A 144,179-nucleotide genomic window follows, 5' to 3' on the forward strand; every position below is an offset into this window, starting at 1 on the left:
CAAATGAATCTACAACTAGTAAATACACGAAATCATCCTACCAAGGTATCCAAACACCACAGTCATAGGAATATCAATATAAAGGGTAGGCAAAGTAATCCAGATACGTCAGTACTAGTCATTTTATGATCAACAAGTAAAAGAAGCCATTTATGAGAAAGAATTACCAACACAGTATATCAAACTCAATCAATCATATTCATAAAATAACCTGGAATAAAATAGGGAAAGTGTATATTTATATGTATGGCATGCTACCAAGAGGTGCAACATAGCTGTCTCTCTGACCAAGCCATAGTCATACCCTATGTCTTATAATATCTCAAGCCTAAATCAACCAAGAAATGATATAACATGATATAGTATAGTGAAATGAATGTGGAATACAAAATGTCACAAACAAGATTCAATCACAGTAATTCAATATTAAAGTAAGTAATCAAAAACAATATTAAATCATACAAAGATATGAAATAAAATGCAAGTGATGTAATACAATGTAGAGATGATGATGGGATGTTACTAATATAAGCCATTGCATGGATTAATATACACCTTTTGATATTTAGAGCTTCAAGATAAGACCCATGAGGTGGTCGCTACCCATATCCTTTCATAATCTCAATCTTATATCTCAATCACTTTCCGACACATTCCTCAGCCAAGAGCTTTAAAAGTGTTTTATCTTCTTTGGAAATTAGTGTTTCTTATATGAACAATCACCTTCTTGGCATATCTCTCAATCAATGGTTTTGTAAAGTGTTTCATTTTCTTTCAAAATTATTATTTTTTAGTGGTACTAAATCTCATGAATATGTACGGATTGAAAAAGGATGTAAAGCTCACCAAATAAATATAAAGATTATAATCAATTCAATAAAAGTATAAATGAGGTCATAATTAACTTAACTCATCAATAATTCATGATATAATTCCTTCCATTACACCACTTGAATAGATAGTCTTGTAAGAAATAAATAATATCATTTAAATTCAAGTCCCCCTCTTAGGCATATGATAATGATAAGGCAATTTAATTCTCAATAAGGCTATAATTTCAAGTGAATCCCCCAATCGACATCATAATAATAAGACCATTAATGCACAAATAAGGCTAATAATATCAATTCAAGCCTCCACTCAGGTATCATAACAATAATATGGCAACTAATGGACAAATAGGATCAATAATATCAATTCAAGACCCCACTCGAGCAACAAAGAAATAGTAACTAATCCAAATAATTCAAATGTATAGAAAAATTTATTGAAAACCTTTCTTATTCTATATAATAAGTACATATTCCCAAAAGAAGACTCTACAACACTAAATTATTAAAAGAAGAACTACGCTAGTTAACAAAATTCCTTAAGAATCATCTTCATTTGCTTAACTAGTTACTAAATCAAGGCTCCCAGTCTTAAATACATAACAATACAATCATCCATTAGATCTGAAGAGTTACAAAACACCAATAATTGCATCAACCATTACAATATTAGCATAATATCCCTAAATGGTGGATAAGTTCTAAAAATCATAAAAAATTCTACAAAACTTGATTCAAGCTCTTAATTAGTCATCCACCATAATTATTCAAGGTTAATAAGCCATCTATCTACAATCTATAACATAACCACAAGTTGTAGGATTAACTAAGATAAATAATTGTATGACTACAACCCATAAATAGACTTCGGTACTCGAAGGAGATGCTCGTTATTTCACCTAAGAAGGACCCCTAAATCCTAAAAAATTCAAAAAACACATGTAAATAGGCATACAACATACAAACATCTCAAAAAAGAGTCAAAGTACATCTCAACTTGCCTTTAATGAAGATTTGAAAAATAAAACACAGTCTAAAGCATCATTTGAAAGCCCTACTCCCCTAAATCATCACACAAAAATGTCCAATATAATCCAATATGACATCTACAAGTAAAAAAATTAAATGATAACCCATATAGAGATTTTTTTTGTTCTCAAAAATCACTTAAAAAATTATTTCCAAAAATACAAGGATTAAATCAAGATTTTATTTAAAAATCATGTTCCCCATACTTTTATGGTTCTAATCAGAAAACCCAAGAAAAATTGAGTAGAAATCATACTTGAACTCAAAGAAGAATCTATCTTAAAGTTTATCAAGTAAAAACCCCAAAATCATGTTGAAGATCAAAGATTTGAAGATAAAATTATGCTAAAATCAATGGGAAATGTTGAATTTGTGCTTCACTTATCAATGAATGAAATCTTAATAATCCACTTGGAATCATCCCTATCCGATCTTCTAATCTCTAAAAATGGAGAAAACAAGGTTTAGGGCCAAAATAGGGGTTTTAAATCTGCCAATAAGTGTTATCTCACTGTGATTGCAGTCCAGCTGCTTCAATCTTTGCCTGAATCAAACTAAACCTTCGCTAATATAGGTATTTTTCAGTGAATACAATAAAGAAAAAGGACCTGACTCCCGTAGTATACTTCATGATTGTAGTACCCTCTGTTCTAAACATAGTGAAGGAAATATTTGTTCTTTCCAAATGGGACATAGTGGTCACAGATGTAAAGAACGAAATATTAGATATTCATAAAAGTGACTTTGGGGTCACAAACATGAGGATGGAAGGACTTGCACCTAGAAATAGATAAACCTGTAAAACACTTAAGTAAAAAACTCCCTAAGCAGACCCTTGAGATTTGTTCAAGACTTCATAGACACAAACTAATGATTCTATTAGGCTAAAATTGACATGCCATATCAAATAAAACCATTGGATTTATTAAAGGATATTATGTTTGAATTAACCCATGGGACCCCCTTTAAGCTAAACTTAACTAGTTTCCAATTAAGAGGTTAAAATGCAAAATAAGCCTAGGGGCCTAAACTAACCATGCTACTAAATCAAAATTGATATTTCGGATCTAATGAAACTATAAGAATCACAATCAAAATATTAGATCACAAAATGTTAACCGAGGATAAAAAATCACTTTAAGGGCTAGTCAAAACCACAAACTCCTTTAAATCACTCCCGAGTGTATCAGGGACCATGCAAAAAATTCCTGCAACTTATAAATGATATAAAACAACTACGAGGACTAAAAAAATGGTCAAAACATTAAAAATTCTAATAATCACAATGGGAGTCATTACATAAATTCATTCCAAGTTCGATCCATCATATCCTAATTAGGAAGAGATTAAAAGAAGGAATGAATAAGACAGTTGCTTATCTTATGACAAATTTACAATTGAAAAATCTTTTTTGTATTGGGAAATTATACTAGCAAGAGATGAGTTGTACTTGTATTCTTAATTATGAGTTGGGTTCTAAAAAAGAGGACTGATTTAAAATAGATCAACAGAAAAATGCCAAAAAAACAATTTAAATATAATTTTCAAGTGGTTTGAATCAAAATATGAATCATGTTTTATTTATTTATTTGGGGAGTGTTCAAGTTAGAGACAATAAAACTATGCCATGTAATAAATAAATATTCAATTATTTATTTTAAGGACAAATTTGAGTCAAAAGGTTAATTCTAGGGCATTTTTGGTTTGATAGGTAAAGGAAGGGTGATATTGTACAAAATATCATAGTTTATAGAAAAGTTGTCAAAATAAGACCATAAAATCATGACTTACCCAACACGTGTATGTCCTTAATTTCTTAACTAAGCCCATTACCCGCTTAGTTCAAATATTTTGAAATTGGGTTGATATGCATATTAGATTAACCAATGAAAATTTTTTTTAAATATTTTATAAGAATATATATTTATTATAGTCATAATGTAACGACATGTTCTATAACTACTAGAGGAACTCATCCTAAGGGCATGGGGTATAGGAAATTCGGTAATGAATCCTCCAATCAGTTCCATAAAAGGTTTAATTGTAACATTTTAGAATTTAAATTTCAGGGTGTGCTGACATTATATCACTATAGCAGCATCGTGGTGGAGGTATAACTTGCCACTACAATGGGACTCTAAAGCCCAAAATTAGTCACTCATTTTTTATTTCCCCTTCTCCTCTTTACTCACAAATGGCATAAAGTTTACTGCTAAATGTCTCCTACAATTGCCTCATAACCTTGGATTAATAGAGGAGGAGGTGTATTCTTGAGCAGGTTAAAATCCTTCTTTTTCTAATGGATTTCACACCATAAATCACTATCATAGAGTCAGAAGTTCATGTGTGTGCCTTCATAGTAGCTTCTTGGCATCTAAATAGGCTATGTTTAATTAAGTAGAATAGACATTAGTTACAAAACATATGCATGGTATAGATTAATGGGAGATTCCATGTTTATACCTGCATGTAGAGTGTTTGGTTGGATAAAAATGGTACTTTTGGATTTCCATGAATGAGAATTTTAGTTGTGTGTGAACTGAGTTATTATGAATTATTGTTAATCTTAAATTCATTTATGGTTTATCATATGGTTAATAAGCTTGAAAGTTTTCTTATAAGATAATGAATGTGATTTCAATATGATCAATGACATGATGCAAGTTAAGTTAGTATGAGATGGTGGGGTAGTCATGGTAATTGTTTGAGTTAAGATGGAAGGTTGGTTGTGTGAAAGGGAGAAATAAGTATGGATTAGTATATAGATATAGGAAGTCCTAGATAAGTCCCTAATTATTATTAGAAATAATGATGGTATATAGGACCAGAAAGTGAATGTGATAACCTATTTCATTGTTATTAAAAAGGCACCACAATATGTGTACGAGTTACGCAAAATTTTGAAAGTATGATCTTAAATTAGTATGGGGAGACACGACAAAAAAAATTGGAATTTTGAATTTTGAGTCCAGTTGATGCCATCTAGCTATATATGGATTATTATCAATATAGCGACATCTCCATAGCTGTAGGTACACCGCTATAGTGGGATAATGGGACTAGAATCTCCATACTTATTTAAATATATTTGTTTATCCTTTCAGATGTTTAAAGGATGAGTTTTGATCTAAAAACCCTCCTACGGTTTACTAATGTCTTAAGAGCAATTGAGAGGAGGGATTTTGCTTTGCTGGGGTAAAAACCCATGGTTTTCTTGCTAATTTCACATTAAAATTCGCCTTATGGAGTCAAAAGCTAATATTCATGCCTCCGTAGTAGGTCCTTTGCATCTAGGTAGGCTAAGCTTAACTGAGTAGTTTAGACCTGGGTTAGAAAGCATAAGAATGACATAGATTGATGAGAGATTGCATGCTTAGGCCTTTGGGTAGGGTGTTGGGATGGATAAAATGCATGAAAATCTAGTTAATTAGGTGTGAAATTGTTGTTATTATGTAATATTGAGATTGTCTTGAAATTATGTTCTTAACTTGTTGTTCGTCCATGAATGATTTAAGAATGATGGTATACCCAAAAATTATTTTAACCCTATTTAATGTCTAATTAGAGATGGTTAGTGTTGCTATTTTATAAAGAATCTATGGTGGTAACAAAAGGAAAAGGAATTGGTAATGTATCAAATGTTAGGATGTATAGTTCTGGGTGGCTTATGATGTAGATTATATGTTCTAGTTGTAAGTGAGGTTTCACTTAATTGGAATTCAACCTGAGTTATATGTGTTTTATAAATATTCTTTGTATTGTGTATTATAATTCATGTTTAGGAAAGTTAATGACTATTTGATATCCTTAGTGTTAATGGCATAAATAAACTTAGATGAAAGCTTGTGGATTTTTGTCATGACCCAAAAACTAAATTTTATGATGGAAATTATCGTGGCTAAGCCTTGACAAGTAAGCTAATCACACAAATTGATTTGAAATAAAAAAACAAAACTAAAATCCCCAGGCGAGACTTCTGGAATAAAGTCAAACCATGAATATACCATAATAACAGAAGTATGAATATCAAAGCAATCCATAAACCATCCTAAAATCTAGCGTCACACAGTAAGAATAATTTACATTAAACTCAAAGTATAACAATATAATTGATAACCGAAAAAGGAAAACAACTTTATCTCTGAATAGAAAAAAAAGACATAAACTAGAAACAATAGGGTAGGAGGCGAACTCTAGAAGCATAGACCGGCCACTACCTTAAATGTATCAAATCATTGTCTAAACTTTGTTGTCGTATGGTGCACTCATATTTAGATCTGTACTAAAAGGGAAAAGTGGGGATGAGTGTCTCCACTTATAGTTATGACAGGACGATTGACCAAAATAGAAAATAATGTATATAAATACACACCATGAGCACGTCAACTACAATCAGAAAACATCCCAAATGGTATCTCACACTATCTCTACTAACAAATCTAAATATATCACGTAATCTAGATACAAATACAGAAAGAAATATAAAATAGATATAAATCAAATCAAATGTGAAAGCACAACATAGAAGATGCACAATCTATGAATGCAATGAGTATGATGATGATGTGATATGTAGGAGGTTATCACATAACCTTCGTAGACACCAATCAAGCAATTTTCAAAATATAGGACCTATGTGGTGTTCACAACCCATATACGATCTCAAAAACTAATCCATTCTCAATATCCATATCTTTTTTCGGAACGTGGGCTACGGTAGAGGGTTTTTGAAAGTGTCTCATTCCTATCAAAATGACTAGTATTGCTACAGTGGTACCAATGTCTCATGAAATATATGTATGATATCATGATGTAATGACCACAACCAAAACCAGAATGAGAATCTGAAATCCAACCAATATACACGTACCTGTGCCAAAATCTACTCAATCTGGTAATCAACCATGATCCAATATAAGTGATGTATCATTAGAGTGAAATATGCATGTAATCTACCATTGATACTATATAAACCCGAACTTAGGCTTTCTACTAAGAAGAAAATAACCAAATGTATACACAACGCCAAAAACAGTAGATAAGACCCCTTCACACGGGCCACACATAGCAACTGTTGTCTCAAACCATCAATAACAACAACATAAGCCCGCACAGGGTCACCCAATAGTAATAACACTATTTTCCTTATTCATTCCCCTATCCATAACATGCTTTATATAAGATATTAACTATCCAGCCTAGTCTGAAGAAAGTTAAGCGATAACCTTCTCAAACGGCCTTGAAACTAACTAAAAACACACAAATAAAGAATTTACGCATTAAAAGAAAACCAATGATAACCATATTCCTATTTTTGGTTCGGGGTCAAAATGGACCAAGTTTAAAAAAAGAGAGGGTAAATCAAAATTTTTATTTATAAAAATATTAGACATATAAGGTACCGCAAAGTTCCCTCATAGTTTGAGCCTTAGGGTCTGTCAAGTGAGACGTGATCCCGGCCCTAAAAGATTGAGAAGTGGATTCCTAAGTAAGTATCTTGATAACCATGTATAATTTCCCTAATTTTGACTTTTTATCATGTGGGAAATCTGATAAGCTTTCCATCGATATAAGATTTGCCCAAATCGGACACTCGGGTAAGAAGTTATGGCCAATTTAGAGCCTAGCACATCGCGGAGAGGGTGCATTTAGTAATTGTCAATTTCCAGTGGGACAACACAATAGTGGCGCATCATGGAGGAGTCTCAGTCCCAACCAGTGGGAAAATGCATGGCTTCGGATCGCGGAGGCTGTCAATTTCCCAATTGTCATTTTCCAGAGAGCCAACACGATTAGTGGTGCGTCGCGGAGGCTAGCAAAATTGGGTTACATTTCAACTTTTCCAATTTTGGACAAATGTTCAAAAGGGAGTTTTGGACTTTTTCCAAGCCTATAAAATCGTGGAAACACTAAATCTAAGCCATTTGCAAGCATCCTATAAGGATTTTATCCAGTTTTCTCTCAACAAGAACCCTAATACTCAAAACCTCTTCCAAGAATCTCAAGAATCCACCATGGATTTTCTAAATTGAGTCAAGATTTTAGGTTCCCAAGTGAAGGGTCTCAAGAAACCTCATTCTAGAGAAAGAGTAGAGTTCCAAAAGTAAGAGTTCTTCTAAAGCTTCAAATTCAAGGTATGTGGGGTTTTGAACTTGGGTAACCCTTTCACCTTTGTGCCGAAAATGTTTATTTACATCATGGTTTTGCTGAAATTATGCCATTTTTACATTAGTTTGAATTGGGGTTTTCACCCATATTTATTGAATGCATTATGTTGATATTTCTCATGAATTGAGAGTTAAATAGTTTGATTTCTACGTGTTTTCTGAGTTTTTACAGCTGGATAAACCCCATGACTTTACTCTTTGAGAAGCTTATATTTGAATTGTTGAGATATTGAAGCATATGACTACATTGAGATTTTGAATGAATTGCTAAAATTTCCAGATTTCCATATGATTTATGAATCTATATGCTATATATTATGCTTTTGATAAGCTTTAACTTAAAATTGGACTATGGGTTAGTAAGCCCTATTCGAGACTTATGAAATTATGAACTCTCGTGCTATAAGCACCCATGATTTGAGTATTTTGAGATGGTTGAAAATTGAATTGACCTAATGGTCCAAAAGCTTTGAAATCCACTTCACTATATAAGATTACCGATTTGATTATTGGGTTCGTGGTGAACCATGTGATTGTTCTAAAAGTGTATTTTTATGAGATAAGCGTAGGTAATCTAAAAGAAGTAGTATTTATCACCGAGCGGGTAAGATACTATGGTTTCTTACCCCAAAAACTACGTGCCACCTTAGGATGTGAGCCTGAGGCTGATTATATTATGATTATGAGTGGGCCTAAGGCCAATTTTCGTTTAGTGATCACTAGACCTAGGTTATACTCCTTGGTAAGAGTATGACACTCCTCCCTAACATGGGGTCTCTTCCTTAGGAGGACAAAACGTTGGACTCCATGTAGCTCGTATGATTTATGTCGATTACGAGAACCTCTCTTGCCTTTCAAACTTCGAAATTAAATGCTTATTTTTTCTTCCGTATAAGCTATTTTCCCAAAATGGTTGAATTGCAAATATATTCCCTAATCAAGGTATTGATTTGAGATGAGATATTTTTTAAAGTGAGTGAAATGCCTTCAAGTATGTTTTCAAGTTTTATGATTTTGAATTCCAAGTATATGAGTTTCTAAATGATTGTGAAGTGTTGAGCATTAAAGAACTTTTACTCTCTTGAGATATATGCATGACTTGAAAGTGTGAAAATTAAAATCATGAAATTAAATCATTAAATCATGAAATTTACTCTCTCTAGTTCCACTTTTAAAATCATGAAATTAAAGATTCTAGATGTGAAAAATCAAATGAAAATAGTTGAAATAGTTATTTGGAGCTTACCCAAGCTTGAAAATGGAAGAACTAGTCCAAAAACCCTTTAAACCAAAACTCAAAACCTCAAAATAGGAGAATATAAGAAAATGGAGTTTTTTTATACTCCCAAGTATGACCTCTTTAGTGGTCGCTTAACTGCTTAAGCGGTTCCCGCGAGCTGGTATCTATGCTTTAACTTACAAGGCTCTATTTTAGCGGCCCTCGGCTGGTGATTTGGGTCACTAAATCGACTGGTTGTCCGCTTTAGCGTCCACTACTAAAGCGACCCAAGTGGCGCTCTAGTGTAGGTATTGCACCAACTAGGACTTGGAAGATTTCTAAATCTCCACCGACCCTGAGAATGCAATTGAACTATGCTACCCTATCAAATTCGATGCTTCAAACTCTCATTGGAGACATCAAATTTTTGAAAAGGGGTTGTTTTCATGAAATTGACCCCCGAGACCCAATCTTATAATCTTCCAAACTGAGGGTCAAAATGAGATATAAAGCCATAAAATCAAATCAACCACGCAACCAATCAATATTGATGATTTGAATTTGCTGGCGCAGTCCATTTTTCCATTCAATGCTCAAAATAATAAATGTTGATCCAAGTCAACTTTAAGACATTTTTAACATCCAAAACCCACTAACTCGTATAAAATGCATTGGGAACCATGCCAGTCATATCTAAATGCCAAAAATATCATGTAGCAACCACGAGGAGGGGTAAAATGGTAAAATTATATAAAAAAGAATAATTCATAGAATCAAGCCCTTATAATATCCACCATAAATAATCTTGCTTGTTCTCGAACTAACGATAAAGAAATACACAAATTAATAAAAAATTAAGGACAAACAGCACGCATATCCACTCGACCTCCTAAGTAGCCTCATCTATAGGTCGATGTCTCCACTAGACCTTAACCACCAAAATATCTCTAGAACGCAGCCGTCTAAAATCCTGGGATAAAATGGAGATGGGCTCCTTAACAAAGGAAAACCTCTTATCTAACTACACTGAATCCCAATAAATTACAAGTGACTTATCCAGAATATACCATCATAGCATGGATACATGAGAAACTAGATGAACAACTTATAAATCTGGGGGCAATGCGAACTCATAAGCTACACCCCCAGTAGTCCCAAAAATCTTAAAGGATCTAATATACCTGGGGCTAAGTTTGTCCCTTTTACCAAACCTCATTAAGCCTTTCATGGGAAACACACGAACAAAGACACGATCACCAACATAAAATCTCAAGGAACAAAATCTATGATTTGCATGGCATTTCTACCTACTCTGAGCCACTCAAAGTTAATACTAATGATCCAAACTTTATCCAAAGACTCATGAAGCTAGTTTGTACCTTGGGATCTAATCTCAAAAAACTCAATATAAAAACTTGAAAAGAGACAATGCCTACTGTAAAAAGCCTTAAAGGGAGACATCTAAATTTTGGAATGGTATATATTATTATATGCAAACTCTAACAAAGTTATATGCTGCTCCCACTGACCTCCAAAATCCATAACACATAAGCAAATCATATCCTCTAAAACCTGGTGCAATACCCCATACTCATCCTATCTTGATTCAGATCTTAGTTGCATGATTAAGGGTCTTACGGTTTGAAATTTTCACAAAGTGTTGGGGACTTAATCATTTTCAATACCCCTAAATATTGAGAATTTTCATTTTGGTCTTCCCGACCCCAAGATGTTAGTTTTTGAGTTAATTCATGTTCAGGGATGAAAGAAGTATATCTCAGGGGAGTTTTAGATTTTTCGAACAAAGATTGGGTCATGTTTCGATTACGATCCAGCAAGTCACCGCTATAGGGCCACATCGCGGTGATATTTTCTTTGGCACATATATTGCATTGCGGTGAAGGTGTTTTCTCCCAGTTCTTGATTTATTATTTAACTGCATGTGTCATGATCTTCATCCTAGTGTGTGAAGTGCTTATGAGGGGAAAAATATTCATAGAAATAACTTAGAATAAAGTTGAGCTAAGAGCATTTGATTCGTCCAAAGTTTGGTATTCAATTCTACAAGGGTCAACTTTGAACATTTATAACTTTAATATACATGGAATTTTTAGCTCAAGACCCATAAAATTGTAGATAATTAAATTATCTTCCCAATGATACTAATTTTTCCATAATATAATACTTGTGTGAAAAGTTATGATCATTTTCGTCACAACCAGTAACCCACCATGATAAGACCACGTCATGATGAGCCTTTAATCCACATTCTAGTTATAAATTTTTTATTTAAATGAGTGAGGGGATATTGGGTCTTTTCCCACATTAATTTAATTCATAAAAACACGACTTAAGGCTTCAGTTAGGGCATTATATACCTATATTCTCAAATTTTCTCTCAAAACCAAACCCTAATCATCCCTTAAGTCCATTAATTCCCCTCTTTTCTCTTCAAGAAAACAAAGAACTCAAGTTTTCCAATACAAAAAAGCTTTTAAGTTTGTGTTTCTACTACAAGATTTAAGCTTTAAGGTATGTGTGATGTTCATCCGTGGGCCCTCTTTAACCCATGGTTCTCATTATGAATTTATGAACCCCAAACTCAGGTCATGCATCTCATAACTCATGTTTTATAGTATGCGCAGTTCTAATAACTCATGCTACACTCCTAATGATCAGTGAAATTCGGATTATGTCATTTATATCCTTAGTTTAGATCTTTTGATGAACCCATAATATTGATATTCTATTCCTCAGGCCTTATATAAGTGTCAAGTTATGTATAGTGTTCATTCATGCTTCAAGTACTCATGAGTTAACCTTTCAATGACCTCTCCTTATGAAATGATAGTAGTGATGAGCAATTATTTAGATGGGAGAGAGTAATTGCATCTTATTGATGAAATATTATTGTATGCTTGTTTTATCTAAGGTTAAAAGTATGAAGTGAGATTGAGGCCAAGTTAATAATATATGTCATGGTTAGTTGAAATTTTGTGTGTGTTTTCTTGGTGTAGTGCATGAAAGTTGTCAATGATAGAGGTTTGGAGGATATGAGGAAGATGATTTTATGGGAGTTTGTTTAGAAGAGCATATACGGTTATAAAGATAGGCTTGAATGTCATATTTGTATATATGTGGATGAATGCATTACGCGTTAGTGAATGTCTAGTAAGAGGTTGAATGTAGTTACTGAAGTGGTAATAATAAATATTCATGAGATAAGAAGTTGTGAAAAATGCAAGGTGTATTGAATTCGTGGTTCAGACTAATATTGCAGCCTTACGTTTGTATTTTGTATATTCGAGTAGGCTTGAACATAATGAGAGAATTCAGGTTAGCTCAAACTTCAGTAGGTTGAGTTATCAGTGCCCATGTGAAAATTATTAGTAGCCTGAAGTATAGTACAGTAGTGAAGGGAAGTGTATTGTTGAAGGAGAATTTATGGAGTGTGTCTAATCTTGAGAGTAGTAGTTGCACTATCTAAGGCCTAACAATTCTAGCCCCCAGCTTATGTTTCATAGGCCTATGTTCTGTGTCACAAAATTATAGACATGTTAGGATTCCTTATACAGATGTCTTATTCAGATCATCCCTAAGGTTCTCTATTCTCTAATATTATTAGAACTTCTTAGAAAGAGTGTTGAAGATATACTCCAGTTGAGTATAAGAGTTCAGTATGAGCTAGTTTATTAAGCCATCAATTCCATTTAGTAGTCAGACAGAGAAGTTCCTATTGTTTTCCATCTTTCGACCTGGTTTTACTATCTGAAGTTTCATGAATACAACTATTCCAAGAGGTAAAAATATTTGCATCCTATAAATTGTGAATGCAGTTCAGTTCATGCATTCTGATTCACATTCAGATACTCAGTCATAATTTAGTTCATAAGTGCCTCAAGCATTATCTTAGTCTTTTCTTAGTATTTCAGCCAAGTCAGTATCATTTAGTGGATGAACTATCCCAAGATGGAGATGTTGTAAGACCCCAAGTTTTCATGTCCTGAATCTCTCAATTTTTCTTCATGAAACCAGATCTTGCTGGAGGTAATGGTAACTCATAAGTTGACTCTCTCATTTCTATCTCATCTTTATAACAAGTGAGGTGTCATTACATGTATTCAAGAAATCAGTTTAATTCATGATAATCAGTTCATGTATCATGTTTTAGAATAAGTAATGCAATCATGTTCCAAGTCATGCATATTCAGTACATGATCCCAGTTACCTCAGTATAGTACTCTCAGTCTAACTAGTCTCATTCGAGGACTAATGTTCCCAATGGGAAGATATTGTAATACCCCATACTAATCATAGCTCGATTCATCTCTTAGTTGCATGCTTAAAGGGATTAAGTCTTAAAATTTTCACTAAATGTTGGGGACTTATTCATTTTCAAGACTTAGTCATTTTTAAGAGCCCTAATCTTTGAGAATTTTCATTTTGGTATTACCGACCTCAAGACATTAGTTTTTGAGTTAATTCATGTTTAGGGATGTAAGAAGTATGTCCCGAGGGAGTTTTAAATTTTTTGAACAAGGTTTGGATCATGTTTGGATCACGAATCAAGCAAGTCACCGCGATAGGGGCGCATCGCTGTGACATTCCCTTTGGCACGTACATCACATTGCAGTGAAGGTGTTTTCATCCAGTTCTTGATTTATAATTCGAATTCATGCATCATGATCTTTATCTTAGTGTGTAAAGTGCTTATGAGGTGAAAAATATTCATAGAAATAACTTACAACAAAGTTAAGCTAACAACCTTTGATTCATCCAATGTTTGTTATTCGATTCTACAAGGGTAAACTTTGAACGTGTATAACATTAATATATGTGGAATTTTTTAGACAAAGACTGACCAAATTGAAGATAATTGAATTATCTTTTCAACGATATTAAATTCGCCTTAATCTGATACCCGAGTGAAAAGTTATGATCATTTTTGTCAGAACTAGTAAGCCACCGTGATAAGACCGCATCACGATGAGCCTTTAATCCGCATTATAGTTATGAATTTTTGGTTTAAATGAGTGTGGGAAAATTAGGACTTTTCCCACCTCAACCTAATTCACAAAAACACGACTTAAGGCTTCATTTAGGGCATTATATGCCCATATTCTCTAATTTCATCTCAAAAGAAAACCCTAATCATCCCTCAAGTTCATCAATTTCCTTTTCTTTCTATTCAAGAAAACAAATAAATCAAGTTTCACAATACAAGAAAGCTTTCAAGATAGTGTTTCTACTACAAGATAAGCTTTAAGGTATGTGTGATGTTTATCCATGGACCTTTTTTCACCCATGGAGTGCAAGAATACACATTTATGTTTTAATTTATGAAATTATATGTCTACAATGAATTTTCTCCATGTAGCTTTTATGAATTTAGATTATACATCATGTTTACAAGTGTATCTCAATGGAAATTTTTTTCTTAAATCCCTAAGTATGGTTTTAGTATTGCGATTATGCTATTCCCACGTGTTTCACTCATTCCTATGCTTAAATCCATGAATTTCTTGCTATTTCAATTTCAAGATTATGATTATCATCATTTTCAAGTGGAATGGATTATAGTATGTTTTAAACATTGTAATTCTCATATCATTTTCACGTGAATTCAGAACAAGTCCTCTGGTTATGATTTTGTCATGTGGTCGTGCTATATCATCATGTTTAAAAGTATCCCCATGTTAAAGTCTTAAGCACCGTATCTTTGATGAAATACCAAAGTGATGGATTTTGAATAATGTTTTATTATTATGGTTTCAAAGCTTTCATGTGTCCATATTGTTTACTCTATTCAGTGTTAGGGGTTATGAAAACCCTAAACTTTGTGGTTTACTTTGTCTCCGTATCTTTCAGAACGCTTTAAGATATGTATGAGAAATATTCATTAAGTCACATCATAATCAGTTAAACTTAGATCAGTTCAGTGATTTGAGTCAGTTCATACGGGGTAGGATTCAGCACCAAACGAACCCAGGGATGGAGGCATTCCTGCCAGGGGTGGGTGTGACCCTTAGTAGCAATTCCAAAGTTATAGAACTATCTAGCCAGCATAGGTTGAGATGTCTTCCTGTCAGTTTAGGGTTGAAACTATCTCATGAGCACTCCTGCATAATTAGGGTGACTCTATATTCCTTCGGGACACCAATTTAGTGAATCCACACAACCATTGTTAGTACCCGTAGCACGGTACTAACACCCTTCTAACTGGGGTTAAAGGTTGGACCCCGATTAGTCAAATTGGGGCATATAGGTTAGATGATACCTCTCACAGTCTTAGTCCAGTATTCCGTACAGAGTTCAGTTTCAGGTTTTCTTGGCCATAGCATATTGTTATCAATTATACAGTTAACAGACTTAAGTATTTAAGTTTAAAGACTATTTTACCGTCATGTTATATGCTTGGTCATGCATTCTCAGATTTCTTAGTTTTCAAGCATTTATATTCAGTTAAATCATGCCATTCATTCGGTTAATTATTAATCATGCACATAAACCCATACATATCATCCTAACCTTAACTCGCATACAAGGAGATTCAAAGTACAGATTGTATACTCGTTTCTTGTGCTATGATTTTTAATATCATAGATTCAGATGCTCAAGTTCCTAACTGCACATAGATAGTTCATTCTATCGGTAGCAATAGTCATGGTAAGTCCTCATCTATTGAGGACATGGATGTTTATTTTAGTACTTCAGCATTTTGTTTCAGTTTATCAATTTGAAGTTAGTTAGGGCCTATCCCATCAACTTTGTTCAGTTAATTTTAGAGGCTTTTGGATATTTTAGACAGTTAATTAGTTTTTTAGTATTCTCAAACAGATTTTCAGTATGTTTGTTTATACTTCAAATATGAGTATTCAGTTGTATTAATTTTAGAAATTAAAACCATACAGCACCATCAATTATTTCCACGTATGTCTTTTATTATCAGAATATTGTTCAGTGCTCACAGCAGGTACCAGTTCATGGGTTAGCTTGTGGTCTTTTGGGACCATAAGCACCGTGGGGCATCCAGGGTGTATTTTTGGGGTATTACACCTGGATAGTCCACTTACACAGGTCGTTGGTCATGGGATGATAAGTTAGCCTAAGATCAACTCGGGTACCTAACTCCTCCTAAAATGCCTTCCAAAAGTGAGAGGTGAAAGTTGAACCTCTATCTGAGATAATAGACATTAGTACACAATGGAGATGAACTATCTCATGAATATAGATACGAGCCAACCTCATTTCATTAAAAGAAACCTAAACAGTAATGAAATGATAAAATTTAGTCAAACGTTCCACGATGGCCCAAACGCTATTAGAAAGATGAGAAGTATGAGATAACCCAGTCAGGAAGTCTATAGTGATCCATTCCCAATTCCACTCGAGAATGGTTAAGCTCTAAAACAAACCACCAGGCCTTAAATAATTGGCCTCACCTACTGAAAACATAAGCAACATGCCCCAAAATCGGCTACATCCTTCCTCATACCACCCCAACAATAGTGTTGTCTCAAATCATGATACATCTTGGTCATTACTGGATGAATAGAACACCTAAAACAATGAGCCTCCTACAAAATCAAAATTACCTAATTACCCACTCCCAACATCCATACTCGGCCTGTAATCCTTAAATCACCATCTCAATCATGTGAGGTTTCCTTACCCTCACCACTCAATATATTGTCCTGAATTAGTCATAATCCAACACCATCAAACCGATAAGCTTGAATCTGCTCCATCAAGGATGATCTAGCCTCCATAAATGGTAATACAAACCTAGGTGTTGAAATATCAATCCTCACCATCTAGTTAGCCAAAGATTGAATTTAAGGCAAAAAGTTTCTCCTAGTAAAAAGGTTTGGCAAGTTACCGATGTAAGTCGACCTCAGGCTCAAGGCATCAATAACCATATTATTCTAGCTCAAATGATAAAGAATATTAAGGTAATAATCCTTAAGCAACTAAAGCCAACTGTTTTGCCTCATCTTAAGATCTCACTGAGTGAAGAACCAATAAAGGCTATGATAATTCCAGAAGATCTCATAATGGACTCCATACAAAAAGTGCCTCCACAACTTAAAAGCAAATATAATGGTGCACAACTCCAAATTATGGGCGTGGTAATTCTTCTCATAGGGCTTCAACTGATAAGACACGTACATAATAACCTTACTCTCCTACATTAACACAGTACCTAACCCAACAGTAGAAGCATCACCGAAAATGATAACACACACCCTCCTTGGTTAAAATCAAGATAGGAGCTGAGGTTAACAAATCTTTGAGCTTTTGAAAGCTTACCTCAAAATTGTCAGAACATTAAAAAGAGATCTTTATTTGAGTCAACTTATCCAAATGAGTAGCAATAGATGAAAACCCTCAACAAACTATCGATAGTAGCCTGCTAAGCTAATAAAATTCTAAATCTCACTAGGAGTAGTAGGCCTAGCCAAATCACGAACCATAGAAATTTTTATCAGATCGACCATTAATAACATCCTTATTCACCACATGACCTAAGAAGGAGACAGAATTCGACCAAAACACGCACATGGAGCACTTAGAATAAAACTTCTCATCTGTTAACCTCTAAATACAATACACAAATGCTCCTTATGGTCAAGCTCACTATTGGAGTAAACCAAGATATCATTAATAAATATAATGGGAAAAGAGTTGAGGTACAGATGATACACCCGATTCATCAACTTTATGAATCTGGTTAGGGCATTGGTCAACCCAAAGGACATGACCAAGACCTCATAATGACCGTATCGAGTTTGAAAAGTTGTTTTTGGATTATCCAAAGCTCAAATCCTCAAATGGCGATACCCCAACCTCAAACCAGACTTTGATAACACCAATTAACACTAAAGTAGATAAAAAAAATCATCAATATAAAGAAGCAGATACTTATTCTTAGCTGTCACCTAGTTCAACTATCGATAATTAATACAAACAGGCACAGACCTATCCTTTTTCTTCACACACAAGATAAGAACACCCCAAGGTGGTAAAATAGGTTCGATAAATCCCTTATCCAATAACTCTTACAATAGATCCTTCAATTCATTCAACTTTACTGGGGCCATCCTATAAAGAAGAATAGAGATGGGCCTAGTTCCCGGCTCAATAATAATAACTAAATCATATTACAATTCAGAGTCATACTTGGTAAATCCATGGGAAAAACATCTATGAACTCATGGACAATACATATGGAATCCAAAGAAGGTAGGGAAGCAACACTAGTATCATGAATATTATCCAAATATGACAAACAACCCCTCTCAACCAACTATCGAGCATGCAAAAAGGATATAACATTCTTGGGACACGAATGAAGTGCACCCTTCTAAGCTTTCCTTGGCACACCCGGTGGAGGTAAAGTCATGGCCTTAGTATAATAGATTAGAATAGAAAAATAAGGAGCTAAACAATCCATAACTAAGATGACATCAAAATCTACCATATCTAGGATGATCAGATCTACCCAAGTCTGAGACCCAAGAAAGGTCACAACACGGGATCGATACACTCGATCCACCACAATAGAGTCTCCTACAGGGGTAGATACATGGATAGGCACAACAAGAGGCTTAATAGTAGAATTAAAATCTAAAGCAAAATATACAGACATAAAGAAAAAAATAGACCCCAAATTAAATAATACAAATGAATATTTAATGCAAATGGGGACTATACCTATGATAACATTGTCGAAAGTCTATGTCTTTAGCCCGGCGGGTATAACATAGATTAGTCCTCATCCGCTACCTGACTGAGTAACCCTATGACCACTACCACGGGCACCACTACATTTGCCTCGTGTAGCTCTAGTAATACCTCTACATCTCTAAAGGTCACCTCTCCTTATCGATATAAAAGTAGGCCAGAAAGCATAATAAGCACAATCCTTCGCCAAATGGACAAACTCATCAAACACATAGCAAACTTTTTGGCCTAACTCAATAAAAGATTGTATGATTGAGATAGAAAGACCATTCCAAAATGATGCCTTCCCACCTAAATTTGTTGAGCTAGAAGACCTACTACCTAAAACTTGCAAGGCTGCCTACGCTGGTCTTCCATAGTACTAACTGGAATCACTAAAATCTTATTCTCAAAGAGTATGACTACTAAACTCACTCTAACGAGGCAACCTCTTGGAACCTCCCTAAGAAGCTCAAAGAATAGACTCTATCATCTTTGTATGATCCACTATACTCTAAATTGATGCTCCTAAAACTACCATTTGGGGAGTAGCCAACTAAAGAGAAACATCCAATCCCTTCACGAACATAAAAATATTCATAGACGCGATGGTAATACTGGCAATATAATATCTAGACAAGGCATGAAAATATGTCTCATATTATTGAATAGTCCTGGATCCCTATTCCAAGTGATAAAAATCATTCCTCATTTGATCCCTCAAACTATATGGCACAAAACTATGCAAAAATGCCTGAACAAATTAATACTAAGTCATCTTTGCTGAACCAGAGGTCTGTAACTAAGAAGTAACCTCCACCAATCCCTTGTTATATCTCTCAACTAATAGGTATGATAAACGACCATACGCGAATCAACATATCCTAGGTTATGCAAATTTTCCTAAAAATCAATTAAGAACTCATAGGTATCCTCTCCCTTAACTCCACTAATCTTTGGTGGACCTAAGCGAGTGAATATCTCAAACCTTTTTTAATCCTCAAGAGACATAAGTATACTAATAATAATAGGAGACTTAGTGAATTTGGCTGGTTGAGATCCCACCTGAGGGGGTAACATAGATGAAGGTTGAACTCCTAATCTCAAAATACCATACTTGGGTACTGGACAATATAATAGAACAACACTCAAAATTTGTAGATTACCATAACCAGATGTCGGTATAACTGAAGGATCCATACTTAAAATCAAATAAACACTAGAGGTAAACACTGGCATAAATGAAGATATAATACTCGATGATAGAGGAACACCATGCATACTGAAAGAAACATGGTGCCTTTAAGGTTATGGTGTGACCCTTAGAAGCAATCCCTGAGTTATAAAACTGCGTAGCCACAATAGGTTGAGATGTCTTCCTACCAATTTAGGGTTGACACATATCTCATGATTACTCCAGCTAGATTAGAGTGACTCTATAGTCCTTAAGGACACCAGTTTAGTAGATCTATAAAGACATAATTAGTACCTGTGGCATGGTACTAACACCCTTCTTAACTAGCGTTATAGGTTGGACCTCGATTAGCTTAAATTAGGGTATGTCGGTTAGATGATACCTCTCATAGTCTCCGTCTAGTATTCAGTAGATAGTTCAATTTTAGGTTTGCTTGACCATAACATACAGTTAACAATTATTCAGTTACCAGACTTTAGTATTTCAATTTACAAACTATTGTAGAGTCATGTTATATACTTGGTCATTCATTCTCAGATTTCTTAGTTTTCATAAAATTATATTCAATTACCTTATGTTATTCATTCGATCAGTTATTATTCATGCCCATGAACCCATGCATATTAGCCTAACCCCATATCATATACCAGTACATTCAAAGTACTGATTGCATACTCATTTCTTGTGCTATGAAATTCAATATCATAGATTTGAATGTTAAAGTTCCTGACTGCACGTAGATAATTCAGCCTATCAATAGAAATAGTTGTGTTGAATCCTCATCAATCAAGGACATGGTTGTTTATTTTAGTTTATTTTAGTATTTCAGCATTTTCTTTAGTTTTTCATTTAGATTTAGTTCAGTACTATCCCATCAACTCTTTTTAGATAGTTTTAGAGGCTTTCAGATATTTTAGACAATCAGTTAGTTTATTAGTCTTTTCAGTCAGATTTTTAATATGTTTGTTTATAATTGAGACTTGAGTATTCAGCTGTATTAATTTTAGTACTTAAAACCTTATGAATATATCATTTATTTCTACATATATATTTTATTATTAGTATATTATTCAGTGCTCATAGCAGGTACCAGTTCATGGGTTAGCTTGTGTTCTTTTGGGATCATAAGCACTGTATGTCATCTAAGGTATATTTCTGGGGTGTTAAAATTTTGGTATCAGAGCCTAAGGTTTTAAAAGGTCCTAGAGAGTCTGAAATTTGCGTTGAGTAAATTCTTGTACATAGGTGTGAAGCACGCCAAACTTATAGTCAAGAGGCTACAAGACATTTTAGGAAAAGTTTCCCTTCTTTCATATCTTAGATCGTGCTATAAAAATGTTTTCTAAGAAACTTATATAGATTCTCATCATGATCCATGCATATCAACTCTACCTTACTTTCAAGGTAACAAAAATAGTGAATCTCAAAGTCCTACAGATAGGTCTTTCTCAGACAGTCCCCGCAAACAGTTATGGGATTTTCCATAGGCTCAAAAGTATCCCATTAATTCTGTTATGTTTTAAAGTTTTAAAGGTTTAATTCATGATCATGTAAACTAATGCACTAATCCAAAGTTAGATGAGCCCTTAGATCCCTTCTCAAAATCCTATGATAGTATATGACCTAGAGTTAGAAGCATGAACCTAGAAGTTTAGTAGCAGTAACGTGGGAGTAGTGTTTATCCAGATTTAGAAGATTGTATATTTATGGGGATAGTTGTATGAAAGGTGAACCAGTAGACTTGAAATAGTGTATGTAAGGATCTAAGTTATGTATGATTGTGTGGGTGTGCTTATGTAGTACCCTTGAGTGCTAATTTTCAATAGGGCTTGTATTGTAGTAATTGATGTTCTTGCCAACTAAATTATGGGGTATAGCATGTTAATGTCGGATGTCCAGGTGTAATGGTAATTCTCATGGTTTAGGGAGAAATATAAGTCTAGGGATGTGATATTAGTAGGCTATGATAAAGGTTAATATGGTTCATTAAAGGTTTGGGGATATCTATGTTAAGTGTTAGAATATAAGTTTGAATCTTGGAAGATTGAGCTAATAGAAATGAGAGTTAAAACTCTATATGGTGTGAACTCACGGTATGGTGATACTCAGGAAGATTCTAAGTTTGTAAGCGTGTAAATTATTGTATGATAATATTTTAGGGTATAGAAAGCTAAGAATTATGTATCTGAAGAAAGTATTAGCAGCAGGCCTTACATTATCAAGTGTAGTCTTTTAGGGTAAGTATAGTATTTATGAACATTGTTATGTCTCATACTCTAGAGTAAAGTGATTGCAGTTTAGTTTGGAGTAATGTAAATGGGTTTTACATACTTAGAGTGATGGCTTAAAGCTGGGGGGGGGGGGGGGGTACTAGGATAAAAAAACTAGGTCAGGTTCTCATATTCTAGTAGTGATGCCAGCTTGTCAACTTTGAACGTATAGAACATTAATATACATGGAATTTTTCAGCTCAAGACCCACCAAATTGTAGATAATTGAATTATCTTTCCAAATATACCAATTTTGCCTTAATCTAAAATCCGAGCGAAAAGTTATGATCATTTTTGTCAGAACTAGTAAGCCACCACGATAAGCCCATGTCGTGATGAGCCTTTAATCTGCAATCTAGTTATGAATTTTTGATTTGAATGAGTGAGGGGAAATTGGGTCTTTTCTCACCTCAACCCAGTTTCTAAAAACACGACTTAAGGCTTCAGTTAGGTCTTTATATGCCCATATTCTCCAATTTTCTCTCAAAAACAAACCCTAATCATCCCTCAAGTTCATCAATTTCCATTTTTTTCTCTTTAAGAAAACCAAGAAATCAAGTTTCCCAATACAAGAAAGATTTCAAGATAGTATTTCTCCTTCAAGATTTAAGCTTTAAGGTATGTGTGATGCTCATCCATGTGCCCTTTTTCACCCATAGAGTCCAAGAGTCCACTTTTATGTTTTAATTTATGAAATTATATGTTTACAATGAATTGTCTCCATAAAGCTTCTATTAATTTAGATTATACATCATGTTTAAAAAGGTATCTCGATGGAAATTTTATTGTTAAATGCCTAAGTATGGTTTTAGTATTGCAATTATTCTATCCCACATGTTTCACTCATTCCATGCTTAAATTTCAAGATTATGATTATCATCATATTCAAGTGGAATAGGTTATAGAATGTTTTAAACATTGCTGTTCTTATATCATGTTCACGCAAATTCAGAACAAGTCCTCTATCCCATCATGCTTATAAGTATCCCCATGTCAAAGTCATGATCTCCATGTGTTTGATGAAATACCAAAGTGATGGATTTTGACTAATGTTTTCTTATTTTGGTTTCAAAGCTTTCATATGTCCATATTGTTAATTCCATTCAGTGTTGGGGGTTATGAATACCTTAAACTTAGTTGTTAGCTTAGTCTTAGTATCTTTAGAATGGTTTCAGAAATGTATGAGCAATATTCACTAAGTTTGTTATCATAATTAGTTAAACTTAGATTAGTTTAGTAATCTGAGTCAGTTCAGATAGGGGTAGGATTCAGCATCAACCGAACCCAGGGATGGAGGCATTCCTACCAGGTTAGAGTGTGACCCTTAGTAGCAATCCCAGAGTTACAGAACTATGTAGCTAGCGTAGGTTGAGATGTCTTCCTGTCAGTTTAGGGTTGACACATATCACATGAGTACTCCTGCTAGATTAGGGTGACTCTTTAGTCCTTTGGGACACCAGTTTAGGGGATACACATAGCTATTATTAGTATCCATGGAATGGTATTAACACCCTTCAAACTGGGTTATAGTTTGGACCTCGATTAGCTCAAATTAGGGCATGTCGGTTAGATGATACTTCCCACAGTCTCAGTCTAATATTCAATATAGTATTCAGTTTTAGATTTACTTGACCATAGTATACAGTTATCAGTTATTCAGTTACTAGACTTCAGTACTTCCATCTACAAATTATTTTAGCATCATGTTGTATGCTCGGTCATGCATTCTTAGATTTCTCAGTTTTTATTCACTTATATTCAATTACCACATACTATTCATTCGGTCAGTTATTAGTCATGCACATGAACCCATACATATCATCCTAACCTCATCTTGCATACAAGTAGATTCAAAGTACCGATAGCATACTCATTCTTATGCTATAATTTTTAATATCATATGTTCAGACGCTAAAGTTCCTAAATGCACATAGATAGTTCAGCCTATCAGCAGTAATAGTTGTGGTGAGTCCTCATCTATTGAGGACATGGTTGTTTATTTGAATTTATTTCAGTACTTCAGTTTTTTCTTTCGGTTTGTTAGTTGGAGTTAGTTGGGGTCTATCCCATCAACTCTTTTCAGACAGTTTTAGTGGCTTTCGGACATTTCGAATAGTCAGTTAGTTTATTAGTCTTTTTAGTCAGATTTTTAGTATGCTCATTTATACTTCAGACATGAGTATTCAGTTATATTAATTTCAGAAATTAAAACCTTACAGTACCATCACTTATTTCCACGTTTGTCTTTTATTATCAGTATATTGTTTAGTGCTCATAGAAGGTACCAGTTCATGGGTTAACTTGTGGTCTTTTGGGACCATAAGCACCGTGGGGAGTCCAGGGTGTATTTTTGGGGTTTTACACCTGGATAGTCCGCTTAGACAGGTCGTTGGACATGGATTGATAAGTTAGGCTAAGATCAACTCGGGTACCTAATTCCTCCTAAAATTCCTTCAAAAAGTGAGATGTGAAAATTAAACCTCTATCTGAGATAATAGACACTAGTACATGATGGAGACAAACTATCTCATGAATATAGATACGAGACAACCTCATAGCACTAAAAGAAACCTAAACAGTAATGAAATGAGCAAATTTAGTCATCTTTCCACGATGACCCAAATGCTATCAGAAAGATGAAAAGCATGATGTAACCCAGTCATGAACCCTATAGTGACCTATTCCCAATTCCACTTGAGAATGGTTAACCTCTAAAGAAAACCACAAGGCCTCAAATAATTGGCCTCACCTACTGACAACATAAGCAACGAACTCCAAAATCAGCTACATCCTTCCTCATACCACCCTACCAATAGTATTGTCTCAAATCATGATACATCTTTGTCACTATTGGATGAATAGAACACCTAGAAAAAAGAACCTCCTCCAATATTAAACTCACCCAATTACCTACTCGCAACATACAAACTCGGCCTGCAATCCTCAAATTACCATCTCAATCATGTAAGGTTTCCTTAGCCTCACCACTCAATATTTTATCCTGAATTACTCACAATCCAACATCACCAAACTAATGAGCCTTAATCTACTCCATCAAGGATGATGTAGACTCCACAAATGCAAATACACACTCAGGTGTTAAAATATCAGGCCTCAGCATCTATTTAGCCAAAGACTGAATCTAAGGAAAAGGGCCTAAACTGGTCAAAAGGTATGCCAAGTTACCCATGCTAGTCGACTTCTGGCTCAAGGAATCAATAACTACATTAGTCTTTCTCTAATGAAAAAGAATATTAAGGTAATAATCCTTAAGAAACTCAAGCCAACTATGCTGCCTCATATGAAGATCTTACTTAGTGAAAAAACATTATAGGCTATGATGATTCTAGAAGATCTCACAATGGAGTCCATACAAAAAGTGTCTCCACAACTTAAAAACAAATACAATCATGCACAACTCCAAATTATGGGTGGGGTAATTCTTATCATAGGGCTTTAAATGATGAGACACGTACAAAATAACCTTACTCTCCTACATTAACACAACACCTAACCCAATACTAGAAGCATCATAGAAGATGGCAAAACACACACCCTCCTTGGATAAAATCAAGATAGGAACTGAGGTTAACAAATCTTTGAGCTTTTGAAAGCTTGCCTCAAAATCGTCAAACCATTAAAAAGAGATCTTTTTTTGAGTACATTTAGCCAAATGAATAGTAATAGATGAAAAACCCTCAAGAAACTATCAACAGTATCCTTCTTAACTAATAAAATTCTGAATTTTGGTAGGAGAAGTACGACTAGCCAAATCACGAACCATTGCAATTTTTGTCAGATCAACCATTATTATTCACCACATGACCCAAGAAGAAGACAGACTCCAACCAAAAGACACACTTGGAGCACTTAGCATACAAATTCTCAGCTGTTAACCTCTAATGTACAATCCACAAATGCTCCTTATGGTCAACCTCACTCGTGGAGTAAACCAAGTTATCATTAATAAATATAATGACAAAAGAGTTAAGATACAGCAAATACACCTAATTCATCGACTTTATGAATGTTGTTGGGGAATTGAGCAACCCAAAAGATATGACCAAGAACTCATAATGACCTTATGGAGTTTAAAAAGTTGTCTTTGGATTATCCAAAGCTCTAATCCTCAAATGGTGATACCCGGACTCAAATCAGAATTTGATAACACCGAATAACACTAAAGTGGATCAAACAAATCATCAATATAAGGAAACAGATACTTATTCTTAATCGTCAACTAGTTCAACTATCGATAATTAATACACATAGGAATAGACCTATCCTTTTTCTTCACACACAAGATAAGCATACCCCAAGGTGATAAAATTGTTCAGATAAATCTCTTATCAAATAACTCTTGCAACTAATTCTTCAATTCATTCAACTCTGTTGGGGCCATCCTTTAAGGAAGAATAGATATGATCCTATTTCCTTGCTCAACAATAATAGCTAAATCAATATTACAATTCAGAGGTATACTAGGCAAATGCATGGGAAAAACATCTATGAACTCATGGAAAATATGTATGTAATCCAAAGAAGGTAGTAAACAAACACTAGAATCATAAATATGGTCCAAATACGACAAACAACCCCTCTCAACCAATTGACGAGCATGCAAAAAGGATATAACACTCTTGGGACATGAATAAAGTGCACCCTTCAAAGCTATTCTTGGCACACTGGACGAAGGCAAAGTCATGATCTTAGCATAGTAGTTTAGAATAGAATAATAAGGAGCTAAATAATCCATAACCAAGATGACATCAAAATCTACCATATCTAAGATAATCAGATCTACCCAAGTCTCATACCTAACAAAGGTCACAACACGGGATCGATACACCCGATCCACCATAAAAGAGTCTCCTACAGGGATAGATACATGGATAGCACAACAAGAGGCTTAATAGAAGAATTAAAATCTAAAGCAAAATAAACAGACACAAAGTTAAAAATAGACCCCAAATTAAGTAATACAAATGTAGATTTGAAGTAAATGGGGACTATACCTTTGATAACAATGCCGTAAGCCTCTTTCTTTAGTTTGGCGGGTATAACATAGAAAATTCCTCATCCACTATCTAACTGAGTATCCTTGTGACCACTACCACGGGTACAACAACCTCTTCCTTGTGTACCTATAGAAATACCTCTACATCTCTAAGGGTTTCGTCTCTTTATTGATATAGAAGTAGGCCAAAAGACACGACAAGGACAATCCTTGGCCAAATGGATAAACTCATCAAACACATAGCAAATACTTTGGCCTAACTCAATAGGAAGAGGTACTACTAAGCTAGAATGAATACCCCAAAATGACACCTTCCCACCTAAAGTTGTTGAACTAGAAGACCTACTACTTGAACCCAGCAAGGTTGCCTGTACTGGTCTGCCTTAACACCAATTGTAACCTCTAAAATCTCAATCTAAAAGAGTGTGACTACTGAAGTCGCCCTAATAGGGAACCCTCTTGGAACCTCCCTAAGAAGCTCAAAGAATAGACTGTGTGATCTTTGCATGATCCACTATACTCTGGAAAATAATGCTCCTACCATCTAGGCAGTAGCCAACTGAAGAGAAATATCTAATCCCTTTACGAAATTTAGAATATTTTCAGACTCAATGGCAATACTGGTAATAGAATATCTAGACAAGGCATAAAAATATGTCTCGTACTCTTCAATAGTCCTGAAGCCCTAGTCCATGTCATAAAACTCATTCCTTATGGCATAAAATTATGCAAAAATGCCTCAAAAATTAATACCAAGTCATCTTTGTGGAACTAGAGGTCCACAACTAAGAAGTGACCTCTACCAATCCCTTGTTATATCTCTCAACTAATAGGTATTATAAACGACCACATGCGACTCAAGATATCCCATGTTATGCAACTTTTCCCTATAATCAATCAAGAAATCAGAGGCATCCACTCAGAGAACACCACTAAACTTGGGTAGACCTAAGCGAGTGAATATCCCAAATATTTTTTAATCCTCAAGAGACATAAGTATACTGATAATAATAGGAGGCTTAGTGAATTTGGCTCGTTGAGATCCCATCTGAGGAGGTAACATATATGAATATTGAACTCCTAATCTCAAAATACCATACTTGGGTATTGGATAAAATGAAGGAACAACACTCATAATCTATAGATTACCATAACCAAATGCCGGTACAACTGAAGGATCCACACTCAAAGTCAACTGAACACCAGAGGTAGACTCTGGCATAGATGAAGTTATAATACTCTACAATAGAGGAACACCATGTATACTCAAAAGAACATGGTGCCTTTAGGGTTAGGGTGTGACACTTAAAAGTAATCTCTGAGTTAAAAAACTATGTCGCCAGTGTAGGTTAAGGTATCTTCCTACCAATTTAAGCTTGACACATATCTCATGAGTACTCCAACAAAATTAGAGTGACTCTATAGTCCTTCAGGACACCAGTTTAGTAGATCTACAAAGACATTATTAGTACCTGTGGCATGGTACTGGCACCCTTCTAACTGGGGTTATAGGTTAGACCTCGATTAGCTCAAATTAGGACATGTTAGTTAGATGATTCCTCCTATAAACTCAGTCAAGTATTCAGTATAGAGTTCAGTTTAGGTTTTCTTGACTATAGTATATAGTTATCAATTATTTAATTACTAGACTTTAGTATTTCAATTTACAAACTATTTCATAGCCATGTTATATGTTTGGTCATGTATTCTAAGATTTCTTAGTTTTTATGCATTTATATTCAGTTACCTCATACTATTCATTTGATCAGTTATTATTCATGCACATGAAACAATGCATATTAACCTAACCTCATCTCACATACTAGTACATTGAAAGTGTTAATCGCATACTCATTTCTTGTGCTACGACATTTAATATCATAGATTCAAATTCTAAGGGTCCTGATCGCATATAGATAGTTTAACCTATCAGCAGCAGTAGTCGTGGTGAGTCCTCATCAATCAAGGACATAGTTGTTTATTTTAGTTTATTTTAGTATTTTAGCATTTTTTTCAGTTTATCAGTTGGATTTAGTTGGGGTCTATCCCATCAACTCTTTTTAGTAAGTTTTAGAGGCTTTTAGACATTTCAGATAGTCAGTTAGTTTGTTAGTCTTTTCAGTAAGATTTTTAATATGCTCATTTATACTTCAGAATTGAGTTTTCAGTTGTATTAATTTCAATACTTAAAACCTTATGGAACCATCAGCTCTTTCTGTTTATGTCTTTTATTATAAGTATATATTTCAATGCTTACAACAAGTACCAGTTCATGGGTTAGCTTGTGTTCTTTTAGAATCGTAAGCACCATGTGGCATCTAGGGTTTATTCTAGGGTGTTACAAACTTTGTATCATAGCCTAAGAGTTTAAAGAGTCCTAGGGTGTCTGAATTCCGCGTTGAGTAGAATCTTGTGCATGGGTGTGAATCATCCCATACTTTTGGACAAGAGGCTACAAGACATTTTAGGAAAATTTTCCCTTCTTTCATATCTCAGATCATGCTATAGAAATTTTCTGCAAGAAAATTACGTAGATGTAACGCCCCGAGTCTGTACCCCAGATGCTACACGATGCTCATAATCTCAAAGGACCATAAGCTAACCCATGACTGGTACCTGCTACAATAACTGAATAATAATATGGTAAATATATAGAAAGTAGGCAAAAAATTCGCCATAAGGTTCAAATTTAAAATAATTACTATTTACAGTATCACAATACCAAAACTGAACATCAATACTAAAATCTGAACAACTGTCTGAAAATATTATAGTATTAAAAGCCTCTAAACTGTCTGAACTATGGAGTTGAAGGGACAAGCCCCTAACAAACTCCGACTACTAAAAATGAACTGAGATGCTGAAAATAATTGTGTCCTCAATCTATGAACACTCACCACTAACTCTGTATGCTAAGAATCTAAACTCATAAAGGTGTTCGGGAGCCCGTGTATCTGAACCTATGATATAAGACATCATAGCAAAAAAGAAAGATATGTTCTAGTACTTTGAATGTACTGGTATGCTCAGTGAGGTAGGCTGAAATATATAGGCTCATATGCATGAACAATACTATCTAAATATCATGTGTATGACTGAATGAGAGTACATCCATGACTATGTAAGCTGTACTGAGATTGTAATAACACTGAATACTGAATCTGAATATTGATTAACTAAAATCTGAGTATACTAATACTAAATTATTGGTATATAAATGACTGTATCGATAGTCTTGATTCTGTGGAACTATACTAAGTCCCATACTGAGCTGAGTGATTGTGTCTGACAGTCCTGAATCTGCAAAACTGAATTGAATTCCATACTAAGACTGAATCTAAAACTGAGACTGTAGAAAGTAATCACCTAACTGATATGCCCATTCTCTAACTAATTTGGGGTATAACCTATAACCCTAGTTGGAACGGTGTCCATACTATGCCACGGTTAGAGATAAGCTGTAAGTTAACCCTCTCTGATAGGAAGCTTTTCCATCAACTCTCGCTGGTAGAAAAACTTAAATTAGATATATATCAACCCTAGTCTTGTAGGGAGATATCTCAACCTACGTTGGCTACGTAGTTATGGAATGCAAGGATTACTTCTAAGGACCACACCCTCTACTGGTAGGTAAGCCCCCATCGTCGGGTTCACTCTGTGCAGAATTCTACTCCCAACTGAATAGACACTGAACTAATTTACTAGTTCATACTAGGCTTGACTAAACTATTACTGATTGTACTATTTAACTAAACTGAACTGATTTTACTGAACTGAGTGGGACTAATTCTGAGTTCACTAAGTTTTTCTAAGTTTTGTAACTTACTGAATTCTACTAATCGAGACATGACTGATTCTACTCTGTGACTGACCATGGCTCTAGATAAGCAGCTAAAATGTAGGGTATGAAATACCCCTTGGACTCAATCATATAAACTTAAAATACATGGGATAATCTTGAACATGGTAACTAACTACTGAGTCATCATTCATTCATTTGGGCATTCAAGCAAACACTTGCATGACATGAACTTGCATACATGCTAACATGATATAATTTTACTATTCAACTCCCATGGGAAATTCATCAAACACTTGTGGGGCATAATATATGCACATAATACTAAAACAACATGTAGGCATCGTGATTCAATTCCAAGAGTTTCAACATGAATTCACATGATAAAGCATACATATCAATTAACTCTACATGAATCTTGTAATAAATCATGAAATAGAAACCCAATCAAGTAATAATCATGAATACACTTTAATTCAAATCATGGAAAATCATGAATTCAAACTACTTGAAATTTAAAAGAGATTCTTGGACTCCAAGGGTGGAAGGAACCCTTAGATTAACACTTTACATACCTTAGTTGGTGAATTCTGGAAAATTAATGGTGGAATCTTGAGCCTTGAATTTGAATTTAATTTACCTAGGTTTTTTGTCCTTGAGCAATTGGTGAAAGAGTGAATATAACTTGCTAAAAGATGGCTAAATTTTATGTTATAAGGGCTGAAGGGCATGGAAAAAAGACTTAATTAACCTTGAGGATGCAGCTTTTTAAAGACTGTAAACTGAACCATCGATGTGCAGGCCGACGTGCCGCATCATTAGCATCGATGTGATAGCCAACATACCGCGTCAAGTCCTCTTTGGTTCACTAGAATTGGATGCTAGGAGATGGGAAAAAATTTTAACAACCCGATAGTCGATGCGGTGTGTCAAGATCGCATTGATTCACTGGTTTAGGATTTCAAAGGTGCTTCAAAAAAAGTCCAAAAAATCCAAAACTTATCTGGGAACTCCTATTGACATTCCTGATCATGAATTAACTCAAATAGAAACATTTAATGGATGTAAAGATTGCAAAATAAGATTGGCAACTTTTGAAGGCTAAAATAACACTAAGTCTGAATACTTAGCTAGAATTTTCTAAGTCTGGGACCCCCTCTTAACAAGCTTAAAGGACTGCATCAAGCTAAGAATTTTGTAGGGTCTTACAATATCTCTCGCTTGGGAATATTCATTCTCGAATGAGACTGACTAAGCTGAGAATACTGGTAGACTGAACTTACTTACTAGACATGAATATCCTTAACATGATTATATGACTGGCATTACTGACATACTGAATTTCATACTGAACATACATATCTGATGCATGAGTATATGACTTAGTTTATTTATGACTGCATGACTGGGAATACTGATAAGCTCAATTTCTCATACTGAACATGCATATATGATGCATGAATACATGACTGAACTGACTCATGAACATATGACTGAATATGCAATGGTAATTGATACCAAGTTTGTAATGGAAAATCTGAGCATGAAACAGAATAAGCTTAAGGAAAAACTATTACTTAAACTAAAAAATATTGATTAACCGAAGATCATTTTTGAAGTATGCATGAACGGGAACATTAGAACATGACCGAGACTAGAACTTGATACATGAATTGAATATCATGAACTGAACTGAACTGAACCTTCTTGAATACATGGCTTGCGGCTAATATTGGAACCTGAGGGTCAACTTATGAGTACCCACCACTCCAAACTAGATTCATTATGTGAAGATAACTGGGAGGTTTAGGACATGAAAGCTCAGGGTTATAGTGCATCTCCCCTTTAGGAAATTACATCCCCCAAAGAATACTGACTTAGCTGAGATACTGAGAAAAAATGGGGTGATGCACAAGGCACCTACTAACTGAATTGTGACTGAATATATGGGGCCTGAAACTGAGACATAATACATGAACTGAGCTGAACACACAACTACCTGGTTGGTCTATCTTAGAATATTTACATTCATGAGACTTCAGATAGTGCGACTAGATGGAAAGATGGAAAACCACACCATACGAATTTGTCTATCTGACTACTAAACTGAATTACTGGCTTTATGGTCTAACTCATACTGAAAACTTATTCTCGATAGGAGCTTTCTCTAACTCTTTTTTTATTGAGTTGCCAATAACTTTAGTTAGCAAGAAAAGCTTGGCATTTTCTGAATAAGACATCATAACGTGGCTAGAATCCTATAATATGAGGTGAGGCCTACGGATTGTCATCTCAGATAGAGTGACTAAAACTTATGCACTACAACTACAAATTTTCAAGCTTAGACATATCTCTTAAATACTCTCCACCTTAATACGATACTTCACTTAGAACTACTAAAAAATATTTGCATGGGCATTGCGCACCAATGCATAAGCATACTTACTTATCAAATTAACTAAATGACTGACAGCTGAATACTGGGTCTACAAGACTGAACTGTACTTAGTCTGAATGACTGGACTGAAACTATAGAGTATCATGTATACGAGGTAAGGACTGACTGGGTAATATAAGATAACTAAGCAAGAATTCATAAAATCTCTATTATTTAGGAATGCAAGACGAAGCGTATAACATGGTTCTAAAATATTTTGTAAGCTGAGGTACTAAAATACTAATAACTGAGCAATTGATAACTATACTCTATGGTCGAGAAAACCTAAACTGAATTGAGTTTCAAATTTGATTACTGGACTGAGACTGACACTATAACTCAGACTGTACCTGAGAATACAATTTAGATAGTAACTGGGACTGAACACACTGTAAGGCATAAGTGCAGAAGGCATGAGATGCATGACTTGAGTTTGCAGTTTTTGTGTTTATGGAATATGATTCGTACTACTGAGTGAACTGGAACTCCTCATACTAAGAACTAGAAACACACATGATTCTATGGAAAGTACATGAATATAAGTTGTGTTCATCGAGCTGAGACGTAAAGTATGTGTAGGTTTCATGATGACTAAAGTACAAAACTTTGAACTAAGGTAAAGATGGGTTGGGCATCATTCCCACCCATTACTTTTCTACATATACTAATATTACTACTAAAATTTGGAAGCTTCACTTCCTGAGATATCATAATTGGATAGTTTCTGTATACCCGTCGGGCTATGATAGACTGACCCACTGGGGCGGAGGCTGAGAAAGGTTTTGTTAATATTTGGTCTGACTTTAAAGTTAATAGCTATGAAAAGAGTTACAATAGACAGAGAAACCCCTAGATCTGTTGAGACATAAATATGTAAATAAGAGGTATATAACATCCAAGTGACCACATCAAGGGAGCTTATCTTTCCTGGACTGAAGTACATAAAGCCTATTTGGGCACTGCCCACTGGTGGCACTGGAAGTGTCACCCTACTGATTTGGGTAACAGGACTGAGTTGTAGGATAATTTTGCTGACTTTATAGACCAGCCTTAGGACAGTCTCGGACTCTGTGACTCGACTTGCTACATCCAAAACATATATCACTGCCGATTCTACATATACCTTTATGATTCTTACCAAATTCGTTGAAAAAAAAGATTAGTACGAACACCGCTTGCACTACTCTAGGTTTTGGAGCCTATCCCCCCATTATGACTTTTATTCTTGATCCTTTGTACTGGTGTGCTAGCTGAAGATGGAACTGGGGTAGAAAACTTTAGACTAAATTGAGAATGGTTGCCACCCTCTGACCTTGGCTAGGCAAAATTAAAGCTACCTATTCTGGCTTTCTTATTTTCTCTCCTTCTTTTTATGTTTCTATTCTTCAATCTGTTGAGCATGGACCATAAGCCTAGATATGTCTATCTCCCTAATCAACATCGTAGTCCTTTACTCCTTAACCACTCTACATGATACCCTAGACACAAACTTACTCATTTAAGATCTGATGTTTACCACCACATGAGGAGCATATCTATCTAATTGAGTAAACTTGACAGAATACTCTTTCACACTTATACTGCCTTACCTAAGATTGATGAACTCTAACACCTTATCTTCTTTCAGATCTAAGAGAAAGAATCTATCTAAGAAGGTCATAAAAAACTCTTCCCATTTTATAGGATCTATATCTGCACCTCTGTATACCTCTACTTCTTTAACCATGTATGGGCTACATCTTGTAACTGATAGGTAGCTAACTCAGCACTCTTACTGGAAGTCACTCCCATGATATCTATGACTTTCTGAACTTGATTGAGGAACTCCTGTAGATCCTCTTCAAACTTGGAGCCTGAGAATAAGGGAGGATTCATTCGGGGGAAGTCCCTAATCCTAGCTGCAGCAGTATTGGCCACTGGGTTGGTCGGAACAACAGATGGTCGTTCATGTTGAGTTACAACTGAATTGGCTAGAGTAATTAATACAATCCTAAATTTTGTATGAGATATTTTCTCATCCAGGGGATCTTTCTGAACGGGTTAAGGTGCTGACTAAATTTCTAGTCCTTCTTTTATTAGTCCATTTGGGAGGCATGTTCTGTAAGTGAAAGGAAAAAGTAGATTAGACTGAGAGTTTTACTAGAGCTCATTCTCACTCGCACTACATGAATATTGAAAGAAGGAACACTTTCCCTAAAATATCTCAAAGCCTCTCGTCCATAAGTATGGCGTGCAACATACCCATCCATAAGACTACTAGATGAAGCTTTCAGACTTCCTAGGACTCTGTTGAACCTTAGTCTCTTACACCAAGTTTGTAATACCCCAAGTCTGTATCCTAGATGCTACATGGTGCTCATAATCCCAAAGGACCATAAGTTAATCCATGACTAGTACCTACTATAATAACTGAATAATAATATGATAAATATGCAAAAAGTAGGTGCAAAACAACATGTAAGGTTCAAATCTGAAATAATTACTATTTATGGTATCATAATACCAAAACTAAACATCGATATTGAAATCTAAACAACTTTCTGAAAATACTCTAGTCTGAAAAGCCTCTAAACTGTCTGAACTATGGAGTTAATGGGATAAGCCCCCAACTAACTCTAACTACTGAAAATGAACTGAGATGCTAAAAATAATCGTTTCCTCGATCTATAAGGACTCACCACTAACTTTTTATGATGAGAATCTAAACTACTAAAGGTGCTCGAGAGTCTGTATGTCTAAACCTAAGATATAAGACATCATTATGCAAAAAAAAGGTATGCGTCAGTACTTTAAATGTACAGGTATGATTAGTGAGGTAGGATAAAATGCTTAAGTTCATATGCATGAACAATACTAACTGAATATTATGTGTATGACTAAGTGAGAGTACCTCCATGAATATGTAAACTGTATTGAGATCGTAATAATACTAAATACTGAATCTAAATATTGATTAACTGATATCAAAGTATACTGATACTGAATTAATTATAACTAAATGATTGTATCTGATAGTCTTAATTCTGTGGAACTATAAAAAGTCCCATAATGAGCTGAGTGACAGTGTATGACAGTGCTAAAACTGCGAAACTAAACTGAGTTCCATACTGAGACTGATTCTAAAACTGAGACTATAGGAAGTAATCATCTAACCAATATGCCCCTTTTCTAAATAATTTTAGGTCCAACCTGTAACCCCAGTTGGAAGCATATCCAGATCGTGCCACAGGTAGAGACAAGCTTTTAGTTAACCCTCTCTGACAGAAAGCTCTTTCATCAACACTCGCTGGTAGGAAAACTCAAATGAGATATATATCAACCTTAGTATTAAAGGGAGATATCTCAACCTATGCTGGCTACATAGTACTGGAATGTAAGGATTGCTTCTAAGGACCACACCCTTTACTAGCAGGTGAGCCCTCATCCTTGGATTCACTCGATGCTGAATCCAACTCCCAACTGAATGGTCACTGAACTGATTTACTAATTTATACTATGATTGACTTAACTGCTATTGATTGTACAATTTAAATGAACGTATTTTACTGAATTGAGCTGGACTAATTTTGAGTTCACTGAGTTTTCCTAAGTTTTGTAACTGACTGAATTCTATTGATCGAGACATGAATGATTCTACTCTGCGACTGATCATGGCTCTAGACAAGCAGCTAAATTGTCTGGTATTAAATACCCCCAGGACTCGATCACATAAACTTAAAGTACATGGGATAATCTTTAGACATGGTAACTAACTAATTAGTCATCATTTATTCATTTGGGCATTCAAGAAAACACTTGCTTGACATGAACTTGCAAACATGCTATGATATAATTTCACTATTCAACTCACATGGTCAATTCATCAAACACTTGTGGGGCATAATATATGCACATAATACTAAAACAACATGTAGGCATCATGGTTTAATTCCAAGTACACAATTCTAAGAGTTTCAACATGAATTCACATGAAAAAAGTACACATATCAATTAACTCTACATAAATATTGTAATAAATCATGAAATAGAAACCCAATCAAGTAATAATCATGAATAAACTTTAATTCAAATCATGGAAAATCATGAACTCAAACTACTTGAAATTTAAAAGAGATTCTTGGACTCCAAGGGTGGAAGAAACCCTTGGATGAACACTTCACATACCTTAGTTGGTGAATTCTAGAAAATTAATAGAGGAATCTTGAGCATTGTATTTAAATTTATTCACCTAGGGTTTTTGTTCTTGAGCAATTTATAAAAGAATGAATAGAACTTGCTAAAAGAGGGCTAAATTTCATGTTATGAGGGATGAAGGGCATGGGAAAAAGACTTAATTAATTTAGAGGACACGACTTTTTAAAGATTGCAAAACTGAACCATTGATATGATAGCCAACGCGCCGCATCGAGTCTACATCGGTTCACTGGAATTGGACGTTGGGAGCTGGGGAAAACTTTTATCAACATGATAGTTGATGTGACACGTCACGATCACGGTGATTCACTGGTTTAGGGTTCCAAAGGTGCTTCAAACGCAGTCCAAAAAATCCAAAACTTATATGGGAACACCTATTGACATTCCTGATCAAGAATTAGCTCAAATATCAACATTTAATGGATTTAAGGATAGCAAAATAAGATTGCCAACTTTAAATGGCTAAAATAACACTAAGTCTGATACTTAGTTAGAATTTTCTACATCTGGGACCCCCTCTCAACAAGCTTAAAGGATTGAATTAACCTAAGAATTTGGTGCTGTCTTACAGTAGACTCTCATCATGCTCTACTCATATTAAATCTATCTTACTTTAAAGGTAACAAAAATAGTGAAGCTCAAAGTCCTACAGATGGAGCATTCTCAAACAGTCCCCGTAGACAGTCGTAGGATTTCCCATAGGCTCAAGAGTATCCCATCAATTCTGTTATGTTCTAAAGTTTGAAAGATTTCATTCATGATCAAGAAAACTCATGCACTAATCCAAAGTTAAATGTTCCCTCAGATCCTTTCTCAAAATCCTATGATAGCATATGACCTAGAGTTAGAGGCATGAACCCAGAAGTTTAGCAGTAGTAAAGTGGGGGATAGTGTTTATCCAGATATAGCAGATTATGTATTCATGGGGCTAGTTGTATAAAAGGTGAACCAGTAGGTTTGAAATAGTGTATACAATGATCTAAGTTATGTATGATGGTGTAGGTATGCTTATGTAGTACCCTTGAGATCTAAGTTTGAATAGGGATAGTAATGTAGTAATTGATGTTCTTACCATCTAATTATGGGCTATAGAATATTGATGTCAGATGCCCAGGTGTAATGGTAATTCTCATGTTTTAGGGAGAAATATAAGTCTAGAGATGTGATATTAGTAGGCTATGATAAAGGTTAGTATGGTTCATTAAAATTTTGGGGATATCTTTTTAAGAGTTAGAATATAATTTTGAATCTTAGAAGATTGAGCTAATATAATGGATAGTTAAAACTCTAGATGGCGTGAACTCACGGTATGGTGATACTCACGAAGATTCTAAGTTAGTAAGTGTTTAAGTTATTATATTATAAGTTTTGAGGCTATAGAAAGCTAAGAATTGTTTATCAGAAGGAAGTACTAGCATCAGGTGTAGTCTTTCAGGCTAAGTATAGTATTTATGAGCATAGTTATGCCTTAGACTATAGATTAAAGTGATTGCAGTTCAGTTTGGAGTTATTTAAAAAGGTTCTAAAGTCTTAGAGTGATGGGTTAAAGCTAAAGGGGAGATGATAAAACAAGAAAACTATGTTAGGCTCTCAGAATTTAGTAGTGATGCCAGCATGTTATAGAATAGCAGTAAGGGAGGATGATGCACAACCCATTCTCATCTTAATTCAAAGTTTTGTACTTCAGTTATCATGATATCTACTCATGCCTTACATGACAACCCTATGATCATAACATATATTAGTGCACTTTATAGAAAATTCATGTACGCTTCCAGTTCCTATTATAAGGAGTTCCACTTCACCAATAGTCTGAATCATATTCAATGAATTTATGTACTCCAAAATTAGGTCATGTATCTCATGACTCATAGTTTATAGTATGCTTAGTTCCCATGACTCATGCTACACTCTTAATGATCAGTGAAATTTAGATTATGTCATGTAATCCTCAGTTTAGATCTCTTGATGAACCCATGATGTTGATATTTAATTCCTTAAGCCTTAGTTAAGTGTCAAGTTATGTATAGTGTTTATTCATGCTTCAGGTCCTCAAGTGTTAACCTTTCGATGACCTCTCATTATGAAATAATTATAGTGATGAGCAATTATTTAGATGGGAGAGAGTAAATTCTTCTTGTTGATGAAAGATTGTTGTATGCTTATTTTATCTAAGGTTTTAAGTGTGATTTGAGATTGAGGCCAAGTTTTTGATATGTCATAGTTAATTGAAATTTTGTGTGTGTTTTCTTGGGGTAGCGCATGGAAGTTATTAATAATAGAGGTTTGGAAGATATAAGGAAGATTCTTTGATGGATGCTTGTTTAGAAGAGCATATGTGGTTAAGACGATAGGCTTGAATGTCATGTTTGTATTTATGTGGATGAATGCATTGCGCATAAGTGAATGTCTAGTAAGAGGTTAAATGTAGTTGATGAAGTGGTAATGATAAATATTCATGAGATGAGAAGTTGTGAAAAATATAGGGTGTATTAAATTCATGGTTTAGACTAGTAATGCAACCTTATGTTTGCATTTTATAGATTTGAGTAGGCTTGAACATAGTGAGAGGATTCAGTTCAGCTTAGACTTTAGTAGGTAGAGTTATCAGTGCCCATGTGAAGATTATAGTAGCCTTAAATATAGTACAATAGTGAAGGGGAGTGTATAGTTGAGGGAGTATTTATGGAGTGTGTCTAATCTTAAGAGTACCAGTTACATTGTCTAAGGCCTAAAAATTCTAATCAGATCATGCCCAAGATTCTCTACTCTCTAATGTTATTAGAACTTCTTAGAAAGAGCGTTGGAGAAATTCTCCAGTTGATTATAAGCTTTCAGTATAAGCTAGTCTATAAAGCCAACAGTTTAGTTTAGTATTCAGACAGACAAGTTCCTATTGTTTTCCATCTTTCAACCTAGTCTTACAATCTAAAGTTTCATGAATATGGTTATTCTAAGAGGTAAAAATGTTTGCATCCTATAAATTATGAATTCACTTCAGTTCATGCATTATGATTCAGATTCAGATACTCAGACATGATTTAGTTTATAAGTGCCTTGAGCATTATCTCAGTCTTTCCTTAGTATTTTAGCCAAGTCAGTATCATTTAGGGGAAGAACTACCACAAGTGGGAGATATTGTAACACCCCAAGTTTTCATGTCCTAAATCTCTCAACTTTTCTTCATGAAACCAGATCTAGCTGGAGGTAATGGTCACTCATAAGTTGACTCTCTCATTTCTATCTTATCTTTATAACCAGTCTTATATCATTGAAGGTATTCAAGAAATCAATTCTGTTCATGATATTCTATTCATGCATCATGTTTTAGAATCAGTTATGCGATCATGTTCCAAGTCATGCATCTTCAGTACATGATCCCAGTTACCTCAGTATAGTACTCTCAATCTAAATAGTCTCATTCAAGGACGAAGTTCCTAGGGGGAGATATTGTAATACCCCATGCTAATCCTAGCCAAATTCATGTCTTAGTTGTATGCTTAAGGGGATTAAGGCTTCAAATTTTCACTAAGTGTTGGGGACTTAGTCATTTTCAAGACCCCTAAACATCGAGGATTTTCATTTTGGTCTTCCCAACCCTGACCGTTAGTTTTTGAGTTAATTCATGTTTATGGATGTAAGAAGTATGTCCCAAAGTAGTTTCAAATTTTTCATACAAGGTTTGGGTCACGTTTAGATCATGAATCAAGCAATCACCGTGATAGGGACATGTATCGGTGACTTTCCCTTTGGCACGTACATCGCATCGTAGTGAAGGTGTTTCCATCCTGTTGTTTATTTATAATTTGAATGCATCTGCCATGGTCTTTATCTTAGTATGTGAAGTTCTTATGAGGTGAAAAATATTCATATAAATAACTTAGAACAAAGTTGAGCTAAGAGCCTTTGATTCAACCAAAGTTTGTGTATTCAATTCGACAAAGGTCAACTTTGAACGTGTAGAATATTAATATACATGGAATTTTTCAGTTCAAGACCCACCAAATTGTAGATAATTTAATTATCTTTCCAAATATACCAATTTTACCTTAATCTGAAACCCGATTGAAAAGTTATTATCATTTTTGTCAGAACTACTAAGCCACCGTGTCGCGATGAGTCTTTAATCCGCATTATAGTTACGAATTTTTGGTTTGAATGAGTAAGGGGCAATCGGTTCTTTCCTCACCTCAACCCAGTTCATAAAAACACAACTTAAGGCTTCAGTTAGGGAATTATAGGCCCAAATTCTCCAATTTTCTCTAAAAAACAAACCCTAATCATCCCTCAAGCCCATCATTTCCCTTCTTTTCTCTTCAAGAAAACCAAGAACTCAAGTTTCCCACTACAAGAAAGCTTTGAATATCGTGTTTCTCCTTCATGATTTAAGATTTAAGGTATGTGTGATGTTCATCCATGGGCCCTTTTTCTCCCATGGAGTCCAAGAATACACTTTTATGTTTTAATTTATGAAACTACATGTTTACAATGAATTGTCTCCATAAATATTTTATGAATTTAGGTTATACATCATGTTTACAAGTGTATCTCAATGGAAATTTTATTTTTAAATCCCTAAGTATGGTTTTAGTATTGTAATTATGCTATCCCACATGTTTCACTCATTCCCATGCTTAAACCCATGAATTTCTTGCTATTTCAATTTCAAGAGTATGATTATCATCGTTTTTAAGTAAAATGGAATCTAGTATGTTTTAAAAATTGTAGTTTTCTTATCATGTTCATGCGAATTCAAAGCAAGTCCTCTATTTATGATTTTATCATGTGGTCGTGCTATCCCATCATGTTTAAAAGTATCCCCATATTAAAGTCTTGATCCCCATGTGTTTGATTAAATGCCGAAGTGAGGGATTTTGAATAATGTTTTCTTATTATGGTTTCAAAGATTTCATATGTCCATATTGTTATCTCCATTTCAGTGTTAGGGGTTATGAATACACTAAACTTTTTTGTTTACTTAGTCTCAGTATCTTTCAGAATGGTTCCGGAAATGTATGAGCAATATTCGTTAAGTCAGTTATCATAATTAGTTAAACTTAGATTAGTTCAGTAATCTTAGTCAGTTCATATAGGGGTAGGATTCTACACCAAGCTAACCCAGGAATGGAGGCATTCCTTCCAGGTTAGGGTGTGACCCTTACTAACAATCCCAGAGTTACAGAACTATGTAACCAGCATAGGTTGAGATGTCTTTCTGTCAGTTTAGGGTTTACACATATCTCATGAGTACTCCTTCCAGATTAGGGTAACTCTTTACTCCTTCAGGACACCAGTTTAGTGGATCCACACAGCCATTATAAGTACCCATGGCATGGTACTGACACCCTTCCTGCTGGGGTTACAGATTGGACATAGATTAGGTCATATTGGGCATGTCGGTTAGTTGATACCTCCCACAGTTTCAGTCCAGTATTCAGTACAGAGTTTAGTTTCAGGTTTGCTTGACCATAGAATACAGTTACCAGTTATTCAATTACCAGACTTTAGTATTTCAGTTTACAAATTATTTTAGCGTCATGTTATATGCTTGGTCATGCATTCTCAGATTTCTCAGTTTTCATGCATTTATATTCAATTACCTCATGTTATTAATTTGTTCAGTTATTATTCATGCACATGAACCCATGCATATCAGCCTAACCTCATCTCGCATACATGTTGTTTCAAAGAACTGATCGCATACTCATTTCTTGTGCTATGATTTTAAATATCATAGGTTCAAACGCTCAAGTTCTTGATTGCACATAGATAGTTTAGCCTATCAGCAGCAGTAGTCGAGGTGAGTCCTCATCAATTGAGGAAATGGATGTTTATTTTAGTTTATTTTAGTACTTCAGCTTTTTCTTTCAGTTTGTTAGTTGTAGTTAGTTGGGGCCTATCCCATCAACTCTTTTCAGATAGTTTTAGAGGCTTTCAGACATTTTAGATAGTTAGTTAGTTAGTTAGTCTTTTCTGTCAGATTTTTAGTATGTTCGTTTATACTTCAAACTTGAGTATTCAGTTGTATTAATTTAAGTAATTAAAACCTTACGACACCATTAGTTGTTTCTGCTTATGTCTTTTATTATCAGTATATTGTTCAATGCTCACAACAGGTACCAGTTTATGGGTAGCTTGTGGTCTTTCGGGACCATAAGCACCGTGTGGAGTCCAGGGTGTATTTTTCGGGCATTGCATCAAGATAGTCCGCTTAGACTGGTCATTGGTCTTGTGGTGATAAGTTATGCAATGATCAACTCGGGTACCCAACTCCTACTACAATGCCTTCCAAAAGGGAGAGGTGAAAATTGAACCTCTTTCTTAGATAATAGACACTTGTACACGATGGAGATGAACTATCTCATGAATATAGATACGAATCAACCTTATAGCACTAAAATAAATCTAAACAGTAATGAAATGAGCAAATTTAGTCTATCGTTCCACGATGATGCAAATTCTATCAGAAAGATAAAAAGCACGAGGTAACCCAGTCACGAAGCCTATAGTGATCTATTCCCAATTCTACTCGAGAATGGTTAACCTCTGAAGAAAACCACCAAGACTCAAATAATGGGCCTCACCTGCTAGCAACATAAGCAACGATCTCCAAAATCGGCTACATCGTTCTTCATACCACCCCACCAATAGTGTTGTCTCAAATAATGATACATCTTGGTCACTGCTGGATGAATGGAACACATAGAAAAATAAGCTTCCTCCAATATCAAACTCACCTAATTACCTACTCTCAACATACAAACTAGGCCTACAATCCAAAAATTACCATCTCAATCATATGAGGTTTCCTTAGCCTCACCACTCAAAATTTTATCCTGAATCACTCACAATCCAACATCATCAAACTGATGATCCTGAATCTACTCTATCAAGGATGATCTAGCCTCCTAAAATGCCAATACACACTCAGGTGTTGAAATATCAAGCCTCACCATCTAGTTAGCCAAAGTCTAAATTTAAGGAAAAGGAACTCTCCTGGTCAAAAGGTATACCAAGCTTCTCATGCTAGTAGACTTCTAGCTCAAGGCATCAACAACCACATTAGTCTTGCTTGAATGATAAAGTATATTAAGGTAATAATCCTTATGAAATGAAGAAACACTAAAGGCTATGATGATTCTAGAAGATCTCATAATGGAATCCTTACAAAAACTGTCTCCATAACTTAAAAGCAAATACGATCGCGCTCCAAATTATGATTCTTCTCATAGGGCTTCAAATGATGAGACATGTACACCATAACCTTACTCTCCTACATCAACACAATACCTAACCCAACACTAGAAGAATCATAGAAGACGGTAAAACACACACCCTCCTTAGGTAAAATCAAGATAAAAGCTGAGGCTAACAAATCTTTGAGCTTTTGAAAGCTTGCCTTAAAATCGTCAGACCATTAAAAAGAGATCTTCGTTTGAGTCAGCTTAGCCAAATGATTAACAATAGATGGAAATCCCTCAACAAAATGTCGATAGTAGCCTGCTAAACTAATAAAATTTTGAATCTCAATAGTAGAGATAGGCCTAGCCAAATCACGAACCATTGCATTTTTTGTCAAATTAACCAAGACCTTATTCCCCATAAGACCCAAGAAGGAGACAGACTCCAACTAAAAAACGCACTTAGAGCACTTAGCATACAACTTTTTATCTGTTAACCTCTAAAGTATAATCCGCAAATGCTCCTTATGGTAAACCTCACTACTGGAGTAAACCAAGATATCATTAATAAATATAATGACAAAAGAGTTGAGATACAGCTAATAAACCCAATTCATCAACTTTATGAATGTGGTTGGGGCATTGGTCGACCCAAAGGACATGGCTAAGAACTCATAATGATGGTATGGAGTTCAAATAGTTGTCTTTGAATTATCCAAAGCTCTAATTCTCAAATGGTGATACCCGAAACTCAAATCAGACTTTGATAACATCGAATAACACTAAAGTGGATCAAACAAATCATCAATATAAGGAAGCGGATACTTATTCTTAACTATCAACTAGTTTAACTATCGATAATTAATACACATAGGTATAGACCTATCCTTTTTCTTCACACACAAGATAAGCACACCCCAAGGTGGTAAAATAGGTCAAATAAATCCCTTATCCAATGACTCCTGCAACTGATCCTTCAATTCATTCAACTCTGTTGGGGCCATCCTATAAAGAGGAATAGATATGAGCTAGTTACCGGCTCAACAATAATAGCGAAATCAATATTACAATTCAGAGGCATACTAGGCAAATCCATGGGAAAAACATTTATGAACTCATGGACAATTCATAGGGAATCCAAAAAAGGTAGTGAAGCAACACAAGTATTATAAATATGGTCCAAATACGACAAACAAACCCCTCTCAACCAACTGATAATCATCCAAAAAGGATATAGCACTCTTGGGACATGAATGAAGCGCACCCTTCCAAGATATCCTTAGCACACCCGGCGGAGGTAAAGTCACGGACTTAGCATAATAGTTTAGAATAAAATAATAAGGAGCTACATAATCCATAATCAAGACATCAAAATCTACCACACCCAGACTGATCAGATCTTCCCAAGTTTTATACCCAACAAAGGTCACAACAGGAGATCAACACACCCGATCCATCATAAAAAAGTCTCCTACAAGGGTAGATATATGGATACGCACAACCAGAGGATCAATAGTAGAATTAAAACCTAAAGCAAAATATAGACAAAAAAGAAAAATATAGACGCCAAATTAAAAAATACAAATGCAGATTTAAAGAAAATGGGAACTATACATGTGATAACAATGTTGTAAACCTTTATCTTTAGTCTGGCAGGTATAACATAGAACAATCCTTATCCACTACCTATATGGGTATCCTCGTGACCACCACCACAGGCACCACTACCTGTGCCTTATGTACCTTTAGTAGTACCTCTATATCTCTTAGGGTTACCTCTCCTTATCGATATAGAAGTAGGCCAGAAAACACGACAAGGACAATCCTTGGCCAAATAGACAAACTCATCAAACACATAGCAAACTCTATGGCCTAACTCAATAGGAGGAGGTACGACTAAGCAAGAATAACCACCCTAAAATGACTCCTATCCACCCAAAGTTGTTGAACTAGAAGACCTACTACCTGAACCCAGCAAGGTTGCCTACATGGGTCTGCTATAATACCAACTAGAACCTCTAAAATCATAATCTCAAAGAGTGTGACTACTGAACTCACCCTAACAGGGTACCCTCTTGGCACCTCCCTAAGAAGCTCAAAGAATAAACTTTGTCATCTTTGCATGATCCACTATACTCTTAAATGATGCCCCTAACACTACTATTTAGGCAGTAGCCAACTAAAGAGAAACTTTCAATCCCTTCACGAACTTGAGAATATTCTCGAACTCGATGGCAATACTGGCAATAGAATATCTAGACAAGGCATGAACATATTTCTCATACTCAGTAATAGTCCTGGAGCCCTAGTTCAAGTGATAGGACTCATTCCTTATTTGATCCATCAAACTACATGGCACAGAACTATGCAAAAATGCCTCAACAAATTAATCCCAAGTCATCTTTGTAGAACCAGAGGTCTACAACAAAGAAGTGACCTCGACCTATCCCTTGTTATACCTCTCAACTAATTGGCATTGTAAATGACCACATGTAACTCAATATATCTAAGGTTATACAACTTTTCCCGATAATCAATCAAGAACTCATAGGCATCCTCTCCCATAACACCACTAAACTTGGGTGGACTAAACTGAGTAAATATCTCAAACCATTTTTAATCCTCAAACAACATAAGTATACTGATAACAATAGGAGGCTTAATGAATTTGTATAGTTGAGATCCCACCTAAGGGGGTAACGTAGATGAAGGTTGAACTCCTAATCTCGAATTACCATACTTAGGTACTGGACAAAATGAAGGAACAATACTCAAAATCTATAGATTACCATAATTAGATATTGGTAAAACTAAAGGATCCATACTCAAAGTCAAATGAACACCGTAGGTAGACTCTGGCATAGATAAAAGTATAATACTCAATGATAGAGGAACACCATGTATACTCAAAGAAACACCCTCCAAATGAGTAAACGAACAAACTAATAACCCCTCCGAGATCAGGGTAGGAGAACTTTATGGAACCTGAGTAGCTCCTATATCTCCAACATGCTCAACCTGAGGCCTCAGGGAGATCCCCCTAGTACTACCCCTGGAAGGGGAACATACTCATGCCCATCATTTACCTCAGGCCCATCCACGATCCACTACTCGTCCCTTAAACTGGGCTCTCTTCTCAAATGATGGCTCAGTATCTCTATCATTATGGGATCTAGTCCTTACCATCTAAATCAGAAAAAGTTAAACATGGTTTAGAAGATAGGTATAAAAGGTTTGCAAGATAAGGAAAAAAACAAAAAAGTTTCCTAAAGATATCTTATAGCCTCTTGAAGTTAGATACGGATGTCTATGTTTCAATTTGTGAAACTCTACCAGACACCCTATTCTTATAGTGATGATACTGATGAACTTGGTTATTCTTACACCAATTTGTCACAACCTAAAAACTAAAGGTCATGATGGTACTTACGTGGCTAAACCATGACAAGTAAGTGAATCACCCTAATTGATATGAAATAAGAAAACAATATTGAAATCCTAAGGTAAGACTTCTAGAAGAAAATAAAACCATGCATGTATAATATTAGCGGAAGTATGGATATCAAAACAATCCATAACCATCCTAAAATCTGGTGTCATGATGTAAGAAAAATCAACATACAACTCGAAGGCTGAAAATACAAATGATAATCCACAAAGGAACACAAACCTGCATCCATATACAAAACAAGACATAAACAAGATAGGATGGGGTAGGAGGTTGACTTTGGAAGCATAGACAATCCACTACCTCAAATTAATCAAATAAATGCTTGAACTAAGCTGCCATGTGGTGTACTCGCGCCTGGATCTTTATTGAAAGGGCATATTGGGATGAGTATGGTCTATTTGTACTCAGTAGGTATCATAGGTTGACTGAGCAAAGTAGAAAATAATGTATATAAATACACATTATGGGCCCCTACAATCAAAAAATATACCAAATTGTAGGTCACACCAACTCCACTAATAGTTCTAAATACATCACATAAACTAGATAGAAATATGAAAGGAAATATAGAATAGTTATATATGAAATCATACACAAAAGCACAACACTGAAGATGCAAAATGTGTGAAATACAATGAGGATGATGTGATATGTTCTAGGTTATCGCATAACCTCCGTATACACCTACAAAAAACTACTTCTGAGGTAGGACCCATGGGGTTTCACAAACCATATACAATCTCAGTAAAAAACCTAATCTCAATATTTATATCTCCTCTCCTACTCATTGGCTACGACAAAGGGTTTATGAAAGTGTCACTATATCCGAAAAATTAGTATTGTTGCAGTGGTACCAATACCTCTTGAAAAATATGTATGATATGAGGATGTAATGGTCACAACTAAACCAAAATGAGAGTCACAAATCCAACCAAAATACAATATTGTATCTGAGATAAAATCCACTCAATATGGCAATCAACCATGATCCAATATAAGTCATCTACTATTAGTGTGAAATATACAAGTATTATACCATTTATACCACATAAAACCCAACTTAGGCATTTCTACTTGGAAGAAAGCAACCAAATGTATACAAAAAGATGACAATATAAGATAAGACCCCCTCTCCCCATACACACACGGGCCATATATAGTAATTATTATCTCAAAATATCAAAACAAAAACATAAACCCCCACGTGGGCACACAACTGTAATAATACTATTTTCCTAGGTCATTTTCCTACCCATAGCATGCTTTGTATAAGATATTAACTATCCTACACAGTCACAAGAAAGTTAAGCCATAAACTACCTTGAATAATGAAATTTTGATCCCAAGCCTTCAATCATGAAGTCTTCCCTTATTGAAAATCCTCAAAAACAATTAGAACACACAAATATATAATATTTATGTTTAAAAAAAGCCAACAATACCTGCATTGCCTATTTTTGAGTCGAGGTTAAAATGGATCCCCAAAATGAATTTTCGAAAAGAAAGGGTAAAACCAAAATTCTTGTTTATAAAAACCTTATCCATAGTTAAAGAAATATATAGAAGGAAATACAAGTGAAAATGGGTTGCAATTAGGGTTTAAATTGAAAAAACACTATTTTAGCCCTATTGGGCCAAAATTGCCAAATTCTACTTTTAAAATCACAAAATTAAAGGTGTTAGGTGCCAAGAATCAAAGTAAAATAGTTGAAATAGTGACTTAGATCTTACCCAAGCTTGAAAATTAAAGAACTTGTCAAAAAGCCCTTTAAATCAAAGCTCAAAACCTCAAAAATGGAGAAAATAATATTAAAGAGTTCTTTTATACTCCTAGGTATGACCACTTAAGCAATAAATGCTAAAGCGATCAAGTGTTACTTTATCAGTTACCGTAAGCTAGCCAATCTACTGAGCAGATAAGGGGCTGCTTTAGCAGACAAGGGGCCACTTTTGTGGCCTCCGCTTAAGCTGACAAGGTTCGGTATTTGTAGACTCTAACTAGTGTGTTGTTTCGCTAAAGCAATCGACTGGCCACTTTAGCGGCCAACTATAAAGCAATGGTGCTTTAAAATTACACCAGTTGGGTGGTGCACCAGCTACGACATACAAAATTTCCATGTCTCCACCAATATCTAGGGTTTCATCCAAATTCTCGAGAACACAAATGAACTACGCTATCTTATCAAATTCGATGCCCTAGACACGATGGTGATATTAAATTTTTTAAAAAAGGTTGTTTCACAAATTTAACCCTCGAGACCTAATTTCTCAATCTTCAAAATTGAGGGTCAAAATGAGATACACAAGCCATAAAATCACACCAACCTTGCTACTAACCCAAATGAATGTTTGGAATCTATTGGCATAGTCCATTTTGCCATATGACACACAGAACAATAAATGTCGACTGAAGTCAACTATAAGACCTTTTTAACCGCCAGGACCTACAAACTCAAACAAAATACAACAAATATATTGGGAACCATGCCAATCATCCCCGCACCTCGGAAATATCACATAATTACTAATGTAGAAGCTAGAAGTTTGAATAATATATAATAATCAAAACCAATAACAATATCTTAAGCAAAACCATAAAACTGAAAAGTCTAATTGTCTAAACTACTCTACTAAGATGAGTTGTTGGGACAAGCCACCAGCTAACTACAATTATCTAAAACTAAATGACTGAATAATGAAAATAACATAAGATCTATCCTTGAAATAAGAAAACTCGCCAAACTCTGATATAGAGATAATAGCAGATCGTGCTACCCACGAGTTGGATACTACACGTCTAAACCAATATTATAAATAATATACTGTAATGTAAAGTATGCATTCAGAACTTTGAATATCCTGAGAACGTGGGATATGAATTAACTAATATAAGCTTAATATAATAAATATGACATGATAAACTAAACATGATACAGAAAAAATGTAAAATAGATGCAATAACCAAGTAATAAATATGTAAATGTATAATCTAGTGAATGATAATTAGAAATTTATTATTTATGCACATATCTAAATTTAAAATTGTGGGAGTAACTATAACCGACATAGATCATGTGAGCAACATAGAATCCAACCAATAACCCAACTTGGTGGGGTGTTCTATACCTTTCCAAGGATAAGTACCATGATACCCACAATGGCATCAAAGTCTGCCTTTGTCAACCCTACTATTACTCAAACCGCAAATCCATGGAAGTTTTATTATGACAAAAAACATTACACATATATTTTATAATCAATATGAAATATGCATCCTAACATGAATTCTCTCATGAGCTTATTTGGGAGAAAGGATACACCCTCAACTAGCGAGAACCCTTGAACCTATAATGGCATATAGTTTGGAACTTGGGTCGTATAAACTCATGTCCTCTCGATGCCAAGTAATACTTTCCACTTAAGGTAACCTGCTAAACTAAAATAGTTAATAAGGTTGTTATTCTGAAATTGAACATAAGTGTTTTATCTAAAAGCATTATAACTCATATAAACATGGGGGACTGACTATTTCTTAACAAAGTGCATAAAATCCTAGGTCATCCGGTGTTCATAATCTGCCACCACCAACGAATGCAACTAATAATCATAATTTTATAATTTGAGTGTAATGGCAAATTTCATATCTTAAGTCCAAAATCATGAATTTATCAATATATTATGAGCTGATAGTTATAGTATGCAAGGATACTAGAATTTATGGGATAACATATATTCATGGCCTAACTGAAATAAGAGACTCAAACTTGAGGAAATTCATACATTTCATGAAAACCCTAAGCTTGAAAAATGAAATTAAACTTAGAGATTGAGTTTACTTGGGAGATCAATAGGTGAAAGTAAACTCAAAGATGAAATCTCATATATATAAGAGTAAAACCCTAGTAAATCCTTTGAATTTGGAGTCTGAAGTTGAAAAACCCTAGTTCTTGATTTGAAGAATGACCTATTTCCCTATTTTCACTCTCTGTATCGATTGAATTTTGTGTTAATGGAAAAATTTAGGGTAGTTTAATCTTATAAATAAGCCTTAGGATAGCTTAAATAATGTAGTTTAAGTGTTAGAACTATGGGAAGATACCAAAAAAACCCCTTTAAAAATGTTATTATGGTGAAAAATACTCTCATCTGGCAGTTTGAGTGGTAAACCATCAAACCCTTAACTAACAGTCACTCCAAATCATCACAACATAACCAAATTTTGTTCTTACTAGTTAAGCTTGATGGCTTACCTTGATAGGTCATCACAAGTGTGATGGATCATCACACCAAGCCATCACACTCTAACAGACAAACACTATTTGGTAAATTAAGCATAATTTTTTTACTTCAACAATAAATTAACAAACAGTTGAAGGCATTAGAAATAAGACAAATACTATCCGGTAAATTGAGCATAATTCTTTACTTCAGTAATAAATTAACAAATAGTTGAAGACATTAGAAATAAGACTCAAAGATCTTGATTTCCTAGGTCTTGATCTCTAAAAATATTTATATATTAGGAATTATGATCGTTTGAAATTGACTATAGAAATATTCACAAGAAATCAATAGGTTAAGAAAGGTTTCAACTTGTCTTTGAGCTAAGAGTTACTTATGGCCTTAATACACGTCTAAAACACTCCTCATACTACCAAAATACAAATTTTGGTTCTATATTTACTTGACGGATGGTTCTAATCTTAGATTTTAATTTTTTGGGTATTATAAAACATAACAGTCTCTAAAGTCTAGTGGCTAAGCGGTTGTTAGGAATAAATATGACCTAATCCCAACTGAATTTTCCTCACAACACCGACATCTAGAAACTATGTAGATTATCATCCTTCACTATCATAGGTGGCAATTTTCCTTTTACATACCCTCCACATAAAATATTCCACCTTGGAAGGTAGTTATTTGGCCCAAATCATTTCATATTCCTTCATCATATCTTACTTGTGTATCTAGAGCCTCCAAGTTGATTTGACAAGGAAACTTTCTTGTGTATTCCTCATCCACCAATACATCATTCATGTGTTTGGGGGTTTGACGTATTCAATTATATTTTCTGCCATCTCCTCTAAAATCTTATTTATATGTTTTTATTTATCCCAAGCACATTCCCTGGTAAAAGAATTTAACCTTTAGTTCTTCCTCCATTGGATTTTTGCCCCTTCACAAAGTATAAATCTCATTCTTTAGTCTATTTATCATTCCAAAAGTTGAAATTCCTATTTTGACCTGCCACCATATGTTATGTTTCACCTCTTCTTTTATTGTTATCTTTCTCTACACATAAGAAGCTCCATCACCCTAGATACAATAGGTTGGAGCTTTATAAAATATTTCTATTATGTTTCTTTTCCATTATACCTAATTACTATTAATAATTCTTGTCATACTTCTTCCGTTTCATTTTACTTCGCCCATATATTATAAATAATTATTTTAATTTCCTTGTCTAATTTATGAAATTAAGAAAAGTTTATCATTTTTTAATACTACCCCTATTATCAAACGACTACATGAAGAATTAATAGTAGTTAAGTTTATATTTCCAAAACATATTTTATAATATTAATTTGGTGAAATAAATCCCTTATAAATATTTTTTCTTAAAGGGAGCATCAAGGAAATATAAGCACCATGTAAAATGAAATGGAAGGAGTACCACCTTTGTGATAAATATGATTTTATACTCCCTCTATTCTCTTTTACCAATCACTTTCATTAAGAAAATAATTATTAACATGACTATTTTACATTGTATCCCAATTAATTGATGTTTCCTATATTGTCTTCAAATTCGTTTGGAGAATAAACAATTAATGATAAGAGTAAAATAAGAAAAAAAGATTATGTTTTCTTGATATATCAAAAATGACAAGTGAAAATAGAAACCCAGTTAAAAAATAAGTGACAAGTAAAAGTGAACGGGGGATATCTCTTATAAAATGAAATGACTAACAAGTACTGTAGCATGTCTTATAAAAACTATGAAAGTATAAAAATAAGCATATTTTTATCTATTAAATTTTGTTCATGACCATCGGTGACAAATTTATGTGGAAAAATGGGCCACGCGAATTTGTATCTCTTTGTAAAATAATATATTTTGTGAATTTATTTTAAAATTGGTATAATATTATATATTACCCACCCATGCTATAAGAAGGCTAAGTGGTGAACGTGGTTGAATACTAAATTAGTTACCTAGAGGACTTGACATCAATTATCACTTAATACATTTTTCCTTCTTTGGTTTTGTCATGAAACGAATCAGGGCCTTAGCCATGACCAGCATTCCGAACCATGAAGGCCCGAAACACCCCTATCTATCTTGTAATCATACACATAATTCATAAGATAATAAGATATACGGAAGATACATAATATTACGAAAAACGTGGTCATAAATTATATGAAATCAACAAAGGGGAAATAATGTCCCACAACATCTATCGATATCTGAATAACCGTCTGCGAAATCTTTAATACATGACTGAAACAAATTATTGTCTGAAAACTGGGGCAAGGCCCCCAGTAGACCCAAAACTACTAAATGATAAATGAACTGATAGACATCAAGCCTTCCGAAATATAGAAGGCTCACCACTTGATTCTGCAAATCTGTCGGAAGAGATCTACTAGTTAATTGTACCTCTAAACTGTGCCTCCAAACCTGGGAGGGAAGGGGGTCAATACAAAAGTACTGGTACGCAGAGAAATCAAAAACAAAATATAATATTTTTTCCAAATATAGGTGAGAGCCTTTATAAAGCAGTTTCATATCAAATCATTTGAAAACACATGGGCATAATGTAATAGTTTTAAAAAATAATATAATATAGTTGAGCTAGGTGGAATACCCTACATATAATATTTACACCAACTGTCAAATCTCGATTGCCGCCGAGATTAGAGTATAAGTGAGGGGAAGACACACAATATCACATAGAAGGGTGTCTCGACCCAATAAAGTATAGTAGTGCCCAAGATCACTTAGCCTGGGCTCCTAACCATAGTCCCAATTTGGGAATGACATAAAGTCAAGTACACAAGATCACTTAGCCTGGTACCAAATCCCCATGTCGGCTAATACGGTTTCCAGTGATGAGGCCTTACACTCAAATGCCTTCTTCGAGCATCCACCTATCTCATGTAAAATCAATGCATCAAACTCTATTTAATTCAATCCAATATCTTATTCTGTAGGGTATCGTCATACCCGACTTGCAATCCATCAATATCACATCATTCTCTCATACAACCATTATATTCATCATATTTCAACATAACAACCCTCTCATTGCAAGTCAAAACCATGACCATTTTCAAAATATTTCATGCCACGCTTGTCAAGATGATTTCAAACATTTCACATCATATGAGAATTTAAAACGAGATCATATAAAGAGAGGGATTTCATATAATTCATGCTCTCAAGTTAACATCTTTTTGGAATACATACATATACATATATCATACATCAAACCACTTGGGGAATAGCCCTAAAGACCAAATCAATATAATAAAATGTTTAAAACGCGATTATATTCATAATTTCAAAACCCCCATTTTTAAAACATGAATTTTTAAACCCATGAGATTTTTGAGATAACCCCACGTACCTCTATATGCGAAGATGATAGGTGCTTCTTGAAGCCTACGTTTTGGGGATCCCAAATGTGCAATTAGTTTCAAAAACCCACGGTTGAATCTTGAGTTGCTTGGGTTCTTATTTTAAAACCCTAAGGAGATTTCTTGAGCAATTTTGATGAATGAAGGTGTATTTTGAGGTATTAGGGAACTGAATTTTGTGTTTATGACTAAATAAGGGTGGGAAAAGGACCATTTTGCCCCCAAAAACGGAGTGTTTAAGTCACTTAAGTAATAATATATGCGGCGCACACCTTATTGCATAATATAGGTTGTGCGGCACACTCTATATCGTACACATTAGGTTGTGCGTTGCACACCTTATAGCATAAGTTAGGGTGTGTGTCGCACACCTTATGCTGCACGACACACTCTACTTTGCAAAGCCATAACTTCTTCCTTGGTTGTCGGATTTTTGCGAAATTGGTATTGTTTGAAAGATAATTCGAATACCTTTCATTTGATATATAGTAGGCACTCTAATTCAATATATAAAAAGAGTAATGGTCGATTTAAGTTGATCTAAGTTTCAACACTCACTAAAATTTGAACGATAGAAAAACTTTTAACTTGTTCTTCAGCTTGGGGACCTCTATGATCTCAATTCATGATCAAATAGGTTTCCACACGACATAATTTATTAACACACTAAACTTGCATTGGATTTATGGCTTTTGGAACATTTACGTGAAGGAAATGACGATTTTCATTTTTGTCCGAAATGTGGGGTGTTACATTAGCTCGCCCTTGGGATCATTCATCCCTGAATGATGGGTAAGAACTTGTTGAAGCTTAAAGGTATGGAATAACGCGGAAATGATGTGCCTTATAAGAAAGGACATAATTGATCTAAAATATTTAAACTTCTATAATGAAACTGAATTCTGAGCTAACTTGACTTTTCTTGCTTCAAGAAGCTGATTCGTGCTGAAAATTTAAGATTCCCTTGAAATATTCATGATCCAATCATACATATTGAAATTAGGAAGTGATAACTTATGCAAGTACGAATCATAAGACATTAAGACATAGATCGTACAAGGTTATTAAACTATCTGAGCTGAAATACTTGAAAAATTTTGAGATTATACGTTGAACTCTTATGCACCGAGTCATGAATAGATAGCTGAATCTGAAACATGATGCTTGGAATGAACTGAACTCACAATTTATACAGATGGAATAGATTATCTCTTGGGAATAGCCATACACATGAGACTTTGGATAGTAGGACTGGGTGAAAAGGTGGAAAAACCATAGTAACTTGTCTGCCCGACTGTTAAACTGAATTACAGACTGAATTATACCAGACACTTATACTCAACTGGAGTATCTCTTCAACACTCTCTCTAAAGAAGTTCTAGCAGTAATAGGAAGCCACAAACTTGGGTATGGATTACATAGGACATCAAACTGAGGAAAATCACAACATTTATACTACTCTGCAGTCTGGAATATAGACATATAACTCATAAATTAGGATAGAATTTTCAGGCCTTAGTCAATGCAACTTCTTACTTTAAAGATTAGCACACTCCTCGAATACTCCCTTAACTGTACTATTACCTGTAGATACCACATTTATTCAATCCAACTTATTTTTTCTCGTATTTGTATTTATAAATCTTTCTACTAATGTCTATAGTAACTTAAATCCTCTTTACCGTGATCAGGCCTAACTCCAACTCGCAAAATACTATATGCCACTCCACGATACAAGTCTAAACCATAATATTCCACCTTCTATATCTCTTAAAAGATCACACCCTAAGCCTATCATGCCTTACCACTTCAATGGCTAACTCTAAACTATTACTACTAAGTCGCTAGCACATAAACCGTTCCTTAACAAAAATTTCAACATGTCATTCAAGCCTATCTTTATAACCACATATGAACTTCAAAGTAAACACTCATAAAGACACACTTTACATATTATACTAACCATCTATTGATATAGCTCCCACACTCTACCCCAAGAATATACACACACACATCTTTCAGCTAACCATAACATGCATCAAAGACTTAGCCCCAACCTTACTTCGCACTTACGGCCTTATCTAAAATAAGCATACTATGATCTTTCACCAACTAGAAACATTTACTCATCACCACTACCATCACATAAAGAGGAGTCACTAAAGATTAGAACATAAGATCTTCAAGCATGGAAGGATGTTATATGAAACTTGACACTTAACTGAGGCCTGGGAAATAGAAAATCAACATCTGGGATTTATCAAAGAAAAAAAACTGAATTGGGGCATACATGGCTATGAACTATCTTCCACCTATCGTAAAGAGTATTGCATGAATTATGGGAAATGAGCACACTATAAAGCGTGAATACATGAGTCATGAGCTGCATGACCTCAATTTAGAGTTCATAACATATGGAATGTGATTCCGACGGCTGAATGAACTGAAGTTCCTCATTTAGGAATCTGGAAAAGCACATGATTTTCTATCTTATACATGAACATGAACTATGATCATGGAACTGAAACGTAAGGTATGAGTAGGTATTAGGATAACTGAAAAATACTGAGACCGGAATAGGTTAAGCCTCACTCTTTCCTTCTGATGTTCTATGTCATACTGACATCACTACTAGAATCTAAAAGCCTAACTTGGTTATTCACTCTATCATCTCCCCCTTAGCTTCAAGCCATCATATTAAGTTTGGGAGATCCCTTACTAGACTCTAAACTGAAGTACACTCACTGCACTCTGGGGTCTGGAAAACTACTATACATGCATATCATGGCACTTAACCCGAATGACTACACGTGAAAGTGGAAAACCCACTGTTAATACTACCTTCTGAGATATACTTTATCATTCTATAGACCCAATAGTCATCATATAATACTTGCACACTTACTAACTTCAGGTCTTCATGAGTATCCCCATAGTCGGAGTACACACCCTCTAGTGCTTTAACTCTTAATTCTATTAGTTCAACCTTCAAAAACTCAAACTTAGAATCTAGCACTCAACATGGATATCACCAAGCCTTCAATGAATCATACTACTTCTGACATAGCCTACCAATATCGCAACTCCAAACTTATATCTCTCTACTATGAGAATCAAGATCATATAAAAAGGCTCAACACTATCAATCAAAACTCCTTAACTTGGCTATTCAAAACACCATATACCATCTAACTAGTCTTTCTCCACCTAGCAACTCAACAGTATCACTTGTCACACAAAATGTGTAATAGTCTTAGAAAATACCTCAACCTCAGATCACCTTGAGCATACTTCTACATTATATATGCAACATCATACTTCACTACGAATCAAATAAACTTAAGCTCTTGCATATACCGTTCAAGCCTATTAGATTACTTTCATAAAACTAGTATCATTAACTAAGAAATCATCATATCCACCTTCATAGACATCAATTGTTCAAAACTTAATGTCTAGTGCTAAACATGATTTTACAACCCAACCTTACGCATGATTCTCACTTGGATACCATGAAACAGACATCAAGAAACACTAGTACACTAGAAATTCCAAACAACAAATAATTGATCTTGACCTTACGGTCTTCCTTATCATAACTCATTAGCACGTACTATTTTAACACATCAAGCCTACTAATTTTTTTCCCACAAAACATACATCATTAATCTCATGCCACTATTTTTACCACCACATTCTACATTAAATTCAAGCATATAGTCTTGTACCAATCATCTATCACTACTAAAAAATGCAACATAATATGCTAGTCCATAAAATTTGGGACATACTATACAAACGCCTCAAAAATCACTACATACCTTCTCACAAGTGGTACTAGTTTACAATTACCAATAAAAAGAAGGTCAAGGGGTAAAGTTACATAATCAACATGATCAACCTTAATCTTGTATTATAACCCCCATACAATCTTTTCTACTTATATGGATTTCTCACCTTATACTTACTTACCCAAACATACATGTATACTACCTTTGAATTCCACAAACAACCATGAGTCTATACTTACAACTTACTGGCTAATATAGCTATTTTCATACTTCAAGCAACCGACAAATCACCCTAACAACTCTTTCTCTACTTTCTACTAAACTAACACACATGGACGAATCACCTCTTTACCAACTCAATCTCATGCAAATAGATTCAGCTATATATATATATATTAAACCAACACAAGAATAAAAAGTTGGACAACAATTTGCTAGTGAATCAAAATAGGCCTCACACGGCTTCACTAGACTTTGATTTTGTATTTTGAACAAGAAAATAAGGTGAATGACAAGTCAACTATGCTAGTGAATCAGAAGAGCCCCACACGACTTCACTAGACTTTAGTTTTTTCAACAACACCTTGATGACAAGATTACATGAGATAGAAATTTAATATGCAATATTGAATGAATTAAGAATATACATCTTAATTGCTCTGTATAAATAAAATCAGAGGCAAACACTTCCTCCATGGACTACCATACCATCCACACATGTTACTAGTTACCACATTAGTATATCATCATAAGGTGGTAAATCATTCTAAAATATTGGGTATTCAACTAAAATATTCATTTACACAAAAGTCACCCTCGCTCTGACTTCTAACTTTGTGACTTCACCTCACCAACTTCTTGGTCTAATTTCACTACCAATAGGTCATGAAAACAATACTTTAATGCATACTATTATTCGGGTGGAAATACAGTTCCAACATTCTACTACACATCATCCCCCCTTAAGCAAGACATTTGTAACATAAATTTGAAGGGGACTAAATGCAATCCTCAAGTTGAAAAGCACGATTCCATCAGGATCAATATTTACATCAAAATCAATATACATTGAAGCACTAACGAACTCTTCTCAAGTCCTTGCATAAATTTGAACTGTTTTATGGTTCAATCAGAAAGGACCATACCATTTAGATTCTAAACTTCTGCACTTGAATCACCTCAATAATAAGACATATCTGAGGACATTAGAGTAACAAAAGAATTTGGGATCACTTTTTAACTTTCGTATGGGCGACACCATAGCACAAATTAGAGTATGAAAGAGGAACATTCTGAATCTATTGCATAAACTAGAACATGAAGAAAGAGAGATATTCCTAAACACCTAGTAGCCTTCTGCTTATAAGTGTGGAGCACTACACACCCATAAACAAGACTGTACCCAACATAATTTCATAGAAACCCTGGGACCATGAATCGTGCTTTTATACCAAGTTTGTCATGACCCAAATCGAGGCCCTGGCCATGATGAGCATTCCAAAACATGAAGGCCCAAAACACCCCTATCTATCTGGTAATCATACATATAATTCATATGATAATAAGATATCTGGAAGATACACAATATTACTCAAAACATGGTCATAAATCAAATGAAATCAAAAAATAGGAAATAATGTCCCACAATATCTATCGACATCTAAACAACCGTCTGCGAAATCTCTAATACATGACTGAAATAAATTACTATATGAATTTGGAAATGACATAAAGTCAAGTACACAAGATCACTTAGCCTGGTACAAAAGTATTGGTACATAGAGAAATAAAAAACAAAATATAATATTTTTTTTCCAAATATAGGTGAGAGCCTTTATAAAGCAGTTTCATATCAAATCATTTGAAAACACATGGGCATAATGCAATAGTTTTCAACAATAATGTAATGTAGTTGAGCTAGGTGGAATACCCTACATATAATATTTACACCAACTGTCAAATCTTGATTGCCACCGAGATTAGAGTATAAGTGAGGGGAAGACACAGAAGATCACATAGCAGGGTGTCTTGACCCAAAAAAGTATAGTAGTGCCCAAGATCACTTAGCCTGGGCTCCTAATCATAGTCCCAATTTGGGAATGATATAAAGTCAAGTACACAAGATCACTTATCCGGATACAAATTCCCATATCGGCAAACACGGTTTTTCAGCGATGAGCCCTTACACTCACACCCCTTCTTCAGACATCCATCTATCTCATATAAATTCAATGCATCAAACTTTATTTAATTCACTCACATATCTTATTCTGTAGGGTATCATCATACCTGACTTGCAAGCCATCAATATCACATCATTCTTTCATGCAACCATTATATTCATTATATTTCAACATAACAACCCCCTCATTGAAAGTGAAAACCATGACCATTTTTAAAATATTTTATGTCACGCTTGTCAAGATGATTTCAAACATTTCACATCATATGAGAATTTAAAATAAGATCATATAAAGAGAGGGATTTCATATAATTCATGCTCTCAAGTTAATATCTTTTCAGAATACTTGCATATATACATATATCACATATCAAACCACTTCGGGAATAGGCCCAAAGACCAAATCAAAATCATAAAATTTTTAAAACAGGATTATATTCATAATTTCAAAACTCCTATTTTTAAAACGTGAATTTTTAAGCCCATGAGATTTTTGAGATAACCCCACGTACCTCTATATGCGAAGATGATATGTGCTTCTTAAAGCCTACGTTCTGGAGATTCTAAATATGCAATTAGTTTCAAAAACCCACGGTTGAATCTTGAGTTGCTTGGGTTTTTATTTTGAAACCCTAAGGAGAGTTCTTAAGAAATTTTGATGAAGTCACTTGAGTAATAATATATGAGGCGCACACCTTATCGCATAGTATAGGTTGTGCGCCGCACTCTTTATCGCACACATTAGGTTGTGTGTCACATACCTTATGGCATAAGTTAGGGTGTGCGTTCCACCCCTTATGCTGCACGACACATTCCATTTTGCAAAGCCATAACTTCTTTCTCGTGTGTCAGATTTTTGCAAAACTGGTATCTTTGGAAAGATAATTTGAATACCTTTCAGTTGATATATAGTACTCACTCTAATTCAATATATACAAAGAGTAATAGTCGATTGAAGTTGACCTAAGTTTCAACGTTCACTAAAATTCAAACGATAGGAAAACTTTCAACTTGTCCTTGAGCTTGGGGACCTCTATGATCTCAATTCATGCTTAAATAGGTTTCTACACTACATAATTTATTAACACACAAAAATTACATTGGATTTATGGCTTTTGGAACCTTTACATAAAGGAAATGATGATTTTCATTCTTGTTCGAAATGCGGGGTGTTACAGGTTTAGTGGTGCATTTGTATTTTATGAATCCTAAACTACCTATGATAACCATAATAATATGGTTTTTTTCTTGATGGATATGAGTCACCATAAGGATTATGTATAATATATTTGATAGTAAAAAATTAATTGAAAGCTTCAAAAATATTAATTTATTATTATTAGAAGAAGAAAATTGTTCATAATATTGAAACTGTAATAAGTCTAAAAAATCTTATTAAATTTCAAATATATAAACTGAAAATGAATTATACTAAACATATAAATTATGAAAAAAATTGTACATCTTTATGTTGCTTCAATTATAGCGAACTATAATGTAACGGCAGGTTCTGTCGTTACTAAAACTATTTGCGGTAAAGAGATATGAATCTGACTCTCCATATGTTATAGGATAAATTATTTAGTATGATAATTCATTTAATATTTACTAAGGCCATATATTACCCCTAGCACAAAGTTAAGTTGAAAGTATTCTTGTCGATTTTATTTTGGGTTAAGTTTAAAATAGGGTAAATTTTAAATAAGAATTCCTCCTAGAACATAAGGATTTATGGATAAAAATACACACCAAATTAAATATCTATGAGTCCTCTTTCCAATAAAACTAACTGTTTGGTAATCCACTTTCTAAATAAAAAGTTATGACTATTTTTCTGAAGACTATCCGTGCAGAAAAAGTTAAAGGTGCTAAAGCAGGTCAGGTCACAATAGAGACGACATGTTGCAGTATTTTATAACCTATTTTTTAGGGGTTTCATCCCCCAAATCCTAAAATTTCATTCCTAAGCCCTAGAGGAGCGATTTTTTCTCGGTATGGGTGGAAATTCATTGAGGTAAGTTTATTCTATGATCTTCTTCATTTTTCAATTCTTTAACATCCAAGAATCATTAGAACAACCTTTAATGGTGAAATTCAAGGAAAATTCAATCCTAAGTTCATGAAATTTTGGGAAAAACTATGGGTTGGGTTAATATCACTTAGAATCAATCCTAAATTATTAATTAACCATCCATAGCATGAATTATTGACTCTAAAACATGAAATTTTATAGTTAGGGACCTTGAATTCAATAAAAGTGAAACCTTTAAACTAAAAACTCCACAAATATAGTTAGGTTGAGCTTGAAGGAACTATTTTGATAACTAATTGACCCTTGAATAATATTGTAGACTATAAATGTGGGTAAAATTAGTGGGTTTGAATTCCCAAGGTACTTGGTTGTAGAATAGTTTATTAATTAATCTTGTAATTGTTATTATTAGATTCAATCTTTATAAAAGTGAAGAAGAATGAAGATTATCCATGGCATAACTTATTAGTGCAACAACTAGTTTATGGCTTAATAGTAGTATACTGTGGTTAGAAATCATATGCATAATGTAGATTTGATGGAGAAATCTAGCTTAGACCTACGTGCATGGAGTTTGGATGGATGAAATATGAACTTAATTTAATAAATACCTTATTGTTTGTTATTATGTCAATGTATAAATCCTTGATATATGTTTTGTGTTTGTATAACTCTATGGTGGATTATAATATGAATTTGAATATAGGTGATAAGGAGATTGTGTGATTTATAATCTAGTGATTTTGCATAAATATCATAAAAGGGATGAAAATGGTTTAATGTGTGTAGAATATGGAATAATCTTGCTTAGAGATGAGAACTAATTTTGGTATAAGGTGGTGGTGGCATTACATAAGAGCCTAAAGTCAATTCAGGCTAAGGGTTAGAAATTAAAAAGGTACAAAAGGTGTATGACTAAAACTAGAGTGTAACTTAGATAGAGTTGAATGAATGGTTAAGGGGTTAGGTCTTAAACCATATAAAGACTTAAATGTGGGGGTTTCAAGATAATAGTAGAATCTTAAGACTTGGAATAGATGAGGAGGATTGGATTAGTGAATGAATTAAATAAAGTTGGACAAGAGTTTATACCCCTTTTGGTTGAATGTATACTACTAAAATAAGTTGCTTAATTTAAATGAATATAAATTGATAATGCTTACTTGAATATGTTGTGGATTGATCTTTGGACATCTTATAATTCATGAAACTAATAATTTATATCAACTAGTGATTTGGTGTGTTAAAGTATGATTGTCATTTTCCTAGAATAATTAACTCCAGTTTACCAAGTATTTGGCTGATTGTCTATTGTTGAATAATTAATTAAGGAATGTAACTGATAAACGATATCATATGTGTTGATCAGATATAGTAAGGTTATATAAAGGCTTATTTACTAAAAAAGTATGATTGTTTATTCTCATTGTGATTGTGATTGTTGTGATATCAGTTATTATAGTGGATGTACCAATATTTTCATATCTTCACAGAATTGGTTGATATGATTTATCGGTTGGCTTGAATACCACACCGGCATAGTACATGAATAAGAGCTCATTCCTTGCAGATCTTATCATGTATGTACAAGGTATGTATGATTTTGATGGTCCCTTGAGTTAATGATGTTTCATGGTTTCATGAAACTTTTGATGCTTAAAACAAAAAATATATGCAAGTGCTTAGGTTTGTTTTGTTAGGTATGATGTGTTTTTTTTTTCATATTTTGTAGGAAACTAGGTTTTGGTGTTGAGAAGAAGAAAAAGAGTTGAAGTGTGCAAAAGTGGCCAATTACGGACCGTAATTTGCACTTACGGCCACCGTTAGTGGACACGTAAGTGCCAAAAAATAATGTTCTGAAAAGATAAAGTTTGAAGTATTAGTCTAAGAGTTAGAAGGGTCACTTATGGGGTGTAAATACCACTTATACCCCTCGTATGTCCCATCGTAGGTGGCTAATCTGAAGTTGCTTAGTCCTTCTGAGACTTATGACCCACTAAGGGTCTGTAAGTGGTACTTTCATCCAGTAAGTTGGTCCATATTTCATTTTCAACTTAGTTTTCGTTTTTTATTTTGGTTAGGATATTTAGAGCTCTGATGTATTATATAAATACCCTTTTGATATTTTTGCATTAGTTTATGCTCTTTTTAAATTCATAGCACTATATAATTCTGAGATTCAACTTTGATCTTAGAATTCTTTGCTCTTGGTTTTACAGTTTATTATTTATTTGATATTTTGGCTTTTGTTCTTAAATTATTGTAAGATGATTCATATGATTTCTTTATTGAATCAATGGATGTTCTTGCAACCATGAGTGGATAAACCACTTAACTAGGGTTGTGGAAACCCTAATGGAATAATGAAGTAGAGAAAGTACAAATTCATTCTTGATTAATATTCTTGTATGTATTATGATCTTCTTTAGTTTTATTTATTTTTAATGACTGTAGATGTTAATAACCTACCTATATTAAATACTTACTTCAAAAGAGAGGTAAGATTAGGAAAAGAAGATCACAATTGTAATTTAAGGTTACCAACCCTTATCTAATCAAATTGACACCCAAAAGGTAATAGTTAATATAAGATCCAGGATAAGGATTAGTAAGAAGATACTTTGAGATTCTAAAGATAAAGAGTGAAATTCACTAAAGGCATTCACAAGATGGTTGGTGATACATATCTTATTAGATTTTGCATGCAAGGTGTTAGGATAGTTTGGTGGAGCACAATAAGTATACGGAGTTAGGAAATCAGGGGAAACACAGTCTTAGAATTTATCTTATATTGATTTTAACCAAAGTGATCAATATTTGTTACTGTTGACATTGTTATCGCAAAATCCTCCTATTTATTTTTTTTACATTTTTCTAAATCCTTCAGTAAGTTCTTGAGAGATATTCAACCTATTCTTTGTGGGTTTGATCCTAACCTTTGTTGTATATATATTTGACAGCGAACATATAATTTGGGCAACATCTAATTTTGGCATTATTATCAAGGAATATGATTATAGATTGATTAATTGAAGTTGTTAAGGTTGTCTACTATGTTTGAGGCATACGTCGATGTATGCCCAGTAATTGAAGTCAAGGCAATCCCTTGATCCCACTTGATATTGAGATGAATCAGACCTTACGATAGAATCATAAGATGAAAGAGCAGGTGTATAGAGGCCATGATGACCCTAATCGAATTTTGCCACCTCCATAGGGTGTTCAAGAGACAATCGCACAAACCACTGTGCGATCACTGGATGAAGAGAATGTGAGAAAGGATTATACTTCTCGTTGTGTAAATCTAGAGAAAAGATTGAGATATGAATAACACCATCGAGTAAAATTTGACAAAGCTAAAAGTGATAGAGCTCAAGTACCCCCAGCTTTTTTATTCTTGCCAGTATATGATCATTTCAAAGAAGATATGGGATACGTTGAGCCTATTGAATAGGAGCTATCATTCCTCCTAATTTTCCTTGGGGTGAAGTTAGTTATTATGAGTGCAATGATCCAGTTGTTGAATCTGAAAGGTGTGTTCGCTGGTCTACCTACTGATTACGCGAACATGCACATTATGAATTTCATTAGGATCTACACTTTGTATACTTTACCTGGGGTAAATCAGGAAGCTTTGAGACTCAGGTTGTTCCCATTATCTCTAATAGAAGAAGCAAAATTATGGTTAAGGGAACTACCTCATGGGTCCATCACTAATTGGAATGAGTTGCAGAAATAGTTCTTGGATCGATTATTTTTGCCTTTGAGAATGATGTAGTGGAAGGATAATATTTATAAGTTTAGATAGTTGCAGTAAAAAACATTGTACGAGACATGGTTAAGGTTCAAGAAGAAGTTGATATTAGTGCCCAATCACAAAATTATAGGGAGAAATTTTCCTGAGATACTCTACAGGGCCCTGAATGCCAATACTAAAGTTGTTGCTAAAAGTATCACTAGTTGGGATTTTATGATCCTTTGGTGGGAGTTAGTTATGGAAATATTATATCAGGTCTGTAATACCAACCAAAGATGGAATACTCAAAAGGTAGAAAGAGAAGCTTATATTTATGTTGTTGGTGCTTCCTGTGAGTAGAGAATTATAGATGACATAGTAGCTCAAAAGGTTGCACAACTAAGGATGAAGATTGTGTTACTGACCAAGAAATTTGTAACTATGAATCTGGAAAAGTTGAATACTATGGGTGCACAAGGTAAATCTTCTATGTTGTATGATTCTGGTATTGAAAAGGAAGCAATGTTCCTAGATTAAGAGACGGTGAGTTTCTAAGCCAAGGGTCTAATAGGACTCTTAGAATTAAAGGCAAGGAAGCCAAGGTCAAACTATTTTGGTGATAAATATAGGGATCAGAGCAAAGAAAAGTGGCGATGGAGGTGAATGGATGACTATAAAGAGAATGATGGTGCATACATTCCATCAAAGAACTATGATACTGATTCTAGGATGGAAGTATTGCTCACAAAGTTGGCTAAGAATTCTAAGAATCAATAGAGTTTCCTTAAAGAAATTAAGAGAGATATTTTGAAATTGATCCAAGAAGTAGAATTTCTTTGTGATTCCTCATGTTTTGAAGCTCTAGACCCTTCAAAATATAGGCCACTAAGTTATTTTTCCAATGGTATAAGTCTCACCTTAATCTGATATCATTGCATAAAGTCATATAATTTTTCCTCGTGCATCAGTCAGTTACCAATGGTTATAACTCACGTGATGACTCATAACCTAACGTTACAAGTTGTTATGAGTAGTCCTAGTCACAATAGAAAGGACATTCAGCTTTGCCTAGTTGCTACGACTCCACTTCAGGACTCGTAATTAGTGGCAATGAATCATTAGAAAGGATTCATAGTCACTATAGTTTTCAACAAAGAATCCATTCCAATGGTTAAAAGTCTAGCACACGACTCATATCCAGACATTATGAGTTATTGTATGGATGTGTAACCTTATTTGTAAAAGATCCAAAAGCCAAGCCTCAGACTATAATTCCATCTAACGACTTATAGTCAGTCTTTATAAGGAAGTCTTAGCCACAGTAGAAAAGACCCAAGATCTCAGGACCTCAGGTTACGAATCAGAATATGACTCATGACCAGTCGTATGGTGAATCATAACGACTAGAATCAGAATTCTTGCATATTTAAAATTGGCTTTTTGGTAAATTTTTATCCTTATAACCCCTAAACCCGCATCATTTAATCTTCCTAAAGGGTGATATAAAAGTCCAAAATCTCTCTATATCCATGATTCAAGTGTATTTCCACTTAGATAAATCAAAAGAAATGATTTTTTGTTCTCCCTAAAGGCAACTAGGGTTCTTAAGATCAAGATCAATTCCACAAAATTTCCCAAGGAGTTTGCCTTTAGGTATGTGGGTATTCAATAAGGATCTTCTTTCATTTTCATGCCCAAATTATGGTTTTCAATCATGAATTCTATGATTTCCATAAACTAGGGCTTTTACCCAATTGTAATTCTAAGCTTAAAATTCAACTCCCCGTGATATAATTTTCATTCCTGGGCATTTTTTAATGGTTATTCATGGTTTCTTAGGCCTTTATAATATCATTCACGCTATTCTCAAATCCAAGAATATTTTACATGATATTAGTTAAGATTTCAAGAATATAATCAATCTATATGAGTTTCTCCTAATTTCTTCAAATTCTTTTATAAGTAAACAATGAATACATGTTTTCCTATAAGAATAACATATTTTCATGTTCAAAATCATGAATTCCTTTATTATGAAAAGTTGTTGAGTTTTTGGGGCCTAACTATGAATTTTTTCTTAATGACAATTCAGATTTTCATGAATAGAGCTAGTGGGTTATGAATACCCAATACCTAGAAAATCAGACATACATCAATTTTCAAGGTTTTGGATACTTTAGATTATACATGCATTGTTATATTAAGAATACTGTGACTTGAGCATATCAGTTGTTAGTGTATGTACCAGTTTATGCTTCAGAGTCTTGAAGTTAGGAGTAACACTTAGCAAAAAGCAAATACAGGGATGGTGGCTCCCCTTTTAGTTAGGCATGAGTCGTTAGTAGTAGTCCCTAAGTTTCAAAACTATATTTCCATCGTAGGTTATGAGGGGTCACCTGTCAGTTTAGGTATGACACCCTTTTAGGAGTCCCCTATTAGTTTAGGCTTTACACCCTATAAAACATCCTGGGTTTTGGTCCTTGCAAGTTTCTTGAGTCTTGAGCTTTTTGATTATTATATCACCCATCATACTAGTCGTATGAAATGGGCATAAGTCAAGTGACACAACTCATAAGGTGTCCAATGTCTGGTGATTGGGTTTCTATTATGGTTATGGGTTTGTGCTGATGAGTCGTTTGTTCAAGATATGAGAAGAATAGTGTCCAATCATGTGTTATCAAATGTCTAGCCTTGGATGTTCTTTCTAGGGTATGACTGGAATGGTACTAGTCATACTGTAATGATACGAGTTATTCAGCTGAGTCATATGTTGGACAGAATGTGGTGTCCAACTTTTTATTTTGGGTACGACTAGATGGTACCACTCGTAAGATGTGGATACGAGTTGAGGGGTCCTACCGTACCCTCTTGCGGGACTTTTACAGTTTAAGTTGGGGGTATTCTGGATATTTCATCTCCTAACTTCTTTTGACCTCATGACATAAAACACATTTTGGGGCTTCATTAATCTATTATTCTCAGTCAAACACTCTTTAAACTCTCTCAAATATCTCTGAAGCTCTTAGTTCAAGAAAAGGCTACGGTTTCTTCAAGGTGATTAATTAGGGGCTCTCAAGGGTGGTTTCTCTCAATCTTCTTGGTGTATAAGACATGTTACTCCTCTCTCATTGTTAGTTCAACTAAAGTATGTTTTAATAAATGATTTTATGGTATTATTATTAGTTTGTGTTGGTTTTGAAATAGATGTTAGGGATGTTTTTCATTAATAGTTGGATAATGTTTCCTATGTTTTTCTTATGGCTTTTCATGATATTATTGTGGTTTGAACATTTGGTTTCAGGGTAATTGTTAGTTGATACTTGGTTTTGGTTTCATAAACTATATGCCCTCAACATGTTTGTTAAAATTCCAATGAGAATGATTTTGTCACATAGTTTGATTTTTATTGAAATCCTTGCATTGCGTAATATGGTAATGAAACATAAATTGGTTCGATTGGTTTTAAATAGTTTGGAATAGCCTAAATTGGTTCAGTTGGTTTTAAATATTTTGGAATGGCCTGGGTGGCCATGGTTTTGGTGTAATTAGAAATTTTGTGGGGTGCATGGGAATCCCCTAAATGTTAGTTAATGACATTACTTGCAAGCTATAGTCGGTATGAAGATACCACTTCATAATGCCCTAGGCAAATAACTTTTACAATTGGTGGTTTAGTTATGTGCTAAAGGTTTAAATTGGCTAATAATGGTAGGATGTTATAGCTAATCGTGAAGGTGTGAGTAAGATGGACGACTACTGGAAACTCATGTTTGCCGGCAAGAGGGTTGGTCATGGTGACCATATACTTATGGGGTATAAGAGAATCCCCTAAGTTTATTCTTATATATATATGTATCATGGAGGGTGAAGGATACACAGGAATCCCCAGCCTCTATGTATCTCCAGTTCATGAGACTACATATATTAAGGCCCATTCAAGGGGTAACACTGGACCCATATAGCCTGTGTGTGGATTATACCGGTAATGCTACACATCTCAGGTTAATGTTTTAAATGTATGCTAAACTTAGTTCCCTATCTTGACATGGTATGTGTAAATATGTATGTGATTGCATATGGTTATTTACTTTGGTTTTGAATAATGGCATTATATTATCCTTATTCCTGAGTACATGCTAGCTTTCACCTTCTAGCCCATCTTCGGGCGTTGTATACCCACAAAATGCAAGAACTGACCATACTACTCCTCCTGCTCAGTGACTTGGATTCGAGGACAGCTTAGAGTCAGACTGAAGTGGTGACCTTCCATACTCCGAAAAACTCCATTTCATGTTATGGACTTCTTTACATTATTTTTGTTTCTTGGATTTTGGTTTTGTCTATGATCGAGGACATGTCCCAACTGGATGGTCTTGGTTTTCGAATAGAGGTTTTGTGTGATTACTATGGGCATGGGTGGTATCGGTCTTGGTATTGGCATTAGGGTTGACACCGATTGGATATTTGATTAAGGTCATTGGATTTTGGTTATAGACTTTAACTACTGTCTTTGATTTATTGTTTTTATATCTTGTTATATGTTTGAAATTCATCTGACATATGTTGTAGGGCGATCATGGTTGGGTATTGGGGGTATATCGATTGAACTTAAGGAACCGACATAACTAGGCCCTGGTTTGGGTCGTGTCAGATTGGTATCAGATCCCTAGGTTTATGTTCAATTACGAGTCCACAAAGCTATGTTGAGTATAGTATCTTTTAAGTGTGTGTAGTGCATTAGACTCATAAGGGAGAGGTTGTAAGTCATTTACGATTGGTTCTCTTTCTTGTGTTTTGTTTTCAAGCTATAGAGTTTAGGTCTTGAATTATTCTCTACTTCCTATTTGTTCTCTTATCAAATCATATCCTCGACGATCTAAAGATCAAAAAAACTTCTCTATCATACCTGAGGACAATGTTGATGGGATACATTCTACTTATAGGGTCCATACCTGATCTAAGGATCCTAGAGTTCCACCGGTTCTCTTCAGTCCTTCTCGAGCACCTCAGGCTAATGTAACGAATGCTGAATTTTGTCAGTTTATTCATATGTTGACATATTTGGTAGCTTCTCAGTGTGAATATGGTATTCCTATTACTCAATCTTCTGAGGCCACAAGGGTTGGCCAGTTTATGAGGCTGAACCCTCCAACCTTTACCAGTGTTAAGGTACAAAAGTATCCTTAAGGTTTTCTAGATGAGATGGAAAAGATCTTTTATGTTATACATGCCAATAATTTGGAGGGCATCGAGTTTACCATCTACCAGATAAAGGATATGGCATTCTAATGATATAAGGAATGGGAACAGACTAGGGGTTACAATGCTGAGTTAGCTCTATAGGAGGATCTCTCTAATACTTTTCTGGAATGCTTCTTTCCTCAGGAATTAAGGGAAGAAAAGGTGGAAGAGTTTGTGAATTTAAAGCACGGCAAGATATCAGTCAAGGAGTATTCCTTTAAGTTTCATCAGTTATCGCGGTAAGCTCTGGTGTTGGTTTCTAACATAAGGGCTAGAATGAGAAAGTTCTCTTTCAATTTGTCTAGAGATGATCTTTGAGAGTAAGGATTTTTGTTGAATAAGGACATGGATATCTCAAGGTTAGTGGTATATATGCAATAGGAAGAGAAAAAAAATAAGAAGCCGGTTGAGTTAGGGGAGAGGTAGAGAAAAAAGTTTAGATTTTCTGACCATAGTGTTGGCCAACAGCAGACTAGAAGGTATGGTTGTAAGTGGCCCAAAAAGAAGTAGGGCAATTCTGGGTCATACTCGACAGCTAGTGCTCCCTACCGAAAGCCATCAGGCAATAGGCATTTCTATGGTCACAATAACTTTAGGGAATAGGGTACCCAACTCAGGCTAATAGGGCTCAGTAAGCTCTATTATATCTTTCCTGCAGGTTTTATGGTAGATTGCATTAGGGTTTCTTTGATGAAAAAAGAGATAGGTTCTTCAAACATGGTCAACCAGGGCATATGCTTAGAAACTGTCCTATTAGTAAGGTTGCCTCTAGGCAAACAAGATTCCAATTGCCTGTTCTTCAGCTTTGACACCAAAGGGTGCACCACCTGGCTCCATCACAAGATGAAACCATCATAATACTCTTACTACTTGCTAAGAGTCCAAGGTATCACCTGATGTCGTGACTAGTATGTTGAAACTCTTTTTTGTGGTATGTACTATTTACTTGATCTGGGGTCCACTCTTTCTTATGTGACCCCATTTTCGGTTGTGCATTTTGGTTTTGGTCTTGAGTATGATTTGGACCTTTTTTCTATTTCTGCCCTATTAGGTGACTCTTTGATTACTAAAAGAGTCTATGAGGGTATGTGGTATCTATTGGTAGTAAAGAAACTTTGGTGGATCTAATTAAAATTAGATATGGTAGATTTTGATGTCATATTGGGGACGGATTGGTTGTACTCGTACTATGCTTCTCTATACTGTCAGACCTGTAAGGCTATTTTTAAATTCCATAATGAGCCAGTTATCAAGTGGGAGGGTGGTTCCCTAGCTCCTAAGGGGAAGTTCATATCGTGTCTTAGAGCCCAAAGGTTCATATCCAAGAGGTGTCTCAATCATCTAGTCTAGGTTAAAGAGTCTAACTCGAGGGGTCCTTCTTTGCATTCTATCCCAGTGATGAATAAATTCCCTGAGGTCTTCCTTATGACCTTCCTGGTATTTCTCCTGATATGGAGATTGAGTTTGAGATTGATCTTATTCCATACACTCATCCAATTTCTATTCCCCAATGTAGAATGGCTCTGACAGAGTTAAAAGAGCTCAAGGAGTAGTTAAAGAATCTCTTAGACAAAGGTTTTATCTATCCTTGTGTGTCCTCATGGGCTGCACCAGTGTTATTCATGCAAAATAAGGATGGTTTCTTTTGGATATATATTGATTTTCAACAGTTGAACAAGGTGATAATAAAGAATAAGTACCCTATTCTAAGGATAGATAACTTGCTTAATCAGTTACAGGGTGCTATGTTTTTCTCCAAGATTGATCTTTCATTTGGGTATTATTATTTAAATATTGGGGAGATAGATATCTCTAAGACTACCTTTCATACCCGATATGGGCATTTTTAGTTTTTGGGTTGACGAATGCCCCTACGGCATTCATGGATTTGATAAATAGTGTTTTTTGTCAGTTTCTAGACTTGTTCATCATTATTTTCATAGATGATACTCTCATGTACTCTAAGACAGAGGTGGATCATGCAAATCACCTCTGCATTGTGTTACAGGCCTTGAAGGAGCAACAGTTGTATGCCAAATTTTTGAAATGTGAATTCTATTTGAACGTTGTCACTTTCTGGGTTATATCATTTCTAGTGAAGGGATCGTGGTGGATTCACAGAAGGTAGCGTTGGTTAAGAAGTGGCCTAGACCCATGACTCCAACCAATATTCAGAGCTTCTTGGGTTTAGGTGGTTACTATAGGAGGTTCGTAGAGAGTTTTTCTTCTATAACTGCCCTATTGACTAAGTTGACTCAAAATAAGGTAAAGTTCTTGTTGTATGATGCTTGTGAGAGTAGTTTTGAGAAGCTGAAATAGAATCTAACTTCGGCTTTAATTCTAACTTTTCCGGAAGGCACTGCGAAGTTTGTGGTCTATTATGATATGTCCCGTATAGGGCTTAGTTGTGTCTTAATGAAATATGGCGGTGATATTTTATGCCTCTAGGCAATTGAAGGTACATGAGAAGAATTATATGACTCGTGACTTTGAGTTATTGGTTGTAGTATTCTTGTTGAAATGTAGCATCACTATTTGTATGGAGTGCATATGGATATCTTTTTCGATCATAAGATCCTGCAGTATGTGTTTTCTTAAAAAGATCTTAACCTTAGGCAAAGGAGATTGCTTGAGTTGCTTAAGGATTATGACATGAGTCTTCACTACCATCCAGGTAAAGCTAATGTGGTTACTGATACTCTTAGCAGGTTATCCATGAGAATTCTAGCTCATGTGGATAAGGAGAAGCAGGAGTTGGTGAAGGATATTAACCATTTGGATAACCTTGGAGTTCGTCTCTTGAACTCTGAGAATGGAGGTGTGTTCATTCAAAAAGTGGTGTAGCCATCTTTAGGAGCTAAAATCGAAGAGAAGAAAGTGTTACATCCAATGTTAATGAGGATCGCGGGAGATATTGGTGGGCAAAAGGTGATGGCCTTTTAGATTAGTAGAGATGGTACTTTGTGGTACCAATGTATATTATGTGTTCCCAATGTTGATGGTGTGTGAGAAAGGATCTTGGCTGAGGCGCATGAGTCACGCTATGTTGTTCATCAAGATTCGATGAAAATATATCAAAACATTAAGAAGATGTGTTGGTGGAATAATATGAATAGGGATATGGCTAGTTTTGTAAGTAAGTGCATGGTGTGCCAACAAGTGAAGGTTGAGGCCCGGAGGTTTGTACCAAGAAATTGAGTTGCCTGAGTGAAAGTGGGAAGTGATCAACATAGATTTTGTTACCGGTCTTCCTCAGTCTTGGAATTAGTTTGATTCAATTTGTGCCATCATGGATGGGATGATAAAGTTTGCTCACTTCTTGACAGTGAGAACTAACTTCTTAGCTGAGGAATAGGCAAGGTTGTATCTCTATGAGATTGTGAAGATGCACGGGGTGCCTATTTCTATCATCACAGATCATGGTACACAGTTTTCATCTCACTTTTAGTGGTTGTTTCAGAATGGTTTAGGGTCCAAGGTGAGTCTTAGTACTGCTTTTCACCCCCAGATGGATAGGCAAGCAGAGAGGACTATTTAGACGTTGGGGATAGCTTCGGGCTTACATGAGTGACTATGGTGGTAGTTGATGAGTGGTGATTTTAATACTCATCCTCACTCAACATTTATGCACATTACTTTGTTTTGAATGAATAAGTGAGATATATTTATAAGCGAATGCACTAATATCCACTCTTTGCAGGTATGGAGTTGAAAAGATAGAAAGATATTGAATAGAGCTTAAACTGAATGAAAGAGGAGCAGGAAACTACAGCTGAAGACTTAGAGAAAAAAGGCCTCAGGTACTACGGTAACGGTCCGATGACTGCGATAGCGGCATTCAACCAAAATTTAATCAACTAGGGTTACGAAAGTTAACCGCGGTTACATAGCTGCAGTCGTTCCAGACCCACGCGATCATGGCTTAGCGAAAGAAATCAGTCCAAGGACAAATTTAGAAATGCATATGGCTGATCCCAATTTTGACAAAAATCCCCAAACCCTAACATTATAATCATATTCCATGTTCCTCAATTTTTAAGGTTTAGCTCTTGATTTCATAGCGTTCATTTTTAGAGGAGAATATATTGTATAAATTTTAGGTGAAGAATGCATTAGAGAATTTCTAAGTGAAAGATTTGCTCACTTCTATTGTTGATTTGTGGGAGTGTCAAGCTTGAAGTAACATTTACTTAATCTTCAACAAGCCATTTCAATAGAGATTATGGTTATATCTATGTTTATTTATCTTATGTGTAGCTAAATCTCCCTCTTTGGGCTATGTGTAAATAGGGAATAAAGTGAGTGGGGGTTGTTATTGATTAGCTTCTATTTAGTAGATCATATTTATGGGTTTTATCATTACTATGGTAACATCGTTGGGATTTAATAGGTGAAAGCCCCAAATACCAACATGGGTATGATGAAAGAAAGCTCCATGCTCTAGAAAACCCAAAGCCATCTTCGAAAGAAGGGTTTTGGGGAAAGTTTAGGAATCTATGTCATCCTCGAAAGAGGGATGTGAAGCCCAATGCAATGATAGATAATTGTGTGTGTAGTTTGCTAAATCTTGACTATCGTAGACATAAGGGTGAATGTGAGGTTGACTATACCATGGGTATCATCCTAGAAATAGGAATGTTTAGATTGAGGTTGTGGTTACCAATTGTTGAACACACCTATTAGGTATTTGAAAGAATCAGTGGGTGAAAGTTTGGTGTTTTGTTGAAGGACTAGCATCAAAATCTATAAGCAAACCTACACATATTTGACTTACTAAATTGATGATTGATTCCTAACACCCACACATCGTTCAATCCCAAGATCCGTGCATAATTGTTAAAACTCAAATTATTCAGAGCCCCAAATTTATACTAGAAAAAACTGAAAAAGAAATGTTAGTGTGGATCTCCATCTCCCCATTTTTATTTTGTCTTTTTGTAATAATGGTTTGGATTTAGCTTGTATCTATTATTTCGAATTAACTTGATTCCCACTCACATTATTCCCCGTGGATTCAACCCCGACTCCGAAGTTTGGTAAATATGTTAAGGACGACTGCCTTGCACTTAATTTGACATGTAAGTTGAGCATTATCAAAAATAGCGTCGTTGTCGGGGAACAATTTGGCGTATTGAGCTAGTTTGGCATTTTAGTTTACTTGCTTTAGTTCAAACTTGTGAGTATGTGTTTGTGATTTTCTTTGTTTCTTGTGTTAGGTAGATTTTCTTTATTTTTGTTTATTTCATACTATGGAATCAAGGAGTGAATGTAGGTTTGGTGGTTGGAAAGCATATCTTGATAATCCATGTCCATATTATGGTGGACCCTACTTTTGGCAAGAATATAGATATACTCCCTAGAAAGAGATGAGTGCACCATATCGATCCTAGAGGGAGTATGGATGTTCTCTATGAGGTGGTCAAGATGGACATTGGAGTGATTGTCCAAATGCCCCCTTCCCCCATTATGCTAACCCAATTGCTAGTTCTTTTTATGCCTTTGATAGGTCTTATGAAAAAGAATGGGAAGAACAAAGCACTATAAATGTTGGTGTTGAAGAAATGCTTCAACGTATCTTGAAACTGGTGGAATCAATGGAGGATAATATACATGTCATGCATCAATCCATGGCGGTATTTGGAAAGGATAGTGAAAAGAAAGAAGAAGTGGGTGAAGATGCAAATCCTTTAAGCACTATAAGCGCACCCACTCTTCATTATGGGGTTGAGGAAGTAGAGATGTCAAGCCACATGGTCTATCATGAGCTTGACGTTGAAGAACCCTTGATGATTCCCCAACTAACCAAACCAAGCAAAGAATAAGCTGCCAAAGATGAAGAAATGATAGTAGAGTCGAACGAAGAAATCAAGCACAATCCTTGTGAAGACTCCAGTCCATTTAGGGGTAGAGATGCAATTTCAGAATGAGGGATAGCCCTCATTCAAACCACTTTTCAATATTGTGCTTGGCGGATGTAATGAAAGTCCACCTACCCAAGTAAATGATGTGTTTTAGGGATGGGGAGCAAAATCCTTACATTTTGGAGTTTGTCATTCCAAAAGGGAAAAATGAAGCCCCCCACATGAAGGTAAATAAAGGCAAAATTCAATGTGCAAAAAGTGGATTTTTTATGTTCTCATCGATGCCCAACGACCCTATTCAGAAATTTGATGTGAACTCAGGTAAGAGATTCAAGTCTACAAAGTGGCCTGCTAGAATATGCGTCATTATGCTCCTACTTTTGCCTAAAGATCCTCGAAGATGGAAAGATCAAAAGTTGGGAAAAAGGTTCAAATCCTCTAAGTGGAGGCACAAATGAGGATTATAAAAGGCGTTTTGCTAATACATTAAACTAAGTGCTCGATGGGAGGCGACCCATCACATCCCAAAAAGTAGCCCATATCCTTTTAAATTCATGCATACAGAGTAGCTTTTTTTTTTTACATATGCATAATCCATGAACTTGCTGGTGCAAAGAGGAATTTTGATTGAACTTGAAAAGAGACCATATGAAATTGGAAAAATTGGATTGAATAGGAAGTGCAGGAGACGAGATTTCTAATCTCAGTTATCACGACTCTAGTCTGTGCTACCGCAATCGTGGAGGGCTCATGACCATGACCACATAACTAGGACCGCGAACATGGCTAAATCAGTTTAAATGACCATCCGACTGCCTATTTTCCCATGCCCCTCTATTAAATTCTCTTAAAATTCCCTTCAATTTTTAGAATTCCTTTGTGCATCAAAGTGTCAACTCACCCTGTGCATTATCTAATTTGGTAAGTTGTCTCGACTCTCTTGGTTTTGATATAATTGTATGCTTAGAACCTGTAGTACAAAAGAAAGGCCTGAAATAGTGTTATCATTATCGAATGCATGCTTAGTTGTAATTATGGTTGTGGTTAGATGTTGTAGTTAGTGTACATGCTGGTGGGGATGTCTTGAGTAACCAAAATTAAGCCTTAACCCTCTTAAATTGAAGTGTACGACACGTGTGCGATTAAATGCCCCTACAAATTCCATGTTCAATTTCTTTAAGTACGGGGCTATGATCAAACACTCTAGGCTTGAAATTCCTTGTTAACAATCTTTCTATGCCTATTTGAAATGAGGATTAGAGTTGCTAAACCATGTATAAACTGTCCAACCTGGTCTCAGGGACCGCGATCGCAGCCAAAACTTTGCGATCGCCAAACCTGAGGGTAGACTTTGGTAGACTTTAAAAATTTTGACACACATTTTGTTTCCCCCAAAACCTACATAACACTACCATATGAGATTATTTGTTTGATCTACCATATTTTTGGTTTGATAATACTAACATTGGTCTGAGTTACATTGTTTACAGTTTCTCAGCCTCAAAGATGATAGATTTTAACCACACCAGATTCATGACCATAAAATGCCAACACCTCTACTATGAGGATTATCACAGGACTAAGCTACTCCCTGAAAGGGGTATTATCTTAGACAAGATCGAGGAGAAGCTCCCAGAATTCCATGCCAAACTGATTGCGACTCGGTGGATATGTTTTTCCTTAGAAACCTGCTATGCTAATGAGCAGTTGGTGCGTAAGTTATATGCAAACCTCAGCATAGTTTCTCTCACAAACCCAGTGATGATAATTTGGGGTAAGCAAGTGAACTTCAGAGTGAAGCAGTTTAATGCGTTGTATGGGCTCCTAGATACTGATATGAGGCAGTTCCAAGGAAGGGAAAGTGAGTTAAGGACTTGGATGGCCAACATTTTATATCCTGAAAAATTAGTTCAGTGGTCCATCACTAAGAGAGATATTCTAATAAAGGACTTCACAGCTTTATTTGAACACCATATGCAGCCGAGTATCGTCATGCACCCATTTGACCATTGTCATAGATTTGAGAGCTCAGATGGTGGCCTACTTCCTAACTAGAATCCTTCTCAATATGGGTGAGATTTTTCTTTCAGATTTGAGTTATTTCCAGACTCATGGAGATATGCACTTTCTTTTCCCTTTCCTTATCACTGAGCTTTAAAAGAGGGTAGGATTGGAAGAGTATGCTACAGATACTTGGGTGCATCTAGGCTCCCTCATCTACCCACTTAAATTTAGAGGTAAGGGTGCCCCAGGTTAATGTAAGAAAATAAAGATGGACACGGGGAAATCAGTCCAACAGGACACAGCTTCATGCAGACCCTCATCAGACAACCCCCTTGATGATATGTTAGATCAAATGAGGGAGGTTCATGAGTTAGTGTCTAGATTTCCTCTGGGACCAAGAGAGCCCTCCACTACCTTTCATTCAAATGTGGCACAGTCATACTATGAGAAGTACATGGCGGCGCAGATAAAGCACAGAGAAACTATTGCTAGATTGGAGAGAGCCTACTCGACTTTAGCTAGAGTACACAGGGACCTCTGGGAATTGCATGAGAAGATGGTAAAGATAGAGAAAAAAGAGAAAATTTCTTCAGGAAGCTTTAGAAGGGGGTAAAGGTCATCTTTAAGGTGCTCAAGCCCAATCATCCGCTACTTTCACTGAGGCTGTATAGTGAAGATGAGGTCTCTATAAATTGGTCTATTGATGATGTTGATAATGCTGATGGTGATGGTACAGAGTCAGTAGGAGACAACAACTCTTGATGCTAATTCAGGGAGACCCCTTTTACTAATGCTTGACTGCACATGCAATGGGGACACTATATTTTTCTTTAGTTGGGGGTGCCCCCAGTTATGTATTATTTTGGTGATGTGTTGTTGGATATTTATTTGGCATATTGAATATTAGTTTGTTATATTTTTGAGGATGCTACATTTTAGGGCACGCTTATGATGGCCTCGTTTTATGGATTATAATATTTTTCTTCTAGTATTAGTTTTTCTTTATACTTAGCTTTTACTTTGATTCTGATGATGCACGGTAAGCTTTGCCCAATGATGGATTAAGTGACGACAATCTTAGGGGTAAAGCTTTGTGTTTGGGTTTGAAGCTTAGATGCAGGGGAATTTTGAGTAGCCGTAGCACAAATATTGAAAAGTACAAGGGAAGTCTGAGTACTTGTAGCATGGTAAGTTGTAAATTTGGGATCATGTTATATGCCATTGGCAATGTCAGAGTAGCCATGTGGTTAGTTTGCCAATTTCAAGCCAAAATGTGAGACTATGACTAATGGTGCGTGGAGCTAATGCAAAATGAACAAACCCCGTCCATCCAAAATATTTGAAAACATCAAGGTCATGGATGTGAGCAATGTTGTAATAAAACTTTTCTCTTTTTGTGGCTCTACAAGATTTTGACTTGTAAATAGAAAGAGATACTCCAAATTTGTCTCTAACAGGAGGGACATTTGAGCTCTCATAGCGAATTTTGCATGCCATGTGTGGAGAGCTATTTGCCTATATCCCTTGTATACTTGTGTCATCTAAAACTTTCCCTGTTAGTCCTTCAAAGCTAACATTGATTGTATTTCGCTGGAGAAATAATCTCAGGCAACCTTTGTCAATTTGGTATCCACTCTAGCCTAAAAAGACTACCCACGCATGAATATAATCCCAAGTTACCCACTTTGACCCTTTGGACCTTTCTTTAGAAAACACATTACAAGTTGTGAACCATTCTTTTTATCCCTCTTTTAAACCATACCCTCCTTGAACTTGACAATGTAATTTAAGGCTAATAGCCTAAGGTGGTAAAAATTGATGAAAGTAAGTTTGGTTCCATGAAGATGTAGTTATATACCTAATGTGCCTAAATATTGAAAAGAAATGAATAAAAGAAGAAAGAGTCGAACAAAGGAAAGAATTGTGTGAAAGTGCAAGAGAAAGAGATGAAAAAAGATAGGTGAACAAAGGAAACAAAAAATAGGCATGATAAAAGAGAGAAAACAAAGAAGAGTGGCCCATAGTCAAAAAGAAAGATTGAAAAAATATGATGTAGACGTTCAAGGAAGGGAGTAGCCTTGCTGTTCCCAAATGATATTCTAACCTAACCCAAAACTATGTTACAAGCTAAGAAAGTCCTTCAAGATTTCTAACCACTTACTTTCTTTTTAGTGGCGATTGGAAAAAGGAGCAAGGCTAGGTATGATACTTGTTGCATAGTGATTTCTTTTGTGAGGGGGAGAGTTGGACACTTAAAATTCCTTGTTGCATATTTTGTGGCTTGGTGTGGGAAATTCTTTTTTTGTGAGGTTGGCATGAGAAACAAGTTGAGGTGGGTGATTTTGTCACCTTTCGAGTGATGAGGCAAATAGAGTATGACTGGTTTTTGATGAAAAGGTAAGTCACTTCTAGAGCATTACTAGTTGTTGCTTGATTTCTCTATGAAGTTTTGTGCATCCCTTGATAGTGTATATTACGATGAGGGGTGTAGTGGAGATTAGCTTAGTCCATGTGCAATGAGCTACTCATGGTATAGACTAAAGTTAAAGTCTTTGATCCTTAAGGCATAAAGTTTAGGCATAAACAATGGTATCTCATGGTAAGAGGTAATGTTGCTTGAGGACAAGCAAATTCTTTAAGTTAAGAGTGTTGATGAGTGATGATTTTACCACTCATGGGTACTCAACATTTATTCACATTATTTTAAATGAATGAGTGAGATATATTTATGAGAAAATGTACTAATATCAACTCTTTGGAGGTATGGAGTTGAAAAGATAGAAACATGTGGAATGGAGATTAAATTAATTGAAAGGGGAGAGGGAAAGTGCAGCTGAAGACTTGGAACAAAAAGGCCTCAGGTACCGCAGTCGTTGTCCAAAGACCGAGATCGCGGCAGTCAATCAAAAGTTAATCAATTGCAATCACAGAAGTTAACCGTGGTCGAATAGCCGCGGTCACTACCAGACCCACGTAATCGCGTCTTAATGTAATAAATCAGCCCATGGGAAAATCTAGAAATGCACGTGGCTGATCCCAATTTTGACAAAAAACTCCAAACCCTACCATTATCATCACAGTACATCTTCCCCAATTTTTTAGGTTTATCTCTTAATTTCATAGCCTCCATTTTGGAAAATAAAATATTGTATAATTTTAGGGTGAAGAATACATTAGATACTTTCTAAGTGGAAGATTTACTCACTTCCATTGTTGATTTGCGGGAGTGTCAAGTTTGAAGTAACATTTTCTTAATATTCAACAAGTCACTTCATTGGAGATTATGGGTATATCTATGCTTATTTATCTTATGTATAACTAAATCTCCCTCTTAGGGCTATGTGTGAATAGGGAATAAAGTGTGGGGGGGGGGGGTGTTTATGTTTATGGTTTTTATCATTGCTATGCTAACATGGTTGGGATTTGATGCGTGAAAGCCCCAAATACCCACATGGTATGATGAGTGAAATCTCCATGCTCTAGAAAACCCAAAGCAATCTTTGAAAGAAGGATTTTGGGAGAAGTTTGGGAATCCATATCATCCTCGAAAGAGAGATCTGGAGACTAAACCCATGATAGATAATTGTGTGTATAGTTTGCTAAATGTTCACCATATTAGACATAAGGGTGAATGTGAGGTTGACTATACCATGGGTATCATCCTACAAATAGGGATGCCTAGTTTGAGGTTGTGGTTACCAATTGTTCAACACACCTATTTGGTATTTGAAAGAACAATGGGTAAAAGTTTGGTGTTTTATTGAAAGACTATCATCAAAATCTATAACCAAACCTAACCATATTTGACATACTAAATTGATGATTGATTGCTAACACCCACACATCACTCCCTTAGTAATGCAAAATCTCAAGATACATGCATAATTATTAAAATTCTAATTATTCATAGCCCCAAATTTGTACTAGGAAACCCAAAAGAAATATTAGTGTAGATCTCTATCTCCCCCATTTTTATCTTTTTGAAATATTGGTTTGGATTTAGCTTGTATCTATTAATTGGAATTAACTTGATTGCCACTCACATTATTTCTCATGGATTCGACCCCGACTCTAAAGTTGGGTAAAGATATTGATAATGACCGCCTTGCAGTTAAATTGATGTGTAAGTTGATCGTTATTAGTAGTTGGATTGAGAATTTTTCCCTTATAGAGTTTGCCTAAAAATAATAGCATTGGGATGGCTTCATTTGAAGATTTATATATTAGAAGGTGTAGACTCCTATTACATCATTCGAGGTTGGTAAGGCAGATATGTTTGATCCAAATTTGGTTCACCAAGCCATAGAGAAAGCGAAGGTGATTTGGGATAGGCTTAACTCTGCCGAAGTCTCCAAAGGTCGTATGTGGATGTAAGACAAAGAGAGTTATAGTTTAAAGTTGGGGATAGAGTGTTTATAAAGGTGTCTCCCATGAAGAGAGTGATGTAGCTTGGTAAGATGGGGAAGCTCAGTCCTTGATATGTTGGTCCTTACTTGGTTTTGATAAGGGTTGGTAATGTTGTGTATGAGTTGGAGTTTCCTTCTAGTTTGAGCTTCATTCTTCTGGTGTTCTATGTTTCTATATTGAGAAAGTGTACGGGTGATCCATCTCAAATCATTCCTATAAAGGCTATTGGTATTTTAGATTCTTTATCTTATGAGGAAGTTTCGATTGGGATCTTGGATCGACAGGTTCGTTGACTACAGACCAAGGATGTAGCTTCGGTCAAGGTTTTATAGAGGAACCATAAGGTTGAAGAGGCTACTTAGGAAGTGGAAGAAGTCATGAAGTCCAAGTATCTATTTTTTTTTTCCACTCCAAAAATTCATGCGAAAGGTATATGTTATTTATGATATCCTTATTTTCTAACTTAGTTAAAGTAATGATTAATTTCCTTGCATTACTGTTCTCTAACTTAGTTAAATATCAAAGTAGAGGTGTTGGGGTTCAAATTGTGATTGTACTACCTTGTTCCATCATTCGAGGATGAATGATCCAAGCGAGGGAGAATTAAAACACCTTGGGTTCTGGTCCTTGTAAATTTCTTAAGTCTTGAGCTTTCTGATCATCATACGACACACCATACTAGTCATATGATATGGCACGGGTCAGGTGGCCCAACTCGTAAGGTGTCCAGCATCTAGTGGTTGGGTTACTATTATGGTTATGAGTTGGTAGTGATGAGTTATATGTTCATGATATAAGAAATATAATGTCCAATTATGTGTTGTCATGTGTCTAGCCTCAGATGTTCTGCCTAGGGTACGATTTGAATGGTACTAGTCATATGGTAAAGATACGAATTGGGAAGGTGAGTCGTATGTTGGACAGAATGTGGTGTCCAACTTTCTGTTCTGGGTCCAACTAGATAGTACCACTCGTAAGATATGGATACTAGTTGAGGGGTCCAACTGTACTCTCCTATGGGATTTTACTATTTAAGTTGGGGGTATTCTGGATATTTCCCATCCTAACTTCTTTAGGTTGGGGGTATTCTATAAATTTCCCGTCCTAACTCCTTTTGACCCCATGATATAAAACACATTTGGGGGCTTCATTAACCTATTAATCTCAATCAAACACTCTCTCAAACCTCTCTCAAGATCTTAGCTCAAGAAAAGTCTAGGGTTTCTTCAAAGTGATCAATTAGGGGCTTTCAAGGGTGGTTTCTTTTCGTCTTTATAATGTCTAAGGCATGTAACTCCTTGCTCATTGTTAGTTCAACTAAAAGAATGTTTAATGAATGATTTTGATGGTTTTATTGTGGGTTTGTGTTGGTTTTCAAATAGATATTGGGGGTTTTGGTCATTATTTGTTGGATAATGTTTTCCCATGTTTTTCTTATAGCTTTTTATATTATTATTTTGGTTTAAACATATGGTTGCATGGGAATGGTTAGTTGATACTTGGTTTTGGTTTCGGAAACTGTATGCCTTTAACATATTTGTCAAAAGGCAAATGAGAATGGTTTTGTCACGTAGTTTGACTTTTATTAAAATCCATGCATTGCATAATATGGTAATGGAACTTAAACTAGTTTTGTTGATTTTAAATAGTTTGGAAGGGCCTTGGTGGCCATGGTTTTTGTTTAATTGGAAATCTTGTTGGGTAGATAGGAATCCGCTAAGTGTTAGCTAATGACATTACTTGCAAGCTATAGTTGGTATGACGACATCACTTTATATTTCCCTAGGTAAATAACTTCTAGAATTGGTGGTTTGGTTATGTGCTAAAGTTTTTAATTAGGTAATAACGACGGGATGTGATAGCTAATCGTGAAGGTGTTAGTCCGATGGACAGACACTGGAACTTATGTTTGTCGATATGAGGGTTGGTCATGGTGACCATGGTCATGGTGACCATATACTTGTGGGGTACACAGGAATCCCCTAAGTTTATACTTTTATATATGTATAATGGAGGGCGAAGGGTACATAAAAATCCACAGCCCCTATTGAATCTCTAGTTCGTGTGGCTACATATACTGGGGCTCGTTCAGGGGGTAACACCGAACCCATATAACTCATGGGTGCATTATGATAGTAAAGTTACATAACCTAAGTAAAAGTTTTAAATGCATTCTAAACCCAGTTCCCTACCCCAGAATGGTATATGTATATATGTAAGTGATTGCATATGGCTACTTATTTTGGTTTTGAATAATGACATTATTTTATCCTTATTCCTAAGTACATGCTAGCATTCACCCACTAACCCGTCTTTGGGTGCTATATCCCCACACGATGCATGAATCAACCATACTACTCCTTCTACTCAATGACTTGGATTCAAGGATATTTCAGAGTCGAACTAAAGTGGTGAGCTTCTATACTTCGAAAGACTCCATTTCATGCCATGGACTTCATTATATTATTTTTGTTTCTTGGACTTAAATTTTGGCTATTGTTGGAGGCGTGTCTCAATAGGATGTTCTTAGTTTTCAGATAGAGGCTTTATGTGACTACTATAAGTATGGGAGGTATCGGTATTAGTGTCATCCTTGATATTGGTATTGGCATTAGGGTTGACACTGGTTGGATATTCAATTGAGGTTATTGTATTTTGGTTATGGACTTTGATTACAATCTTTGATTTCTTGTTGTTCTATCTTGTTATATGTCTAGAATTTATCTGACATAGGTTGAAGGGAGGTTATGGTTAGTTATTGAGGGAGGTCTCTAGTCTCGATTGGACTTGTGGCACCCGACATGATTAGGCCCTGGTTTGGGTCATGTCACCCTAGTCCTTTGGGACATAAGATTAATGAATCCACGCCAACCAGTGTTGGTACTATAGGCAAGGTATCGACACCCTTCCAATTGGTGTTATAGGTTGGACCTCAATTAGCTCAGATTGGGGTATTTCAATTGAAGTTAGCTCCCATAGTATTCAGTTCAGTTATTCGAACTATGTTTAGTTCAGGTTTTCATGACCAAGTGTTCTGTACCTTAGTCATCCAGTTATTTAGATTATTTTAGTACATGTTTATACTTGGTCTTGCATTAGATTTTCAAGTTAAAGCATTCAAGCTCAGTATATTTGTATATTCAGATCCTATGTATATTTTCAGCTTATTCTTGAATTCAGATATGCATGACCTTGTATTCAGTTATTCAGCTTTATATAGTACACATTTAAGCTTGGTCATTGCATCAGTTCATAACCCACGATTTTAGACCCAATATTCATACATGACCTTTAGTACAGTTTTATAGCATATTCAAATTCAACTTGAGATTATGTATTGTATTAATATATCTACAACTTCCCAGTTACAAAGACGTTTTAGTTCAAGATTTAGAAATTTTCCTATGCCTTACAGTTTTACGTACAAACATATTTTAAATGCATATTTCAGTAAATTTCTTATATGCTCAGTTTTGAAGCATGTTTTGAGTATTTTCATGACTAGTGCATATCTCACATACTAGTATATTCAAAGTATTGACCACATATATCTCTATGTGGCAACAATGTTTCATAATGTAGGTGCTATATGTAGCCCAAACATTAAGGTCAGACAGTTCATAGCTTCCAGCCAGCAGGTGATGAGTTTTCTTACTTTTAGGGCTCAAGTCAGTTACAGCTCAAGTCAGTTGCAGTTCTCGTATCGTATTTTCTTAGTCATATGTATTGATTTAGGACAGTTAGGGTCATGCCCCAACTACCTTTAGTTAGTATAGCAGAGGCTTCATAGATAGGCAATTAGAGTCATTATATGTAGTTTCAATTCCTCATTCTTTCAGATTTTAGTTTTTTAAACTTTGAACAATAATGTTTTGAAATAAATTATGTTAGGATTATTATTCTGCTCAGCATATTTAGCTTTTATATATATTTTAAATTAGTTTCTCAAGCATCATGCCAATACATGGGTTAGATTGGGATCACTTATAGTTCTAAGCATCGTATTATGACTAGGGGTAGTCTCGGGTCGTGACAAAATTGTTATCAGAGAACAAGATTCAAGTGTCCTACAGTATCTATGAGTCGTGTCTAGTAGAATCTTGTGGAACGGTATAGAGATATCTGTACTTTTCTTCGAGATACTATAGGGCATTTAAGAAATATTTTTCCTCTTTCAAATCTCAGATCGTACAGTAGAGATGTTCTCTAAGAAATTTATACAGATTCTTAAATTGTTCCTTCCATGACAACTTTGCCTTATTTTCGAGGTAATAGAAATTGTCAAGGTTAAATTCCTACTGATAAAGTTCTCTCAAAGAGTTCCGACAAACAGTTATATGATTACACGCGTGCTCAAAAGGATCCCATCACTTCTTTTATGTTCCACTCTTTGAAAAAGTTTATTTATGTTCGTGAAAATCATGTACTAAGCCAAATTCATATGTACCCTCAGATCCCTTCTCAAAATCCTATGACAACATGACCTAGAGTTTGAAGTATGAACCTAGAAGTTTAGCATAGTAAAGTGGTGATATTGTTTATCTAAATTTAGTAAACTATGTATCTATGGGGCTAGAAAGGTGTTTTGTAGATTGTATAATAGCACTTTAAGAGGGATTTACAAATTAAGGGGACTTTGAGATTGTTAATGCTTTAGTCAGGATAGAGAATAGACAGTGAGCATAATGATAGAGAAGCTTGTTAAGGTTGAGTATATTCATAAAATTCTATGTGAATTAGTGTTACATGATTTTTATCCAGTAGCAGTAAGTGGGTATTAGTGCATTAGAAGTTGTGGGGCTATCCATATTAAGTGTTGGAATCTAAGATTGATTTATTAATGATCAAGCTAATGGAAAGAAGAGTTTGTAATTCTAGAAGGAAAAAGTGTGAACTCCGAGTATTTTTATAATTCAAAAGGTTAGAAGTAATAAGCACTTAAGTTATTATGAAGACTATTGAGGCTATAGAATGTTAAGAATTATATCTTAAAAGGAAGTACTAGAAATAGGTTTTACACTTTTAGGTATACTCTTTTAGGAGGAGTTTAGAATTTGTGTACCATTATATATATCGAATTCTAGAGTAAAGTGATTGTTGTTCAGTTTAGAGTTCATTAAAAGAGTCTAAAGACATAGAACAATGGCTTAAATCTAAAGGGCAAATGATAGAACAAGGAACCAAGTTAGGTTTTCAAATTCTAATAGTGATGCTAGTAAGTTCTAGAATAATAGTAGGGGAGGAAGATTCCCGACTCATTCATATCTTGGTACAATTTTTCAGTTTCTTTTATACTTCAGTTATTACTACATCTACTCATGCCTTACAAGTCATCTCTATGATCATAGCTCATATTCATTCACATTATATACAATCACGTATGCTCCCAGTTCCTTGTATAATAAGGAGTTCCATTTCACTCAGAAGTACGACTCCTATTCCATGAAATTATGTACTCTAAACTCAAGTCATGTAGCTCATGAATCATGTTCTCAAGTTTTACTGTATACTCAGCACCCAGAACTATTGGTACACCCTTTATGACTAGTGAAAATTTGTATTATGGCATGTATATCCGCATTTTAGATCGTTTTGATGATATCCATGGCTTTGATACTCTATTTCTAAGAACTCAACTAAGTTTCAAAGTAATGTATAGTATTCTTCATGCTTCAGGTCCTTATGTTCTAACCTTTTAGTGACCTCTCCTTATGTAAAGGAGTACTGATACAAATGGATAAACAATGAATTAGATGGGAGAGGGTAAATATTCCTTATTAGGAAAGATTATTGTATTCTTGTTTTATCTATAGATATAAGTGTGAAGGAAAATTGAGGCAAAGCTTTTGGTATATGTGATAGTAAATTAAGAATTCTAGGTGTGTCTTCTCGGGCATAGTGAATGAAAGTTGTTATTGATAAAGATATTAGAGAATATGGGAAAATTCATTGGTGGGTTGGTTTCCTAGAAGTCTATTTGTGGTTATAATTATAGGCTTGAATGACATATTGGTATATATGTGGATAAATGTGTTGTGCGCTAGTGAATTTCTAGTAAGAGGTTGAAGTTAGATATTGAAGTAGTAAGAAGTAATATTCTTGAAATGAGAGCTCTGAAAACACATTGGATATTGAATCAGTGGTTTAGAGTGGTATTATGCTGTTATGTGTAGTACCTTTTGACTTTAAGCTATGCTTGAACATTGTGAGAGGATTTAGTTCAACTCAGACTTTTGTAGAAGGAGTTATCAATACCCATGTGAAGATTAAAAGTGGCATCAAATGAAGTTTAGTATTAAGGGGAAAAGTATAGTTGAGAGAGTATTTTGAGAAGTGTGGCTAAGCTTGAAAGTTAGTAGTTGCATTGCCTAAGGATAGTAATTCTATCTTAGCATATATTTTATATGTCTATATTCCATGTTATAGAGTTTTAGCCATGTTGTGATTCCTTATTTAGATATCTCACTCACATTATGCCCAAAAATTCCTTGCTCTCTAATGCTATTAGAACTTCTAACAAGGGTGTTAAAGGTAACAATTATTCCTTTTCCAATGACTCTTAGAAAATTTTATGTCATTGGATATCACTTTATAGGTCTAAATATTCGTTTGTGCCATGGATACTTCAGTTGAATTAGAAACTTTCAGTATGAGTCAGTCCAAATAGCTAGCAATTCAGTTTAGTAAGCAGACAGATAAGCTCCTATGATTTTCCATCTTTTCATCTACTCTTATTGTATGAAGATTCATGAATATGCCTATTCCATGAGGAAATTTATTCACATTCATGCAAATTATGCATTCAGTTGAGTCCTTACTCCAAGTCTCGATCATAAGAGATATCCATATTTATAAATCGCTATCATATTGGCTATTGAACTTTAAATTTCATCAAGATAGTACTAGTGAGCTCCCAAAGTTTCAAATCAATCAAAGTTTTAGTTGGAAATTCAGTCATCATGTCCATATTCATCTCTTGGACTTTTATATTTGGGATTGCAGTTCTTTTTCCTATCCTTCCAGCCAAGTTAGTCTTCATTCGACAATGAATTATCCCAAGGGGGATATATTGTGATGCCCCAAGTTTTCATACTCTAGATCCCTAAAAAGATAGACCACTAAGTTAGATTTCTAATGCCGTAAGTCTCGCCTTAATACGATATCATGGAAAAAGTTATGCAATTTTTGCTCAGGCATCAGCCAGCTACCAGTGGCTATGACTCATGTGATGACTTTTAACCTGATGTTATGACTCGTTACGAGTAGTCATAGTCATTACAGAAAAGACATTTATCTTTAGCCCAATGGCTATGACTCCACTTCACGACTCGTAATCAGTGGCTATGAACTATTAAGCGGGACTCATAGTCACCACAGTGTTCAACCAAGAATCTATTCCAGTGGTTACGAGTCCAGCACTCAACTCGTAGTTAGACATTACAAATCATTCTATGGACTCGTGACCTAACTAGTAAAGGATCCAAAAACCAAGCCTTAGACTATGCCTCCATTTAACAATTCATAGTCAGTCGTAATTAGTTGCTAAGAGGAATTCATAGCCACAACAGAAGGACCTCAGGTTACGACTCAGACTACGACTCATAAATAGTCATGATGAGTCATAGGGTGAATCGTAACGACTGCAATCAGAATTCCTGCACTTTTAAAATAGGATTTTTGGTAAATTCCCATCCTTATAAACCTTAAACCCATGACATTTAGACTTCCCAAAGGGTGATATAAAAGTCCAAAATCCCCTAAATCCATGATTCAACCGTATTTTCACTTACAAAAATCAAAAAGGGTGATTTTTGCTTCTTTGAAAAGGTAATTATGGTTCTTCAAGCTCAAGTGCAATTCCATAAAATTTCCCATGGATTTTTCCTTTAGGTATGTGGGAATTTAATGAAGATCTCTAAAACACCTCAGATTCTGGTCCTTGAAAATTTCTTTACATGTGAGCTTACTACCCAGACTATGACTCTCCCTATGAGTCTTAGAGTGTCATTAAGCTTCATAAAATCCTAATCGTAGTCTTACTAGTATGTTTGGCCAAGTTTCTATGTTGATCACGAATGGCACCCAATGAGTTATTAAGACTCATTTCGAGTCGTACAGTGTAAATCGTAGCCTCATCAGTATGAATATCAAAGATTTTGTCTCGAGTATGAATTGGACCCTACCAATCGTAATGTCTGAGTACAAGTCGTATGTTACTACTCATAGTTAGACCGGTGTTGGTGCCTATGGATACTGTCCAACCTACAACTAAATGCCATGAGCCATAGGGTAACCCTATGAGTCGTAAGGTCACCCATAGCGATTGGGTGACTTTTTTAGTCTTTTGATTAAGGCTAGTTTGGATATTTCCCTCTACCTCTAAACATATTCAACGACCTTAAATCAATATTGGGATTTCATTCTCATTCATAACATATCAAATACACTTTTTTTAATATCTTAAAATCCTTAAGGAAAAAACAAGCTAGGGTTTCAATAAATTGGCATCTAGAGTTTCCAAGGGTTGATTTCTCTTCATAAATCTTTAAATCACAGGCATGTTACTCTTCCCCAAATATTATTTTGTTAAAACATTTGTTTTAAAGTTTTATTCATGTGGTTTTGATGTTGGTTTTGGAACATGGGTTGAGGGTTTTGAAGGTTTATTTTCTGAATAATGTTTCCCATGGTTTATAGATTATTCATTCTTCATTTATGGGTTTAAACTTGTGCAGTGCATGGGCATAGTGAATAAAATAGGGATTGTGATTTCCCAATATTTTATGAATATTGATAATTAAATTGGTAAGACCCCAACCATCTCTTGTGAAATTGGTTTGAATACTAAAATGTGCATATTGAACTATCTTTGGAACTATTGCATGGCATAAAAAGTTCTATCAAAAATAAATGGGTTTGTCCCAATTGACTAAATAGGTCTGAGTCCTAATTGACTGAATAGGTTTGAGTCCGAATTGGTTGAATATTTTAAAGACCTATTAGCTAATGGTTTAGAATCCGATTTGTCTAAATGGGTCGGATTTCTATTAGTTGTTGGGTTAGAGTCTCGAATGGGTGAATGGGTTGGAGTCCCATGGCTGATGGGTTAGAGTCCTGGTTGTCTAACTGGTTTGGTTTAGCAAAATAATAAGCTTGCAATCTATAGTTAGTATGATGATACCACTGGATAATGCCTTAATGAATGACTTCGTGAATGATTGAATGAGTTATGTGCTAAATGTTTTAATTGGGATTAATAGAGGTAGTATAGCAAATTCAAAAATATCGAGGTCTCAAAGGGATCAACACTGGAAATCATGTTTGCGAGCATGGGGGTGTAATTGATTGGGTGGTTTGAGTCCCCCTTACTACATGAGTAGGTGTTGAAGTCACCCTTTGTATATGATTGGGAGGTTTGAGACCCCTGTATATATATATTATGATTATTCTCTGGTTCGTGCGGCTACACGCACTGGGCCAAACTAGAGGGTGAGAATTGGGGCTCATATAGCTTGTGGGTTCTATTATGATAGTTAAGCTACACAGTCCAGGTTAAGATTTCAAATTTCATGCTAAGCCTTGTTCCCTACCTCGGCATGTGATATATATATGTGTGTGTGTGTGTGTGTCTATGTATTTATATATGGTCGTGTGGATTAATTTCAAATGATTATGAATTGTTGTTCATGACATTATTTTACCCCTTATCCCTGAGTTACATGTTAGTGCTTAACCTTCTAACTATCTCTGAATGTTATATCCCCATGCAATGCAGGACACGGAGACACATCTACCTTTTCAATGTAGTGATAGGATATTCGGGGTTTCAGTAGTTATCTTGGAATGGTGAACCTCCTTCTTCCAGAAGGTTGTTACCTCTTAATTCATCTTTTATCGTAGACTTTTCTTTGGACTATTTTTGGCTATCATCAGGGGCATATCCCAATATTAGTTTGGTTTGGTTTTGTTAGAAGCTTTTTGGATTACTATGGATTAGGATTTGGTATTATGGATTCATAGAAAAATCTTATTATTGATTTTTCTAAAATGTTATATGTTCAAAATTCATCTACTACTAGATGTGTTGTGTTCTGGTTGACTAGGCAAAAGGGGTGGTCTCCAATCCTCGATAGTCTTGAGATACCCATCACGGTTAGGCCTGGTTTGGATTGTGACAAAGTTTGTATCAGAGCCTAGGTTTATGGTCAATTGGGTGTCCACAAAGCGGTGTCTAGTACTCTACATTTATAAGGGAGAGACAACGAGGCATTTAGAAATATTTCTCTTTCTTGTAATTCTATTTTGGAACGTAGAGTCTAAGGTCTTGAAAACTTCTCTAATTTTTGTTTGTTCATATTTCAGATCATGCCTCCCTAAGGATCTGATTATCAAGAAAATCCTCTGTCCCACCTAAGGAAAATATGGACAAAACTCATCCTACCTATAAGGTACAGACCCGGTCTAGGATCCCTTCTTCTAATTGTCTCCATGGAGTTCCACCAGTCCCCACTGATTATTCTCCAGCCAGTGATGCTCATACTTAGTCTCCTCAAGAAAATATTACTAATATTGAGTTCTGCCATTTTATTCATCTGTTAACCCAGATAGTGGCGTTTCTATTATGCTAGTTCAGTCCTGTTAGTGGGAGAAGGAATCAGGAAAAGATGAAAGATAAATAGAGTAAGAGGGTTAGATATTCAGAGTAGGGAAGGGGTTAGAAAGATATTGGTAGAGATGGTAGGTAGTGGCCTAAGAAAAGGAATTGGGGGAGTTCCCAAGCTACTATTAGTGCTCCTTATCCTAGGTCTTCTGGTGATCGCCGTTTTTGGGTCAACAATGGGTTTGAGGCACAGGGAGTCCTATTTCAGGCCGTGGAGCTCAGTCATCCTATCCTCATTGTAGACTCTATGGATGGCTTCACTGTGGTTATTTCAATAAGGGGAAGAGTTTGTGCTTTAACTGTGGACAGCCTGGGCATGTACAACGACATTGTCCTACTGCTAGTGTTTCTACTGGAGCTAATAAGATTCTGGTTGCCAGTTCTTCAATTTTCACACCAAAAGTGCTACTTCTGGATCCCCCACTAGTCAGAACTGTCTATATGCTCTTACCACCCGTCAGGAGTCGAATCCATCTCTCGACTTTATTACTGGTGCGTTAAAGCTCTAGCCTCATGATGTGTATTGCTTACTTAATACAGGGTCTACTCTTTCTTATGTGACCCATTATCTAGCTATTTACTTTAGTTTTTGACCCAAAAGTATTTAGTTTCCTTTTTTATTCTACCCCGATGAGTGATTCTGTTATGGTTAGAAGAGTCTATAGTGGTTTTGTGGTGTCTATCTGTGGTAGGGAGAGTTTGGTGGATTTGGTAGCATTGGACATGATAAATTTCAATGTAATCTTGGGGATGAATTGGCTTCACTCGTACTATGCCTCTCTTGATTATAGGACCCAAAGGGTTCATTTCCAATTCTTAAATCAAACAGTAATTGAGTGGGAATGTAGTTCCCTAGTGCCTAAGAAAAGGTTTATTTCATATCTTAGAGCCTGAAAATTGATTTCCAAGGGGTGTCTATATCATCTAGTTCGGGTTAAGGATTCTAGTTTTGAAAGTCCTTCTTTACAGTTAGTCCTTGTGGTTAATTAATTTCCTAAGGTATTTCCTGATAATCCTCCTGGTATTCCGCTCGATAGGAAAATTAATTTGGGGATTGACCTTCTTCTGGATACCTAACCTATCTCTATCCCTCCTTACAGAATGGCTCCAACTGAGTTGAAAAAACTTAAGGAGCAGTTGAAAAATCTTCTTGATAAGGGTTTTATCCGCCCTAGTGTTCCTCTATGGGATGCTCTTGTTCCTTTTTGTGTAAGAAAAATGGTCACTTTTTTATATGTATAAATTATCGGCAGACGAATAAGGAATTTAGGGTGACCTCTTTATAGGATGGACTAGTATATTATATGGGGTACATCATTAGTAGCGCATGATTATTGCTATTGACTAAGTTTGAACTTTAGATGTTGATTGTAGTTGAAAAAATATTTGCTCAAGGATAACAATGCTAGATTTGGGGGAGTTAATTGGTAGGCTTAATGGGATGTTTTGAAGGGATTCAGTTGATAACTTAGGAAATATTGAAGTGGGAAATTATGATATTTAGGCTGGAGGTCTAGTGTTGAACCAATGAAGTGGGGCTAAGTCATTAGATGGATTAGGGCATGGAGTTTATAGGAATATGTTGAAACCCAAATAACATCTGGGTCAATGAGATTTTAAGTATATGAGTGTCAGGTGTACCTAGTACATATACATGGTGATACCCTCCTTAGAGCGGAGTGTTAGGCTTATAAGTTTAGTGAAATGGAGAACAAAGGATGATCTTAAATTTTCTTCTAGTGGTGAGATTCAGGAAAGAGTCGTGATGAATCTACTCCTATTCTAATGATTCTCTCCTATTTCAGTTAAGAGGGCCTTCTACTAATGTCTTATGTATTCTAATAATGCTTATGCCTAAGGTCCGCATTCTCTATGTCGTGTATGTCCATGCTCCAACCCCTGAACTATAAGAAATAGTGGTTCTCAAAAAATTTGAGCTTTCAAGTGTTCATGCTCTATATTATGACGCTCATAATCTATAAATGCATGTTTCATGTTAAGCTTGGTTTCAAGAAGAAATAGTTTCAAGTGGTAATCCATGCCTTATTTCCTGAATATATAAATCTCAACTTTATGTTATATGACCCATAATATAAGCATTCACATTCCTCACCATGCTCAGTCGAAAGGACTCAAGCTATGTTATGTTTATGTCGGATCAATGCTCTGTTTATGATTTAGATGATTGTTATGAAGTATTTTGTGCCTATGATATCATATCTTTTTTCACAGGTCTCACCTTGAATTTTACGACTAATAGGGGTTATAAATAAGAAGTAACACTCTCATCCTTGATGCTTGTACTCTAGTTCTGTAGTGACCCTCCTTTCGGTAGTATAGTAATGGCTATGGAAGTGTAGTAGTGCTACAGATAGAGGAGTGGATGTTCTCTGATGTGAAAATTTATGGGGGTGACTACTCGAGTTGAGGCCATATATGAAGATGCTAGAACTTTCAATTTCAACTTAGATTTTAACATGGAAAAATATGTAGTTATACTCAGGCCTTCGTAGTTATGTATTTTGCAAAGGGGGAGATTAGGAAATTGAAATGGTGGGATGTTAGGTTCATACCTAAAAGCATAGTGGAGATGCGTGGTTATATGTATAGGTTTTTATATGTTTATTCTTGGTGGAGGAAACTTCTTGGGAAGCTAAAGAGGATATGAAGTCCTAATTTCCATCCTTGTTCCCCATTCTGGATAATCATGCTTAAGGTATGTATATTCCTTGATATCGTTGTTTTTTATCTTTCTTAAAGGAAAGTGTAATTGTGTCCTGTGTTAAATCGTGCTAATGAACTCCTTAACCCATCAATCGAGAACAAATTATCCTAAGAGAGAGAATGAAACACCTCAAATTTTGGTCCTTGAATATTTCTTGACCTGTGAGCTACTGCCCAGCCTACGACTCTTCCTATGAGTCATAGGGTGTCATTACGAGTCGTAGGACCCTAATTGTAGCCTGAATAGTGTGTTTGCTAAGTTTATGTATTGATCACGATCGTACAGAGTAAATCATAGCCTCATCAGTATGAGTGTTAATGATTCTATCTTGGGTACAACTTGGACCCTACCTATCATAATGTCTGAGTATGAATCATATAGTACGACTCATAGTCAGACTAGTGTTGGTGCCCATGGATATTGTCTAGTCTACAACTAAATTCCACGAGTCGTAGGGTGACCCTACTAGCCGTAAGGTCACCCGTAGTTATGGGCGACTTTTTTAGTCTTTTGATTAAGGGCATTTTGTACATTTCCCTCTGTCTCTAAATATAACCCACGACCTTAAATCAATATTGGGACCTTATTCTCGTTCATAATACGTCAAATACACTCTTTTTACTCTCTTAAAATCCCTAAGGCAAGACTAAGCTAGGGTTTAAAGAAATTAGCATCTAGAGCTTCCAAGGGTTGATTTCTCTTTGTAAACCTTGACATCTCAGGCATGTTACTCTACACCAAATATTATTTTGTTAAATAATATTTTTAAAGTGTTATTCATGTGGTTTTGATGTTGGTTTTTGAACTTGGGTTGAGGTTTTTGAATGTTTGTTTTCTAAATAATGTTTCCCATGCATTACATATGATTATTCATGTTTTATTTATAGTTTTGAACTTGTGGGGTGCATGGTCATGGTGAATAAACTAGGGGATTATGATTTCCCCCAATTTTGTTAATATTGACAACTACATTGGTAACAACCCTAACCCACTCTTGTGAAATTGGTTTGAATACAAGAATGTTCATATTGAACAATCTTTGGAACTATTGCATAGTATAAAAAAGTCCATTGAAAAATAAATGGGTTTGAGTCCCAATTGACTAAATAGGTTTGAGTCCATATTGGTTAAATATTTTGAAGTCCTTTAGTTGATGGGATTAGAGTCCCATTTGGCTAAATAGGTCAGATTCTTATTGGTTGTTGGGTTAGAATCCTAAATAGCTAAATGGGTTGGATTCTAATTGGCTGATGGGTTAGTGTCCCAGTTGGCTAAATCGTTTGGTTTGGCAAAATGATAAGCTTGTAAGCTATAGTCGATATGACGATACCACTAGATAATGCCTTAATAAATGACTCCATGAATGAATGAATGGTTTTATGTGGTAAATATTTTAATTGGTATTAATGGTGGTTGTAAAGCAAAGACGTGAAGGTGGAGGTCCCGAAGGGATCAACACTAGAAATCATATTTGCTGGCGTAGGGGTCTAATTGATCGGGTTATTTGAGTCCCACTTATTACATGATCAAGTGTTCAAGTCACCCTTACTATATAATTGGGAGGTTTGAGTCCCCCATCCATATATTTTATTATTATTCTCCAATTTTGTGGATACACACCTAGGGCCCGATTAGGGGGTAAGAAATAGGGTCCATATAGCCCATAGGTACTATTATGACAGTTAAGCTACACAATCTAGGTGAAGATTTTAAAGTTCATGCTAAGACTTGTTCCCTATACCGATATGTGATATATATATATGTATTTGTATATGGTCATGTTCATTGATTTCAAATGATTATGAATTGTTGATAATGATATTATTTTACCCCTTATCCCTGAGTTACATGCTAGTGCTCAACCTGCTAATCATCTCCGGATGTTGTATCCCTATGTGATGCATAACATTGAGACACATCTATTTTTCATGCTCAGTGATAGGATATTTGGGGTGCCAGCGTTAGATTTGAGTGGTGAGCCTCCTTCTTTCAAAAAGTCATTACTTCTAGATTCATATTTATCATAGACTTTTCTTTGGACTTGTTTTGGCTATCGCCAGGGGCATGTCCCGACATTGGTTTGGTTTGATTTTGTTAGAGACTTTGTAGATTACTGTGGACTGAGATTTGATATTATTGATTTTTCTATCTTGTTATATGTTCAAAATTTATCTGCTGCTAGGTGTGTTGTGTTCTGGTTGACTAGGCAAAGGAGGTGGTCTCCGATCCTTAGTAGACTTGAGATACCTATCACGGCTAGGCCCTGGTTTGGGTCATGACAATCTCCTTTCATCCTCATGCCCAAATTATGATGTTTATTCATGAATTATATGATTTTCATAAACTAGGGCTTTTACCCAATTGTTATTCTAAGCTTAAAATTCAACACCCCATGATATAATTTTCATTCCTGAGCATGTTTTAATGGTTATTCATGGTTTCTTAGGCCCATATCATATCACTCATACTATTCTCAAATCCAAGCTTGTTTTACATGATATTAGTAAAGATTTTAAGCATATAATCAAGCTATATAAGTTTTTCATTTAGATTATTTTGTAATTAAACCATGAATACATATTTTTCCATAAGAATAATATCTTTCCACGTTTAAAATCATGAATTCCTTTATTATGAAAATTTGTTGAGTTTTTGGGACCTAAACTGTGAATTTTCTCTTAATGCTAGTTAATATTTCATTAATAGAGCTGGTGGGTTATGAATACCCGATACCTAGGAAATCAGACATACATCAGTTTTCATACTTTTAAATACTTCAGATTATACATGGACCATTATTTTAAGAATACCATGAATTGAGAAAATCAGTTATTAGTACATGTACCAGTTTATGCTTCAAAGTCTTTCAGTTAGGAGTAACACTTAGCACTGAGAGAATGTAAGGATAACATCTCCTACGTTAGTTAGGCATGAGTTATTAATTGCATTCCCTAAGTTCTAGATCTAAGTTCCCAGTGTAGGTTATGAGGGGACACCCATCATTTTAGGCTTGGCACCCTCTTAGGGGTCACAGGTCAGTTTAGGCTTGATACCCTAGTTTATTAGGACATCAGATTAATGGATCCACGCTAGCAAGTATTTGTACCCTTGGTAAGGTATCGACACTCTTCTAATTAGGGTTATAGGTTGGACCTCGATTAGCTTAGATTGGGGTCTGTCAGTTGTAGTTAGCTCCCACTGTCTTCAGTTTAGTTATTCAAAGTATGTTCAGTTCAGGTTTGCATAACCAAGTATTCAGTACCTCAGTCATCTAGTTATTTAGAATATTTCAGTACATGTTTATAATTGGTCATGCATTCATGCTTAGTATATTTGTATATTTAGATCCTCAATTTATGTTATCTTATGCTTTAGTTTAGATATGCATGACCTTGCATTCAGTTATTCAATTATTCAGTTTCATTAAGTACATGTTTATGATTGGTCATTGCATCAGTTTACATCCCACGATTTCAGACCCAATATTCATGCATGACCCTCAATACAGTTTTACAGCATATTCAGATTCAACTTGAGATTACATATAGTATTCATCTATCTACTATTTCCCAATTACAGAGATATTTTAGTTCATGATTTAGAAATTTCCCTATGCCTTATAGTTTTATGTACAAACATGTTTTAAAAGCATATTTCAGCAAATAGCTTATGTCCTTCATTTTAAAGCATGTTTTAAAGTATTTTCATGTCTAGCGCATACCTCACATCCCAGTACATTCAATGTACTGACCACATATATGTCTGTATGGCTACATTGCTTCATAATGTAGGTATATATGTAGCCTACATATCAGGGTCAGATAGTTTATAGCTTCCAGCCAGCAGGCAATGAATTCTCTTACTTTGAGGGCTTAAGTCAGTTGCAGTCCTTGTATCATATTTTATTATTTGTATGTATTATTTTGAGAAGGTTGAAGTAATGCCCTAACTACCTGTAGTCACTATAGTAGAGGCTTTATAGATGGTCAGTTAGAGTCATTGTATGTAGTTTCATTTCTTCATTTATTCAGATTTCAGTGTTTAAACATTGAAAAATACTGTTTTGAAATAGATTATGTCATGATTATGATTTTACTTATCAAATTTAGTTTTTATATATTTTATAAATCAATTACTCAAGAATTATACTAGTAAATGGGTTAGCCTTGGATCACTTGTGGTTCTAAGCACCATGACTAGGGGGTAGTCTCGGGTCATGACATATATATTGTTGCAATTAAGCAAATTGAGCAGTGGCTTGGTCAAATGTTAGCTAGTTTGAATTAGTGTCAGTTGAGAACTTTTTTGAGCAATACTATGCAAAATTCGAATTACAACAGTCACTGCTTATCCATCACCACTCAGAGTGGGAAGATGACTATTGATCCCCCTATACCGATGGTTGATGTGGTTTGGGATGATGTAGTGGATATCGATGATACACCTACAGCAGAATCTAAGAAATTGGTGACTAGTCATGATTCACCACAAAAATTGATGGGTATGGATAAATGAGTTGAGAAAGATAAAGAAAAGAAGAAGGAAGTTGATCCTGTAGTGAAGAACATTCCACAATCTCCCCCATCTTTTCCTCGAAGATTAAAGAAGAAGAAAGAGGAAGGAGAGTATCAAAATTTCATACCGATGTTGAAAGAATTGTCTGTTAATATTCCTCTTATGGAAGCATTAGTTTAGATACCTGCTATGCAAAGTTCATGAAAGATCTGGTTATAAAAAAAGTGGACGGAGAGTTTTAAGCTCGCTGATAATCCACACCATTGTAGTGTTATTGCTTCATAATATTTAGTTGAGAATAAAGAGGACCCTATAGCTTTTACTATTCCTTTCACTATTAGGTCTCTGAATTTTTCACCAGCATTATGTGACTTGGGAGATAGCATAAATCTGATGTTGCTAGTGGTTTATAAGAAGTTAGGGATGGGGACACCTAATTCGACGTTGATGAGATTATTGATAGATAACCGAACCATGAAGAAACTAGTTGGTATATTGTGTGATGTTTTGCTGAAGGTAGTGTCCTTTATCTTCCTAGCAGATTTTATGATCCTTGACTGTGAGGTGGATTTCCAAGTGCCTATTATCTTAGGAAGGCCATTCCAAGCCACATGCAGGGCATTGGTTGACATGGAGATTGGATATATAAAATTTAGGCTAAACGATGAATAGGTTACTTTTCGTGTATGTAAATCAATACGGCAACCGAAATACATGAGAGTGGTGTCCGTGACAGACACTGTTGAGGATGATGCAGTGTTTGTTAAGGAGAGACTTGGTGTTGAGGCCTTAGCAGCAATAATCATGAACTTTAACGGTGACGACATTTATTAATATGATGAGATGGTAAGCGCACTCTATGGCAAAGGTTCTTATTTTTATGTGCCAAAAAAAACTAGATCTTGACTTGATGAATAGGGCAACTCCGCCAACTCAACCATCTATTGAGGAGCCACGAGTCTTGAAATTGAAGGCCCTCCCTTCTCACTTACGATATGCATTTTTGGGGGATGACAAATATCGAGCCCTATTTTGAACTGGTCAAAACAGCACGCATCATGTGGTGGCTTGTCGTGGCTCTTGGGTTTTGAAAATTCATTTTTAAGAGTTGCCACATAACTTTTTTAGGAAAATTAGGAAAAACTATTTTTTAAAAAAACTCTATTTTGATCTATCAAAAATGTTTTGAGATTCTGAGAAAAGATTTTGGTTACTCAAGGGAAAGGTGTTACGCACCCTCAGAACCTATCTGAAGATGGTCCTTACACTTAGTTTAAGAGAAAATATTTGAAAAAATAATATTTTTTTATTTGCTAAGATGGTGATAAGAAAAACTTTAATCATTATTTTATTATTCATTTATTATAGATATATTTAAAAAAAAAGGATTTAAGATATAGTAAATGTGACGCTACTATGTGCAAGAAAGTAATATAGCAATTGCAAAATATACATGTATTTTAGATGTGAAAAGGGGGTATTATAATTTACACATAAAAACGTAAGTCCTATAATTCTCTAAGGAAATTTAAGGATATTTGATGTTGAGTATATGACTAAATTATTATAGAGTAAATGAAATATTTTGATGTGGGAATTTATTTATGAAAGGTATATTTAAGAATATGAGAAAATATGTGAAAAGTTATGAATAAGTTGGGAAAATAACGAGAATATAATAAATAGCATGTGAAGTTGTTTAAACTATAATAATAATAATAATAATAATAATAATAATAAACCATTTATGAGTAGTAACTAGTTGCATCATTCCTAAGAAATAATCCCTTTTCAAATCCTCTTTTGGACTAAGTTTATCTATTTCAGAATCTTCAGAGTTTTCAAAATCCTTTTCTTTTCCTTTTGAAGTAAAAGAAATAATATTTTCAGGAATGTCAGGAATCTTTTCTTCAATTTTCAAAATCCTATGATCGGAGATCATCTGTTTTTGTTTTAAAGAAACAATTTCTTTCTTTAATTTTTCAACTTCGATCTTTAAATCATCAAAGGTAGTATCTCTACCTGGAGTTTGACTTAACGCAAAACGTCGATTAACCTCAGCTAAAGAATAAGACATATGATAATTATCATAAGAATTATCTTTAGAAATATTATTCTTTAGAAATACTAGCATTATTAGTAGAAGTTTTTTGAGTAGCAAAATTAATGATTTTTTCACGCTGTTTTTCATCAGTAACTTCCTTCAACAATTCAAGGACATTATCAGCAGTAAGATTTTGAATATTTAAATCAAGATCTTCAAATTGCTCTTGAAGTTTATACATCATTTCGTCATAATTACAATTATCATTATCACAATCATTGAATTTATTAATCTAATCGGGTTCACTACCAGAATTAGGTAGTTCAAAATCATTTTCAGATGTAGAATCTTAATCAGATTCAGAACCAGAGGTATATAAAAAATCATAGACTTGGTCATGCACTTCCTCAGAAAGTCCTAAGGACTTGAAGTTTTGTAACTTACAGTTTGGAGCTATATGACCATATTAGTTTCACCTATAGCACTTGATTTTTGCTAACTCTCTTTTGGATCTATTTTTCGTAAATCTGGTAGACTTATGATAGGATTTTCTTGTTTCACGTTCTTCTTTAGTTCTATGCCTAGAACATTTCTTTCTATAGAATTTATCAGGCTTAGAATATCTTTGGGTTTTTCTTGCTAACGGTTTATCCATACCAAATTGTTTACAAGAATCTCCTAATTGGGATTTTTCTCTTAGTTTGTCAAACTTAATCTGTCTGGCTAATTTTAGCTCGTTGCAAAGGGATAAACCGTCTTGAGTACAAGCTACAATAAGCTAACCATAAGTTTTTTTTTATTACTGGACCTCGCCATAAGATCCTCTAAGGGATTTTCTAACTCTTTTAGCAAATAAAGGGGGAAGACTATCAATGAATTTTGCTTTCCAATGGTCATACTTACTTTCAGGAAAATCCATGACCCTACTAAGGAAGGTGTCTTTATACCATCTCAATTCTCCTAAATGTTTGCATTTTAATCTACTAAGAAGAGTTCTAATTTTTTCATACTGATTGGTAAATCTACCTCCAAAATATTTAATAATTGTAAGCATAAGGGTATAGACAACATCTGGTCGTCCTGCCCGAAGCGGTCGGCCTAAATTGTCTTTTCCAGGTTTATCATTATTGGCATTATAAATAGCCTCGCGTTTATCATCATCTTGGAAATTATTCCACCAGCCTCGAAGTTAGTCAGTAAAGCTCGCAACAATTATTTACAAATTGTTGGGTCTATACGATTGGCCCGATTCTCTGCTGATGCAGTAGCTGTGGCAATAGTAGAGTACATGGTCATACGGTGGATAAGAATAGAAATTTGTCGATCAGATAATCCATAAATATTCCATTCATAAATATCTTCTCCACTATAAGAAGTATTTGCTTTATTCCAATCCCTTTCCTCTATCAGAACATCTTGAGGAGTTGGACATGGATAATACGCAGTAGACATACGGGGAATATCAACATATTTTTTCCTCGGTTGTTTTTTAATCACACCTTTGAGCTTATTTAGCTCGGAAGAGATAGTGTCTCCTACATTTTGAGTAAATTCGATATTATCAGCGAAATTAGACTTGAGATTTTGCTCAAAATCATCAGAAACATTAAGAGGTTGAATGTTTAAACGAGAGAATTTTTTATCTAAGAGTTTTTCTAATTGGTCTAATTGAGAAATTTTTTCAAATCCATCTATTTTAGAAGGTCTTTGGATACACGATTTAGATAAAATAAATCCTTCTTCTTCTTTGGTTCTGGAAGTAAAAGGAATGTTGGAGGAATCCATCTGCGTGCTAAGTTTTTTAACTAACTCAATTAATTCGTCAAGTTTTTTATCAAAAGATGAAATATGTTCTCCCAAAACTTTAACATAAAGACTCAAATAATTATTTTGGGTGATAAGGTTATTCATTTCAGAAACAGTGATTTTTCCAACATCCTCATTTACAAATTTTTGAAAACTAAAAAAAGTCATTCCAGTATTATTAGGTAATATAAAGGAAGACTGAGGAGGATACATACCTTGAGTAATTTTACCATCAGAACTTTGATAAGATCTTTTAATTATTTTTATATAGGACGGCAAATATGCAGACATAAACCATGGCACAAAAAAGATAATTTGATTATGTAAGAAACATATTTCATAGAATTCTTCGGAAATATTTCGTAATTCATCAGGACTATAAGTTTCAAAAAACCATTTCCTAAAGGTTTTCCATTTTTCACAAAAAAAATCTTTTTGAATATATTTTCTTGCCTGAGAAGCAGGACTAAAATCAATAAGTTGTGTCATCATAATTAAATAGAATTAATATCAAAATCCATCTCTGATGGAGTAGGATTTTCATTATCAAAATCTTGAACTATATTAGTTTTAGATTTGATTTTAATCTTTTCTACACCTTTAGGTGTAATCTGTGAATCTGCAGAATTAATAGTATGCAAAGATGCAGCTCGATTCCTAGCTGGACCATAATCAGGTTCTATAGGAGAAATATGATGTATAGAAGGAAGTCTTTTTAGCTGAGAAAAAGAATTTCTATAGACTGGAGGATTATTATCAAATTGCAGACAAATTCGCCCATCAGAATTTTGAGTTACATGAGTTAAATTTGAATTAGTCATATCCTCCACCAATTGTTTTGGAGAAGTGACTGAGTTTAAAATCCATGTTTTTGGGAAATCAATTTCATCCCATCGAATAGGTCTTCGGGTAGTAACCCTAGATTTTATAAAGTTGATTTCAATAATCATAGTGCAATCAGAAGTATCATCAATTAATTTACATCGAGGATTTAAGGTTGATAATAAACGATAATATATGTGGTAGGATAATCCTATAAGCTCAGATCCAGGCGCATAATCATAACCATGAATTTTCACATTTAAGGTTAAAGCATGAAGAATATTTACATCAGTCAGAGATAATTTCAAATTCGGCTGAGTATGAAAATATACAGGACCATAGGCAAGGGTAGATTCAATAGACCCCATTAAAGATTTTCTAAAGTTTAAATTTCTAGCATCACGCAAAGCAGCTAAATATGTTTCAGGGAGTCCCTTTAGCATTAAAGGTCTAAAGGCAATTTGTACTAAACCAATATGCATATAATTATAACGACGTTTAAAAATATCAATATCATGCTTATTGAGGAGTTGAATAGTCTGCTCATCAGCATTTAAAGTAAGAGATTGCTCAATTGTTTTAATAATTTGTTTCTGTTTTATTTTATCAAAAAATCCATATTCATATTTGGATTTTAATTCAACTTTTGGAATCGTCCATTTATTTAATAAATCCATATCTTGAGGTAAATCTACCTCTTCGATTTTTGTACTCTTAGTACTGACTTCTCTCATATCCATGATTAAAAAAACCTAATACCTATGCTGAAAACTTCACTACACTTAACATAATTACTATGAAAGTTCCTAGGCTCTGATACCATTAACAGGATCTCACTAGGCTGGGGTATGCCTCTCAGCCTGCCAGACCATGTTACAATATCGGATTACGCCAAAGTCGGAAAACTGAACCAAATCACCAACCGAAATATAAAAGAATTTCAAATATTTTAATGACTGTATGGAATATTTTATCCAAAAAAAAAAAAGGTCTGTTAGAGATTTAATAACATTACGTTAAACCCATGTGTCTAGAAGTTCTAATTGTGCAGAAGTCACCCTTTTCATATCAGTACAATGGGCTAAAGAGGCATAACTTACTAGACGTAGTCACAGAGACAAAGCTAACATAAGTGTATTGAACTCGACTGTACCACCATTTCGGAACCAAGTCAAGAAACTATAGAAAATTTTTTTTATATTTTGATAGAGTCTGGATCTTTCATAGTTAACATGTAAGCGAAGTTAGACCTTCAACATAAATATAAGAAGTCTTTTAGCCGGACATAGTCATGGCTGGAAGAGGGTAGAAGTTGTATTAAATGCACACAAATAAAAAAGTAATATGTACCTTAATAGCTAGAAGCAAGGCCTAAAAATATTAACAAACAGTGGCTATTGCCTTCTTATTTATCTCTGAGATATATTGTACAAGAGGGAAGATCTTAGAGAGAAGGGAGAGTATTTTAGAGATACAAAATAGAAAGAAAAACTTGATCCTCTTACAACTGAATGAGGTAGCTTTAAATAGAAAAGAAAAGAATGTTGCACAGTAATATGTGGGTCCCTGTGCATAATAAAGATTTTAATAATTTAGCTGCTGGGTCCCGCCAAGTCTTTGCCTTTCCATTTTCTAATAAATGTTGCAGCTTTTTCAATCACTTCTTCTATTTCGCCCATCACTTTTGGAGGTTGGGACTCTGTGATATCTTCAGTGTTTACTTCATCACTTTTCATTGATGTACCTGAGTTTTGATCCACTGTTTGGAGTAATTTGTTTCATACTTCTGCTAAGTATTATTCTATTATCTCCATTTTATTCCCATCGTGAGCTGATATTCTTCTGGAAACATAATTGAGACTTTTATCTTCAACTAAATAGATTTTTGAGGAGTCTATTCATATTTAGCAATTTTCTTGATGATATTTTCTCGTTGATCATGTCCATATGTGAGTTTTGTATATGGATCTTCATGAGTTAATTTGTCCTAGAAATTGTGTAAAAGACTCTGTATAAAGCAGGAATTTGTTGGCTAGTATAACCTATTTCAACCGACCATCTATGAATCCAAGGGATAGAGAATTCTATAAAGAAATACATTTGGTCAATAGTATCTATTTTACAAATATGTTCAGAAAGGTATAATTCAGTTAAGAAGGGTGAGAATTTTTTCCATGTATAATAAAGAGAAGAATATTCTGGAGGTAATATTTTAACGGTAGGTCCGTGGCAAGTCCACCATTGTACAAACCAATTGGGAATGGGTTTATCAAAGACCTTGGCACAGATTTTTATAAACCAAGTATGTTTGTGTTTAATGTTATTATAATATAAAACTTGAGAAAATGCCTTAATATAATCCTAATATGTGAAATTTATCTGAGACTGTCCCATTGGTCCCATAGGCATAGTTTTTTGAGTCATGGATGAAATTCTCCATTCTTCAATAGAAATAAGTTTTTTAATAATTATCTTGGAGTATCCATGTACACCTGGGGTAGTGTCTCCCATTGGACTATGCTCAAAATCTACACTGAATGTCTGAACCAAAAAAATTTCATAAAAAGTTTGTGTTTTATATGATTCTCCTGTGAAATAAACATTAGTAGTTATGTATTTTTGGAGTAATCGCCATGCTTCTTCAGAATTTTCTTGTCGAGGAATATGTGGATTTTCAATTAGTAAGATGAGTTCTCTAGCATCCAATTCTAATATGTGGGTTTATTTTCGGAGTTTTATTGGACTATAGATGCAAATGAATCTGCAATTTTTTGTTGATCGGATATATAAGATTGAAGTTGTTTGTACAAAGGATGATCTTCTGAAATATCTTCCAAATGAATTGAGAAACCAATATTCTGTGGTTTTATGATGATTCTTCCTGGAGAATTTTTGAATTGACCAAAGTCCTATTTCCGTGTTGTAATACCGGAAAATTAGAACTTGCAGAGCTAATGCAGAATTATTTCTATTACTAAATAAGTAGGGTTTGATCGTCCTCCGTAATATGAAGAGTTTTGACTTCGTCCTCCTCTGCCATGTCCTTTGGCTATTTACCAGGATGGATCCATGCTACATCAATAATCAGAAATTTGATCAGCATACCATGACATATATTCAAATAGATCTTCATAAAGTTTGTCCTTTGTGATAAGATCATTAATGACTTTCTGAAGTATGAGCATGTGCATGTCCGCATTTAAAGGAGTTGCCTTTATAAAGGTAATTAAGAACTTTTGAGAGAAGTGTAGAAAGAGCTTCATTATATCTTTTAATCCTGTAAATATTAATCACTTAAGTCAATATCAAACCAATAAATTTCATTATCAAGAAATTCATCGTGGTTAAGGAATAATTCTTCTTTTATTATACCACGAACCAGATTTTCTAAGATAAGAAAATGAATATCTTCATTTAAAGGAATGCATTTGATAATAGTAATTATAGTTTTCTCAGGGATGAAGTACGTGTAAAAATTCATACTAATCAATTAGATATTCTCAAGATAGAAAATCAGACAAAGAATTTTTACTACCCTTCTTATATTTTATTTCAAAATCAAAAGGGGCTAATTGAGCTTGCCATCTTGCAAATATTAATTTAGAGGCATCATGTTTAAAGTCTTTGCCAAACATAAATTTAACGGATTGAGCATCAGTTCTGATTATGAATTTTTGGTCCTACAAATCATCTTGAAATTTTAAAACATATTTTACAATAGTTATCATTTCATGGGCTACTGTGGCGTATTTTTTGTGGCTTTCAGTCCATTTACCAAAATAAAATCTAATCAAACATTCTGTTTTTGTATGGGGATTAACTTATTTAAGTACTCCGCCATACCCAATATTTGAAGCATCAATTTCAATAATTTTCAACCAGTTAGGGTTTGCAATAGATGTACAAGGAAGAGATTGAACTCGTTTTTTAATTAATTTTACTAAATCAGTGTGGACTTGAGTCCAAGGCATTTTGTAATCTTTTTTTAGTCTATCATACAGAGGAGCTAAATCTCTAGACAAAATTTTATAAAAAGGAGAAATATAATTAAGACTACCAAGGAATCTTTGCAGTTGTTTTTTATCAGTAATAATATCGGAGAATTTTTTAGCAAATTCTAGAGCTCTTTGTATAGGCTTAATAGTACCTTGACAAATATTATGTCCTAAAAATCTAATATTTGTCTGGAATAAACTTATTTTTGGTTTGGAGATTACCAAACCATTTTGTAAAATAATTTGTTTAAACATATTCAGATGTTGAAAATATGATTCAAGGATTTTTTAAAATACTAAAATATCATCAATATAGACAATGATAAAATCCATATAGGGATTAAAAATGTCATTCATAATTTTTTGAAATTCAGAAGGAGCATTTTTTAAACCGAATAGCATAACATTTCATTCATACTGTCTAAAGGGAACATTAAAAGCAGTTCTATAAGTATGATCTTTATCAATTTGAATTTGCCAATAACCAGATTTTAAATCAAATTTAGAGAATATATTAGCATCATATAATCTAGAAAGTAAGTCCCTTTTATTCGATATAGGATATCTGATCCATTTTAGAACTTTATTCAGAGGTTTATAATTAATGACTAGTCGAGGCATACCTCATTTTTTTCAGCAACATTATTGACATAAAAAGTAATACAAGACCAAGGGGACTTTTAAGGTTTTATAAGACCCTTTTGCAGAAGACTATCAATCTCCTTTTTATAGAATTCTACTAACTCAGTATTCATTTGACTGGGTCAAGATTTTGTGGGAATTTTCTCTTCACTGAAAGCATCTTCATAAGGAAGAGAAAGAATATGCTTCTTTCGGTTCCAGAAAGCATTTGGATGACCCGCACAAATATCAACAATCAATTGATTAGAAATTATTTTTATTTTTTCTTGGACCTTTACTGAATTTAAAGTATCAAGAATATTAATACTCATTACTTTTAATTGTAAAAAGTTGACCTGCTTTTGCTTCATACTAATAAGAGCATTTATATCTCTTGTTACAGGATCAGTAACAAAAGGATAAGAGATTTGTTTATTTTTATAGGTAGCCATAAAACCATTCGCATTGATATGTGTATAAGGATAAATAGCATTTATAAAAGGTGTTCCTAAAATAATAGGAGGATATAACTGGTTTTTTGTCAAAAAGAAGAAATGTGGAATGCAGACTTTATTTCGACATATATGAGTATACGACAATTTATAGTTGATGTCAAGACTATGACTAGATGCAGACTTAATTATGTGAGTAGTTTTTTCAAAATATCTGGTTGGAATTATACCTTCTTGAATGCAGCTGACATCAGCACCACTATCAATCATAATAATATTAGTGATAGAAAATTTCTTATTAATCAAAATAGTGCAATTTATATACCATTTATGAGCAGTAACTAGTTGCATCATTCCTAAGAAATAATCCATAATAATAATAATAATAATATCCATAACAATAATAATAATAATAATAATAATAATAATAATAATATCCATAATAATATCCATAATAATAATATTAATTTTCAAAAGAATTAGTCAAATATTGAAAGAAATTATATCTTTTATAAGTTATTTAAGCGTGTTTTATTTTACAAATAAAAATTGGGATCTTAAACTATTTCTAAAAGGGGTAGACAACATAAATTTAATAATCAAGTAAAGTTATCTTCAATAAAATAGACAATAAGAGTTAGACATTAAAAAACTCAATACGATAACTATAAATTAAATCTAAATACGATAAGGAATATTAGATTTCATTTAGAAGTTTAGGCTCTTAATTTGCAAGACTCCGAGGCTCTATGATCCTAATATTGATTGACCCGACATTTTGAGCCAAAACGAGTTCCGTTGCGGAACTCCTACTCTCGAGTGTTTATGTAAAAGAGAGATAAGGATTAGTAACTAATTTAAATTCTAACAAATGAATAAAACATGACGTAAAGATAGTAGAGTAAAAGACATGAATTTAAGACGTAGCACATACATACAATTGCTTTCATGTTGTTACAAGAAACAATATATGTCACCATAACTCAAATTGTTGGGAAGGACCTTTACTAACATGGGTCCTAGCAGTCCAACTTGTGTCAAAATAATTAAGGAAGGAAGTTGTACTTTTTTGTGACTCCTGTTCCCACAAACTCCACCAAATAAGAGACTTTAGAAAATTCAGGAAATGGCGGATACCAATTAAGAGTATTAAGGATTATATTATTCTAACATGTAAAATAAAATTCCTCTTCTTAAAGGGATATATGAGAAACCAAATACTAAATTCAACTATGATAGATATTTTTCCTTCATACCAGAGACACCATAAGAGTAATATTTAAAGCCCAGATCTGTCGATAAGACAAGAGAACGAAGACAACAATATGGCCACAAACATAGGTGCATGACACGAAATCACCAGTCATCCGGATTGCCTCGCCAAGATATGGGTCAGATTTTCCCCATTGTCTCAAATAATAATAATAATAATAATAATTAACAATAATTTCAGCCCAGATATCATTATCACACAACAAATAATAAATATAAGCATTATCATCACCTCTCTTTTTGGTAGTAGCAATTTGTGGACTGTGTGTTTTTTAAAGGAAAGGTAAAAGATGGAATAGAGGAAGTAGTAACAATATGATGCCCTTGGCTCTTGCTGTTGATACAAACATATATTTAGTGTTAATATATTTTTTGGTTCTTGTTAGGAAATAAGAAAGGGAGGGTTGTTGAGTATGGAGAAGTCATTGGCCAAACAGAGAGGGCGGCCATAAAAAATTAAAATCACCTTATACAAAACATGCATTTCAGCAATGATACAATCAAAGTACACACTTAAATATGAGGAATTCACATGGTTAGATTTAGGGGAATCGATGTTCATTATAAGGAAAATACGAGCCTAAGTTAATGACTTATTACTTCATACGTCATTATCCCAAACTTACAATGTGCCAAACCATCAATGCTAAGTAAAATTCAGCCACCCAAATCCAAACAATCAAGACGACAACCAAGGACTTTTCGTTTACTGCAAACATGATTCAGACAAGAGCAATTTTTAGCTTAGATAGGTAAATATTCATGTATGGAAGGGAAGATGACGAGGAAGTGAAGGAACATGGATTCTATGCCACTTTGTATACAACAACCACCTGCTTGAATTTGAGAAAAAAATAAATAAAATCGAACCCAACTTCTGATGGGTAAGATGTAACCGAGGAGGAGATAGGAATGGGAAAAGAATAAAGTGAATAACCACAAAGCTGCCACATACCAATGATGATCAGGGATCGATGCTAAACAATAATAGTAGAACCTTGCAGGAAACTTACAATAATATCAAGGCGGGATAGAAAACAATCGTCCATTTATTCAAGAACGTCATAGATGCACACTGAAGCAAAAAAATAAAAAATAAGCCAAGATTAAGGCTAACTGAGGTAAAGGTTGAGATCACGACCAAAAAACTCTCGAAATCACAATTAACTATCTCAATCTCCGTTTGGAATAAGAAAAAATGGCCAGCTATAGTAAATCAAAAGAAACGCACAAGTTCTCATATTCACATACTCGTATGTCCACATTCTTGCCCACAAAACAGGTTCACAAAATTAGGACTAAGCTTTATCGATGAGCCAATAGAAAAGAACATAGTTTTAGGACAAAATCACTTGTTCTAAACAACGGATTATAAAAATTATGTTCATGTATTTGATTTATAGGTGGAACACGTAGCAAGATCAATACACACATACATAGCAAAATACGCAAGTAAGAAAAATATGAAAATTTTCACATCAACTTGTTTTCCATAGTATCAAATCCAATTTTGGATGAAACCAAACTCAAAATTGATTTGCAAACAATCGGACAACCCCAATGCCATAGCCAAATTAGAGCTGAATTACCTATCGTCGACATCCATTTTATAGAAAAATAATAATGAAACAAGCTCACCCAAAATAAAAAAAAATTGATAACATCTAAGGAAGTATTCATGTTCGAAACCTAATTTTCGGAATTAGTAACAACATAAACTTGATAAATGTTCACATTCGAATCTGATTTTCAGAATTGACAACTACTTAAACTTGCCCGAAACTCGTGCACGAATCTACTTTCAGCCACATCAATATGAAATTCGATCAAATTGAAACTAAAAAACACGCTTACAGATTCAAATGAGATAAGAGAAGGGAGATAGAAGTGACGTGAAGAAATGAATCCATACCTTTTGGGGGCAGGAAAATAGTAGCGATAACATCAAGAATTTTTCGATGAGCACAGAATCGATACAGGACTCCAAACTCAGAGATTTCCTCATGAATTTTTTGCTTCTTCCTCTAATCCCTTTCCTTGTTCTTCTAGGGTTGAAGAACACCCCTTTTATAGGCGAAATCCAGATTTGAAACAACAACTTGAGGAAGAATTTGAATTTCAAATTTTTTTGACAAATTTTTATTTTTTCGAAGCTATTGATGGATTGCTAGAGCTGATTTTCTGCCATTCACTATTTGAGTCTGTAGCGACAAGATGGGGGCAGGTCGCATAGGTTAACTGTTATGCCATAGCTATGGCTTCCTATGGACACTATTTTTTGGGATGTAGAAGAGAAAGGAGAAGAGAGAGGAAGCTCTATTCATCATTGATTTTTTAGGAGGATGACAAGACGGTGAATTAATTTTAGAGGAGGCAAACACGCATCTTTGGTGCTGATATTATTGACTCAAATTTGAACCGTCCGATCATTTGATCGGATTGTTTAGATTTAAGAAATATAAATAGATAAATATATATATATATATATATTTAAATAAATATTTATAGAATTGAAAATTTTAGGATCGTCGGGTTAAAAAAAGAATTAACAGACCATATGATCTTGTATTTATTGGGTGAGAATTTATTTCCTTGCTAACGCGGTAGCATAAGATTGGTGGATATGATGTGGGAGTTGGTCCAGATTTCAAATTAATTTTGAACTTCTTTGACTGAAATTTATGAAAAAAATAGTCAGGCTTGAGTAATAAGATCGAAATAGGAATATCATTGTCTGGAATACTCTTTATCTACTGATATTAGTTTTATCAATCCTTCCTGTCTAAAATTATTTTTAGTCTAATTTATATAAATTATATAAATAATTTACTACGCGCATTCGATTTAATAAATTGTAATTTTAATTTTTATAATATTGTATATATATATATATATATATATAAAGAATATAATTGAAATATGTGTGTATATATATACGTATAAATAAGAATATATACATTAAATTATAATAAAAAATACACATACGCATATAATAAGGACATATATATTATGAAAAAATATATATACTTAGAATATATCGTCTGGAAAATAAAATTAGGAAAAACTCTAATATAATTATCAAAAAGGACATTATTTTGAAATTTTGATGGTGAAATTATTGTTTATATTTAATTAAAGTATTTTACCCTATGATAGGAAAATAAGTGCTCTCTTTTTTTTATTCTTTTCAAAATTCATAACGATAAAAATATGAATTTATTTTGAAAAATTATTTAAGGCTGAGGAGCACCAGAAAATAATTGAAGAAAATAGAGCGAGTCAAAATTGGGTGTCAATAGGTACCCCTGATTGGCCAAAGATTAGTGTGAAAATCTTTGGACAATCACGTTGATGTAACAAATTTTGTCTCGGGCAAAATAAAATATTTGAAAGATTATGGCGAGGCTCTGATTTTTGAGCTGCCTACATATCTTGGGTAATCACGAGAAGTCAGGCCATTAGTAGTTCGAATCATAACAAAATTTTGATAAATATCAAAAATTGCCCCCATATAAAATTATAGTGACTCTCGGTTCCTTCTGGGATGATAGCAAAGATTTCAGCACAAATGGAATGGATAAGGGTGCACTTATCCTGAGATGGTTGTTTGGGATAGCTAGGAATGAGAAGGCATTGGGATAGAAATATTTGTTGAGGATTTTGAGAGGAAAGGGATTGTATTTTCAAAGATTGCCCTAGTGTCGGATCAAAATGGCATTGGGCGATAACACTAAAATTATGAAAATGGAAACTTGAGTCGAGTTGAGTTGATTTTCTTCACCAAAATTCTTGACGTAGCTAGGGATGCTTGACATTCCGCTAGCTTTCCCTGGTTTTCTACTAAGAGGGTAGTTCCACGTTGTTTTGTATAATCCTACAAACTAGGTAAAAAGCGGTGAAAAGTACTTATTATTCAAAATTTGTAAATTCAAATTGTAATGTAAAGAGTAGAGTTAGATATTCAAACTAGTATTGTGATCTCCGTTTGTGGAGGCCTCCAACTGGCGGTCCAATAACTGAAATGTAAATAGCCTCCGTTGACTGAGCAATTTTTTAAAACTTAAAGCCTCTAACTGGCAGGGCGATTGCTTAAAAGTAAGAGCCTCTATCGGTTGAGCAGTTGTTGTAAAATAAAAGACATCTAACTGGCGAGCAGTTGAGCAATCCGACTGGCAAGCAACTGGAGAATAAGCTATCCAACTGGCGTGTAGTTTTTGAAAAATAAATAAGATCCGAATGGCGGGTAGTTGTTGAGAAGTAAATGTCATTCGACTAGCGAGCTGTGTTTGATAAATTAGCCTCCGACGGTGGGACATTTGCCCAAAGATAGCTACCTTGTCTTGAAAAGGAGACCTTCGACCTGAACCAGATGATGGCATTGCTGTTGGAATTTGATATTACTGTCATAGTGTCTCTCTTACTGCTTGCTATGGTGCGAGGATCTGATTGGTAGACTATACTTGATTTGTTGAAATATGATTCTCCGATATGGCAAAGCGTTGCTTTTCTTATGTACATTCTTTGATTTGTGGTGGGGCATCCCCCTTGCTGGTGCATACTTCCAATATGGTAGAGAGTCGTATTGCTCATTCACATCCTCTAATATGATAGAGGGTTGATTTATTTGCTTATGTACAATCTTCAAAATTTGGCTTGTTTGCTTATATACAATCCTTGAATGCGGAAGCTTGATTTTGTTGAAATTAAGAAGCACTCTTCGATTGACAGAGTTATTCGACGCAGTTAGATGATGATTCTTCGATTGGCAAAGTTATTTGACGTAGTTAGATGGTTGGCTCCGATTGGTGGATCTTATTAGAAGAATTAAAATAGTCTAAGTTCTCTACGAGGATCCTCTTTTCGTCATCTATGACCCAGGTCTTCAAAATGTACCTGCAAAAGAATTTAAATAAAATTCTTAGAGCTAGTAAGGATTGTCCAAATGTATGTAATGGGAGTAAAGTAAGGGAAGAATATTTGGCTCATTTCATAGTGATATTCTGCATGATGTCCTTGATCCTGTCTCAAAGCATGACTTCATGTCGTCTTCCAATTCCTGTTTTTATGTGCTCAAAGAAAAAATCTTAGTTGGAAGGGGGTGTTGATTCGTATCGACTTGAGAATCCTGACTTTGTCTACGGAATACTCCAACACTTCCCTAGCTGCTCGATCATTCCTAAATCTAGAGTCTCAGTAGGTGGAAAAGTAGGAAAGTATTTTGAAATAGTATGTATATATATGTTTTGGCCAATATATTACATATATGTTAAGTATATATAGTAAACATTTATCGTTTTTATATTATGACACGTTTGGGAATTCATTAACCTCCATTTGTTTATCATGACCTATGTAGCTTTATCCTGGAACTCCTCTGACTTTGTCGATGCTATGGCAATTCTAGAAGTGAGATTGCTTATATTCTAGGGCTATACTATAAGCGAATAGTATTTTCCTAAAGGTAAGACCAAATATTTTAAGTTGCCTGTGTATCTTTGTTATAAGAATCAAGATTGTACATAGTTCAAGGGTAGAGAAAGAAATATGAAATGCAACGATCAAGTCTGTCTCAGAATTCCAACGTATCCAAGTAGAATCAAGTCATGACATAGTTAAAATACAATGAGAACAGTGAAAACATGAAATGCAGTGACCGAGCCTGAATATGGTTGCCTACATATCCTAAGATAGGAATAAGGTCATAATGTAGTTCGATAAAGTAAAATAATAAAATGATCGGGCCTGACTCAGGCTGCTTATGTATCCAAGTGGAATCAGGTCATGCCATAGTTCAGTATAATAAAAAGGTAAAAATACAAAGGGATTGAATCCGATAAGGATTGCCTACGTATCCCGCCATGGGAAGTCAAGTCGGACATAGTTCTAAATACTCAAAAGAATGATATTTTTGGGGTTCTTTAAGGGAAATCAAACCGTATATGGTCTTCCTACGCACCCCACGATGGTAAGTCAGGCTAATACGTAGTTCTGTTGTATTTCAAAAAATACAAAAGTATAAGGAAATAATAACTATCCCTAATGTCTTCAAATGTAGTATTTCTTGATGGCATCTGAATTAATCAGCTTTGTGCTTATTGTGTCATCCATTTTTTTGAGGATTACTGCTCCTCCTGAGAGTACTCGGTGAACTATGTAGGGGCCTTTCCAATTTGGCACAAATTTCCCTTTGGCTTCATCTTGGTAAGGAAGTATCTTCTTTAATACCAACTATTCTGGTGTGAATTGACGAGGCTTGACTTTCTTGTTGAATGCCTTGATCATTCTATTTTGATAAAGTTTCCCATGGAAAATAGTGTCCAATCTCTTCTCATTAATAAGCATCAATTGTTCGATCCTGCTGTGAATCCATTAAGCATCGTCTAGACCGACCTCCAGGATGACTCTCAATAAGGGTATCTCTACTTTCGCAGGTATCACTGCCTCTGAACTGTAAACTAACATATAGGGAGTTTCCCCAATAGATGTTCTTATCATGGTACAATACCCAAGTAAAGCATATAGTAACTTCTCATCCCATTCCCTGTTGCCGTCCACTATCTTCCTCAGGATTCTCTTGATATTCTTATTTGCAGCTTTAACTGATCCATTCATTTATGGTCGATATGCCATGGAGTTTCGATGAGAAAACTTAAACCTTTCATAAATCTCTCTTATTAAGTCGCTATTGAGATTGGCCCCATTATCTATTAGGGTTGACTCTAGAATTCCAAATCTACAGACTAATTTATTGTGAACGAAATCCGCAACCACCTTCTTGGTTATGGCCTTATGTGTTGAAGCTTCAACCTATTTTGTGAAATAGGTGATAGCTACAAAGATAAGACGGTGTCCATTGGACGCAGAAGTCTATATGGGCCCAAAACATCCATGCTCCAAGAAACGGCAAAGGGGAACCCATCATATTGAGCTCATTTGGTAGAGCCCGTATAAAATCCCCATAAACTTGACATTGGTGACATTTCTGCACGTATCAAATACTATCCCTCTCCATGGTCATCCAAAAGTATCCAGCTCTCAAAATCTTCCTTGCAAGAATGAAACCATTCATGTGAGGTCTACAAGTTCATGCATGTATTTCCTCCAACAATATTCCTGCTTCTGTGGCATCGATACATCGTAATAATCCTAAGTCTGGCGTCCTCCTATATAGGATTTCCCTATTGATAAAGAAGTGATTTTCCATCCTTCTTAAAGTCCTCTTCTGCTTGCTGGTAGTGCTCTCTGGATATTTTTCTACTTCGAGCAACCTTTTAATGTCATAGTAACACAGTTTTTCATCTGGTTCTTCATCCATATGAAAATAGTATGCATGTTGATCGTGTATCTCCACCTTAATGGAGTCAGTGTAATTCTTGTCTGGATGTTGAATCACTGAATATATGGTCACCGAGGCATCAACAAACTCATTTTGAATTCGAGGGACATGTTTGAACTCAATCTTGGTGAAACTTTTACTCAACTCCTTGGCACATTGCAGATAAAGAAGGATTTTGAAATTCTCGGTAGTCCATTCCCTTTGAACTTGATGGATCAAAAAATCTGGATAGATACAGCAACGGTTTTCCCGGATTTGGTAGAACCAATACTGGTGGGTTGGACAAGTACTCCTTGATTTTTTCAAAGGCCTTCTGACATTCTCCAGTCCATCTAGTGGCAGCACCCTTCTTCAATAACTTGAATATTGGTTCATCAATTATCGTGGACTGGGTTATCAATCGACTGATGTAATTGAGTCTTCCCAAGAAACTCATTACGTCATTTTTGGTCTTAGGAGGCAGTAAGTCTTAGATTGCCTTTATCTTGGATGGATCCAACTCTGTACCTCTCCTACTAAAAATGAATCCCGGTAACTTTCCTGCGATAACTCCAAAAGCACATTTAGCGGGATTCAACTTTAAGTCATACCTCCACAGCCTTTCAAAGAACTTTTGTAAATCATCAAAGTAGTTCAAACTCTTTCTGTACTTGATAACGACATCATCCACATTCACCTCGATCTCTTTGTAAATCATATTGTGAAAAAAGGTGGTCATGGCCCTCATATAACTTGCACCGGCATTCTTGAGTCTAAATAGCACTACCCTGTAGAAGTATACTCCCTATGAAGTAATAAAGGTTGTCTTCTCTACATCATTCTCATCCAATAGGATTTGATGATATACTGCAAAAGAGTCAACAAATGACTATAACTCATGTTTTGCACAATTATCAATAAGAATATGAATATTTGGGAGAGAAAAATCATCTTTTGGACTAGCCATGTTAAGATCCCAATAATCTACGCACTCTTATCTTCTCATCCTTTTTCGGTACTGGCACGATGTTGGACAACCAGGTGGGATAAATTGTGACCCTCACAACGTTTACTTTTATCTGCTTGGTCACTGATACGTCCAAATTACAACTCTCGTTAGAAAGCATAAAAGGACATCATTAAATATATAACCCAACTAGGTTAGGGTCGAATCCCACATGAAATACTATGCTAATTAAGTATTATGATTATTAACGGACGGTTGATCGAAAGTTCCAGAGTAAAGGGGGGTTGTTTGTTAACAGTGAAGTATGCTTGTAGTAAATGGTGTTCCAACTAATGAATATGCTTGTAAGGTTTGATTCAAATAGAATAAAGAAACTATGATTATGTTCACCAAGATGTTGCAGCAGTCAAGGTTGTGAGTTATCCCGAATTCACACGTAACAAATTCCAATTGCAAGAATTATTGAACTCTAAAGTTCATCTATGCGTTTCTCAACCTTAATAGATAACTACCCTTTAATTCTCTCGAACTTAAAGAATATATTGATATGTTCAATTGACTTGTCAAGTGGGTTAATCCTGTTAAGTCATCGACCCTTAACCCAAAGGTTAAAGCCTTTGAGATCCTTGTAAATCTCTTTTTTTTTTCAACACACACATTTATACACGAACAAGTGGTGTTCTTGGGCTCACCCTTCAAGTTTGAAACCAAGAAAGATCATAATAATGAAGAGGAGTTTATACAATTGTAATTAGGTACAGAATTCAGGAAATCTCACAAACCTAAACAAACAATCACATCAAGGCTCCCATAACCCTAGTTATGGGAGCTTTAGCCACACATCATAGAAAGAGAAGAAGATTCCATTGTATTTCTTATAAATAAGGCAAAATGGTTCAGTGGACCCTTGTACTATGTTCGTTTTATAAGTTGGACACTTCTACTTACATATTTGTCATCTGAACCTACTAAAAAGCAATATTTTTTATCATTTGACCATTGACTTTGCCTATGTGGCATTGGAATGGATGACTAGGACTAAGAGAGTGTAGTCACTCGCCTGAGGTGCGAGAGAGGGTCAATTTTTGATCAGTTTTATATTAAAATAATTTTAAAAAATAAAAATAATATTAAAATATAAAAAAAATTAAAAAAGGACCTGCCTTTTTTTCCTCCATCTTTTTAATTTAAAAATATTTTTAAAAATAATAAAATTTAAAAAAAAAAAAAACCCTCCCCAACCCCCTCCCCAGTTCAGCCACCCCCACCCAACCCTAGCCCCTATTCAGCCACCCACACCCCACCCAAGCCCCTATTCAGCCAACCCTACCCTACCCCAACACCCATTCAGCCAGCCCACCCCATCCTATCCCCCTTTCCCCACGTCGACCATCACCATCAACATCGGCAAGCACCACTGTAGTGCCCTTCCCCCACGAGCTGTACGCACCCAACAGCAAAAATGGCCTCTGCTACTTTATGAACTTCCCTTCTAATCACAAAAAATACAATTTTCCTCCCTCACATCTCAATCCCAATCTGCTCGATACAATTTGATTCACACGCATAATACATATAACAAATATTCACATACAGTAAGAGTCTCAAATCCTCACCATTAAAATACACACGAAACACAGAAATATAGAAGACAATACCTCACCAAAAAATTCTTTCTTCTTCTCCACAAAAATCATCACACACTACACCACTAACCATTGAATTTCTTTTTCTTCAACCAATTCATAAAAATTTCTTAATTTTTTTTTCTTCAACCAATTCTCAAAAAATTCAAGAATTTCCAACATTGAATTTTAACCAATTCACAAAAATATTCACATTGAATTTCAAGAATTCCCAACATTCTTGAATTATCCAAATCACAAGAAATACCAAGAAAAATAAAAATTGAATCTTTACTTTGAATTTCAAGAATTTTCAACTTTCTTGAATTACCCAAATCTCAAAAAATTCACAAAAATTGAGTTTTTACATTGAATTTCAAGAATTTCAAATTTTCTTAAATTATCCAAATCACAAAGAGTCTAAAGAAAATATAAAAATTGAGTCTTTACATTGAATTTTAAGTTTCTTGAATCACCCAAATCACATAAATGTCAAAAAATTTCTTCTTTCCATACTTCTTAAATTTTTCGCACCTCACTTTTTAATTTTTCCGTTGAACAAGAAGAAAGAAGATGAATATGATAAAGGAAAATAAGAATGAAGAGGGGGAATAAGAATAAGAAAAATAAAAAGAAGAAGAAGAAACAGAGAAAGAAAGAAAAAGGGAAAGAGAGAGAAAGGGGGGATTTATTTATTTATTTATTTATTTATTTTAATATTTAATATTTTTTATATATAAAAATGATGTGGTAGATAACGTGGCAGATGTGGCAAATGACGTGGAAGCTAACGTGGGGCGAGTGTGTTACACTCACCGAAAAAGTGTTTAAAATATTATTTTTTAATGTGTTCAAGGGTTGAGATGACAAACATGTAAGCAAAAGTGTCCAACTTACAAAACGGATATAGTACAAGGGTCCACTGAACCATTTTTCCCATAAATAATTTAGGGAATTACTTACAAAAATATCCAAGGAATTGTTCTTGTTCTCCAAAGAAAAAAAAGTGAATAAAGTATTCAGATTCACAATTTCAGCTCTTTCTTAGAGAGTAATAGGATACAAGTTGCTCAAAAGTTGAAAATCAGATAAAAGATGAATTAAAGATACCTAATCTAAACCTAGACTGGGTATTTATATGTTACAGGTACTGGGGATTTATAATTCAAACTCAGTATTTCTGCATCACAGTTGACGGCTAAGTTGACGGCCCGTCAATGGCCTGACGGTCCGTCACTTGGACCGTCACTGAGGGTCCAAAATTGTTCACTCAATTTAAGGGGTGATGGTGATATTGACGGGCCGTTACTGGTCTGACGGTCCGCCACTTGGACCATCACTTGATCACTTGAGGAAAGTCTTTTTATTTCATGTTGATGGCCAGGTTGATGGTCCGTCACTGGTCTGACGGTCTGTCACTTGGACCCTCACCTGGTTACCCATTATGCCCATTCTGCTTAATGTCGACAGACACTCTGACGATCTATCCCAAGGTTGACGGCCCATCAGTTTGGCCGTCATTTCCCTTTTTGTTCCTATTTTTCCATCTTTCCAAGTTATTTCTTCAGCAAAGTCCTTAACCTGAAAAACATTAAAATCCAGTATCAAATACACTAATAGTTGCTTAAGACATCTAATTATCCCTTGTAAAATATGTAAAATGGTCTATCAAGAGCCGGAGCATCAACACCCTAAACTTAAGACAATTGTTTGTCCTCAAGAAACTCAACACCATATCATATGTATGAACAAGAACAATTATGGGTATTTAACTATTCATCTATGCATGATTTAACCACTCAATTGCCACCTAAATGATATAGTTTCAACACATCGGAATCCACAACTGGCACTATTTACAATTCAGCACATACACGATCACAAATGCAATATCCCACAGAAATCCATAAACACAAGTATAGCTCAAATTGCCCTCACAGTCAAGGAAGTCCACCATACTTTATCAATTTATGGACAATAATTAAGACTCTTACTCACATAAAAGAAGTTACAAACACAACATATACACCTATAAGCTTTCCCTTCTCATCTAATGCTCCTCTACAGTGATTAGCAAGGATCAAACAGGACTTTTTATGGCTTGTCATGAGGTTTCGAAGCTAGGCAAGGACTCATTTTGGGAAAGTGATTTCAAGTTTGGATTTCACTCTCTTTGCTTATTCTAGCTACTCACCATGGCTACCACTATTCTACTTCACTTACAATCCGTACCGTTAATCCATAATTTCACAATAAACCCAATTTTTTTAGTCTACATCAGCCACCCTCAACTTGTTTTGATGCTTTCAGTTAAGGTGCACATTATCAAACTAGATCAGGGTCGGATGAGATATTTTATTTCAACACTCCAACGCACTTACATTAGAAACTAACTCCCCAGTAGAAGCCACCATCAACTTAGGCATTTTTCCTAAGTTAAGGTGCACAATATCCAATACTGCACCAGGGCCAAAACTAGGAGCTAACATCTAAAAGAGAGTGAATCAAAGTTATTATTGGGACTGAATAACAATGAAACGGACCGAATAAACAACAAAAGCTCAAAGAGGGTGCAAAGTAAAGACATTACATATTTTTGGTAACGTTTTTTTGGATAGCTGGACTACAACTGAAGAAGGTCTGCTATCCTATCTTATTGAATCAGCCATAAAATAACACAAATAAACCGGGCAAGTTTTAGTTATATACACCATGCAAGAACTATATCAAGATACTCTCACACATACAGGCAATGAGCTAATACATATCCTATCAATTCTTGGGTTCATATCACATGATCATGATTACTTTATCTTTGCATCCTAATGTCAATAACAAAATTAAAATGGTTTCTTAGCATATACCAAGTGACAAGAAAGTATACTCAAATACAAGCTATTTACAGTATTCCACCACATCATTTTTATCCATACGTGCAAAAGGTGCTAAAAGAGAAGAACATAAAACATTTATAATTACTGAATGATATTTACATCACAATGCACAAGAGAAATAAATGACAACCTAAACATGCCGGTTCTTCTAGATAGCACACGAGGGAAAAGAACACAGGCAACAAAAATCCCCATGGTGACCAACAACATAACAAACACCCCACCCCGACTAAACAAAAATGTTTTTCCCTCAAATGCATTAACAATAAAGTATAAGGGAGTGAAATATTTGCGAAGCCTCTTAGGCTTATGAGTTAGTTGAATTTGGTGAGGCTTCTTTGGCCTTAGGTGCAACATCAGTGACCCTAATGGTGGTAGGGGTGCTTAAAAAATCTCCCTCTAGAGTTGGAGGTATCTCTAACGGGACCAGATCAGGTATGGGCCCCCTCAGTGGGGCTGAACTAGTGGAAACTCCCTCTGCTTCATCGGTAAGCTTTTTCTGGCTCTTTTCTTCATCTCTTCTCAACCTCTACAACTTTCTTCATATCTTTTTCTTCTCTTTCTTCTGATGTCATATTTACTTGCCTCTTCCTTCTTGAAACTTTTCTATCAACACTTTTATTGACTTTAATACCTTTATCTGTTAATTGGGGGGCATATAATCTAGTGGCACATAAGTGGTAATCGATAGTGGCATCCATGTGGGGATCTTAGATGTCCCTAGGGCTAGAAAGAACTATGACAGATAGGCAAGTGGCCTATTGACTCATATCTTAAATTTTGAATCATCTTTCATTCTCTCAATATCCTATCTATGACTTGCTCGAACCCATTATCAACCCCTCTAATTAAAGGAACATTTGCTTATCTGCATAGGTCCGTGATCAAACACGGGAATAGTAAAGCGCTCGCCACTTTGTGTGAACAAATGAATAGCTCATCAGCAATAATATGACCAAAGTCAATCTTCACCCTGGTAACCAAACTACCAACCAACACTGCCCTGTGACTGTCCAAATTTGCATCTCCCCTATCAGCATTAATTACAATCTGACAATAGCCTACCAAAAATTTTCCCAGAAGCTGAGGGATGATTTAACAATCCGCTCTTTGTTATTAAGCGCCCATGATAGGTTACCATCATTAGTGAGAAGCTTATATAACCCTGGACTTTGGCTAGGGGCCATTGTCAAGCGATTCTCAAGTTCTGGTATGGCCATCGGGCCTAAATAGCATTCTATTTAGTATACGGACAGAGATATCAATGGTGACCCCTCTTACAAAAACTGATTCTCTATTAGGCAAGTTTGAAATTTCTTACCCTTGGGATAGTCCTTCTCTACCAGTGCCAAAGAGTTGGTGAAAAACTCCCGTACGATGTTGGTATAGTATGTCCCTGGAGGTTACCTCATCCACCCCAACTCATACTTATTAAATTATTGCTCATGCTTTGGGTACTCATGTAGTTCAGAAGTGACAATTTGGTGCTCCTCGGAGATGGGCCTCTTTATTTCCCTGTTTGATGTTGGTTCAAGTCCATTAAGATAGTTTTCCCGTGCTCCTTCAATCTGTCACCTAATTGCTTTCCGTGTTTGAGGGTCTTTGCTTTTAATCACATTAGTATCCTCAATTTCTGATACCTCAACTTGGTTAGGGTATGATGTGTTAACTCCTTCGTTGTTGGGGATGGAAGTAGAGCAGTTGCTGCTGCTGTCACTTTCACTCTCCTTCTCAGACTGGGAGATTACTTAACTCGACCGCTGATGAGTGTTAAAGGCAAGTGCTTTCTACTGCGTGCTAGTTCACCTCTACCCCTTACTTGTTGAGCTCTACCACCGCCTCTATGTGGGGGTAATTTTCTTGCCATTTTTCCAGAAAAGAGAACAAACCATCAATGTTGAATTAGAATAATAAAGAAATTAGATTCAGAGTTGTGTTGACGAACAGTCTGACGGTCCATCAAAGTTTGTGTCGCAGCTTAACCCATGAATCATTTGACCAGAAGCCTTTTGATGATAAAGTTGATGGCCCATTAGGGATCTAAAGGTCCATCAAGAAGTCCATCATGGATTAACCAGTGAGACAATTTTTTAGCAGCCAGTTGACGGATAGTCTGATGATCCATCAGGAACCTGACGGTCCATTGGTGTGGCTGTCAACTGAAATTTTTGATTTTCTCTTTCTCTTTGGCAATTTTACGAGCATCTGGCATGCATTTTATCACTAATCACAATAATCACCATATTAGTTCAACCTTTATCTACTAATTGGACCATTTTTGTCCAGGGGTTACTCAGACTTAGCCTATAACAATATTTACCAGAGTTTAATTAGAGGCACAACATCAACACCAAGAAAGAAGGAGTTCTTTCATCCATTATCACACTCACATTATTCATGTTCTTCATTACGAAAAGAAAAGTAGAGTTTTGATCATACATTGTCCTTAAAGTGCTCTTCAATGCTATGACTTGCAAAACTTAGAACAGACTAGAGTAAGCAATTTCTCAGTGAGTGACTTAACTTTGATTTTGATGAGAATATTAGAAGAGAGATATGGTTTAAATAGGAGAAGATAAGAGATAAAGAGTCATAAGATAGGATGAATTTGAATTCTACAATGAATGTACAAGGATTTAGACAGCTATGGGAGTTAAATAGGTGGGAACGTGTGAGTAACTGAATCCAATTATCCATTAAATAGCATTTGGATTGGATCAAAATGAATAAATAGCCCTTTGGTGACCCGACCCACTCATTTAAAAACAAGGGTTTGTTTGACGGGAAACATGACGGTCCGTCAGGTGTCTGACGGTTCGATGGTTCTACCATCAATACCAGAACTTGAATTATTTTTCTTTTTTGTGATGGTGAATGTGATGGTCTGTCACAAGATTGATGATCTATCGTGGTGTCCGTTAGCTCTTATCCAGAACCCTAATTTTTAGCTTCTTGTTGATAGTGACTTTGACGGTCCGTTGGGAATGTGACGGTCCGTCAGCTTAGCCGTCAAGCCTTATCCAAAATGTCCATTTTTTGCAATGGCTTTGACGATTTCAATGATGGCCCATTAAGGCAATAATGGTTCGTCCACATTCCCACCAACCTCTCTCAACTTGATCAAATCCTGTCTTTCTGCATTTTTATCTCAGCACACTTCAACAAACACATCAAATTATACCAAAAGAAATAAAGAACTCTAACTATATTTACAACAATATATTGCGGGTTGCCTCTCACTAATGCATAATTTATTGTTGTGGCACTACTCAGTTATCTTGATTACTCAAACTTCATAGATAAACTGTACTTAAGCATTTAATCGAGTCCATTGGACCAATATATAGCTTAACTCGTTGCCCATTATCTTTCAAGACGTTTCCATCTTTGTTCTCAAGTTCTACTAATCCAAATAAGTAGACGTGTGTAACTTTAAATGGGCCAGACCACTTAGACCTATGTTTACCTAGAAAGAGCTTGAGTCTAGATTTGAAGAGTACTACCCAATCATCTTTCTAAAAATCCCGCTTTTCAATCCTCCAATCGTGATATTTCTTCATTCTTTCCTTGTACAAGTCTACTCTTTCATAAGCCCCAAGACAGAATTTATCCATCTCATTTAGCTACCCCAATCTTAGCTCTGTTGTCTCCTTCCAATTCAGATTTAACCTCTTGAATGCCCATAAAGCCTTGTGCTCGAGCTCTATCGGCAGATGACATGCTTTTCCATAGACCATCTGATACGATGACATCCCAATGGGTTTCTTAAAAGTAGTCTTATCGCCCACAAGGCATCATCAAGCTTTTCAGACCAATCTTGCCTACTTGCATTCACCATTTTAGATAGGATAGCCTTTATCTCCCAAATTGAAATCTCCACTTGTCCACTAGTCTGTGGGTGGTATGGAGTTGCTACTTGATGTTGTTTCACCCCATATTTTGCCAAGGCAACCCAAAATACTTTGTTTCAAAAATGAGATCCTCCATCGCTTATGATAGTATGGGGTAGTCCAAAGTGAGAGAAGATGTTCTTTTTGAGAAAAAAACTACTCTTTTACCTTTATTATCAACCAAAGCAATCGTTTCTACCCATTTGGATATGTAATCTACAGCAACCAAGATGTATTTCAACCCATAGGAACTGACGAAGGGCCCCATGAAATCAAAACCCCTGACATTGAACAATTCAACCTCTAGCATTTTTGTCATGGTACTTCTAAATTGAGCCTTGCCTCTAACACTAGTCACATCTATTCACAAATTCGTATGTATCCTTAAAAAAGGTTGGCTAATAATAGCTAGTCTGCAGCACTTTTCTTGCTATACGAGCACCTGCATGGTGAGCCCCAACTGGGGAAGCATGGAAGGCTTCCAAAATATTCAGTATATCAACTTCTGGCATGCATCTTCTAATAATATTATCAACACAACGTCTGAATAGATATCGCTCATCCCAGAAGTAACTTTTTCATCATGGAGGAATTTCTTTTTCTGATGAAAGGAAAGATCTTGAGGCATAAGATCGCTTACCACATAGTTGGCAAAGTCTGCATACAAAGACACTCTTTCAAGCACAGCAGCAAGGATTTGCTCATTAGGGAATACATCATCAATTTCACATTTATCAGTGATTTCCTACTCTCCCTCAAACCATGATAAATCTTCTGTGACTTGATTTTCACATCCTTTCCTATCTTTGACCTCAAAGTCAAACTCTTGTAGAAGTAGCACCCGTCTTATTAACCTTGGTTTAGCATCCTTCTTTTCCATAAAATATCTCAAGGCAGCGTGGTCTGTATGAACCACCACCTTGGTTCCCAACAAGTAAGCACAAAACTTCTCAAAAGCATAAACAACCGCCAGAATTTCCTGCTCAGTAATAGTGTAATTCTTCTGCGCCCCATTCAATGCCTTACAAGCATAGTAAATGGGGTGAAATAATTTTTCTTTCTTATGGCTAAGCACAGCCCCAAGTGCCACTCCACTTGTATCACACATGATTTCTAATGGCTAAGACTAGTCTGGAGAAACAATAACTGGGCAGCCACCAGTTTTTCTTTAAGGCATTCAAATGTCTTCCTGCAATCATCATTGAATACAAACTTAGCCTCCTTCTCTAACAATTTGATCTATGGATTCGAAATTTTGGAGAGGTCCTTAATAAACCGACGGTAGAATCCAGCATGCCCTAGGAAACTATGAACTCCCTTCATAGCGATAGAAGGGGTAATTTCTCTATTACCTATACTTTCGTCCGATCAACCTCAATCCCCTTAGCTGAAATTCAATGTCCAAGCATAATTCCCTCCTTCACCATAAAGTGGCATTTCTCCCAGTTCAACATGAGATTGAATTCTTCGCATCTCTATAGCACTCTACTTAAATTTACCAAGCGCAACTCAAATGAGTCACCCACTACAGAAAAATAATCCATGAACACTTACAAGGTGTCCTCCGCCATGTCGAAGAAAATAGATATCATTCACCATTGGAATGTGGCAGGTGCATTACATAAATCGAACAACATTCGCTTGAACTAAAATGTTCCATACAGGCATGTGAATGTTGTTTTCTCCTGATCTTCCGAGGCAATCGAAATCTGATTATATCCGGAATACCCATCCAAGAAGTAATACCAACCCCTTCCTACCAAACGATCAAGCATCTAATCCATGAAAGGCATTGGGAAGTGATTCTTTAATGTCTATGAGTTCAACTTCTGATAGTCTATACACACTCACCACCCAATCACTGGCCTAAGAGAAATCAACTTATTATTCTCATTAGTAACTACAACCATGCCCCCTTTCTTGGGCACACATTGCACGAAACTCACCCACTTGCTGTCAGAGATGGGATACACTACCCCTGCATCAAGCTATTTAATAATCTCCCTCTTAACTACTTCTTGCATCGGTGGGTTCTATCTGCGTTAATGCTCAATAGTTGGTGTGCACTCTTTCTCTAACTGAATTTTGTGGGTGCAGATACCAGGCAGAATACTAATAATATCAGCAATCATCCATCCTATAGCCTTTTTATATCTCCTAATCACAGAAATAAGAGCTTTCACCTGCTTCTTAACCAATTCTGCTATAATAATCATAGGTAAGGTGTTTCTACTACCTAGAAACACATATCAAAGATGGACCAGCAGCTCTTTCAACTCCACCACTAGTGGCTCTTCAATAAATGGTTTGGTCAGTGGTGTTGGACAATTTTTTAGGTCTAAATCCAGCTTCTTAAGAGCATATGAATATGATCTCATTCCCTTCAGGGCACACACTGTCTCTTCATATTCTTCAATACCTTCACTATCAAAGTTTATTAATACCACAACCAAAGTTTCAACAACAAATTTTTCTTCTGTCGGTACCTCCTGCTTATTTTCATAATATACATATAAAATGGAGAATACACTCATCTCCTTGTGTTTCTTCATGGACTAACAAACATCAAATCAGACTACCTCATTATTGAGCCTAAACTACAGCTCATTTTCCCACACAACTCAATCAACACACTCCCTATTATGAGAAAAGGTCTATCTAATATTATGGGTACCTCGAAGTCCATCTCGCAATCCAGGATAACAAAGTTGGCGAGAAAAATAAAACTATCAACTTTTACAAGCACATCATATAATATACCAACTGGCCGTTTCACTCATCTATCTACCATCACAAGTCTTATGTTAATAGGCGTGAGATATACTAAACCCAACTTCTTATAAACTGCCAATGGCTTTCGATTAATACTTGCCCCAAGGTTACACAGGGCCTTTGCAAAATCAAGTGATCCAACAGTACACGGGATCATAAATACTTCAAGATCCACTTTCTTTTGAACTAAGAATCTTGTAGAAATAGTGCTACAATGGTGAAGGTTGTCCACCAATTCATAGATCACCATCCTCTTCTTTGTGAAGATCCTTCATGAATTTAGCATAGCCAGACATTTGTTCCAGTGCCTCTACCAAAGGCATAGTCACAGTCAACTATTTTAGCATTGCCATGAACTTGCTAATTTTTGTGTCATCCATTTTTTTCTTCAATAGATAAGGAAATAGAAAGAGTGGTTTTGGCATTAGTTTAACCACTGCTTCTTTCTTCTTTTCCTTAGCTTTTTCTAACTCGACAGGCTCCTGATGGTTAGATGGAATGTCATTATTATCTAGCTTCTCAAACTCCACTAGATGGTTATCTTCTACTTTCTTATCCAACTCTACCATATCATCAATCACAGGCTTGCCCACAGAAGTGCTCAATAGTACTTTACCACTGTGGGCAGCAATCACCATACAAGACTTATTATTCTAAGGGTTTTACATTGTGTCACTCAACAATATACCACTCTTTCTCTGATTAAGTGTCACCAAAAGTTGGTTCATCTACTACTCTAGCTATTTTATAGAAGTTAAATGTGAATCGACCAACTGACTCATAGAAGATAAGTCACTCTTCATCATTATCACATCGGCATTAGTCGACTCCATCCTTTTGAATAACTTTTCCATTATATCCTCCATGGATATCTTACCTGAGCTAGTAGTAGCATTATCATCGTTTCTAGGAGGAACATACAATCCACTCCTATCATTCTTATTTTTCCAACTCCCTTGATCACGATCTTGGTAACCATCTTTGTCATAGTAGTTCCAACCTTAATCCCCTTGGCTATTGCATCGAAAACCCCCTGATTATTCAGATAGTTAGCCTTTTTATCAAAATCAGACTCAGCTCCCCTACTTTGTGACCCCACAGCCTTCACTTTTTCTGTCTTTCCCGATAGCAAATTCATATTAAGAAAATCCATCTGGGTCTTTATATGGGCCATGTATTCATCTCATTTTTCCTCTCTCTTGTGTTGTTTAGCTATTATACTACTAGATAAAATAGGGCTTGCTACCACAGAATCCCTGGTATGCAAAGTACTACTTGTCTTAGTCAATTGCTCTAATATATCTGCAACTTCAGTGAAAGTAATCTCCATGAATGCTCTCCCTACAGCATTGTCTATGATTGGTTTAGTGATGGAGTTTAAAGCTCTATAGAATGTCTTCATCAAATGCTCATCAGCTATTTTTTAGTTAGGGTACTGTGTCAACTTCTTCTTGAATCTCATCCAAGTCTCATGGAGTGCCTCATTCGGTAACTGCCTGAAGTTGCTAATCTCATCCCTCAATTATAACATCCTAGAAGGAAAAAAAAACCTTTTTAGGAAAGCTTCTTTCAATTGCCTCCAGTTTGTTATAGAATTAGAAGCCAACTCATTCAACCACATTGTTGCCTCTCCAGACAGAGACAACGGGAATAACCACAGACGAATTGTATTTTGTCTAACTCTATGTTTGTCAAAAGATTTGCAGATGTTTACGAAGTCCACCAAGTGCATATTTAGGTCATCCGTTGGAAGTCACCAAATAACCTTTCGACGTTAAGAAATTGTATCATGGTGCTTGTGATGTTGAACTTACTCTTGGTGCTAACGTTGGTGGAATAATTGCTCTTTTAGCACTAGCCTCATCTAAATCTATCTCATCTTCCTCACTGCTACAAACTGCACAGCATGTTGGCGGTTTGCTTTTCCTCTAGCTTCCTGATTCCTATTCACTGGCGCAGCTACATTCTCAGTACTCTAGGTTAGGATCAAGAGCTGGTTAACCATTAGTTTTTTAATTCAATTGAGCTCAAGCCAAGGCAGCTAGTCTATCTGTTTCTTATTTATCTTCCATTCTACCAATTAATTAAGGTTCTGCATGATAAGGTAAAAATGGTTCTCCTTACCTCCTCATACGTATCATGCAAAATAAATATCTTATAATGAACAAAAAAAAATAAAAGTAAAATTAGGATCTTGACCAAATATCAATTAACTCCCATAAACTTAATTGACAACCGTATTCCCCGGTAACGATGCCAAAATTTGATACACCCAAATTACAACTCTCATTAGAAAGCATAAGCAATCGTCACCAAATATGTAAACCAACTAGGTTGAGGTCGAATCCCACAAGGAAATTGTGCTAATTAAATATTATAATTATTAATGGACGGTTGATCGAAGGTTCTGGAGTAAAAAGGGGTTATTTGTTAACAGTGAAGTATGCCTGTAGTAAATGGTGCTCCAACTAATGAATATTCTTGTAAGGTTTGATTCAATGAGAATGACGAAACTAGGATTATGTTCACCAAGATGTTACAGCAGTCAAGGTTGTGAGTTATCCCAAATTCATACGTAACAAATTCTAATTGCAAAAATTATTAACCTCTAAAATTCACATATGCGTTTCTTAACCTTAATAGATTATTACCCTTTAATTATCTCAAACTTAATGAATATACTGATATGTTCAATTGATTTTTCAAGTGGGTTAATCCTGTTAAGGCTTCAACCCTTAACCCAAAGGTTAACGACTTTGAGATCCTTGTAAATCTCTTTTTTTCTCAACACAAATTTTTACTCAAACAAGTTGTGTTCTTGGGCTCACCCTTCAAGTTTGCAACCAAGAAAGATCATAATAATGAAGAGAAGTTTATACAATGGTAATTAGTTATAGAATTCAGGCAATCTCACAACCCTAAAAAACAATCACATCAAGGCTCCCATAACCCTAGTTATTGGAGCTTTAGCCATACATTATAGAAAGAGAAGAAGATTCTATTGTATTTATCATAAATAATTAAGGAATTACTTACAAAAATATCCAAGGAATTTTTCTTGATCCACAAAGACGAATAGTGAATAAAGTATTCAGATCTATAATTTTAGCTATTTCTCATAGAGTAATAGGATACAAGTTGCTCAAAAGTTGAAAATCAAATAAAAGATGAATGAAAGATACCTAATCTAAACCTAGACTAGGTATTTATATGTTTCCATGTACTGGGGATTTAAAATTCTAACTCAATATTGCCGTATTACGATTGACGACTAAGTTGATGGCATGGCAGTAGCCTAATGGTCCGTCACTTGGACCATCGCTGAGGGTCCAAAACTGCTTCACTCTATTTAAGGGGTGATGTTCATGTTTACGGGCCTTCACTGGTCTGATGGTCTATCACTTGGACCATCGCTTGATCACTTGAGGAAAGTCTTTTTGTTTCATGCTAACGGCCAGGTTGATGGCCCATCACTAGTCTGACGGTCTGTGACTTAGACCATCACTTGGGTTACCCATTATGCCTACTTTGGTTAGTGTCAATGGACACTCTGACGATCCATCACAAGGTTGACGGGCCATCAGTTTGGCCGTTATTTCCCTTTTTGTTCCAATTTTTCCATCTTTCCAAGTTATTTCTTCAGCTAAGTCATTAACCTGAAAGACATTAAAACCCAGCATCAAATACACTAATAGTTTCTTAAATACACCCATTTATCCCTTGTAAAAGATGTAAAATGGTCTTTCAAGAGCCAAAACATTAGTCACCTCCTCCTTGATTCTAAAACTCAAATCGAGTTTATATTTTCTCGTCTTTTGCTTCATAGGCAGACATGCGGGGTTAGTTGACAGTTTTTGTGAGATGATAACAGTGCTCAAACTAGGCATGTCATCATACGACCAAGCGAATACATCAATGTATTGCTTGAGCAGGTTTATCAATTCCTGTTTTCTTTCATCCTTCAAGTGTATGTCGACTCATGTTTCCTTTACTGCTTCTTCATCACCTAAATTGATGACTTCAGTTTTGTTTATATTAGGCTACTTTTGACTCTCAAATTGCTCGACCTCCTATGACAGGTTTTCAGGCATCATGTTCTCGTCGTACTCCTTATAATCTTGCTCATCATTTGCATTTTACTCAATGGATTTGTTACATGTCATAATCATGGAATGAGGATTTTTAGTAATATTTTCATTGAAAAGTATAAAAAGTGAGTTAAATAAATAGATATTGAAAATAGGAAAATAAGTTTTTAAAATAAGGACTTTTATTAATATAAAGCACTAGTTTTGGAAAGAGGTGAGTAGCAAAAGAGCTTCAACATGATTCAAGCCTAAATTGATATGCAAATAAAATAATATTAAAAACAGCTACAATTCCACACTTCCAAGACTCCTATCGAAAAAAGGATAGGCTGATGGTCCAATTTTTCAAGACTTCCCCAGGTTCAGCATCGCAGATGGTGAGCTTCTTAAAGTTCATCTCTGGTCCTTCTTCAATCATGGCCACAAATAAATTTTCTATTCCCTCTATGATGTCTTCATCAACTACTTACTCTGAAACTTGGACTTAGGCTGGCATGAATACCACGGCTCCAGACCCTTCATTGTAGACTCCTCAGGAAGTGGACTTATATCTAAGCCCTGTAGTACCTCTATGATGCTTCAGCTGGATTGGATCAACTATACCATTGGCTTTTGGTCCTAGTCCTATCTTGGTCTGATACCCATATTTCAACATCTCTGACGTAACCATCTTCGCTATACTCAACATTTTTACTTCAGCTGGTTCTATTTCCCGTCGATCCTTTTAGGTTGCATGATCTCCAGAGTATGTAAAGTGGCTCCATCTAACTCCTCGGTGACTGGAACTAAATTTAAAGAATAGATGGGATGACTGAGATTCTCACAGACAGTAACTTCTATGTGACCCCACTCAAACTTCACGCATTGATAGAGAGTGGAAAGAACCGCTCTTGCCATGTGGACCCATGGCTTTCCCAGTAATAGGTTGTAACTGGACGATACATCCATCACTTAAAATAATATAGGAAATTAAGCTGGTCCTATCTGCAATGTCTAGTAGATTTCTCTGATGACACTTCTTTGTAATCCATCGAAGGCTCTGACCTTCACCTGACTCTCTCTTATATCATCTATATTTACACATAAATCCCTTAGAGTGGAGAAAGGACAAATTTTACAACCCAAACCACCATCAATTAGGACCTTATACATAATCTTATCATGGTATCTAACTATGATATGGAGTGCCTTGTTATGTACAGCCCCTTTTGATGATAACTCATAATCATGGTAAGAGACTTTATTTGCTTCTACCACTCTTCCGATTGCTGCAGCTAAAGTCTCGCTTGTGGTTTTCTTCGGAATTCTAACCCCACATAACACTTCCATCAAAGCGTTTCTATGGTCTTTAGAACTCATAAGCAAGGACATAACAGATATGTGGATCGGTGTCTTTTTAAGCTACTCTTCGACTGAATAATCCTTGGATTAACATCTTTTTCCAAAATTTTGTGGCTTCAGCATGAATAATATTCCTTTTTGGGTTCTTCTCTATTTGGGAACTCCCCGATTCTATTCCTTTGGCACATAACACTTTCCTGACCTGGTCATTCCCTGAGCTACAGCGACGTATATTATTTTACCCTCAGCTTTAGCTCGATAATCCCATGGGACTACTTTAGTATCATAGTTGGGTCTCTTAGTTTCTATGGTAGTCACTACGAATCTTGGCAGGTAAGTCTAAATATTTATAGGCTTTCTTAATTGTACTGTGATAAAAGGCTGTGATGGGGACGTAGTGGTGACCTATTCTGCATTCCACCTGGGCATAATAGATCCTTCGAAGTCATATTTTTCCTCCAAATTAATCATGTTGACTTCTCAATTTCAATGATTTGGCAAGAGGTTATTATTCATATTTGGAGCTGCGGCAGTGTATTTAATTATTCCCCTCCTTATTAGAGACTCAATCTATTTTTTAAACTATAGTACTCTTCTGTGTCATGCCCCTGGAATCCTAAGTGATGGCACACCACTTGTTGCCGTCAAAGTTTTGAGAGGTTGGTTCAGGGGTTTTTCCTTTAATTGGATGCAACTATCCTATTGTCCTCAATCTTTCAAACAGTTGCACTAAAGGTTCAACAATCGCCGTGTAGGTGCGGGTATTTTTGGTTTCAAGATTTGGATGTAGTCTTGGCGCATAAGCTGGTCTATTTTGGTGAGCTGGAGCTTGTACAAGGGCATATGGTCTCGATGAATTTTGGTATCCTGGAGCTCGAGGTGGATTGTAATGTGGTTGTGTATTACACAATAGCACATGTGTAATAATTTGAGGGTTGTTAGGGTAATGGTAGGAAGAATTTCCTGGTTGGTAGTATGGTGTTACGACTGAGACATCTTCCCTCTTTTTATTATTACCACCAATGGAACCAGTCTGTATGGCCTTACTTGAGGCTTGCAGTACAACCATAGACTGTATCTTCCCTGACTTGATGTCTTCTTCTATGAAATTTCCCATCTTGACCAATTCTACAAACTTTTGGCCCATCATCGTTATCATCATATCAAAATAAACACCCTCTTGAGCTCGGATAAAATACTTGGAGAGCTCGTTTTCATCCTGTGGAGGGTAGATCCTAGCAGAACTCTTTGCATATTATTGAAATAATTCTGATGACTTCTTCTATATGTTAGCTAATGAGAACCTATCAGGGTTAATCTCGGTGTTAAACCTGAAGCAACTCATGAAGTCCTTAGCCATTTCCCACTAGTCACGCTACTTACGAGGGTATTATCGGGTGTACCAAGTCAAAGCTTCCCCTGACAAACTCCGAATGAACAGCTTCTTTCTCAACTTCTCATTTCTTCCTACGCTGACCAACTTTTTGCAATAGGCCCTTAGATGTGCATGCAGATCACCCTTTCCATCAAACACATCAAACATTAATGGTTAGTACCTCACTAGCATGTCGATGTCTGGTTGAATGCATAAGTCATCGTAGTCTAGGATTTTAATCTATCTAGTAATTTGTATATTTCTAAATACTCTCTTTAGACTTTCGAGTTGGGCTACTATTGACCCTTATTCACTTGATTGGATATCTTTTCCCAATCTTTCATACCGATAAATCTCATATGGAACCTTAATAGCTATGGATGTTATGAAAGTAGTAGATTCGGTAGCATATATCGGTGGCACAGGTATATCACAAGCGACATGTTCCTCGGGTATGTGTTGTATTTTTGGATGGACTGGAACAGTAAAATTCTGAGTAGGAAACAAATAACCAAGTGCAGTCCTGGTAGTTGGTTGAAGAGTAGGCGGGGCTTGAGCATGCGGTAGATTTGTTGGGTTAGTGGGGGAGATCGGGGGTAATCCAACATTTAGACCTTGGAGTTGGATGGGAAAGTTAGCCACAGTAAACTTGGTTAGGTCCCACATTTGATGTAGCTCTTCCTCTAAGACTTCAATTTCTTAAGCCATGTTAGTCATTTGCTCTTCATTCTGGGTGTTTGACAGCCTTTGAGAGCTTTCAGCATCATCCACTGATATCATCACGGCCTTATCTTTGTTACTCATTTTGTCTTAAGATCGAAGGTTATATTGGGATTCTGCCAGTTTGCCAATTAACACAAATCAACTTATTTTTTGGGAGGATTAATAGTCAAAAAGGAAAGAAAAAAAAAAAGGGAAACCATGTTAGTTTGAGAGATATTGAAAGTTTAACAAGTATGTAACACATATATAAGCTAAGTCGGTGACACCCAAAACACGTCCTAATATAGAGCCTATTTTTTTTAGAGGTGGGCCTACGATACAAGTATGATTAATTAATCCAAAGTTTAAACTATTTTTAGATTCAGGATAATAGTTTTTGATTAATATTAGGGGGGAAGTATGAAGCCCCGAGTTACAAAGAGGGAAAAACCTTGAATTAAGGATTACATCATGGTAGACATATTGTCGTAGAAATATAAGAGTTGATGCAAGACCTTTTAGGTGAAACAAAAATGAAAGATAAAAGTACAATCATCAGGGTAGGTTATGCAAGATATTTCAGAAATCAAATATAGCAAATGGATCCTAAGGCCAGGTGGGCAGATCATCATCGTCATCATCCAGGTCATACATAGTAAGGCCTCGGGTGGTACTCTGGGGACCCATCCGACTGCTGCCCCTGGTGATCTCTGTCCTTCTCGTCATCTAACCTTATTGGTCCATACTCTTCTTCTTCGGGGTACTCTTCTATTTCTTCTGTCAATTCTTATTCCTATTCTTCCATTTCATCCATTGGATTTCTTTTAGGTCTTTATCCAAATGCTCTCTTGGATCTTCTTCTATTTTTGATTTGGATCCGTCGTCCACTACAGGGATAAGATGGTCCAATAATCCTGGGATTACCTGTTAGTACATGGTAGTGGATATGGGCATGAGGTGCAGCAGCTGGTCCCGGATCTAATCTACTCAGTGAATGTCTGCAATCCCCTTGAGTGATTCATATCTTGTTCGGGCCAAAATTCTTCCCGACATATACCATGTATAGTACTCCGATGTGCAGTATGGATTAACTCTCTTGCCTAGACTGAAAATTTGCCCCCATCCATCGATCAAAGTACTGAGTCTTTCGATGGGAATTCTTACCTTAGTCTCCTTCTGCTAATGCCATGTTTGATCACAGAGGAACATTCTGGATCATGCCGAACTATTGGATAACCCTCAACGGTGCATACGATTGGATCCCCTCCAACCCAATCAATTTAATAAAATAATAATACTTACTCCTCAGCATCACCCGACCATTGACCCATGGTAGCCTCCACTGGAATAGGTTACCGATGAAGTGGGTCAAGAAGATGCACCACTTCTCTTCATCATTTGGAATGTGCCACATAGTCATCCTGAGTGTGTGCTACGGATCTGGTTGCATCCTTTCTCCCTAATTCCATTGTGCATATTTCTAAAATAAAAATATTCTAACGCCCATCCTTTCTCCCTAATTCCATTGTGCATATTTCTAAAATAAAAATATTCTAACGCCCATACTTGAAGTTTTAGATTGAAACCCCTGAAGAAATCATACCCTCTAGAGCATACAAATAATGATCGAAAGACTTCTGCCAAAATCATCGGCATGATCGTTACCCTGACCGGTCCCCTGCACATGAATATAACCATAGAAAATAGATGAATGTTGATCTGGTTTCATTTAATTGAAAAAACATAATGCCCAGGAATGCTACCATAAAAATAATGGTTCTGTGCCTCTCCCGGTTGATCCTAGAAAAGAAGGATTTGTTTTGAAAATGGTCATAGCTTTCCCTCTGACTGAACCTCTTGAAAAGATATCCCAGGCTTACCCAGCCTTCCTCGACCATCCTCAAACCATTGCCAACTCTCAATCCTATCGAACGAAGAAAAGCACTCCCTAAAGTAGTGTGTGGGGCTAAAGGTACCTGCCCCATCAACGGCAAGTTAGCCGTCTAACTAATATCTTCCAAGGTAGGTGTAATCTCGAAGTCTGTAATCCTAAAAGTGACTATGGTCAGATCCCAGAATTTGACCAAAAATCAGATGAGCGGTTCATCCTTCCTTAGCTCCATTAGATCAGTCAATGACCCCAAGTGTGCCAACACTTCCTCCCCGTGAGCAACCCGGATGTTCCCCCACCAATGTCTCAGGATCTGTGAAACATCGAATATCATTCGAATGTTGGCTAGATTCTGGTTGATTTCCATCTATGCAAAGAAAAGGCAGGGTAAGTTTAATGTCTTGAATCTGTTATGGTCTTAACATTTAGATCAATTAGTCATTTTCACACATATAGCGTTGTTGGGTTCACAAAGAACCCGCTGACACAAAGGGTGGCTTCTTAACTGTGAAAATGATACCTTGGATTGTTCCGCCTAAGGTGTATATAATATGACCTATTTCTAGAGTAGGATTTTTTCCTAAACGTTTAAGAGTGGGACTGAACAGCTGCGAAACGGTACACTAACCCAATTACACTGACTCTGAAACTAAGGAATCCAAAGAAGGTTCGGAGGATTGCAGTACACTCCTCACGTTTTCAGTGTGTGAATTGTGTACAACCAAGACTCGATAGAAAAAGTGCAAGTGATAAAGCAATAACAAGTAGTGTTATTCAAATAAATAAGTAACACAAGTTTGGATGTGGCTTGCGTCCTTTCACACAAAGCATGATAAGAATACATGTAAAGCAAATAGTACAATAAGAGCAGCAAAATCATCAACTAAGCGTGTTAAGGTTAAAACCTGAGTATCGGGTTCTCCAGCAGCGTCGCCATTACGTCGAGCCCTATTTCGAACTGATCGAAACAGCACGCATGTGGTGGCTTGTCGTGACT

The sequence above is a fragment of the Capsicum annuum genome, chromosome 5, assembly GCF_002878395.1.
Source record: "Capsicum annuum cultivar UCD-10X-F1 chromosome 5, UCD10Xv1.1, whole genome shotgun sequence".
In the NCBI taxonomy this organism is placed as follows: domain Eukaryota; kingdom Viridiplantae; phylum Streptophyta; class Magnoliopsida; order Solanales; family Solanaceae; genus Capsicum; species Capsicum annuum.